This window comes from Crassostrea angulata, chromosome 6 (assembly GCF_025612915.1).
Source record: "Crassostrea angulata isolate pt1a10 chromosome 6, ASM2561291v2, whole genome shotgun sequence".
Lineage (NCBI taxonomy): Eukaryota > Metazoa > Mollusca > Bivalvia > Ostreida > Ostreidae > Magallana > Magallana angulata.
In genome coordinates this window covers 52866301-52976491 of record NC_069116.1, presented here as the reverse complement: position 1 = coordinate 52976491, position 110191 = coordinate 52866301, and the positions used below count along the sequence as shown (strand labels likewise).

Sequence of the window (110191 nt, the reverse complement as noted above, 5' to 3'; positions counted from 1 at the left end):
CCTAATTTCGGAGAGAGTCGTCATTTCAACGGTTAGGTGTAAAATGCTGACTTTGGACTCTACATCATGAAGTGTCAAGGGGTGCAGTGTGACCAGTTAGTTATACACAGATATAATTTTCATGATTTTATTTTGTTTTATATTTATTTAATTCAATTTACTGTTTGCTTATTATGCGTTCGATACTCTTTACTAGTGCAAAAGACACTAGTGCGAAAGTCGATACACTAAACTGGCAAAGGTCAGTTTCACAGTGCGACCGAAATGACCAGGAAGTTTAAAACTCTCGATTATTGGAAGTAACGATTTGATAACAATTGCTTATTTTATATATATATATATATATATATATATATATATATATATATATATATATATATATATATATATATATATATATATATATATATATATATATATACACACACACACACACACACACACACACACACACACACACACACACACACGCTTATGATCTTTGCTTGAGGGTGAGAGAGACTTCTACTTTGTAAACGCTAAATTAAAATTAATCACTGTTCAACATCAAACTGGACTTAGTCATATCTAGACCAGATGAGAGGCAGAACTGAACCAAAGGCTCACAGCAGGGGATGGAGTATTTCATTTGCGTTGTATTTGAGGTATATCTATTGTTTAGTTGACTCGGTCTCCACGCATGCACAGAGCTCCTCTCTCGTCTGAATAGGTAGTTTTTTGTGTACAAGATTTTTTAAATTATAGTCAAAACATGCATTTGTATCCATCATCTTTGTCTGTGTTCACAACAGATATATCAGTAATGTCACACTTGTTTCAAAATTTCTAAAGGTGCAAATCTTCCGATATATCTTATTTGTTTATATATCACTGAGAATCAAAACCGATTAAAAAATTTCTCGGGGCCCAGTTGCAAGTCTCCATTACCACTTTTTCCGATTTATCTTATTTGATCAGGCCCCAAGATCATGAAACAGTCTTAGACTTAAGTCAAATTTTATACACTTTCTTATTGTCTTGTGATTGACAACATCGAAAAAATGAAATGCTATTGGAAAGTGTCTCTATATTATGGTGATAGTTAAAAAGTTTAAGGGTAATTCAATGACATATAATAATTTTATAAAAGATTGCAATTTAGACTTGAGTCTAAAAATGCTTCATGATCCTGAGGCCGGGTATATATCATTGCGAATCAACAGAGCAATGATATCTTCTGGGGGCTCAAGGAAACGTTGAACAGTGTAAAAGGTTTTGCATTTAACAGGACTGGATGGCTATGTCTATTTTAAACCATATGAGTTCTGTATAAAGGTATAGGAAATTATGAAAGTAATAAATCTGTAATATTTAGAATTTTTATTCACTTAATAATAGTTTATGGCCAAAAATATAATATTTAAAATTTTTAAGTAGATAAGTAGATGTTATGGGTTGTTGACCACCCAGCCTCCTCAACTTTAATAGCGCATCGTGTTTATTATCAAGATCGCATGCAGTTTCTTTCCACCGATAGATTTTAATTACCGTTTTGCAATCAACATTATTGTTTTTCATCAGAGAATTCCGAGCATTGAATTCATTTTTGTAATGCATCAATAACCGTTTTTGTTCTTGTGTCCGACGAGCTTGATAATGATTTTCATGAGCAGCAAGCAGTAACTGGCTGGTGTTGATGGTTCGATCGTAAAGAAACACTAAAAATCCTTGGTACAATGAATTCTTTAAAAAAGTGCGTTTTATTTTTTTTCTATATGAAAATACGAAATAAGTAACTTACACGTATAAAATGCTCACTATTGATCTCTTCATATTTGTATCGAGAAAAAACAGTGCAATTTCGTGTTATGATCAACAAGCACACATCTATTTATTTCTACTATAGTATAACAATTTCAATCCGATCCGGTCCTTGTATATAACATTCTTCTTATTGCAATTTTAGGAGTTATCTCACATAATAGCGCAGTGCACGGTTCAAGGGGTTAGTGTATCTCTGCCCAGAAGCAAACAAATAATGTTTTAGATTAAAAAAATGTTTTAGAGAAATCAAAATCAATGAAATGGGCGTTTTGTTGGTGTTGAACTTCCATCTTGGTATATCATTAACGTTAAGCCATGGGTTTTAGGTGTTTTTCGATTGCATCAAGTTTGACAAAGGTTCAATTGACTGATACCGCACGGACACAGTAAGCTGAACCTCCAACGATTCCCCAGCGTCAGCTTTACGGGCGCAAACCCAACGCATACATGCTTTGCCGTACGTAATCCGAATTTCCTTATCAAACACACAAAAGAAGATAAAGTTCACTAAAGCATGGGAACTGTCTCCGACACATTGCAGATATAGAAGGAGGAGGTTATGGCTGTCTGACAGGTGACCCGGATAGGATATTGCCACAAAGAATCGAACGGTTCCCCACACTCTCAGGAGATAGAGCGGAAGCCAGATGTAGCACAGTCGCGCATCTTCCGGTCGGAATGAAGAGAGATTTGCAACCATCTCGTGCCAGCGGTAAGGTCTATCGTTCTTTTTCTGTTAAAAAAAATCTTATATACATGTAATTAAAATATCAATTAAAAGAAAAAACATTTTTGGATCTCTTTCTGATAAGTTATAATCACTTTAGGGTTTCTTTTTACTTTATCTAAAAAGCAAAGTTTTAAGAAATTGAAATATACAAATTATTCAATAGGATGCAAGTTGTTTAAATTACGAAGATGTCAATTTTTATTGGTGAAATAAATTGTGTAAAGATGATTATATCTACCAAGTAATTATCTTACAGCCTCCTTAAATTCAAATTATATGACGATTAAGTACCTCGGTGTATGTTTTCATCTTCAATTGGACAAATAGTACAAACGACAGGGTATATGTAAGGATTTCCCACAGTTTCCCTGAGATAAGCATGGCTACAATTTGCATGGTCTGGGGAGGGGAGCTTGTCCTGATCCAGCACCAAGGTCCTGTCGTTTTATCGTCACTTCTTCCGAGGTTGTTCAACATTAGTACCGTTATATAAGCTGTGTACAGAGTTATTATACAGTAATATTGTTTTTTGACTTCATACGTGTATATATTAAATCAAGTAAGTAAACAAATATCCTGTAGTGGTAATAAAGAACAATTTGCCGGATTACTGTATACAGGGAAATATTCGCCCCCGTTTTATTTTCGTCCCTTACGCCCTCGTTGTCAAAGGGCTAATTTAAGACAGGGCGAATTCTATATTGCAAATAAGATCTATGTTAACACAACTGCATCTTGGCGAATTCAAGACGGCGCGAAACCGTTTGCAATTGTTAAAGGGCGAAAATAACCCTGTATACAGTATTATGCCAGTGCCAAGACGGAATAGTGTGCAGGTTCGAAAATATTCATATTCCATTGCTTAAAAAGTTCATAATCACAATTGCCATTAATGCATATCACCTTTCAGGTGAGTAATGATATCCGCCATTTTTAAAAACGATTCTATGTAGAAATTTAAAATAATAAAAAGCATTATTCCTGTGGGAAATGTTGAATTCCCTATCAAAATTAAAGTATTCCCAAGGAAAGTTGTATATAATTAATTCACAATGTATACGAAATTGCAAAATTGTCACCATGGCACTGGCATGCCTATCCTACTTAACATAAGCGGCGTTAAAGATCCTCTCAAGACTTAACTATCCATAACTCCATCATATAATTATCTTTCAAAGAACACATTTGAATTGAAATTATATAGTGTACTTTGGTTCCCTGCAAACGATCAGTACTGCAGTCACCGTAAAGGGATGTATAACAGCAATCTTACCTGGAATTAACCATCCTATTATATGGTACACAACTTTTAATGATTTCTTCTTGTCCCAGTCCATGGGTGTTACGACCAACAGATATAAATGGACGGCAATCATTGAAGTCCAGGAAAAGGAGGCCAAGTTGGAGAAGGTTGTAAGAAAGCTTTGTGCTTTACAAACGACATCAGAATACTTTCCTCCAGACGATTCGATCATGGAATTGGTAGCTCCAACTATATATCCTGAGGATGTGAGAATGTCGGATATTGTAAGGAAACACAGGATATTCCTCAATCCGTAGTGAAGAGCCTTGATCTTATAATGAGTGACTAGCAGACATATCCCCCCGAGAACAGACGCTGAGGAGCTGACTAGAGTCAGTGCTGATAGAGCGCATGTGTCACCCATGATGTTTAATCGCCCCTCTTCTGTCATATACAAGTAGGGTATACACGCTCTCTTTTCACAGTATAGTGGACCGTTGGTCCGTTATCGGAACTGCTAACTGTGCCAAAAACCTGCTCTGTCAAAAAAATTGTCACTTTTCTTAGTTTTTTAAAGATGTTATCCGTTAATTCTTTTGTTTATTATTTATGTTAACGATTTTACTTAAATTCATGTTTATTCCTTAAAATTATTTGCATTATTTGTTTTATTATTTTCAATTTTTATAATAAACTGATAACTAAAATGTGTTTTTTTTTAATTTGGGGGCAGACTGTATATGTTTATAGCTTCATTGTCTGTCAACTTCACCAACGCCCTTTTGACCCTTATAATGTCTGCATGCATTGCAACATTGTTTTAGGTTAATTTTAAAATAAAGTAAAAAGGAAGTAAATGTCCGTCATATCTCTGACTCCATATTTATCATACATTGTACATGAAAAGATCAAGATATGAGTAGATAAACTGATACGCTTTGTTTTGAAATTCATGATAACTTTGTTACTATAATATAGTATGTTACTATATAATTGTTTGGAAGGTTTTATCCAGATAATAGAAAACAATTTATTAGTCGATGATTATCCAATGATATTGTATTCCCGCCATTTGGAAAAGTGCCAGTATCTTTAGATACATGGTTGTAATTTCTTTGAAGGTCGAGTCGTTAAAAATGTCAAAAACACTTGACAAAATGAAATTTACTTTAATATATACATTTTTTTCATCGTGAATGAACGTAGTTTCGGCACAAAGGTATTTATGATTATCGAAATAGTAAGCTAAATGTGGTGGAAGCAGAAACCTGTGACAGAGTATTGTTACTTTTACTATAGTATAGTCACTTTTTACTTTACGATTAAGGTCAGACAACACGTTTCTCAATTTAATATAACATTTTCCAGGAATTTGTTAATGGTTTAGTACTTCTCTTACAAGCTTTCTTGCAAAAAATTAAGATACCTTACCAGGCATTTCAGCAAAATACTAGAGATTACAATTTCCTGTATATTCTTTTTGAAAATACACTTGAATTGCTGATATAAAAATAAATAATACACCACAACGAAATTCACTATATTGGGCCGGTGTTATATAGTGCCTTTCCCCCTAGCCATCTTTCCCCCCGGAAAAATGGCTATATAGCAGTTCTTCCCCCACGGAAAAATGGCTATATAGCAGTTTTTCCCCCACGGAAAGCTGATTATATAGTGGGCTTTCCCCCTTTTTATAGCCAGATCACCCCCACGGAAAACCTACTATATAGTGGATTTTCCCCCATTTTTACTTTCCGGCCATGTTTATTGCGGACCATTCGTGACAATAATTTGCAATAACTGATATGATATTAATTTCTCACAAAAAAGGATAATTATGGCATTTATTAATACATTGAATAAAATTCATGGTTTTTCAACCCCAAATATGAATTAAGGCATGCACCTTCATAACATTCATGTGTCATCATCGTTTATTTCACCTGTTCTCACACCTTTTTGGAACACCTTTTACACGGATTTCGGAATACCTCGAATCTTTTTCTTCTAATCGATGCTTATCTACAGTTTTGACTTCGACGTTATGAACACGTGAGAACACATTTGAGTGAAAATACGCCGGTTTGGAACTTTAATTTTCCAATGTATTACCATCAATGTATAAGCTTCTCCCAGGGAACTAACTGACCAATCTTGACTTAATTTTCTAGAGGAAGGGAATAAAAAGTGGAAATGTATTACTCCCTTCGTCCAAAAGGCTATCAATTTTAAATTAATACTGTTAGAATTGACGATCTTAAAAACAATTATATATTTCTTATTCTAAATATCAAACGGGAGACAGGATGCAATGATATGATGAGAAACTGAAATGTTTTAGTTTTACTTTGATTGATGGGGTTTAAAATCATGGGTAAGGGGTATTTTAATATATGTATTAAAAACATGTGTAAAGTTAGTGTTTACCATTTCGTTTTGATTTCAAACATCGGGCTCGAAAACAACAAAGGCTCCTACCCTGCATGGGGGCTTAAATTTTCGGTGTCATCTACTAGTGGTATACCACTATCACTGTGAAAATATGGTTAATTGGTCATCTCTAGAATTTGAGATTCGGGTCCCCACTTATAGAACATTATTCAATCATTATAATGGGGTTTTAAACATGGGCCCTGAAACATCAAGGGCCCCTACCCTGAGGGCTGAAATTTCCAGAGTCACTATAAAAATATGGTGATGGTGAGACATTGGACCCTAACGAATATGCACTATAATTATTATATTGGATTTTAAAAATCGGGCTCTGAAACATTGGAAACAAAATTTCTCTAAAACAGAGGTTTAGCCTGGATGAAATTTTCACAAACAGACAAAGAGTCTGATAGATTTATCAAAAAATTCTTAAAACATTCTCGCTTAATACAATTTCAGAACACAGAATTATGCATATTAGTGTATAACTTGTAAAACTTTTTTCAATAAATTAGCTAAATTAAGTTCTATGTGTAATTCTATTACACACATGTTCAACTTTCAGCATTGTCTATAAAAATAATAAATCGGCAAAACGAAACTTAACCTGTACAGATGAATGCAGATACACATGTATGCAACCTGGGAGTGTAGAAACATTGATTTAATCCTTACTGGATTTCCATAAATATTTTTTATAAAATCTGAACCAAAAACGTGAGGGAGAAACCCTACTATGGGGGAAAGGCTACTATATAGTAGGTTTTCCGGGGGGGGGAGCTACTATGGGGGAAAAACTGCTATACAACACCGGGCTTCGAACTCACAACCTCTAGAGCCTACGCTACTGGCAAAGAGCAACCACGGCTCTTACCACTCGGCCATTTAGGCATATATCAATATACAAGTAAATTTTAATCATTTTAATAATCATTATAAAAATAAGAATTATTTGGAACTCTTTAAAACGAGGAGACACAAAAAAAATGCTCGAGGAACGTGTCATCTGACCTTAATCCGTTTGTTAATAGAAATTTGGTTTGAAACGCCCGCTCTTCCGCTTTGGGTTTCAATACACAACCAAAAGTATAATTTTTTGCATTTAAATTATATCTAAAATATTTTATATTTTTGCATTACAAAACCACGCGAAAAGTATCCGTATGATAACGTTGAAAATCTGTGCGATATGTTTCGAGTGACTTTCGAGTGTTAATTTTAAGATGTCCCATTTCCCATTTCTAATCTCATTAAGAATCAAACTAGTTTACGTTTATTTTAATTTCTCAGGGTAAACAAAGTTGATGTGTCAATGAAAATATCTTAGATTTTATCCCTTGTATTGATTTTAAATGAAAATTGCACTTCTTTGACATGTATGTGTAATCTCGTTAAAATTCGTAAGAAAGTGACAGAAAAAGTATTCTGGGATAGACAATAGTTACATCTCTTGAAATAAGATATAAATCTATTTGTAACGATAAGACCAACATGAATTAATGACTTGTTTTCAATATCAGATAAATAATGTGTCTAAAAAGATAAGTCGCTTGTCAAATGAAAATTTATGATAGTTATATTTTAAGTTCATCAAAAGAAAAATCTTGATTATATTCTCGTGTCTTTCTACAATTCCTATCAAGTGTTTTACACCTTGGGTTGTTACTGGAATTACTCTGACTAGATTTTTTGGTCATTTATCGCTGAATATGTGGATATAAAAAGAATGGCTTTAGAAATAAAGAAGTCTAAAATCCAGACCAGACAAATACGGTAACCCGATGTCTCCGCTCTTTTTTCGGAGAGTCTCGGGTTTCGCCGTGCGTTCTTAATGCATAAAAGTATATTGGTAAGTTTGCATATACTTCATTGAGAAATAATTGATAGTCGACATTTGATCGTAAATGAGTAAACAGTCCAGAAAATACAATGCTTGACAATAAAAGATCCGCCGTTTGATTATTTTTGAATTGACACGGTCCTGTACTGACTCGCCAATGAGGTGTTGGGTTACAGAACACAGAGGTGTGCGGAATAAATTGAGCAGTTTATTTAAATCAAACACAGTCTTGAATTTTGATTGTGTGTTTTAAATGTCTAGACCTTATCCGACATGTTATTCAAGGATGTGTACGCATATCATATCAGCAGTTCATCACAGGACTAGATCATGTATCTTATGATCAGAAATATTTTCTGTACATTTGATGATTTTTGATGTAGAGGAGTCGCTTTGGATAAAATTGTTTCCTACATACAGGGATATTAACGTATTTTTGTTCGAATTTATCCTGTTTCATGCTTATTCATAGGTGTAAAATGTTTTGAAAATTATTTCAATTACACCTCTTGTAATAATCTACAACTTACAAATTTGAAGATCGGTGAATAAGGCGTGTAAAATGCCTATATGAGGATAGATAAAATACAATAAGATTAAAATATCTACAAATCTGATTTTTTTTCTTAATTATATCAAACAATGTATATTTATCATAACATCGATTTATAACCCTTAAGTATGTTTAATAATTGGAATAGGTTGATTTAAACTGGCGTATGCGTGTCAAAGCCTCCAAATAGTGTCATTTTTAGAACTCCAATGTCTTTTTTTATATAGTGGGTCTGAGCTCCATATTTTTGTCATAGTCTAGGTAAGGTTTAAGTGAAGTCAAACCAATTTCAATCCACTAAAAAGTGAACAGATGACCCACTATACTTTAAAATTGTCATTTTGTACATAGGCGTCGGAACCGGGGGGGCTAGGGGGGGCTTAGCCCCCCCACTTTTTTTGCAAAGTTATACCTAACCATTAGAAACATAGCATGATAGAGGGTTCAGCCCCCCACTTTTTCTCGCAGGAAAGTGTATTGTTCGTAAATTTACCTTGAAAGATTGAGAGGTTAGATTCAGAAGCATACTAGCCCCCCCCCCCCCCCCCCCCCCCCCCACGGATTAGGAATTTCATGATTTTGAGAAAACAAATTTTGGTAAGTAATTTTTTTTTTTGGAAGTATAGGTATACTCCCCCCCCCCCCCCCCCCCCCCCACGGATTAGGATTTCCCTGATTTTGGGAATTACTTTTTTCTCAATATTTCTGAGGATTAGTCTAGCCCCCCCACTTTCAATTTGCTTCCGACGCCTATGTTGTATCTTAACAATTGAACGTTTCAGTAAAAAAAATACAAGTCTGTAAATCCCTGGTCTAAGCCGCATATAGCATTTGTTGTGACTGAAATGGCTAAGTGGTTAGAGCCCCAGACAATGGGTAGCAATATAGAGCTGGGGTTTTAGGTGGTGGGTTCGATACAACCAAAATTTTAGAATTTATTTTATTTCTTATCGTTTGTTTAAATATTCAAAACTGGATATAGTTAGAAATTTCCTTTTGTAAACTTGCAATTTGTATTATAACATTATTGAAAATATTTGTTTGGAAAAAATTATTAAATTTGAAAATTTCTTTTTATGAATAAACCAAATGGGCATTTGCACTATTTTATTCCCCCCGTCTTCTTATTAAAATCATGTTACGACATCGCCACCACTTTCCCTCTTGCGAAATTCTTATTAAAGTTCGGTGAAATGCATTTGGGTTTCTAATTGCATGAAAGGAGAGACATTGTAATTTACCTGTATTATATACTAATTATTTAAACGAAAAACACTTCTATCTTTTGTTTTCTATTAGAGGGCGAGTCGAGTTTGTATGATAAAATCTTAAATCACATTTAACATTCGTCTGAAATTTTTACACGTCGAGATCTGCAACGAAACATAGACTCCACTCGCCTGTTTGGGGTATTTGACCACGGGGGACAATGCTAATGTTTTAACACCCCTCTCTCAATCCAAGTCAATATTTATTCTTTTAAATACCCAAGTACTTTGTTAAGGCTTCCGAAATGTTAACTAAGGCGATTAAATTTCTATTGATTATAAGATAGTTTTATTTATATAACTGAAAGGTCGGAGAAAAAATTTAAGTCCCGAAATTTTCACCCCGACCGTTAGAACCTATCGGTATAGCGACCTCATTATATTTCAAAATCGTGTCTAGTATTGTGAAAATGGAGACCCCCTACCATAAAATAGATTTTTTCATGAATTTTTGTCTCCAAATAACAAACAAGGGCGAGTATGAAATGTCAATGATATAGCATTAAATGCTCAATGTGTCACTGATAAAGCCTGTAGACACAACACACTCGAAAGTCGGGGTACTTATCACCAGTTTCTTTTTATTACATGTCATAATAAATTTTCAAAATAAAACTTGAGTAAATAAGGCAACATCAATACAAAAGTTTCCCTATTCGGGCAAACTTTCGATCAAGGCACGGGGAGGTCCTACATCCACCTATTGGTGGTCGGACCCACTTCCAAACGCTTGCCGGAAATCCCCGGCAGAATTCCGGTGAAATGGGATTTTTTCCCGGAAGCCTTGTCCTTCCCACTGAGACTTGAAACACTGTGAACACTGTTTGGGGTGGGCTGGTCAGAGTGGCCAACTCCGTTGGAGGAATTCTCGCACACGGAGGGAGGGGCAGAGTGGGCCGCCTTGTTAGCCCCACCCCCCGTCCTCCTCTGGCCCTTATTGCCAGTAAGAGTATTAAACAGGGACTGTTTTGTTGTCTCTATTGCTAATTTGTAAGAATTAAGAGCTTTTTCCAGCTCGGGACTAGCGATGTGAAAATTGTCAGGTATAGAAGGAACACTCATTGTTGCTGCGTCGTTCCCGGTGGAATTTGTATACCGTAATTGGTTTTGTTTCGATTTTTTAGACTCCGCGGCAATTATTCTTTGTGCGGGGGTGACTCTCTCCACCGGTTTCAGCTCGCCCCTTTGAGCCACCGATCTGACCGTCATAACTTCATCAGTATTCTGTCCATCTCTCTTTTTACTCTTTGACGAGATTTCTTTCGTTTGAAGGAAAAATTTTGCAATGTCTGCAGCCTCGTGCGATTTTCTCAGTCGTGAGTCGCGTCTGAGCTCTTCGTTCAAAGCACTTATTCTGGTTGATATTTTATCAATATTCAAGTCACTAGAAGCTTTGTTTAACGGATTTGAGTCTTGAGTTTCGATTTTGTGCTCACTCACGCACTCTCGGTTAGATTTAGGTGTCGTCACGCGCACCTTGGGCTCGCGGCTGCTCTCTATCGGTTGGTCCCCTTGATCATTGGCCGGTTTTTTATTCGATGTGTCCGACACACTTTCTCCCACTATTGATTGCTGGCGACGGTTGTGATTGTGAAACCTAATTTCCAAGTCTCGCCTCAAGTTCCGTTTTAACTCTTTATTAAACCGTTTGTTTTGCCAATGCATGGAAACAATTTCCGGGTGTTTCTTATGAATGGTGTACCACTCCCGCCTGTCACGATAGTCCAGAATCTTCACCGTCCGATAGTAAGCGTTGTTTGTGACGTAACGATATGTCCCTTGTTCAACGTTGGCCTTCCAGCTTGGTACAGGGAAAGTATCAAAATCCTCGCCGACACACTTGACTGAGGAGATATTGTTGTCCGGTTCCTCTGACTTATTAACTTCGCGGTTCTGACGCTTGATTACGTTTGTGACCGTCGGCGCCGAGACATACCGTGGAAACGGTGCCGTGTTTTTCCAGGCCTTGACAGCCTCGTTCCAGTCATTATGCACTGTCGTTTTCTGTTTCGTGTCATCCAGAGGGTTGCTTTTTTCACTCTGTTCGATCAGAGTACTCGTGTACTTTCTATCGTTGTCGTAATGATTATCGTAAGAATCCGAATCCGCGTAAAAGTCTTTGAAAATATTCACAAAAGTCATCTTCTTCACACTCTCTACAAAACGAACACACCATGATCATCACGTACAAATATCGACATCATATTGGTTTTGTTTGAAGCACAGTTTTTAAAGCTGCTATTAGGTTTAATGAGTACTTGCGTAAGAAAGTTTAATTAGTCTTGAAGCAGATCGATCGATTAGGTATACCCGGTAAACCATCCGAAGTAAGCGCTTACAATCTGACAACTAATCTAACGACCCTAGATTTAAATTTCAGTCGTTATACTGACACAAATCTTTGTAGGTGTAAAAAGAAATACATACAGGCATGAATGTGCACGATTCATATTATAACTTTAACTGCTTCTTTGATGTGTTAGCACATAATTCGTAATTACTAAACAGACTAAACGCCTACAAAGTATGTACACAAATGTGTACTCAAATATAAAATTCATTTGGACTTACCTTAGAACAATTTTAGCATCACATCCCTGTCAAGCCCACTGCACTTTTAACTTTAATTTAAATTCCAACTTTTAAATTAAAATATCATGCCAACATTCACTTTAAATGACAAACGCTGAAATCGATACTTGATCTGCCTAACATAGTGCGAATTTCACATCACCCAGAGTCGTACAGTAATAAAATTCAAAACAGCTGCGAGAACAGCATATCCTTAACGTTACATGCTGAAGAGGCACAAAAATACTCGATTTCAATTCAGATTAATTTTCTCGACTGTGCAACATGGATCTGTCTCCATTACTATCTAGATATTTATTAAATTTAAATGTCTTTAAAGCAGTGTTAACAGTATAGCTGTTGACCTCACCGTAGCAACTAAAAATACACGACTCTCAACTTCTAAACTGGTTCTCCGGTTAGCTATGCTTATAACATTAACTTTATTGTGTTTACGATTCTTGGTGATCTGTTTCAAGTTATGTTTAACTTATAATGTTTCTGATCAATTATAATACAGTTTAGGTAATAATAACTTAAACAGGGAATAAAGTATAATAATCGTATAATTAAACGTTAATGATATAAGGGATAGTAGAAAAACAGGAAATATTTTTCACACATGCGCAGATGAATTTACCGCCGATCTTTCTCAAGCACTGGATCTAGAGAAAAACAAGGAAAGAAATCATGATTCGACACAAACTGAGAAAGGGCATCGTTCGATCTTCGGTGTTTTTAGCCAGTCAACATTGGCAATATTCTGGAAATGGGTTTCGTCGTTTGAACCAGGTATATTTAATTTTGATTTGTGCGTATGGCGAATCTTTTGTGACTTTCATTATTTTTCACCTTCAAATGAAAACGTCGAAATCAGATAAATATATTCGTTTATCATTTATATGTAACGGTTTATATATTTAATTAGAGAATTTGGATAAATCGAAATCTATCTTTCAATTTTAGAATAATTTTAAGGATATTTATTGAATATGTGAATGCATCTGTTTGCAAGAATTAGCTTATCTTTGCAGTAGTAATTAGACTACATTCCATCTGTTTTTACCAGAATGCATGATTTTGTTTTCATATTTACTCTTGGTATTTGCATGGGCATTGTTTAAAGATGAGATGGACGCCTCCATTTTGTGTCATACCTTCTTTCTATAGATAAACAATTAAATTAACCCAAACTCTACATGTTAAACTTTAATTTCACCAAACATTAAACATATAGTCTTTATGTAGATTTACTATATTTAAATCGAAGAGATTCTCTCTCAATGAAATTAAGTGCACAGAAATTTGAAATGTAAATTTATGAAAAATGTAATTCTTGTAATATGTGTGTAATTGAGGGTGGCATTCAATTTCTTTTTCAATGTATTATAGTTTAATTTTAGTTAATTAAATTTACTACTCTGCATTATATTAATTTCAGCTCCCTGAACATATTGTGGAAGATATTGGAGATGGCTCTGGTGTTCCAGAGGTTATTGTGGAACTGGACCAGTACAGTGCACAAATGAATGGGGAAGATGATGTGTGCATGGAAAATCTAAAGGTAGTATCTTTGTAGAACCATTTTAACAAGACAATAGATTTTCAATAGGATGCAGCTATTTGTATCTTGTGTCAAACAAGTAAAAGATGACAAGAATTCAAGGAAATATGCACTGATTATATAGTCTTAGCTTAAAAGCTAGACAAATCTTGTTGATTTCAAAGACCCATGGCTCAGTGGCTAGCAATGAAATAGCCATGCCCTTGTCACATTGATGTTTGACGCAACTACCCAAAGTCCAAGCTCTTGTTAAAATGGTTCTAAATCAAAATTTACATTATTTTTAGTATTTTAATTGTTCATCAAATATTTCATGATTTAGCATAATTGAATAGCAAAGAAGCAGTATTCACAGTTTGTTTTTCTATCAAAATGATTAAACCCCCATGATTTAGAATGTTTAAAAATTATTTAAACTCAGCAGATTTGTTCTAAGTTTTCCTTACAATGTATATCTTATTCCATACTGACAAATGTTTTAAGAGGGGGTTTTTTTTTGTAAGCATTCTCTTTTATCTGATTAATATATTCCGTTCCAATATGACCAAGCATTGACATGAATCCAAATTACAGTATAAAAAAAACAAACATGAATTAACTAAGGCTTGGGTATTAGAGATATGAAAAGTTTTCCATCCTGTTATATTTTGAAATAAGGCCCACATTCAATAAAAAAGAAAACTTTGCTGAAAATTGTCATATCTTCAAAGGAGATGTAAAAAAATAACAGGACTTTGTCTTATCTAAGTGGTATTTTTATATTATATTTTTAAACCAAGTTTTAAGGACAAAATGAAAATAATTGTTCAGTGATTGTTGATGTATCATTGTTTATTAAAGCTTTTGTATAATTTCTAATTTTCTGTCATTGTGTGTTGACAGACATTGTTGGGCAATCTGATGAATTTTGAACCGAGAAGAAGCCAGGATGATGCCACTGCAGATGAAGAGCAAAACAAATATGCAGCACAGTTTCTGCAGCATGGTGGAGTAGAGGTAATATTATCAATTGTTATGTCAGACTTTCAAAAGCATATAAAGTAATAGTTGAATCTTTCATTTCATGTTTAGATATGTATAACCCATATTTGGCTTTACTAGTATGCATTTGTTATACAGAGAGCATTTACAACTATTAAAATCTGTATTTGTTCAAGCCTTACCAAAAGATCATTAACGTCTGAATAAATTCCAATGATTTTACCATGCATGAATTGTTTCTTACTTACAGGTCTTGATAAGGATCCTTATGTTCAACACACTGTTTCCTCAATCCAGCAAAAAGGCAAAAGGTGGGAACTGACAATTTATTTTGTATCTTTTTCTGTGTATTTTATTTTCATAATTTTAATGATGCAAGATTATTCTGATTTTGTAATTTGATATGAAAGTTGTTGTTTATTGCCTACTGTAATTTTTGCCATTGTTTCTGTGTAGTAGGATATTGCGAATCAGAAGTTGTCCTGAGAATCAAAAGTTTGGTTCTGGAAATCCTGACAAAGTTCCATGTCACTGTAAGTTTGAAACTAATATATTGCTTACTCTGGTCACTCATGGTCTCTGACTTATAGCATTTCTCAATATCATTGAACTTTGGTATTTTTTAGTATGTACATGTTTTCTTATAATTTCCTTTTACAAAGTTCAAGCTATAGGAAAACTGTAAATTAAAAGTTATTGAAACATGCATAGCATGAGCCTTGTTTAAAAAACACAGATTTCTAAGTTTTGTATCTTTCTCGGGGACAAACCTTGAGCAAAATTTTAGTGAGACTTCACTTCTCCCTAACAGGAAATAGGAAGAAGTTTGAGAAATCAGGGAGGCTTCCATTACTTAATGAGGGCACAATGTTAATGATGATATATTATTGTACACATATTTAACCTTTGATAATTTAAATTAGATTAGATGCAAGTCAAGAAAAAAAAAGAAAAAACAGCTTTTAAAATTTTAAAAACTTGTCCAATTTTTTTTAATTTATATGATGTATTCATACATTTTATTGATGAAATGTTTTGTAATTGATTTAGCTAAATGACATATAAAATCAATTTCTGTATTTATGTGTATTTTTGGAGGTATTAGTCCAACCCTTTGACCCAATTACAACCGTAATGTAGAGGATTTTATTCTTTTAAGACAAACAGGTTTTATGATTATTTTAGCTTTATTTTGGCAGAGATATTAACTAATTACAAGTTAACAACTAATTGTAATATCAACATTAAAGAGATAAATATCCCTTGCACAATATGTGGTTGCATCACCCGTTTTTATAACCCTTAAAGAGAAGACAGTTTCGAGTACTTGATCACAACAGGGGTTAACTGACGGTGTGAAAACTCTTTAGAATTAGTTAATTATCATTTTATTGCCTTTGGGGTTGATTTACATGATTGTGAACTCATAATAAATGGCGACTTCAACTTCTTTTTTTGAGAAAATTCTGTCAAAAAGCGCCCAAGTCGCCCCCTAGGTTACTTGTCATTTAGTTTTTGACATTCACATTTTTTTAAGCATTTGAAATACCCAAATTAAGCAGTTTAGACATTGAAAATGGGAAAAATGAAATAGAAATATTTTAGCTCAAAATTGTGATTATACCCTTTTAAGGCACAGTGATTTAAAAAAGTGTATGTAATATCTATTGTATTGAAAATTGTTTGTTTCCTTTGCAGTCTATAGGGGAACAGGTGACGTCCCTTCTGATGGTGGATGATGAGGTCCTGAATTATGTGTTCACCCTGCTTGCACACCAGAAAACTTTCATCAATGCCTGTCAGCTAATAGAAGACATGCTACAGTCCAGGAAAGAAGTCCTTGACCTTCACAGAATCAGTGAGTACACTTCTGTAATGAGATCAGTCCTTCTGACTCAAGGACATAAACAGTTTCACTGATGTTAACTCATTCAAATGGAGTGAAAAATTATCAAGTGGTATTGATAATGAATCTTGCCCCATATTCTTTTTTTGATGCTTTGAGTTATGATAAACTAAAAGCATCAGAGTTAATATGGATGTTGTTTGTAGAGAATATTCGACCTTTGATACAGTCCCTGTCGGATCAGCAGCTGGCCAACTTCTGCCGCATTCTGGCTGTTGCCATCTCTGATTTGGATATCTATGAAAACAAATCTTCCTGTAAGTTTTGTATGTAGTATTTCTTTCTCTTAGTTAAAATAGTATAGTTGAAGATCAAATTCAAATACTGTATTTTCCCGACGACTCGTTGATGCGGACGACTCGTCGAATTGCCCATTTTTAGCCAAAATTTTAACAAAATCCTATGATACGTCGATCTCAGACCATACGTCGATCTTATCACTTCAAAATGGCCTATAAAACTGCAGTAACATTATCAGTGTATGATGCCACGATGTCGCCGATATTTCTACCAATTATTAATAATGATTAACATTTAAACAATTACGCTTTATACTTATGCATCAAATTTTCAAATACCGGCAACTTCTACAAAGTCGCTTGCATTTTAAACAATTCCTGATATCGCGTGTTATGCAAAACTAAACTTATTTTGTCAGAAATATTTTATTCCCAAGCATTAAAATAAGTATCCACTCTGACTATCGCCAGTGTATTCGCCATTACGTAACCAGCCACCTGTTGACTCGGCGTGTGGTCAATGTTTGTTTAACCATTTCCGGTGTCATAGGCATGCACCTGTCTCGTGTCGGACTTCAAAGGGGGATCTCAAGTGCAGAAAGCTTAGCAATTACTATGATTTGATGAAACTTGTTTACTTTGTTTCCAGTAATACAATTACACGCTATTGTTTTACATAGACACTGTTAGAAATATATCGATCATTTGTACGACTTGATAATGACGATATACGACATACATACGTTTCCTAAAAAAATTATCTAACAATAATCAAAGAATTGGACAATAATTAATCAATGAACTATAATCACTCTTATAACGGTACTCTTTATATACACAGGGAGTGAAATTGCCGTAAAGATCTTAGCCCTAGGGCAAGATTATTAACACAACCGGTGTCAGCCTATTGTATAAACAGTAGTATTGATAATTGCCGATTACGTATTTTAAGATTTAATTTGACCATTAAATATTTCTGATTTATACTTTCCACTAACAACTCTTTACAAATAAAATAATTAAATTAAAAAAAAAACATCCCCCGGACCTACTGCAATATTTTCTTCCATTCAAACTTGGTTTCAATTTTACTGCGCAATGTTATCTTCCTACTAGTGATACATAGAAGCATGTGACGATGTGTTTATAAAAACGGAACGGTAAAACTTTTAATTGATTAAAGACAATGTAACATTTTTTTAATAACTGTTGTTATTATTATGTATTTAAGTGTTGACAGATGAGTGAAAATGATAATTATTAAACATGAACAGTGAATTCAACAACGTAATTTTCAATCACACAGCCAACTCAAGATGATTAAAACCAAGATTTTTAATGCTATTTTTAAAAATTTTCTGACTACGAGCCTACGACAAGTCGAACAAGACGATAAGTCGGGTGCTCTGCTTCAGAGGAAAAAAATACCGACTAATCGTCGGAAAAATACGGTAATAGAATTGTCATTTACTGCCTTGTTTAGTCATTATTGTTAATCAGAACTAAGTGATTGTTACTGTAAAGTCTAGAGTAAAATACACTCTCATGTATAATGCCAACCACTACTCTCTAAAAGTTGAATGATTTTTCAGTTAAAGATGTTTATGTGATTGTGTTGATAATGTATTCCAAACTCTTATAAGTTACAAGTGTGGGTGACGTACATGTATTGTCATTATCAAGTCCAGCATACAGCTGGTCAAATCTAAACAATGTCTATGCATGTGAGACGTAAGAAATTTTTGTGCATAAGGAGTAAAAATATTTTTATTTGAATTATCATTGAGAATCTTCCTGCAAATTATATTTATTATAAAAATGTGACGCCCAACATGAGAAAACTGCAACTATTTGACACACATAAACTTTTTGGACGAATTCAGATGTTAGAGATATGTAGTTAATAAAGTATTTTTGATGAAAGAAGTATTTGTAAACTTCAAAAACCTGCATGTTATGCTCAATATCGGGGAATGTACTCCTACAGTCCACACACAAAGATACTGATGGAGGGATAAATAAATGTTTCCTATGTGTGATATTCACCCCTAACTTTTGATACAATATGATCAATTAAAAGGGATTCAATATGAGCTGGAAAAAGTGTGTACTGTGCATGACACTTAATTAATAAATGTTTGATTGATTTCTTATACCATGTATTGTTGATATCCCTGTTGTAGTATTTGCACAGAACAAACAAAAGAGAACAAAGGGATTTGTAAATGTCCGAGACATCAACCAAGGTCTGTATTTGTGTGTTTTAACACAAGGGCAGTTTGAATTTGATGTTGATATGTTTTATTAGACTAACTTAACGTGATGATTTGTTTCACTTTATATACAGAGTTACTTCTGGGGATCCCTGAGCTGCTTCCAAGGCTGGTTAATTTGGCAGTGTCAAGGGACTGTAAGTACTTGTATTGATACAAAACATCTACTATGTATTGCTTATCGTTTTTTAATTGTTTTAAAAGAATTCATTTAAAGTGTTCCATATCCATTCAGAAAGATAAAAGACCTGAAGCAAAGTGTTAACAAGACCTGATTATGAGAGTCGTTTTAACAACAGCTTGGACTTTGGGCAGTATGCCACAAACTTCGATTTGATGAAGACAGCCTCTACTCATGGTTAACTGTCCATTCATTGGCTAATAGATATGAATACATTGAACCCTATGACACTTGTCCAACTTTATCCATATTTCAATTGAAACACTGTCAGTTTCACACAACAAAGCAGATCTTGGAGAGAAAATTTTTTTCTTATTTTGACAGTATATGAATATTTATGAGGTTATCTTAGGAAATTAGGAGAAAAGAGGTCAACATTTGACAGAGTGTTTTAATTAATAAACTGGATAGTAACATTTCACCGAAAGTTTAAGCTTTGTTAAAATGGCTCTGCCCATAAAAACATAAGTGCAATATTGTGTGTTTTTTCTGCATTGCTTAATGGTGTTGGGTTGTTGTTGCACAGACACCCCACGCTACCGAGGGATGGTCAGTGAACTGGACTGTTGGATGGAGTGGATCGAGAACCAGATGGCCGAGGAAATGTATGACAGCCCTTCATTGGACGACTTCGAAGATTTTATTGGAGGTGAACAATTTATTTGTATTATCAATTTATTAATTAGTATGCACCATTTCTTTTGAATACAAGGATGTTTTAAATGACTTTTGAATGATATATAATGATTTGAACTTTGCTATTTTTTGGTTTATGTGTCAATGCATAAACCATTATTAATGAGTATGTAATTTTCCTGTCATAAATAAATAACATGTTTATATTTGAAATAAATCTTTACACAAATAGGTTTCTATAATACGGTGTAGATAAAAGTTGTTAATGAGTGTGATGTGGTCTGGTTGTAGGAATCTCTGAGCCCACGACAGCGGGCGGGCCAATGAACCAACAGCAGGGGCTGAAGATCACGGAGGAACTGGTACAGAGGGTGGAGGTCGTCTACGTGCTGGGCCTGTTTCTGCTGGGGAAACACCGGAAAAAGGTTCTCTCATCAGCACCAGGGAAACACTTCCACTGTAATATAGAAAGCTTTGTTTCATTATAGCAAAATATTTATACAATGTATTAATTGTACTTCAGGTTCAAAGAAAGTTAGCAGAGTTAAAGCTTGCTCCAGGTCTGAGTGAATTGTTTGACCAGTTCATCTGGAAATGTCAAGTGTAAGTTAGTAAGATACAAAAAAATTATACAAAGACCGAAAGACTGAGGTATTCTCATCATATCATGTGCAGTTGTCCAATTAATAGCTGTTAATTGATCTGTTTCCAGAAGCAGATACAGTAGCCGCCATCGTTTACGAGGTCACAATGCTGCCTGTGAATGTAGTCCTGTAAGTGTTTCGTAATATTCATTTATGTTAAAATCAATCTTGTATTGAATTTTCATTCTCCTTTACAATTTACAAATTGCCACTGCATGGTATTCTAATTTTGCAGGAGGTAGCTCTGAAGATACAATTTCTTCGACTTGTCCATAGTTTTTGTGATCACTCTGAGTAAGTATTAAAACTTTTTTCGAATTTATTGTGTTGAAAAAACATTGTGTCCTCTTAAAACTGAGAAAAGTTTTCTATTCTATTTTGATTCTGATTCTTTTCAGCTACAAGCACCTGCTTCTGTCAAAGAATGAGTTAAATGAAGTGGTCAGAATTAACAGTGAGTTCTATTTTTTGTACTCCCAATGCCATCAATTATTACATGTAAAATTTTCATGTACATATTGAATTTTGAATGCTCAATAAAGGAAAATTTAAGACAGAACTCTATTTTATATGCTCTCTGTTTTAGCCAAAGCAGGATCCTTGGCACTTTCAAATCTCTCCTCGGTGAACAAGTAAGTTTTGGTAAAAATTGTAGATAGCCTCAATATTACTACTAAATTTTGGGGTATCTATTGCCTTTATTTGACTTTATTTTTTAACTTTATTTGAAAAATGAGTCATGAATTCAGTTATTATAAAAAGAGGTAAAAGTTAAAAAAATATATATTAAGAGCATGTACCAGTTAAGGTATGGGAGTGCAAATAATTCTCCAGTTAAACCATAATTGAATGTGAAATAAAATGCTTCTGCTGTGCTTGACAGACAACTGATGTGCAAGGGCAGCAAGGGTTTGTTGACAAAGATTGTGGAGGTGATGAAGAAGGAACCGACCACATCAACGTTTCGATTCTGGCTGGCCAGGGCCGTGGAGAGCTATCTCAGGGGCAACACATCTTACTGTGATCAGGTGTTCCTAATGAGACGGGGCCTTCTACAGGTAAGTTGTCTGTTACCTTGTAGGGAAATACTTTTTAACATGTATACTGTATTTACCTATGAATAATTTTAAGTAAACTTGTTACTTCCTTTGCAGCATGTAGCATCCAATATCGTGGAACATGAAATCAGACACAAGGAAATTCTACAGAGTAGTTTTGACTTGCTTGGAGAGTTGATCAAATTCAATGTAGAAGCATTCAAAACTTTTGAGGAAATTCTTCACACACAACCAAATGTAAGTTCTAAACATATTCATTTCTTTAAATACTGTACCTGTATATAATATTTTTAAAAATACTAGGCAGAATTGTAATACATTAATGAACAAATGTATATCACTAAATTTTATGTACTATTAAAGAGCTTAGCATCATCCTTTTGTTTATCATTTATAGGGAGATAGAATTTGATTTTAAATACTAATTACTCATTGACAGTTTGACAAGTTCATCAACACGGTCAACAGGAATCTTGTGGACTCCAACATGTTTATCCGTAGTCTGGTTCTCTCCCTTGAACACCTGATGAATGAGGAAGTGGTGTTTATGGGTAAGACTACAGTCACTTACTCTGGGGATTAAAATGCCATTAACAAAATACATGTCTTATTAATAAAGATAGTAACCCTTTCCTTGTAATGAATTGACTCTAATAATAATTGGTTTTATTTGATATAGATTATGCCAAGAAGGAGAACAAGTTGTTGATGTACATTGGTGACTTCAACCGACAGCTGGACTATCTGTACAAGCTCATCAAAATCATCAATGTTCAAAATCTCACTCAGGCATGTACTTATTTAGTCTTTCCTATATAAATAATATGCAGATAAAAATTTACATATGTGATAACTGGAGATGTCTCATGCTGCTTACCGGTATGTGGAGAGATACAGCTTGAATGTAGAGAAAATCACAAATTGCATATTTTTATACAAAGTTCCTATTGTTTCCTTCAGGAGAATGTAAGTTGTCTCAACACGACGCTGGTGTTCCTGATGTTTGCGAATCGGAAGAACGCCCTGCCTCGCTACCTCCAGGCCCTGCGTGACGAGAAGGAGGACATGATGGAAGTCAGCGGCTCCGCCAACCTCCTCCGGAACTTCAGGTCAGGAGAGCGTTTACATTTGGAGCTGCCGCTTTATGTTGATTATTTATTTTTTTATGGTTCATGGAGATGAAATATGGTGGATTTGCTTTTATGTAATGAATAAAGACTGTTTTATGATTCATTTGGGATGTTAATCTATGGGTAAGGGATACCCAAAAAGCAACAGAAATTGGCCCCTTAAAGTATTAATGATTCCACAGTAAATCCCATATTATTGTATCAATGAACAACATTAAGTAAAACTTCAGTACAGTAGAACTTGTTTAGTACAAACATGGATATAGGGAATTCTCGGATATAGTGAAGTTTTTTTTTAGTTACTGGTAAAATTCTTTACAAATCTTTACAAAATTTTACGGTGATAATGAATTTGGATGTAACGAATTTACGGATATAGGGAACTGATTTTGAGTCCCGTAGAGGTGAATAATAATGAAATTTAACACTTTTAAACGAACTTCTTTACAGTTTAAAAAAGTTTGCACTACCACATAACATAATAGTTTGAATGAATTTATTTTCATATAAATTTTTCGACTCACAATCCGATTATTAAAGTATCAAAGTAATGTAATTTTATTCTTAGGCTTCATTTGCAAAAATTATAGTCTGGTGAAAGAAAACATGTATATCGTGAATTCGTAATATTTATTATTACAAATTCATTATACAGATATAACAAATTATGGATACAACGAAGTAAATCCATTGGTCCCTATAACTTCGCAATAATCGAGTTTTACTGTACTTTTAATTTAGACTGACGTGTGTCTTTATTTCAGGGAGTTGTTAGTCTTCTGGCAAGACCATTACCTTCACAAAGACAAAGACTGCAGTGCTCTAGAAAAGGTAATACCGTGATCTTATACTCACTGTTTGCAGTATGATTTAAAGCAGGTAGTGGTGATATGACTGGTGTTTGATAGTAGATCCTAATTTGAATAACATAACACTGCACAAATTTTTTCCTTGTGTTTACCATGCTATTGCTGCAAACTTGACCCTGACTTTTTGTGATTTCAGAGTTCCAGAATCAGCTTTGACTACTGGAAGTCCACTGTTTCTACTCTAGTCACAGCCGACAAAAACGATAAATGCGGTATTCTTCACTATGTTCAGGAACCTATGAAGTGTGACCGACCTAATTAAGTAATTAGTGTGAGATACTAGCCAATCATTCAAGGTTGTTACTGGATTGACTGCATGGGCATTGAAGCCATTACTGGTTATGGCTGTTCTTCTTATATAAAGGCTCTTATGCGGGTACTAGGAGCAAAGAGTTGCATTCTTTCACTTGTGCAATTACATACATGTATGTTTGATTTAAACAAGTGCAATGACTTTGTAAAACAGACATCCTAATGGAAGCAAGTGCAATATTCAGACCACACGATGGTGCAAAACGAGTGTAGCTGGTCCTCCTCGGTCAAAACTAAGGAACCAGTTTATAAGTGAAGTGGACAACAGTCATTATTTTATGCCATTACTAGCCACTTGCTGGTGAAACACTAAGTTGTGGCAATCTGTGTTATAACAATGGAATAATTCTTCTTTTTTTGTCACGGATTGAATATGGCATGAGCTGAGACAAGGCAAAAACAAAAACAGGCTTTGTGTCATAGTATTGTGTTCATTTTCTCTTCATATTTTGACTTGTGTCCATACTGGGCAACTTCTCCCATGACAAAACAGAGGAATTTCCAGTTACATTTCTTTTGGTTTTTGATATGGAGGAAAAGGCATTCAGTGCTGGAGTTTTAAATTGTTTTTAACATTGATCATCTGTATTTTGTTTGACATTGAGAATGTGAGGTTCTCAAAAAAATTGTTGTCACCTGTGTATTATATAATTTATTCACACCTGTATTTATATTGTTCTGCACGTTATGTATTTTTGTGAATCGGAGTGAGAATTGCATCAAATTTAAAATATTTATTGTGTGAGTGAAATTGTGTAAGCAAGTAGAATTGATTGAGTATTGAAGGAGTACATATGTATACAGACAGAGTTCATCAGAGCAACATTATAAGACTGTGTTTGTAATTTGTGTTATTTCTTTTTATGAATTTCTATTTTAACATCTTACCAAAATCAATGGGAAAGGTCTTTTATTTTGAACATTACATAATTCATTGCATATCTTTGATAATGGGATTTCTTAATAGAAAGTAGAGTTTGTTGACAAGCAAATGCAATGATTGAAGCCAAAAAATCAAATATTTTATGTTGCTGGAACAATGTGATGATTTATACGGCTTTTATTAATTTTGTCCGTCCATAATTTGTTTGATTTTGAATCTTACTTTCATTTTCCATTTACGCATTATTTGTGTGAAGTTTTCCCCACATATTGTCATCAGTTTTTGTGCCAAAAGCAAGAAATCTCCAGTGAATGTGTATCTATAGACATGTCAGCCCAAGGCTTTGTGTGAGGAGTGAGGCATTCTGAGAGTGAATGAAGTTTGTAATTGACTCTGTAGATAGATTGGGCTTTGAATGAGGAAAGGAAGCAACATGCATCGCATGCAGGGTTTTCATATTTTATGTTTTACTTTTCAGCCTTGATGGTAATTGATTTTGGCCCCTTTCTATAAGATTGAATTTTTATGATTAATATAATTTACGTTGTTTGAGTCGTTTGCAATAACTTTAATGAATTTATATCTAGATTGAAGCTCATTGATTATTTCACCCTATCATCAGTGATCATATCACGCATATTACCTACCATTCCGTCATGTGTGGGAGGGGCCTGTTATAAGGTGTGATCTCAGGTAACTGAAGGAGCCAGTAAGTAACTGTATCTTTGATAGATTATTAGCTTCAGTCAGGAGTTTTCTGTAGTTGTTTTTGTTATGTCACTTTGAAATCACTTACGAACAAAAACAAATGATGTTTTGCATTGTGCTTGTTTATTAAAGATTTAAATTTTCAATTGATGAAATTTAGAAATCAGTTGTAACATAGGAAAATTACTTCCGTTTGTGACTAGTTTTCCAGTTTGAGAAAAAAGATTGTATCTGATAGCCATCAAATAATTTGAATTAATGAAGGTTTATGATTTGTCCCTACTTTGTCTAATCTTATCAGACACTTAATTTTAAAGCTTCGTTTTTTTAAATTGTGTTTCTACAAATATTCAGTTGAAATAAAAATGATATTTTAGTCAAGTACAGTATCTATATAAATTTTGCATTCATTGACTTAAGATTCAATAGATTGAAATTCCTTGGTACGTCATTTGTGTTTTGAGACCCCTTATATCATTTATGACTGGTCTTTGTTTTATTCATCTGGAGAAAATTAATTGCAAACATTCATGTGTTACTTTATGAACATGTTGTAAACACTCTTGAAAAGTATTCTTTATTTTTTGCAAATCCAAATATTTATCGCATCTGTACCCATTGATTGAAACGAAATGTATTTGAAGGATAAAAATAAGATGTGAATGAAAGTGTTGATGCTTTTTAATGCTGGTGCGCCTAATATAATTCAACCCCATTTGTATTCAGCAGCATAATCTTCGAAAATGTTTTCATGTCTTGTGTGATGTGAAAAAAGGATGTCATGTTGAACTGAGAAGCGTGACTTTGACGCCCTGTATAAGTAGAGTCGCGGCGACCGAATCCTTCTCGGTGCCGGTTTATGTCAATGTGATCTGATACAAGAAGGCAACACAAGCATGTCAAGCAGTGACTGCTTTCTTCTTTCATTTGTATTGTTTTTAATGGTAAGAATGTACTTTTTGTAAATAAAATATTTATTGTTAACAATTATTCATGGCTTGTTATCATTTGTGCTTTGCATTCGAGTAATGTTAATTTAGTTATTTAAAAGAGCATCACCAACGGTGTTGATAGAATTTCCAATCAGTCTATCAGGAGAGTATGGAATAATATTTACCGCAAGCACCAGGTGTACGGATATTCTCATGATCCCTCCTTACAAAAACTTTTAAAATGTTTTATGCTACAGTATATCATAAATTATGATTTTTCGTTTTCATTTATAAGATGCATATCTTCACATGGTTGAGTTTTTTCTAGGTATGAATGCCCCTTTTTCTATATAAGAATCAAAGTACTGAAGTACTGACGGGAGTTGATTTAACGATTGTTATTTATTTTAAAATCAACGATATGTTATTTTGCGTGGCAAGTAAATTCCTATAAGTATTTGAATTACGCACATTTTTATAATCTGAATCCTACAAGATTTTCGTGAAAACCCAATATCAATCATGATGTGTAATATTCAAAGAATTATTCCATCAAACTACGTATTAGTAATCGAAATAGTTAAGGGATATTGTATGTATCCTGGCAAAATTGAACTCTACTCTCGTTCAACCAGACTCTCAGATGTATTCGTTAATCTCCGACAAGCAAGAGAGACTCTCAATCGCAACTTCTCGGGCCTTTCCGGTAGGCTCGGAAAAACACCTCGAATGTATTACCTAGGCGTCCATGACAACCCCCCTTTTTATAAAACTTAATATAAATACAACACATTTTACGATCTGTTGAGATGTAAGCTAGACTTCATTAATAAAGTAAATGATATATCCTAAAATATAACACAGAAGCGACTTATAAGGCTGTCTAGCCGATACCTATTTCAATGGAAATTAAGCGACTCCATTTTGTATAAAATTCTTACACCCGGTAATGTTAATACTTCCGAGCCTGCCGGAAAGGCCCGAGAAGTTGCGATTGAAGAGACTCTATATATGCTTGTCGGAGATTTACGGAGACAGCCGAGCGTCTGGTTGAACGAGACTATATTGAACTCTGGCGTAGGAATACATAAAATGTACGACTTCAAAAAATATCTAAATTGTTCGTGCCATTTAATATCTGACTATTTACAAGGTATCTCTAAATGAGTTTTCTTGAAGAACAATGCTTAAGAACTCATTACATCGAAGTTATTGATTAGAACTAAATGTTGCCAGCGGTGTTGATTTGTGCTTAGGTTCAAACACTGTTTCACTTTCGGTTTGTCTGAGTAACTGCATAGGAGAGTTGATTAAAATCAACTCCCAAAAACTGAGGTGGTAAACAAACCACATCCGCTGTTCTACATACAACTACCTCAAAATATTTGTAGAAAAAAACTGACGACACTTGAAGTTAGTTTGAATAGTATCAATGTAGTTCACAGACTTCTTTCAACGTAAGAGAGATAACTCTAATTGGATGACTTCGTGTAAATAGGATGTTGAATTTAATAACTCTAAAATGGATTCCTCTTGGGAAATCATTTTCACTGAAAGAAGAATTTTATGTGATTAAATATAGAAATTATTGGGGATGATAGAATATCAATTCCATTTTTGTAACGAGTTTTAAATTTGACATTTATGGGGTCTTAAATTCAATTCAAAAAGTAATTGGAAAAAAGGGTTGGATATCATACGCTATGCAGTGGTGCTTGAAGCAAATTGGAAGCGGGGGTGGGAGGGGGTAGACTTATCAGAAATCTTGACAAACCAAAAAAAGGATAGTGGTTATAGCTATGTTTAGATTTGCCCCCCCCCCAAAAAAAATGAGGGGGTCGCTATTAAGCCCCACCCCACCCCCGATTCCGACGCCTATGCCATAGGTTTAAAGTTAATATAGTAGAAGTAAAGGGGACGAACATTCATTGTGTATTTTAAATACATTTGTACATGTACTTATTCTGTTGCAATTTTATTTCTTTCTGTGTATAAATTAGCTGTATTTTCCCGAGTAAGAAACATTGATAACAAATTTTGCAAACTGTGCAGTTTTCTGTGTCTGATTGGGAGACGGTTAATGCCCACAGGGGTCTTGTATATTCCATCACATAAAGAATTGTTATTGTGTCTTGTACATTTGATCACACAAACAAGTGTTTTTGCACCTTCGCAGTCGTGTACACTCATTTGTTTTCTATTCATGACGTCATTTAATGGCTGTCGGCTACATGCATCACAAGAGGTCGTCTGTCCTCGTCCGTCCGCTGTCATTTCCCCTCCATTGGTCCGTGCGCTGGACTAATCAAAGAAGTGTCCTTCCATTAAAACCAACCTTTGGGAGCACCACGGCGCACTCGGCAGAAACATGACCAACCGGCTTCTCTTTCTCTCCTCGCTGGTCGTTCTGGTAGCCTGGCCCGCCCGGGCACAGACGGGCACCTGTCCCGTGGTATCCAGCATCTCTGTGCAGCCCGGCTTTGATTATGACAGCTTTGCCAATGAGTCCCGCTGGAATGTGGTGTTGTATAATAAAATTATCCCCATCGAGGGTCTGGACATGCAGGTGGTGAAGTCTGACGTGTCCCTCATGTTCTCGAGGGACGCGGACAACAACAAGACTGTTACTCTGGGTAAGTTCCTGGGGAGGGGGAGGGAGTCATTTGCTAGTAGCTTTAAGGGGTCATTTTTCTTTAAGTGTCTGTAACAAAGGTATAGTCAACTGCTCTGCAGTCCGAGCCTAATTTCTATGATATTATCACGATGATATTCTATTCTATTATTCTTTGGTAATATTTTCACGCTTTCCTTCAACCTTCAACCAAAATAGCTATCATCCCTTAAGTTTGGTTTTTACATTGCAGCCGGTCGAGTCCGTTTAGCGAGTTCGTTTGCGTTCTGTCTCAAACTCCAGGGGAGCGTGGAGGATTCCGCCGAGATCCCGGCCAAGCTCCGACAGTCGTTCTACAATCCCCTCACTAACCAGTTCCTGGACTTCAACTTTTGGATCCTTCACACAGACTACACGAACTTGGCTGTGGTGTACGCCTGTGAGAAAATAATGGCGGCGGACGGAACCTGTGACCCCGGGAGCAGTTATATGTGGACTCTGTCCAGGGGTACGTCTCACACAGCGGCAGAGAGGGAGAGGATCCAGGAAATATTCCAGTCGGTGTGTCTGGATATGACCAGTCTAAGACAGATCGAACACAGCGACGTGTGTCCGATGACGTAATGACTAAATCCAAGAACTGGAGACGAGGAATAGTATTCGGAACGGGACATCCGTTCCTCCTCCGTGTGTGTGTGTATACATGTATGTATATGTATGTGAACATTGCGTTGTCTCATTAATATACATTGTATTTATTTTTTGAAAACGGAGAAAAAAAATGGGCAACCCTTTCTTCTGAAAAATGCATTGCTGCAATTGTTATAACTGTGGATAGGACGTATGGATGTATATAAGCATATAATTTATGTATTATGCATGGGGCCACTGTGACGTCTTGAATCAAATCATACAAAGAATGAATTTATTAACCAATTGCCCGATTTTTAAAGAATTTGTTTGACAAATTACTGATTATTTGCCAAATAAAGAATTTACACAAATGCGAAATTAATTTAAAAATCTCAGTTTTTATATGATAATAACAGACGAACAAAAGCTGCACATGATCATAAAACCGCAATACAAAAACATCTTCCTCTTCCGTTTAAAATTGTCTTTGAATTAATGAATGTTTCAAGTTCCCAATAAAGATTTTAACAAGACGCTGTACTCTTACGAGTCATCAATTAAATTCTTGCAGTTGAACCAAAATATGTCCTCTTGATCTCTTCAGCATTCTCCGCGGTTTTTTTGTCTTCCTTTAACATGTTCGTTTGATACCGATGAAAGCTGAAGAATTTGTTCCCACTTAACATGCAAAACGTACTGCACTTCGGTCACTTTTGACGGGCTGTCACCAGAGCGGAGACAAGAAGCTATTTCTTACTCCCAGGACTGACCAGGATATACGCTATGTAATCCGGGAAACCGCGCATAGACCTACGTGAAAGCCAAAGATCAGCGCTTTTTTGTGCCCTATAACATTCTAGGGCATATTGCTTGCAAACTTGTTTAATTTGGCTGGTGCCAAAATGTCTTTTGAGTTTGTACATAGAACCGAAGTCTTTGAATTAAACAGCATATATTTATAAATTGGATAAAGAGTACACTGTTTCGTTTGACACATTTCTTTTCATCAGATAATATTTAAAACTGCAAGTTTTTGACAGGTCCGAGTTTTGAATAACAAAAATATCAGAATTTATCATAAAATTGCAGAATTATGCGTAATTGCAAATATTTTAGAATAAAGTTTCCGTAGATGTTAGTATGTCGACGTGCAATGTGTAATTGTCATATATAGTCAGAGAAAATCTTACCGACGTTTGTTAAACTAGAGGGTTTTTTTTTTTCATTTTGATGATGCATGTTCAAAGACTTATTGACAAATAAATAAACACGTTTGCTTGCAATATGTTCAATTATTAATTACAAGGTTACAATTGGGTCATTTATATCTTATAAATGTTGTCTCTGTAGAAGTGATGGTCAGAAAAATTGAAAAGCTAACAAAAAATACCACACACACACACACACACACACACACATATACACAAATAGGACGGGGCACCACGTCTGTATAAAAAAAAAAACCCTCAGTAAAACAGTAACAGACATCAGACCCAAAGTGTGGGATACGTGTACCATATTTTATGTTTCAGTAAACAACACGAAAATAGCCATCACAGCATGATAAATTAATGGTCACCACATATATTCCTTTAGAGATAACGCCATGGCACCACTCAAAATATACCACACTGATAACCGTGGTGTAATGGGGACCACGAAAAATTGCAAGACATCACATAGATACCATTGGTAGAAACTACACATACTTCAAAATAGCTAGAATGCTATAACGACTCGCCTTAATGATAAAAAATGCAATTAAACGTTCTAATTCACACCTCCATTGTTAAATTTAAAAATGTTTTATTTATTTACAGTGTTCCATTTATCATCGCATATACAAGATTAAGATAAGACTGTACATGATTTGTACATTTAACATCCTTGTCCTTATCAATTAATAATAAGCAAACACCTGTCTCGCCTGCGTTGATTAATGCAGCGTTCTGACAGAACAAACTGTCTTGGTATAAGCGTCATTCTACTACCTGCGCCTGTCCAAATGTTCTTAAGGTTAAACACGAATTTTAAAACTAAAAAAAAATCCGAGCAATTAGTTGCTATATAAGGAGAACCATTCTGTTAATCTTTATATAATCTACAGAACAACAAAGATGAAGTCCGGAGATTTCTTGGCTGTTGTGCTTTACCAATTAGGGATTTTAAGTTTCGTTTCCTTGTGTCAAATCAAAGTGGCCGACATTAAGGTGAAGGGGGATTTCGTCTTTGAGAATTTCACAACTTCAGCGTGGAAAACCGTCAAGTATAACAGTTTCACCCCCATAGAAGGAATCACCATTTACTCGACCTCGGATCAAAAGAGTCAGTTTGGACTGAAAGGAGACCAGCCATTTGTTTACAATGGTCAGTATGTCTGCCAAATTAACATTAATCTTCGCATAAACGTCTATTATTAAATTAATAATTTAAGAATATCTAATTTTGATGTCAATTGACTCATTGAAAATTAAATTTTTTTTCATGAAAAAACATAACCAACGACAAAAATTTAATTGACTAAGGTTTGAATTAATACTGTTTATTACTTAATCGATTAATTCATTTGTTTTTCTTGATTTTTATCAGTGTTTGTATTTATTTAAGCATTTAGCCATAAACTTGTGATAAACTTCATTTTTGTCGTGTCAATACAGTAAAGAATTTATGGTGGACATAATTTTCGCGGAACGATAAACCATTATAGCCTATCCCCTATGCTTTTGGCTTTAGTTTTGGAAAATATTATGGATAAATAAATATTCGTATTTTTTAAATCATGATCATTTTTGGTGAAACGTAATGCTTTCATGAACAGGGGAAAATTATAGCTGCAATTCAATCAATGAATAAAATAAATGTTGTAAAACGGATAAACAATATTTATAAAATAGTAAAGTAGTCACCGCGTCATTTGAAGCTGAAACTCATATTGCAAGTCAGTTGTCAGGTCGTTTTGTCGATTTGAACTTCATTTGCAGATTCAGATATGCAATAAATTTTTTGTCATATATCAAAATTTTACGATAAAGAAAGAGACCTGAGGACAACAACCATTTTATACATGCCATATTTCCAACAGAAAGACTTTCCGGGGGGGGGGGGGGGGATGTGGCTAATATGCACGTACATGTAACATCTGAACGTTGAACATGTACATTTTCCCATTTCTTTTAACCAACAAATATTGAAAGAATGTTGTTCGTTTCAGTTGCTCGCATTGGCATCACCCCTACAAGAAGCGTGTGTTACTCAGATACTGGGACAGTCGAGTTCCTGGATAACAATCAGGCCAAAATGTTCCTGAAATACCACAATAAGAAGACCGGACAGACACACCAACAAAACCAGTGGGTTCTGTACACAGACTACGACAATATGGCGGTAGTGTACGCCTGCCAGAAGGAGCAGACGGACGGCACGTGCCATGCGGACCACCGCTACATCTGGATACTGGCTAAAAAGAGTACCCTCACCCCAGAGGAGGAGGCCCGGGCCAATAGAATAGCGGCGTCCGTGTGTATCTCGGGCCTCAAGACTGTCGACCACAATCAGCCGTGTCCCTAATAGTGTCGCAAGGCCAACCATGTGTCAATAACATTCGTTTTTGTTCTTATTATTTGTGCTCATCTATCATTATATTATAATATATATATTACATTGAAAGAAGAACAGATCATTGCCTTTTTTGTTTTTTGTTTATGTCATCGAACTTATTACATGTATCACTTGAATCAAAGGTAACATCCTAACTAACAGAGGCAGGTCAATATCACTTATCCTTGGCTCACACTTAAATCAAAATTATACGTTCCAATACCAATGTGAAGATTTAACTTCACATTGGTATTGGAACGTATAAGATATATTATAAGTAACGTATAAGATTTAACTTCACATCGGTATCGGAACGTATAATTTTGATTTAAGTTTGAACCAAGGATAAGTTCAAAATATAATTCATGTTTAAACTAAAGTCTTGTATAGATATACATATACATAGCGCAGGCGCCAACTGCTCCTCGGAAAACGTTGATTAAAGCTGCTTGGTCCGATTTTTTTGTAATTAAAGTATCAAATTTTTTTTCATACCAATCATTTATCCTAGAAAGTTATGGACTTTCTCCTATTTACACCAGCAGAATCAGTTTCCTTTCAAAGTTAGAAATATTCAAAGTAAAAAAAATAATTTCTCTTTGGGCAAACGAAAAAACAAACCAAAATGCATCACGGGAATGTTTAGAAAAGGAAACCGCTTGGTTTCGTCCCCCGAATGATTGGGCTTATTCAACCCGCATGCTATGCATCCATTGTAAAGACAGCAGACTTTGGAAATATATGCGAACAAAAGGTACACATGTTTATTTGTAATTTGTCTGATCATTTCGACCTTAATTTAAAGCGATGTCAAATTCGTAATACAACCATACCTGTCTTGGCGTCAGGGGTTATATTAAACATGAGGCGAAATAACGCGGTACCTTTTAACGTCGTTTGTTTTGTTAGCAAATTTTGTACGTATTTTTCTTCATTGAAATTTGGCATAATTGACGGGTATAACTACTGCAATGTCTATTATTATACATATACTAAGCATAGCCATCGTTTAAAAGCGTGCATAAAATTTGATATAAAATCGGACCAAGCAGCTTTAAAAAAAATGTGTAAAGCATGAGCACCGGAAGTTATTGTAAACATATTGTATGTGCAAGTATAAGAAAGGAATGATCCTTTTTTATACATACATACAATATATTTACAATTACTTCCAGTGTCTATGTTTTAAAGATAAACAAAAGTACATACTCGGGGATAACAATGTTTATTTTTGATTATCTTCAAAAGGACATTGGGGTCCCATTGGTGACTCGATGTAGGCACCAGAGATGCACAGTCTCTCCATAAAGCCTCGAATTTGAGAGTCTGTGAGAGAAAACTGTGCACTGTCTTTGCGAAGAATCCAAAGATGGTCCTTATTCGGTGCGCACGCGCCGTTTGGCAGCTCGTGCTCGCATGTGTACCTGACAGCGTAATTGGCATAGTCCGTCTCTACAATGTGAGACCTGGTCAGGGCCCCCTGTCGTCGTCCCGTGGTCTGAATGAGGTCCATTACAGGCCGTGATCCTTGTTCCATATGGGTAGAAAAATCGACGTCCTCACACCGAGTGAAGTTGTGGCCATCTCTCAAAGTCACCGTCACCTGTCCAGCTAAAGAAAAAACATCATAAATGTATATAGCGTATTTCTTTTATCAAAATCAACAGTTTGAAAATACACTATTTCGTTACTTAATATGTAAAATTATAACTTTGCATATTCCACATTTGAACTTAATCGCGTTACATTTGTCATGTCTCGGATTGTTTCTTCCAGAACGGACAAAATACAAATGCTTTGAATAAAACTGGCCACGTGTTGCTTTTTTTATTTTGTCAATAATAATATATACTCGAAGAACTAAGAGATCCGAGGGGACAAGACATGTACTGAAAAACAGCTGTTGTAATTAACATCGAATACGAGTTTCCATGATAGATGGCGTTTTTCGGAGTTCACACAGTTGACTGGTGTAACGACGAAAAGTGACCCCCGCGGAATTTGTAAATTTTGTATTTACTCCCTACCAGTAAATTCAAACTTTACAACATGACATGTTGACCCAGGGGTAAATTTTCTACAGAAAAAATGACCAAGAGTCAGTATTTTATGACAAGTAAGGTCCTTTTTCTACAGTAGAAATTAAACCATTCCTGACCTGTAAATCTACGACCCCCACACGCTGAAAACTGACCCCCATAGAATTTTAACCTTGCTCATAACTACATAAAAAATTAAGAAATTAGAGGCGATACGTGTAACATTCATGTTTGGCGAGGGGCAGGGGGAGCAACGAATGCTAATGAAAGATTAGGCAGAACTAGGGATGCACCTCCCGTTTACATAAATAACATCAGTTTTCAAGCTGTCAAGTGTATCAGTATCATAAGACTCGCCATCCACGCAAGTTTGGTAAAGTTAGGACCAGTAATTACTAAGATATAATCATCAGAGGGCACCTGCTCCAACAACTTTAACCTGCTCCAAAAATCTTAACCTCATTCAGCATCCCAAACCTATGGCTTAGATTCAGCATTCAAGCCTATCGGGTGCATCAGTACCATAAGACACACCATTCATGCACGTTTGGTGAAGTTATGACCAGTAGTAACCTAGAAATGGCTATCAAAGGGCACCTGCATTAAACACTTTAACCTGCTCCAAAAACCTTAACCTCCTCCAGCATCTGAAATTCATGGCCCAGATTTAGCATCTAAGTCTTTTGAGCCCATACGTAGGTCCAGATGCATCATCCATGCAAAGATAGGACAAGTAGTAATTTAGATACAGGACCTGCAACAGAAACTTTAACCAGGTCCGGACGCCGACGCCGGGGGAATAGCATAAGCTCCCCCCGACTTCGTCTCACTGAGCTAACAAGGCACGATCATACATTGACTGCATTGTCGAACGCTGTTTACCTGACGGATGCATTTTTTTCTCAAATAAACTTTATTATAAATCAGATCCGTAACGAACAGTTGAGTACAGTGCAATACTGTAGAGGACCCCCGTTCCCGACTTTCAGTATGCAGAATGCAACACGTTGACGATGGCTTTACTTATCAACACACATACATGTGTCTTTTACTAATTAACAATTCTTATTTGTCAATGAGTCCTTTACTAATTTAATTAATCAAAATTATTAAGAGACACATGTATATCAAATTATCAATAGATACACTCAGTTAGAGGTCACTTTTTCAAGAATGATAATAAAACAACAGCTGTTGTTTCTACTTTTGGAAACTGCTGTAAACGAGTATGAATGCTTAGGTGGCAGGGGACAGTTTTTTTGATACAATTCATTGTAGCCAAGGGATGCATGTCTTCGGAACTCTGTAACTAGAATTTCCTCAGTTCCCATTCAGCACAAATACCTTTAATTCACTCTTTATAAGGCCAGTCACCAATTTCTGAAGAAAATTACTAGTCAAAACCTGTAAAATTCTCTACATACTGGTTTTTATGAGATTTTGACCCTTTCATATTTTGCTAATTTTTCATGATTTTTCAGCTTTTTAGACCTCCCCCAGCTAATTCCCTGCAGAGGGTTGACCTTCCGTACCGCGTGCATGTTGCACTATCACATGTCAGAAACTTACCAGTGTATAGTTTACAATGTCCCATCCACCTACTTTTCGTGTTATTTTACCTCCCGTCTGTAACTTGCAATTTCACTGTGTAAAGTCAGCACAACAGTCATAGCCGCAGGTTTCGCATTTTACTTCTGATTCTCATGTACCTAACATAAGGGGCCTACATATTGCATATCAATTTCAACAAGAGACACCCCTCTAACTAATGATAATCATTAAAAATCATTTCATGAATTTTAGCAACACTCATAAGCCTTCAAGTACAGCAACTCTCAATTTTACAAAAATATTGACGGGTACTTTATTCGAAACTGTCCCTTGCTACCTTAGGACATTTTGCATGGAAAATCCAAGGAAAGTATAAATTACATATCGCCGTATAAATTCCTAGGTTCAAATATCGTTCATAAATAGGGTGAATTCAGACTGTTTAAATTGATAAAATTTAGCCTTTTTCTGACATATAAGTGTATTATTTATACATACATGTATATGTCATTGAGAGCAGAGCTGATAAGATGTCCCTGTAGTTTGACAATGTAAAAATACGCTGTATTATCAACCATCCCCCCCCCCCAACCTTTTAAAAAAAAATTCTAGATTTGCCCCTATCTTAATAATCCATTATAAACATTCAGTTGTTTTCTATGGTACGTCTTTTTTCCGTTGCTAAGATGTAATGTTAGTGGAACATCTAATATTCAGTGTAATCCAATTCTCGAAATCTGACATACCTTTTCTTTTTTAATTTGAAAAATTAGACAGACTATGATAATGATGATAGGCAATAACGGGTGATCAGAAAGGCTTACTAAAGCTGAGTATGCCAACAAGCTGATACGGAAGAAAATTATATTTCCTATAATCTAAGTATCAAGCAGGCAATGTAATTTCCCAACCAATACCCCTATACTCGCCCTAAAGAAAATAATATAGAGTCAATATTCTACGGGATCATTTACCTACAACCCACTTCGGATAGGAATTCTACGATGTAATTCAAGTATTCTACTACCGAGTGGGTCATTTATCTATGTAGAAAAATGACCCCCAGTCAATACATGTACATGTATATACGGGAGTCTCTTTTCGTCGTTTCATCGGTACTTTGATCTTCAGCTTAGATACCCTAAAGACCTATATAAAATGCTCACAGATTTTAATGTTACAAAGGTAATTTTCTGGTACAATAATTTTCCTTAAAATTAAGTTTGTAAATTTTAAGTTTGATTCAACCAAAATAAACGGGGAATTCATTGAAATTTATACGTATATGGCGCTTTTTAAAATGAGTCTTCTCGTTATCAAACATACTTCTTATAATAAGAAATTCATGAAATTTTGACACAGTCAAACAGATAATATTACCAAATGATTCTATTAGTTCAATCAAATTTGACCTTTTTGTTTTCGCATAAAGGTCAGGTCAAGGTCACTACCTTTTTCCTCAACGTAGAGGATGATAAAAACAAGTGTAGCTCTTTGTAGTTCTGTACAAATTTGTTTAAAATCTAAAGATTCTATTCTTCAATGAGATGATAGAATATCAGAATGTCTATCAGCTTATACTACTAAATTGGAATAAATATGTACTAAAATTGATATTGCTTAGACCGCTTTTCCTCCAATTTTCTTAAATTTTGAGGAAATTTTGATTGTTTTTTTATGCTTCCAATAATAAAAAATTTCTTATTTTTATGTACGTATTATGAAGACTTTATATAAAGATATAAATTGACAGAAAAGCTAATATATTGACCATTTAATAAGACAGATCGAAGACTGATTTTAGTGATTTTTTCACACAGATCAATTATAGAATGGGCGCTTTATAAAGCTTATAAAAATGTAATTTGATAGGCAAATCATATTTTAAAAACATATTTTGAAACCAAAATATCATATCATTAGTTAACATTAGTAAAAAATCCAACATTTAATGTTATTGATTTTAAAATGCTAAAACAGACTCATTAATCTGCAGCAATTCTGAATTGCGAAACATGTGATATTTTCCTACGCCAATATTACGCCAAAAATATAGTCCTTGTTAGATTCTAAACATTGATTACTTTTTCTATGCCAAGTTATATGATAGTAAAAAAGAAAGAAAAATATACTATTTTAATTTCCTTTCATCTTGATTTAATGAACAATTAATCAAATTTACGTTTGACAAGTCAAAAACCCAGAAAAGACTCCCTTCCTTAACCGGAAATAGTTGTACTCAATCGGTACTTTCCCAGGATGGCTGTTTACTTACGGTTATTTATGTTATTTAAAGGTATTGCTCATATTCATGAAGTAAAAACACTTTTGCTTTCTAAGCATTATAGTCGTTTTTCCCCCAAAAATACGAAACCAAATAGAATACTTAATATATACGTATTAAAGAGTTTTCTAAAGCATGTAATTACAGTAAACCCCTGTCTCTATCCCAAATGAACTGTACTTCTTTCGCGGAGTTAACGCACGTTTTACCATTATTTGTTTGTAAAATTCTAAAAATATTCCTTTTAAATTGTTTTAAATTCCTTTAAAACCGTTTCAAGTTATATTACACACAGAAAAGGTTTATGTTTATCTTTGTCCTGAAGCATAAAAAACATGAATTTTTCCCTTTATTTCCGGAAGATTTACTAATCACGTTTTCTAATTATCCTGGGAGTAACAATTTGTATTCCAAATAGTACATATAGCTATTCTTGTACATCAATACATGTGCTACACAGAGGTTTAAAATCATGTTTATCCATATTTAAATATGATCTTCTATGCTTAAAACATGTTTTTTCTATGTCATTTATCTCTTTTTATGATCCATGAAAAGGCCCCATTGTTTAATAAAAAGAGAGTTTTTACATTTAAAATTTCAAGTATAATTAAGGAACATGTCTGAACCTTAATGATTAAACATTCAAATACAATCAAGAAAAAAACTTTATATAACCGTAAAACTTTAAAACGATTCAACAAAAATGCCCTTACTGCTTCTGATTGTCCCCCTTCCATCTTCTCCCAGTGCATACAGAGATTTGACGTATCGCGTGGTGATTTTCGCAATCCTTGGGGGTAGGCGAGTAACGGGTCGCATCATTCGGTTGTACCCCGCCAGGTGCCACAACCCGCTAAACTGTTCTGGGACAAAGTTGGTCTGCACTTCAAAATCATTGATAACGCATGTCCCCTGCGCCAGGACTGGTAGCAAGAAACCAAGAGCGGACAGGTAGAGGAAGAGTAGGGACTGTGTCATTTTGAATGCTGAGTGAGAAAATGAGAAAGTGAGAGGGAGTCTGAGTGTAAAAAAGTTAAGGCCGAGATTCAGCTTTAGATCAAGGCGGGGTTTATCGCAGTCAGATCGAGTCAAGAGAGTTCAATTTTTTATCCCCGCGCTGTTGATAGAAGACGATAAATATTTATCGTAAATCAGATCGTGTTTATGATATGTTTGGAAAATAAAGTAATCATGTTGTATGCGCATGGAACCAAGGTCAGGAACAAGGAGACTTATATCAATATACAGTGACCAAATGCAACGTGTTTCTTTATACCAGTGCTTATTTATCGATCAAAATTGTTGCATGGTGCGAAAAGGTGAAATATTTAAAAAAGAAACTTAATATGAAAATTTGCTCAACTTTTTCTAAACTCTCTGTGTGTCAAAATATTACACACGCGTATTGAATGTTTCGATTTCATGAAATTATTCAATGTTCATTTTTCTAACACTACTGGTTATATAAATTAAAGTCCTGCCCCGCCGTCACCAACTTTCCTTACGTCAAAAACTCGGCTTCAAATCTGAGGTTTGACCTCAAATTTATGCACTTTTCATTAAAGGATCTAAGTTGAGGAATGAGTTAGACGGTGGAACTGGTTGCATACATTTTCTGCCCCCTACATGCAATATAAATTTTGACGTTAACATGCATGATATGTCGACATACAAGTTACAAATCATCTGAGGGAATCAGATTTTTATATGGGTAAAATCCCTAAGAATCATTTTAACAAGACCTTGCACTTTCGGTAAAACGTAACTAACTGCTCAGTAGCTATTACTAGTAATTTCTTGCATCAAAACAATTTAATTAAAAATAATGCAATTAAGTCTCAAGTAAATTATGCATTGATTGCATAGTCATAGCTAAAAATCAAAGTACTGAAGAACTGGTGGGAGTTGATTTTGTTGATGTTTATTTATTTTAAAATCACTGATATGTTATTTTGCATGACAAGTACATGTAGTTTCTAATTTGAATTACGCACATTTTTATAAATTAATTTTTGTACTTTTTTGACAAGAGTGTCGAGAAACCCCCATATGAATCATGTTAAATAATATATAAGGATAAAATTAATTTAATCAACCTATGAATAAGTAATAGAAATATTTCTTGAAAATTGCATGGATCCAAGCAATATTGAATTCTAGTCTCGTTCAATCAAACGCTCGGCTGACACCGTAAATCTCCGACAAGGATTTACGGAGACAGCCGAGCGTCGAGTTGAACGAGACCATTTTGAACTCTGGCGTAGGAATACATACGACTACAAAAAATATTCAAATTGTTCGTACCATTTAAAATCTGACTATTTTCAAGGTATTTATAAATAAGTTTCCTTGGAAAACAATGCTTTAGCATACATTACATCGAATTTATCAATTATTTTCAAGAACTAAGTCTTGTCAGCAGCGTTGATTTGTGCTGAGGTCCAAACACTGTTTCACTTTCGGTTTGTCTGAGTAACTGCATAGGAGAGTTGATTAAAATCAACTTCCAAAAAAAACCCCAGAAAATCTTGTTGACTTGAAAGACGCATGGCCGAGTGGCCGACAATGAAATAGACAGGCCTACGTCACAAACAACTACCCAAAGCCCAAGCTCTTGTTAACATGGTTCTACTAACGCCCGTATATGTCAGATACGGGCTCCGTATCTGTCAGATCCGGGCTTTAGTAACTGATTTCACATATAAAGATACCATTCTACATCAAAGATGCAAAATGCAACAAAATTATGACATCATGTATGCAACTTATGTGTGTTGACATGCAAGATAATTAATTAGCAGACCTGCAACATAGTTATGGCCACATGATAGTTAATCAAGTAGAAATTAAGTAGACGTGCGAGTTATTCATGTCGACTTGCGACTAATTTATGTGAACATGCAAGTTAATTTTGTTTACATGCAAGATATTTATGTCAATATGCGAGATAATTATGTCAACATACAACTTGAATATATTTATGTCAATAACTTACTTGCATGTTCACATGAATAAGTCACATGTCAACATGATTAACTCGCATGTTGACATAAATAAGTTGCATATGGGCATAGGATTTGACAATTATGATTATAGAAAACATAAAAAGCGAAGTACAGTGCGATACTATGCGGTAGGACTTGCTTCCACAGTCACAGTTCTTTTTGTCCTACCGCATGAATGTATGAGGGGCAGGTCGGCCTCTAGGACATTTTATTCTGATAATGTTTACAACGTACATTTTTTATTTCATATTTTACAATTCAGATCTTTTCAAAAAGCATTTTAAGTATGCAATAATCAATTTGACATTTTGAGGTAGCTTATAAACAAGGAAAAAGCTTGCAAGCGATGACCTTAAAAATAAAATAAGGCATTCATTTGTGATATTTTCTTCTATTGTTTTACATTTCATTTTGTATTTAAAATTTTTACATGCAATGAAGGATACTACTATGTTTCCAAGCAATATTTACTTCAAGTATAGCAGAGACTTTTTTCAGATATTTTCTACAAGTATACAATCGAAAACATATGTTATGTATTTTCAATACGTACAATTTATCAATATTTTTATTCCACTTGCTAAGGTATAGATTATTTGGCAACAGATTGTGCAATAATTTAAAATTTAAATTCAGCAATACTTTTTCATTAAAATTTTTACAATTTTTTTTATCATATTGTCTTCGCCAACACAGAGAGATTAAGTCGCTAAATTCGTTTTCCCTTTTACTCTCCATGATAGGTTTTTTGGGATTTGTCATCAAGTGGGATTTTGTAGAAGAAGCCAGATTTCGTTTTACTGATATCGTTTATTTCTCCTTGTAATTTAAATTGAAAATCGTTTCGATAGTTATATCTCTCCTCATGCATGTATCATTTTCTATTTTAGAATGAAAAACGTTTTTCATTGTTAAATATTCACAAAGATAATTTCCTTTTGACTATAATATAATAGCTATTTCACTGATTGATTTAAAACCATTATCATTCACAAGGTCTTTCACATAATGGAAGTCGCTTTCGTACCAGTTCTGAAAATATAAAGTTTTTCCCTTGTATTTAAAGTATACGTTAAACCAAATTTTCTGTCGTTCGTAATATTTTGTCAATAGTGTCAACGTTATTTGGAAATGCAGTTAATACCTCTTTGTATAATTGTTGTTGAAGTCCTTTCAGACTATTAAAATCAGAAATGTTTGTTAGATTTGATTCTAAAATGTAGTCAATTTTCATCTTATGATATGCTAACCACGTATTTAAAAATTTACTTAAATTGCTCATTTTTTATAAAAGTTTTTTATATCCAAGCTGCTTTAGTAGCTTTAATTTTTATTTCTGGGTCAATTATTCCTATAACCCCCTCTTTAATTTCTCGAATTAATGTGGGCCTCTTGATGCGTTCACGTTTGCCCCATAAAAATGAAAAAAAAATAGCTTATTTAATTTTTTTTATGTAATCATTGCCCGTATTTTCTTAAACCTTTGCAATGAAAATGATTTTTGATGGAATACGAGTGTTGTCCAAAAAGTTCGTGGATTTTTTGTCATTTTAAATGGGTTTATTTATACATATTGTATATCAAAATCTTAGTCATTAAATGTCAAATCAAACTAAAGTGGTTTTGAATGTTTTTCATAGTAATAATGTAAAATTTCAATGCATTAAAGGGTCGCGGAAAGTACGCACGGCCCACTGTAGAAATTGTCCAATCTTTGTAATTGAGTTTTTAATTAGATATGAATTTTTACAGTCTTTATAAAACATTTCAAAACTTCATAATCTTTTATTGTGATGAAGTCTGTATGGTGTACGCCATTTTCATACGTCGTTTGAAAATATTTTCAAACCAGCAGAGGACTTTTAAAAGATATAACGGCAAGAATATATCTTTAAAAAAGCGAAGTCATCTGACCGCACGGAACAGCGCGCCATCATAAAATCGTGTCGATTGAGGTATAAATAAAACACCGATAGAAACAAAACAAACGATTGAGGGAACAGGAAAAACATCAAAATAGTTCGAGTTTACTTATCCACAGGTGGCACAAGTGATATTTTAATGGAATATATGCGAATGTACTCTCTGACCAAACGGTGAATGCGGCATATTACTCTCTAGTAGACCCAGGACTACGACGTTATAGTAACGTCGTTATAACTCAACGTCAGACTGGGCCGTGCGGCCTGTAAAGGCAATGTATATACATTGATAACTCCATTACAAAATGTACATTGCTCTAATTTTTATACATATACATTATTATACTCTATATTACAAAATTATAATACTTTCCTGATAATGGCGCTGTTATTTTGAATAAAATTTCACGTGTCCACGAACTTTTTGGACAATCTTCGTAAGCAAGAATACAGTTTGACATTTTCCAAAGATAGTTTTCGACATCTCAATGAATCCATAATCTTTTCAAATTTCATTAATTTACATAATCCAATTTTTTTCCTTACATATATTTCTGTTCAGTCCAACATATATGCCTAAGCATTTTAATGTATCTTTTTATTTATTTTTATCTGGCATACGTGTGTTTGGTGATCTAATCTCTCCTTATGAGGTCCTAAAATGATGCATTCGGTTTTCGTCATATTTGAATTTGAGTCCGATGTTTAGCGCATTTTCCAATGACAGTTGATCTTCCAATGGAAATATACTATCATCTGCATGTTGTATACATTTGATTTCTTTTTCTAAAGAATCAATTTTGAAACTTTTTATATCTCTACAATTATTTTTTTTTATAGATTCAATACTTCCATTACGAATAGAAATAATAAGGCTGACACTGGACAACCTTGTTTTATTCCACATTTCATCTACATTGACAGCCAGCCATTTTTATTTTCACATAAAAAGATGGGTTTTTGTAAAGTACTTGTATCCATTTTATAAAGATTGGTCCGAAATTGAATTTTTGTATTGTTATGAATAGGAAATCCCATTCAACCGAATCGAAGGCTTTATGAAAATCAGCAAAAAGTAATATGGCATCTTTGTTCTTATTTTCACAGTTTTCTAGAATATTTAAAATAAGTCTAGAATTTTTACCTATAAATCTACCTTTAACAAACCCTGTTTGGTTTTCAGTTATAATATCATCCATTACTTTTTGTAGTCTTTTAGCAAAAAAAAAAAAAAAAAAATTAAAAACAAAAACAAAAACAGCTATGATTTTGTAATCTATACTACATTGTAGTTAAGCTGATAGGTCTGTAGTTTTCTTGTTCTTCTAGAGATCCTTTTTTATATATCAGTGATAAAATTGAGCAGTTTTGTGTTGTGAAAAGTTCACCTTCTTTGAAAGAATATATAAGAGATTTGTAAAAATATGTATTTAAGTGTTTCCAAAACATTTTGTAAAATTCTACTGTTATTTAAAAAATCATTCATTGTTTTAATATAATTTGCATCATGTAAAACAGATACATTTAATTTCCAAAATCTTTTCCCTCTAGTGTTACACGATATTCTAAACTTAAAAACTATTAACAGGTGATTACTATCACACCACGTTAGACCTTTTTTGCTGGGCTTTAATTCCGATCACATATCATATAAATCAAAGCTTTGTATCATTTCCCTAACTATTTTCCCACCTTTTTTTTTTTATCATTTTCATTTTGTACATTAATTACAATTTTTAAAGAAGTTAATTCGCAGATTTCTGAGTTTGGGGCGTATACATATACTACAGTAATAATATTGGTCATGCTCCATGATCATTACTTAAATTCGACTACCGGCAGATCTATGTAAATTTAGAGTTTTAAAGGCAAATTATTTATGAAAAAATATTGTCACTCCTTCCACTATGTGAAGTTTCAAAAAAATTATGAAAAACAGAATCATGCCATCTTAAATCATAAAATTTTAATACTCTGTTTTTTTATCAATAAAATGTGTTTCTTGTAAGAACATAATATCACTTTTTGACTGTTTAACCAATCATATAGAATAATCATTTCATATCATAGCTATTTAAAACCCTCTACAGTTCAGAGATGAAAACTTAGTACATGCCATATTCTACATCTTTAGCCTATTAATTATCTTGCATGCTGACATCAATATCTTACATGATAATATCTATAACTTGCATGTTCAAGTCGCATGTCCACCTACATGTTTCTAAGTTGCATCTTGCATCAATGATTTGTCAGATACCTTGATACAGAGTAAGTGATTTTACCCATATAAAAATCAGGTTCTCTATAAAGATTAGCAACTTGCGTGTAAACATAATTATCTTGCATGTTGGCATAATTTTCTTGCATGTTGACATCATTTATCTTGCATGTAGGGAGCAGAAATATATGCCACCGTAGTCAAACGATGGAGGGCGAACCCTTTTTTATCCGGATTTTCACACTATCGGTTTTATCATTTACTACATTAGTGTCACTTCCAATGTGAAAGTTGATTTTGGACGGACCGTGTGAGAAGCACTGCATGCTTATAGCCAACTAACGGTATGTACACCTGTAATGATTGTCATTAAAATATACAATTGTTGCGTTTACACTGGCGAATACTAACAGTGCGTCACGTTACGCTTGTCGCAGCCCACCCTACTGTAAAAATTAGCTGCAATAGTGTAGCCCTCTCTAATGTTTACCCCCCCCCCCCGGCCAAAAAAATGAAAATAAAAATCGGGAGAGAGAGATACATTATTGCAGCTATATAAAAATGTATTCATATCACAGCTATTTATACAAATTATTCTTATAGTATTTATCTAGTTACAACTATATCAGTCTGTCCAACTGTCTTACTTCACTGATGGCAAGATATAGTCTGTCCCAAATGTCCCGAGATATTTTGGACAGGCTATAAACAGTAAAAGTCTACTCGTTCAAAAAAAAAAAGTTTCCGAACTGTCATGATCAAGCCGTAACATGTCAGTGGGCTTTTAAAGTTTTAACTTTTTAAAATGTGATTTTATGACATCAATAACCAATAGGTTAATTGCTAACATTTTTTTTCAGTATTGTTAATTATGCATTAAGATATAGAAAAAACTGTGATGTTCTCACATTTTCGAGGCAGTCGTGGATTATTTTTACTAAGAATTTGTCTACTGTATGAGCCTTATAGTAAAACTAAAATTACTTAATAATTTTTGAGACAACCCCCTAAGAATTGGGGGCTACATATTTGTCTCAATAAGAGTCCACCTTGACCCTTCCAGAGTACCAGTCCAACACCTGTGGGGTGAAGTTCTAGAAACAATCTTACTCGCTAGAGAGTACCCAGGTCCAAAGACTGTGAACGTTAAATGTAACAGAGACAAATATTGTGTCTGCAGGGGCTTAAACCCAGATCCTCTTGCATTCAAATCCAGCACTCTATCATTCAACTTTATATCGGTATTTTGATGAATTGTTTGTAATCTACACTAGTCAAATGGAAATGGACAGAAGACTTTCATAAAGAGATGATGTTATGGTGATATAGCATTTATGTAGTTTAATATGATGTCGCCTTAATCAGTGACATCATGTTAATAAACAGATTTTGTAGAATGTCAGAGATCATTGGCATTAACATATCGGTCAATAATTAATTTAAACTGATAATTTGCAGTACATATACATAATTATGCAAAAAGTGTGAAAAATGATTGATTTTAATCAAAATGTCTGGTCCAGAATAATTACTATAACACCGACAGACCAAAATCAATGCCCGATAAATGTTGTTTTACCCCAATTGATCTGTCCAAACAAAATTTTCATTCCTTGAAAGGACAATTTCCTTCTATTGATGCTGTCAATGAATTGCTGGCCAATATTGGTAGTTTATCACCTGTCTTGTTTCTAGCATCAGAGGTGTGTTGTTGTGTATTGGCACAAGAGAGATTGATTAATCTCTGGGCTTTCTCTGCTGCCATTGATTGTCTGTGGGAGGCTTATGCTCTGTGCTTTCAGACACTGAGACCGTTTTTGTATTTGCTGCCTACTTATTGTCGGAGATTGGCTGCATCATTGAAACACATGACGTTAAAGAAGAAGTGAACGTCATGTTTTTGTGCAGACCATGTATGAAAAAAATAAATGACTCCGTTAAACTCCTTTTATTAGTGATCATAGCTACTCCACATTATTGAACTGCTTGTGGAGCTTTATTAGTTCAAAAAATCAATAGTCAAATTAGCAAGCTACTCAAATCATTAATCATTTAATTCTTTTGAATATAAAGTGCAAAAAGATGTTTTCATTTTTATCTCCCAGAGGTTGTCGTAATGACATATTGGTGCATTATGATAATTTTTCTGCACACAATGTTGCAGTTTTGGGATTAAAAGTCATTGTTTAAGGAAACAAGCATTCATTATTTGGGTTCATTTTTATTCCTTAAATGATCATTGATTGCCCTGTAATTTATCATTTGGCAAATTGCATGAGCATTATGTACTTTTAAGCAAGATAATGGAGTACGTTTGATAGCTGGTGCTGTTTATTTCGCACAATGACATGAAAACAACATGCATAAGGTGAAAAGAGCTTTGTGAATTTAGAGTTCAAGAATTATGTAATTTGTACTTCAAGATAAACCCTTTTTGTAGAATTTCTAAAATAAACGTTATGAATGCAAAGCCTGGAATAACATTTGTTTTAAATCTTATTGAATATACATAGTAAATTGTGTAAAAAATGAAAAAAATAAATTAAAATATTAGTCCTTTAAAATGTATTTGTTTGAATAATTATTTGGTAAGATTGAATGCAATAATTATGCTTTCCAAATATACACGTTTGTGGGAACTTTTTGTGGGTTTAATTTTTTTCTTGATAATCAGGTACATTTGTTTAAATATTTGTAGAGAATGTTACCTAGGAAATCCATGTCAAAGCATATAAAAAGAGCTGTTGTAATCTACAGACTGATCCCAACCTTAAACAGGTTCATCAGTCATCTTCAATGCACTTAAAATATCAAGTTACCATTCCAATTGTGCTTCTAATCAAACATAAAACCTACAAATAAACAAATAAGATTGGAGTGTTGATGATGCTTAGAGATGTATTATGGATAAAACTTGAAATTATGAAAGTCTTAAAAGGAATCCATCAAGAGATACCATGTGTATAAAACATCAGGATCTTAATGGTGTGAATTATTAATGGACGGAAAGCATCTGAATGTCCTCTGTAGAGATTCTTTGTACAGAGGTGCAATGTTCCGTAGACATGCAATGTAAATTGGAATGGAAAACGCTTGACCTTTCTAAAATTTATTGATTTACATTCATGATTGCTTTGGTTTAGTCAGTTTTACTTGATAGACTGTATTGGTTTTTGTGGTGGTTTTTTGTAGAAGTATACGAGTGACAGAGTAGGTTTTTGATATAGTAAACCTTGCTCAGCTTGCCGTCCTCTCCATTGAAACAGAATGCTCTGTTCTGTCATAATACCTAGATGTGTACGCCATCGTAATTCTAGCTTTGTCTAAAGACACCAGCGTTTATGTTACCTCATAATTAGTACATGTTCATGCATACCAGGTAACTTGAGCATGAAGTAATTCATTGATTTTATGAAATGAAACGAATAACAAAACTGTTAACTGTGTAATGAGTTTTTAATAATCAAGCTTGGAATATAATTCCAAATCTGAACTTTTATGTAGAACAGAAATGATTTTTCAAATAATTCCTTTTAGCCCTAAATATTAATTCCACATACCCAGTACATGTACATGTAGCTGTGGCTCTGTGGCATCCAGTTCTCTTTCATAGTTGGATAATTTGGTATGGATTTGTTTCCTTCTGTTTTTGTTTAAAATAACTGGTTTTGGATAATAATTTCAGTGTTTAATTATAATAAAATTTAGAGATTAAAGGATTATGATGATATATTTATTTTGGTGTGACCGAGAAAAAGTCAAAATGCAACTGCATGATTTTTTTGGTTTATAAGTCATTTTAAAAGCTCATTAAGTATTTGACATGTTATAACTTGAATTTTGAACAGTTTGAAGGAGTATCAAGACATTCATGAGTTTGAATGGATTGGTCCATTAGGATACCGAGTTCCATCAGCCCAAGACTTGTGCTATATGTACAGGCTGTTGTATTGATTAATGGGAAGGGAGCAGAGAATACACTCTCGTCATCTCCAAAATCATCAATACTGCTTTAACTCCCAGACCGTGTAAAGTATATCATATACTGATTGATAAAAAAGCTCGTTAGCTGATTGGGAATTTTAATTTCTCCTTTTACTGTAAGTATTGGACTCTATGTAGCCCTGTTACCTGTCTGTCTGTTTGTGGTTTTGATTTGTTTGATATATTTTACATTGCCGGTACTTGCCTTAAGTTTGAAGGTCAAGTGATTGCAGTATTAGGCATGCTGGGAGATGTTTGAATTAATCATGGGATGTGAGCCTTCTTATGGTGATGTGCCTTAATAAGAGGATGAAATTGGTTCTAACTGTTATGCTTTATATTGTCATATGCGGAATTGATCAGTAATCAGTGTTTAATCTGATTAATTCAATACAGATGAGCAAAAACAAGCAGAGTTTGCTGGTAAAATAACTGTTGATACTGCCATGTATATACTAGATCGACTACTTGTTTATTTTCTTAATTAAGATAAGTTTTATTGTTTCATTATTTATATGTTCTGTATGTTTTGTATGTTCTTTTTCATAAGGCTGTCCAAAGTTAATTCTATGATTAAGGTGGTATGGGTCACTTTCATCTTGTGACATACTATTTATCGAAATAAACAATCAAATCAAGTGTTATTATGTAAATAGTTTCTTTCATCGAATTGTCACGAACAGTGTAGTGCAGTGGGTTAGAGGGTTCACTATGAATATGTAAGTCATGAGTTCAAATCCCACTGGTTTTTGAAAAAATTTTGCCTTTCCAAAATTTTTATAACATATTTTTTGGTTAAAAAATTGTAAATTTTGAAATTGTTTTTTAATTATAATGGATAAACATTGCATTCAAAATTTTTGTTTTATATTTGCATAAAAATTGGTTTAAAAAAAAATGAAGAAAATGAAGACAAAGTCTGTCATTTCTTATTGCAGTGTTTTAACATTATTGTTTAATTTCAGCCGGTATTAAAGATATATTTTGACACACTCAAGTTTGCTTATATGCTGTAGTTGTCTATAAGTATCTATGCATTAACATCATTTACATCTTCCAACCTACATTATTATTTGCCGATACTGCTGTATGTTGATGTATATATGTTGTTATAGTTATGTTTTAGTTGTCATATATTGCATTGTATGGTAGAATGGTTAGATACTGTTGTGTGGTGAATTTATTTGTTGCTTTAGATACTGGTGGATGGAGGAATAGTAGTAGTTGCTATAGATACCAATAAGAGATGGAATTGTTATAGTTGTTATTCATAATGGTGTATGGTGAACATTTTTGCTTTATACTGGTCTAGTGTATAGTGGAATGGTTAGTTTAAATAGATACTGGTGGAATGGTTAGAATCTATAGATACTGGTGTGTGTTGTAATGGTTGGTTTCTATAGATAATGGTGTGGATTGGAATGGTTAGATTCTATAGATACTGGTGTTTGTTGGAATGGTTAGTTTCTATAGATACTGGTGTGTGTTGTAATGGTTAGTTTCTATAGATACTGGTGTGTGTTGGAAAGGTTAGTTTCTATCGATACTGGTGTGGATTGGAATGGTAAGATTCTATAGATACTGGTGTGGGTTGGAATGGTTAGATTCTATAGATACTGGTGTGTGTTGGAAAGGTTAGTTTCTATAGATACTGGTGTTTGTTGGAATGGTTAGTTTCTATAGATACTGGTGTTTGTTGGAATGGTTAGTTTCTATAGATACTGGTGTGTGTTGTAATGGTTAGTTTCTATAGATACTGGTGTGGGTTGGAATGGTTAGTTTCTATAGATACTGGCATGTGTTTAAATGGTTAAATTTTATAGATACTTGTGTGTGTTGGAATGGTTAGTTTCTATAGATTCTGGTGTGTGTTTGAATAGTTAGTTTCTATAGATACTGGTGTGTGTTGGATTGGTTAGATTCTATAGATGCTGGTGTGTGTTGGAATGGTTAGTTTCTATAGATACTGGTGTGTGTTTGAATGGATAGTTTATATAGATACTGGTGTGTTGGAATGGTTAGATTCTATAAATACTGGTGTTTGTTGGAATGGTTAGTTTCTATAGATACTGGTGTGTGTTGGAATGGTTAGTTTCTATAGATACCGGTGTGTGTTTGAATGGCTACATGTAGTTTCTATAGATACTGGTGTGTGTTTGAATGGCTAGTTTCTATAGATACTGGTGTGTTGGAATGGTTAGTTTCTATAAATACTGGTGTTTGTTGGAATGGTTAGTTTCTATAGATAATGGTGTGTGTTGGAATGGTTAGTTTCTATAGATACCGGTGTGTGTTTGAATGGTTAGTTTCTATAGATACTGGTGTGGGTTGGATTGGTTAGATTCTATAGATGCTGGTGTGTGTTTGAATGGTTAGTTTCTATAGATACTGGTGTGGGTTGGATTGGTTAGATTCTATAGATACTGGTGTGTGTTGGAATGGTTAGTTTCTATAGATACTGGTGTGTGTTGAAAAGGTTAGTTTCTATAGATACTGGTGTGGGTTGGAATGGTTAGGTGCTATAGATACTGGTGTGTGTTGGAATGGTTAGTTTCTATAGATACTGATGTGTGTTTGAATGGTTAGTATCTATAGATACTGATGTGTGTTGGATTCTTAAGTTTCTATAGATACCGGTGTGTGTTAGAATGGTTAGTTTCTATAGATACTGGTGTGGGTTGGATTGGTTAGATTCTATAGATACTGGTGTGTGTTGGAATGGTTAGTTTCTATAGATACTGGTGTGTGTTGAAAAGGTTAGTTTCTATAGATACTGGTGTGGGTTGGAATGGTTAGTTTCTATAGATACTGGTGTTTGTTGGAATGGTTAGTTTCTATAGATACTGCTGTGTGTTTGAATGGTAAGTTTCCATAGATACTGGTATTTGTTGGAATGGTTAGGTGCTATAGATACTGGTGTGTGTTGGAATGGTTAGTTTCTATAGATACTGATGTGTGTTTGAATGGTTAGTATCTATAGATACTGATGTGTGTTGGATTCTTAGGTTTCTATAGATCCTTGTGTGTGTTTGAATGGTTAGTTTCTATAGATACTGATGTGTGTTGGAATGGTTAGTTTCTATAGATACTGGTGTTTGTTGGAATGGTTAGTTTCTATAGATACTGGTGTTTGTTGGAATGGTTAGTTTCTATAGATACTGGTGTTTGTTGAAATTGTTAGTTTCTATAGATACTGGTGTGTGTTGGAATGGTTAGTTTCTATAGATACTGGTGTTTGTTGGAATGGTTAGTTTCTATAGATACTGGTGTGTGTTTGAATGGTTAGTTTCTATAGATACTGCTGTGTGTTTGAATGGTAAGTTTCCATAGATACTGGTATTTGTTGGAATGGTTAGGTGCTATAGATACTGGTGTGTGTTGGAATGGTTAGTTTCTATAGATACTGATGTGTGTTTGAATGGTTAGTATCTATAGATACTGATGTGTGTTGGATTCTTAAGTTTCTATAGATACTGGTGTGTGTTGGAATGGTTAGTTTCTATAGATACTGGTGTTTGTTGGAATGGTTAGTTTCTATAGATACTGGTGTTTGTTGAAATGGTTAGTTTCTATAGATACTGGTGTGTGTTGGAAAGGTTAGTTTCTATAGATACTGATGTGTGTTTGAATGGTTAGTATCTATAGATACTGATGTGTGTTGGATTCTTAAGTTTCTATAGATACTGGTGTGGATTGGAATGGTTAGTTTCTATAGATATTGGTGTGTGTTGGAAAGGTTAGTTTCTATAGATACTGGTGTGTGTTGTAATGGTTAGTTTCTATAGATACTAGCTGCAGGACTGTAGCTCCCGGTCTGAAAAAATTCGGATGGACGACCTGGGAGCTACAGTGCCTCCCATAGTAAAAAACTGCAATTTACTGCGCACAAAAAAATGCGCTAGGTTTGGACTGATTAATCTCATTTACGATCACATTCTGTACAAATATTTAATCCCAAAAAATTCCTCGGACAATTTACTAAAGATATTGTCACTTCACTTGCCTCTGATCTTCTTTTAAACACCATCCCCAGCCCTGTCAATTAAAGTGGTGCAAGTTTGTTTACATTTAAAAATGGCGACTCTCGATCTCGATGTAAATTAACATACGTCATTTTCCGAGGTTGGTTATCATGTTTAAGAGAAAGTCTGAGGCAAGTAAAGTGGCGATATCAGTAGTAAATTTGCTGAAGAATTTAATGGTTCTAATTAATTTTGCAGAATTCGTGTGAAAATAAGGTTAATAAGTCCAAAACTAGCGCAATTTTTTGTGCGCCGTAAATTGCAGTTTTTTACTATGGGAGGCACTGTAGCTCCCAGGTCGTCCATCCGAATTTTTTCAGACCGGGAGCTACAGTCCTGCAGCTATATAGATACTGGTGTGTGTTGGAAAGGTTAGTTTCTATAGATACTGGTGTTTTTTGGAATGGTTAGTTTCTATAGATTCTGGTGTTTGTTGAAATGGATAGTTTCTTTAGATACTGGTGTGGATTGGAATGGTTAGTTGCTATAGATACTGGTGTGTGTTGGAATGGTTAGTATCTATAGATACTGATGTGTGTTGGAATCTTTAGTTGCTATAGATATGGTGTGTCTTGGAATGGTTAGTTTCTATAGATACTGGTGTGTGTTGGAATGGTTAGTTGCTATAGATACTGATATGTGTTGGAATCTTAAGTTTCTATAGATACTGGTGTGTTGGAATGGTTAGTTTCTATAGATACTGGTGTGTTTGAATGGTTAGTTGCTATAGATACTGGTGTGGGTTGCCTGGTTATCATACTTGCATAAAGTACCAGTCGAAAGTTGCTATTGATACCCTATTGCATGGTAGAATTGTAAATTGCTATGAATACTTTTTTGTGTATGGTTGGATAGAATGAAAAGCTGAAACATTATACATTTACAATAGATTTATTTGTATTGTAGAATGGTGCGTGATTTATTATAGAAATTGAAGTAGGATGGAATTGTTAGTTGCTATTGAAGGGGAAAATGCTACAAATATTGAACTAGTTGTATAATGGAATGGTTATATAATAGAACTATAGATTGAATAAATGTTTAGTTTGTGCTTCACTTCTGGATATAGTAAATGTTATATTGAATAGCTAATGAGTTTTGTGTATTATAAGTAGGGTATGTGATACAAAGGTGTAGAACTGACAAAAGATTACCTTGTGAGTTGACAATGTGCTACATAACAAGTACCATGACATTTATGATTGGTATTATGTAACAGTATATAAAAATGCATGTAGAACATTGTAGTGAGAGGACAGGCCAGTACTTTCATTGTTGATAGGAACCAATCCCTGATTTTGTAGAGATTGATTTGCTGGTTGTTTGCATTCAGAGATTTGTTCATGATCAATTAGCACTTGGTCTATTTATAGAAAGAAATCGATTTCAAGTCAATGGTATGTGGGTTTTTTTATATACATGTACAGTAGGAGTATGATTATCTGCAAAACCAGTAAGTGCATCACACCTCTACATTTCTTTTCAATACATATAGCTGGCATCATTTTAACAGATGCTTACCTATATACGAATGATATACTTATTATTGGATTTTTTTGCCAGGTATGATTTCCTACATAATTGTATGTAGAATTGTGCTGACAATTTCAGTGGGTAATTTTTCTTGTCAGATCTAAGGATGAAATCGCTGTTTGAGTTTGAATCTTCTTATCCTTTTTATGTAATTTTGTGCTTAAAAGAAACATGGACTGCTTATATTATCAATGTGTGCATAGGAAGAGATGCAGGGGGATTACCAATAAAATCAGTTGATTTCAAATTTTAGAATGTTTCATGATATTTATAAAAATTTTATATTTTGATTTATTTCAAAGACCAAAGTGTCAGGAAAGTGTATGATATGTTGAGTGTGTCAGATATTGAAGATTTTACATCACCAAACAGAGTGATCAATCCAAACTAGAACCCTTTTTGCTAACAGGCCTAGGTGTATATATATTATCTTTAAAAATTATTTTGCACCAACCAATCAGTGAACCAGTTCAAAATTAGAATATCCTTCTTTATTTCTTTTTCAGTTTACCATGGAAAAGCATCTATACATTCTTGTTAAAGTCGGTTGGCCACTTGCTTTTGATTTCTTAGCATTTTGATAAGCAGTTACACAAAATCATGGAACCATTTGTTCAGAAACAACATTGCAATGACTTTGACCTTAATCACAGGGGTCATTGACAGATGATTGACCATCAGTCAGGATAGAAGCAGATGTCTTTTTGATAAACTTGACTGATTATGAATTTCAAGTGGCATTTGACAGATGAATCCTGTGGTTGTTTATGTTTTAAGCTGATTTGGTCTGAAGAAAAAGATTAAGTTACCTTGAAACAACTATAAACAATAGATAAAGTATTCAATGATATTGACCAAAACTGAACCTTACAACAATTTCGGTTAAATTAGATATATACGACTGCAATACTGAAAGATTTAGATTAAATAGGTACTTACAAATGATGTAATACTTTTACTTATGTTAATTGTGTATTGATCCATAACTTATTGTATCATGATTCCAACAATAATTGGTCTTGTTATGCAGATTTCTAAAACCCTGTGAGTAAAAATACCACCTATTAGTGAACCTTACTAAAAACCAATTTATTGAACATTTTTTGAAAGATAGAATTGTCAAGTTTTGCAGAGGATGATGATAATTTAAAGTTTACCATGATTTTTTTTAAATTAGTTTAAAATTAAAATTAAAAGGTTTATGAAGCAGTTGATAATGAAGTCTCTAAATTAAAGACAACATTCTTCTTGTCATTTAAAATAGCTAGTTGGAGATTCAGAAGACTTGTTTTTCACAAAGCTGAACTGCTCACCTGAAGATTCTTATTGACACTCATTAAGAATCTTGAGCCGAGCAGTTCAGTATTGAGCAAGTTGTTCCAGGCTAGCTCTGTTGACACCAGAAATATAAGCATTCAACGAAAGATGTACTTTTATCAGAAGAATTTAAATCTATTTTGAGTAATCTACGGTTGGAGTATCTTACATGCATGCTTAATGAGGATTGTCTACAAATTAATTAATCCTTGACGTAAATCAATATGACCATGTTTTGGAATGATCTCATATTTTAATTAACCCCACTTGCATACCTCTACTTAAAATAGAACAATGTTTGCAAATGGCTTTTGCAATATGATCTGCATGCTCTGAGGGTTTAGGAGTTTGTTGGCTTCAACTTTTATGAGAAATCAAGATTTCACTCTATTTCTATTTGTTACAGATGATGCATTGAAGCCAGCCGGAGAGCCATTAGTGGGCGTGGTTGATCCAAACAGTATCACTTAACCATGCTGGGACTCTGAGGCAAGTCCACTTACTGTAAACAGCCTTCTGTGCTCAAGTAATTAGAAAAAGACAATGGAATTTATTATGACACTACGTGTGTACATGTACATTCACTCTGTTTAAATTTGACACCCAGTTGAGCTTACCAGTTACATGAGGATTATTATGTATTATGTAAATTATGCATATAATGTTCGCCTTAGAGTTCACATTATTCCTATATTATAAAACCATTGTCAATCTGTTGTCAGTCGGTTTCTTTGGGTGTCAATTTCAACTGTTACCCTCCCAAACAAGCACTATCTATATAGTGTCATCCTGACATTCTCATAATCACAGATTTTACAGAGCAATATCCAATAGAACAAGCTTTTCCAGACTCATCCTAGGACACCTAGAAATGAAAGACTTATTGAAAGTTTTTAAATCAGCTTGTATTTTTATATAATAAATCATGCAAGAATTTTTTTTTCAAAAGCCATTAATGTCGTTGCATGGAAATTCTACTTAATTTATCAAAACAGTTTACTAAGTGATAAAACATTTCAAATAAAGTCAAAAATATCAATTCTGGAAGGCCAGTGAGAAATCAATGTACGATCGGTAATCAGCAAAACACATCATTGACAGAGATGATACATTAACTTTAAACAAAGCTTGCTAGAATGATAATAATTTCATCTGGTAATGTTTTCTAGAGATGGAACCAGTATATTTCAAATGAAGAACAAATATTATTAGAATGCTGATAGTATTATTTTGCAGGACCGATCTATTTTTTGAAGGAACAAATTTACATAATAAAAATTGACATAATAAAAAACTTTATTCATTTACCGTATACCGTTACTAATTTATCAGCAAAATATTGTGCTTAAATTATTTTGTGTCAACTAGCCAAAACAGGGGCAATTAAGGTAGTTCACTACATGAAGAAGATACAAAGCCGCAAGATGGTGATTTAAATGTTCTGTTAAATTGTATCAATCGATTTGGTCGTATACAATCAAAGCTCAGTGGTTAAAATATTGGACTTGTGAACCACAGACCACAAGTTCAAATCTGCTTGGAGCTTTTGTTCATATTTACTGAATTAAATATTTGAAAATCAAACTTTTTCTGACCAGAATTTCATATTTTTCTGCCTATTTGACTCATATAGGATCTCTCATGATTTGCGATGGTATATGATTTTTATCCAACGAGTTGTGTGTTTTCTATCCCCGAGCCTTTGCAAATCATGAGAGATTCTTTTTATCACATGTTTTACCAAGTATTTTGTTAATCCCAACTTTTTCTGTAAAAATTGTGATTGTGAGCCGCACAACACATTATTTACAACACGTCAACAACGTTACGCATGGAAAAAAAGTTCCTTGAAGTTTAACAAACAGACATTCATTTTCAAACATTTTTTTATGAATTCATGACAAATAACTGAAACAACATTAAATGTTTCAAATTTATATCTCAACACCCCTCAACTGAATTAATTATTTACTTTTTCATTCTACGTCAATCAGCCGTCTAAACCTACGTAATGATTAACTATGACGTCACGTGGCGTAAGAACACACAGTGGAATATCAAAAATTTATCCCATGAGTGATATCCACCGTATATTGGGATAAACATGTGATAAATACTTTTTACGCGTCATGCTATCTTTCATAATCAAGGGTTTAGTAATTTTCTGCTGATTTGAGAAATTATGTTGACGTTTTTCAGTGAGGCACCTTAATTTTCTTCCTGAAGAATTTTCTAGTTTATTATCATGATTGTTGTGCTTTTATTTATGTTAGTCTCTTACCTTCGAGCCTTCCCCTATTTGGTAGGCCAAGGAAACAATCTGCTGTAATTTTACACTAGGCTTACCAAATTTGTTCAAAATGTATGCAAATCAAAGGGGCACTTTTTTCTGAATTAAAACATTAAGTTTATTTTATATATCCTAATTTTAGATATTTATATGTTATCCAAGAGATGCTTTTTGCAGTCCATATAAAAATTAACCATGATGATCTGTCAGATTTCAATAACTCTGTGGAAACCAATATTTTAAAATGAATCTTTAAAATGTATGCATGGCCCCTTGTGTGCAAGCTTCATGACTTTCGGGGTGAATAGAAAGTGGGACAACATAATTTTTCAGTGCCAAAATAAGGATGAAGAATTCTTTTTAATTCATAACTTTGATTATATAGTAACTGTTTCAAATACCTGGTATAAGACCTTAATAACTTTATTTGTACATGTGTCAGTAAAAAAAAGAGGATGCCCATGTCTATGTAAAACAGTTAAATTCTATCTCCTACACATAATGTTTGTCTCTCCTCTAGCATGATGTGTTGGATCTTATGTAAAGTAATCAATACATGTCAGAAAGGGGGGAATTTTCTGTGGATTGTTATGTACATTGCAGACCATTATATCCTCCTTCTGTGAAGAGCAAACGTTTCCAATTCTTTCTGTGCTATTTGTGGTATTGCTCATTAATCAATAATATCTTTAAGGGGATATACGTAATGGTTCATTGTGCATCTTATGTAATAAAAGCTTTTAAAAAAGACCAAGAAAATTGATCCAACCACTGGCAACCAGCAAAAGTAGTTAACATGTGAAAGAGGCCCTGTTAATTGACTGTCAATACAATGTAGCCATAGGGTCCAAGCCTCTTGATGACATTCCTACACACTTCACAGCACATGTACCTGCACTCTGTTTAATTATTGACAACTTTCTTCTTCCGATTGATACATTGTTGGATTCAGAATCTTTGCTTTGGTCGAGTGACTGTCAGATTTCGGTGAACAAGCTGGTGGTAGTCTACTGTCCTTCTGATAATGTCAGAATGCAGACAATTCAACATGCTCTGTGGGTCCCAGTCAAAGTTTGTTCAAGTACAGCAGTTTTTTTTATTGATTTATCATTGACAATTGATGACTTGTTGGATCTTCAAAGTGTAACATTTATTTTGCATAATGTTGTGGTCAATTTGTTTTGAGGTTCAGTACTGAAGTTCTTTGTCAAGGAAGATTATTTTGTTTGAATTTTTCTCAGAATATTTCAAATTCGATCAGCACTTGCATTTTAGAAATGTGAGCTAAAGCTAGGATGAGTTCCCTAATTTGCTCGTTCTTGTTGTTTACATTGGATGGTAGCTTCTTACTGGATTATGGATAATGTTGTGGTTTCATCAATAATGCCTTGAACATATATCTGTGGATTTTATTGTTGAGTCGATTCACAAATTCAAGTATTCATCAAAGTAAGAAGTGTTACAGATAAATCTATTCTTGAAATTACCTTTGATAAAAAATGAGATTTACTAAATCCTCGATAATTTATGCCCACAATCATCAATGAAACCATAGTGCTGAATCTAGAATCTCGGTAAACTCAATATAGCTGATCAGGACATGTTGCAGAATTTACCAAGCAATTTGTTCCATCTCATAACTGTGCGGATATTTTTTCAGGAATATGTGAATTATAAACTTTAATAGAATTTCAGGCTGTTTTACATAACAATCTGATTTTGTGTAATTTGGCCTTATGAGAGAAGATAGATCTGTTGTGTGTGCCAGTACATGATTAAAATTTTAATTGTTGATAAAAAAAACACCAAAAACCCAGAATGTTGTAAGTTTAAACATTCTCCAATAATTTAAAATAATAATTTGGAAAAGAATACTTATAAATGATCTTTTGTAGGTTGGAATCTTGTAACATAAGATCAGACGGAACTATAAGAGATTCTCTAAGGAGAGATGGATTTTGTTCGCCGCCGACTTTCCCAGGGAGGAAGTAGTGATGAGGAGGGGCGATCACTGTCCTCAAGCTTCTCTGAAGGGACCTCACGGTTCTTCACCTCAATGGTCGCCAAAAAGAATGGCCTCATCAATAATCTCTCCAACAAACTGGAGAACGTGATGAAGCCTGCGTCAAGCCCCGAGGATTCTGATTCCGAGTCGGTGAGTCCCGCCCAGACACCTAGTTCCAACCACAGCTCGTACAGCAATGGAAGCCGCAATTACAGGGGAGACGACTTTTCAACTCAGCCATATCGGTCCAAGAAAAAGACGGAGAGAATTGGCATTCCACGGCGGCACAGTTCCTCTGGCTACTCAGACAGCAGTGGAAATGATGAATTAACCACAGGAAATATCAGTTTTGATGAGCCATTGTACTCGCCTACATCCAAATCCACATTCTCTTATGATTCAAAACAGGAGAGTTTGCCAAAAACAAACTGTATAAGGACTGGAAAGGTTAATAATACTGACCAGGTGCAAAGCAGTTCTAATGTGAAGGATAGTTGTGAAAGTGATAATAAGACAGAAGTAGATCTACCCAAGACAGTTCCCAATGAGGTCATACCAATGAGGAAGACGTCAGATGATGAAGGGGAAAGTAAATCAAAAGTTGCCTCCCCTGTGGAGAAAAGTGAAAAAGAGTCCAACATTGATATAAATGGATTTAAGAGAGCCCCCAAGATGAAACGGCGTTCAAGCACAGTAGACGAGATGCTGTTTGATGATTATGTTCCTCCGCCAGAGGAAGCGGAAGAAGAACAGGATAAGTTTGATGAAAGTGATGATGTGAATTTGAACTCAAAGAGGAAAACACTGATTCCTATGGGAGACCTTATTTCTTTTGACGATGACCAAGAAAATGAATCAGAAAATCGACGCAAAGTTCCTCTCAACAGTGAAAAGTTCTCTCCCTTTACCAGTGTTTCAAGCATTGACAGTTCAGAGTACAGTGTAGGCAATAACCACAATGGGACAGATTCAACCTCGGAGTCGGAGTATGGGGGTTTCCCGATCAAACGCTCCTATTCGATGGGGTCTGAGAACTCATGGAGTTCATCCCTCAGCATCGAGAGCCAACCCGACGAACAGACTCTACAATGTATGGAGTTCATGAAGACTTTTGTAGATCAGATATTTGATTCAAGGTCAGTATCATATTGAAGGTTCAGGAATAATCATTTTGTCTGTTATATCAAATCTGCATCATGATAAACTACCGGTAATTGTTAATAAGTTCACAGAAATGAATGTTTTTGCTCTTTGTTATAGGTTATCATTTTGGGTTAACACATATGTATATAAATATCAAAATTTTGATTATCTTTGCTTAGGGGATTTTGAAAAGACAAATGACTCAAATTTTTTGATTATCCAGTACATAATTTTTCAAGGTCATTCTGTCAAAAATTGACATTTTACCAAGATGTTCGAAAGAATTAGAATTGCTATTCAAATATTATCTGAATGGTGTGAGCCTGATATTGATCAATCCTAAAGAACAGGGATGGTGCAACGTCAGTACAGCAGTGTCATATACCCAAAGTCCTTCCCCAGTCCTGCTACAATCTATCATTTTATCAAAAATGTGTTTAATTCCATTGACCTAGAATGCTGATGGTTTTCAAGGATATATGGATACAGGACTCCAAAGATTGATCTCCATATAAGACCAACTCATCAATCGTGGGGGTTTTGAGCTGGCGATTAAGTTTATTTGGTCCTCTGTGAGCAAGCAATACATGAATCAATAGATGCAGAGTCCTGTGGGTCTAATAAGATGTATAACTTGAAAAACACTCTCTCTCTTTGTGAAAAGATAATTTGTCAGTATAGTATTTCAGGCCAGTAAAATAAATGAGTCGTGATTGCAAGTTATTGGTTTGTTAGAACTATATTTTTGATACCTACTTTCCTTTCGTCAGCAGGGATTTTCAAAATTTGATCCTTAAAAGGGGATGGGATAAGAAATATTTTTATTAAAAACATGGAACACTTTATCGATACACACTCTGCATCAAGAAAATGTATGTTTAACTTAAATGTGCTAGAAAATAAGCAATGTACTCATTCAATTCTACAAGGCCTAAAGGTCATGGAGCAGTGATCGTTTGCATCAGGGGATATTTTTCTCCTTTTCTCCTTAATTTTTCTCTATTATTATTTTTTTTCGCCTTTTTTCGGCACCTTAGTAGGAAAAAATTTAAAGAGCATGGACATTTGGAAAATGCTCTCTTGAAACAAACTTCAAAAACAATTGCAAGTCTATGGGTCTATAAAATTTGACAGAGTAATGGAATGGTGGAGCCATGTGAATTTAACAGCCAATAAAAAAGAAGCTTAATCTCCATACTGAATTGGTCATGATAGATTTTTTTCGGGTTTAAGCACAGAGGCTCTAGATTTCAAATTTTGGCCACTATGCATTTTCAGACAACAGCTACAAAAAAGCTGCATTTGTCCCAGGTTTGATTGTTCCAGTATTTTTACAAGGGGGTTTGCATTGAGGTTTCAGAAGTGGATACATGTATTAACATATCAGGCACATGCTGAAAGAGTGATCTTTGTTAACACTGTGGAGCAGGGCTCTCAGCTGCAAATCAGATCTCTTGGACCATTTAGCATTGAATTAAAAAATGTGCATATCATTATTGTACCCACTTTATCTGATTAGAATAGAGAAAGAGACTAAATACCATAGTCTGGTTCCTTACAATGTAGATCAATGAACATCTGAGGATAGGCCCAGCTCTAGGTTCTTAGAATAAATTCCATTTTTTAGCAAATGCAGTAGACTGATAAACTGCAGTTCTTCAAAATTGTAGGTGCTAATTTATTGGATTGACATTTCTTCACAGCCTCATAAGAACACAGTTTTTTGGGGTGTATTATTATTGAAAAAAAAGCATTCTAAAAATTATTCTTCTGTCATTCTAAAAATGTAAACTTGGGACAAGTGAGGAATACCCACAAGATAAAAGAAAATGAAATCTATGAATCTACAGTAAATTTGAGTTATGAACAAAACATTATACAATGAAATTGAAATGTGACAATATGTAAGTTTATGGTAGCATTGTTTACTAGTATTTGAATGTGACACTAGAGATGCTCTTGTAGAACATACATTATTTGACTGTTACCCTTGGATTGATTGACGTAGAAGAGTAATCATGCATTGTTTTTGGTTTATTTTACAGCAGGGAGATCTCACAAACAGACAAGGCCAAGTTTGGAGAACTTTGTCAGGTATCTGCATTTTCTGTCACTTACTAAGTGGCATTACCACTCCTGTTTAAACTTTTTAGACAAATAAATTTAACTTTTATTGGTTTGGAGACGTTGATAAACCTTGTAGGCTGATGACAATGGCTGGGAAGGTTGAATTATTTTGTTGGTAGTACAACAGTGAAGCCTTCAGTTTTATTGCCTTGTTTAAGGAAATCTGTGTTATCATAAAGGGATACAAAATGAATGGATGATGTAATAGACGTTAAATGGTTTCATGCATTGTCTAGTAACCTCGTCTCAACCTTCTAAGGAGAATGGATGATAGCCCTCTCATGAAATTTAAATAATACCACTTTTATTGTTGTCTTGTCCTAATGGTCTGCACAATATATGTCCAAGAAGCTGATTTATCTTGTTACAGAAGTCTTATGTCATTATGCAAATCAGGTGCCAACCTTAAGGAGTGACTGAGGTGTAAATAAGCACCTGGTCTCATTAGAACCGCAGATCTAGGCTGTCCCAAGCATGTCATAACGTAAAGAAAGACTAAATGCCTAGGTCGCGGTTTGAGGGGAAATTAGTCATTGTGATGACTTTTTGTTTTATTTCAGGAGGTGGCCGGGAGGCAGTGGTTTGCACGTTACGTTAACGGACAGGTTCGTATACATGAAGTTTGCGTCTAGATACAGCTTTTTTCATTCAGAAGCATTGGTACATTCTCATTTGCATCCTTAATGTTCACAAAAAAGGAAAATGAATGTTTTGAAAAGTTATTTCTGAAAGAATGAGTGATGTTCCCTACATATATCCTTGTCATATTACGCCCCTTTCTGTTGCCAACTTATATTTTCCAAGATAGTTTATTATTTTCAAGATGTATGAAATATTACTGTTTGCATTCATCTGTACACCTTATTTTTATCGTTAATTTTGTATCTGAAAAGCATAGCATAAAATGCATATTGTGGGTAGAAAGATTAATTAAGCTGTTAAATGAATAAAAACCTGAGTGGTAACGTAATATATTTGGGATCTTTTCACAGAGAGTAAATAACAAGAGGGTGACAGAACAGATCTTTTTCCGCCTGATGCAGTATTTCGCGGTGGTACTGTTTGAATGTGGGGAGGCAGAAGATTTCACACCAGCCAAATCACTCATGAACATGTGCTTCACTTTCTATTATGAAGGTAGTCGATGCTTATATTAAAAGTACACATATCTATCACTTTAACAGAATATTTTCTCCTTGTTATAAATCTTGATTTAGAATAAACCTGACATGTCAGTGTGCTTTGAGATTTATGGTTTTTCAATGTGAACCATTTGATTAAGGTTCTCCATTCCTCAGCCTCAAAGTATTTTTTTTTTCATCATAAACATGTTATTTATCCTTCAAACTTTATTAAGGAAATAAGATAAGAGGAAATTTTTTATGGTATCCATGCATTTTACAAAGTTATTGCAATTTTGGCCATAGTAAATATAACTGAATAAATAAAGTATACAAGTTGAGATCAAATTAGAGAAAAAAAGGTTGTACCGTTGGATTGGTGGCTTGAAACCCTTTATCTTTAGGTAGTAGGTCTTCATGGAGCCACTAAGCCAAGTACTTTAGATTCCTATCTAAACATGAGGAATTAATATCTGCATAAAATTGCAAGAAGCGCATCTCGTGAATTTTAAAATCTCGCTTTCATTTTTAAGACATATGTTAACGACATGAAATTATGATAAAAATTTGATATTCACGATTTTAATTTTGCGATTTGATGGAAAACGGCTGAATCGCGGAATTAAGTACTCGCGTAAAATAAGGAATCTACAGTTTTGGAGATGTCAAGGGTAAACTCCTGAAAGTTTAAGTAATTAGGACTTATAAATTACCTCGACATATCCATTGTACCAGTATTTGAGATATCAGTGTTCGAGATATTGAAGTTTAACTGTATGTATGTACCTTCACACAAAATTATGATTTTACTGCTTCGTTGACAGGTTGCCATGGAAAGAACTTTCTGTACAGTTTCCTGAGAGACCAGCCTATCTGGCAGTCCTTACGGTTCTGGAACGCCGCTTTCTTTGATGCAGTGCAGCTGGAGAGATCCAAGAGACCTGTTTGTACAAGGTGCACATTATGTCCTCAACTTACCGGTACTCAGACATCTGCTTATACATGTCCTCATCTCTCTCAAAGATATCTGCCTATATGTGAGAGTGTCCTTTACTCTGTCAAAGACATTTGTCTATAAATGTCCTCATCTTGCTCAAGTCATTTACCTATTACATCTCAACTCACTTAAGTCAGTTATACATATTTATAATAGGACATCTAGTCATTTTACTTTGGCCTGTAAAATAAATGTTCTCAACTTTTTCATGTACATGTACATAACATATTGAGATCAGACAATCTGAGTCTCTACTTAATCCAACACGTATGTGTTAACAAGCTAATTCTCTTTACCTGCAGTAGGTTCTCTGTCCTATATTCCACTAAATGCACTTCTAATGCAAAGTACATATTTCATAAATCTATCTCTTTCATCACTTTTAATTGAGTGTGGTAAGATGCATTTCATGTATGACGCAAGAAATATTTTTCACTTTGAAAATGAAAGGTAGACACATTAATTTTATTGATTTGATTCATTGGATGTCATAAAAACAAATCAAAGGAATACGAAACTGTGTAAAAGAATTCTAATTATGAAGGTAACATCATTATAACAGGCATTTTTTGTGCTGTATAAGAAAAAGTTCAGTGCCTGACAAAAAACATCATTCACCTGTATCTTACCCAGCCTACTGCTGATATTGGAGTCTTGGGTTAAAATGGAGTGAGAGAGAGATTTTGCCATGTATTATTCTCTATTTATTTCATTTGTTTATTCTTAAAAAAGAAACATTCTTCAAAGCAATTTCCTTGCCTAACTAAATACATTTTCAACTTTGATCTCATCCTAAGTAAAGCAATAACTTGCTTGTAGATTCCCATGCTCTTCCAAGAGTTGTCATTTTTGAACCCTGGCCTTAAATATGGGTTCCGTTTGGTGCAGAATATTTTAAGTATCTTAAACAACACAGAGATTATGAAGAGATGTTTATTTGTGTCTCATTTGTGTTTCTCTGCTCTCCAAAAATAAACACGATTCCTGGAAAGATAAACAAATCTAATTTATTACACAAATGGTTTTGTTTTGCTCCTTATTTAAATTTTTGAAATGAATTCAAGTTTATAAAAAAAGAAAATGAATTATAATGATCTGACATGCCCCTGCAATTATAAATATTTGAATCTAAAGAAGAATACCGGAATTTTTTATAAGAATATAAATTTGATATTCAAAATTTTGTTTGAAGTTCTGACTTACAAGAAAACCTGTGTATGATGTTAAAATGGTGGGTTTGTAATAGTACATTATATAAATAGTGCCTGTTTGGGAGGGTAACAGTTGAAATTGACACCCCGAGAAAACCATTGTCAACCGACACGAAGCGGAGGTTGACAATGGTTTTCTCAGTGTATCAATTTCAACTGTTATCCTCCCAAACAGGCAATATTTATTTTGTTATACTGAATGTCTTTTTTCAAATTTTTAAGAAAATTTTACTGCTTTTATATAGGAATAACGTGAATTCTACAGCGAACCGTACGCGCATAATTTTCGCGCATGTAACATTTTTTAATGTTACCTGTTGCCAAGTGCGTTGCTAACGCTGAGGGTAATAGTAAATATTATTAACTGCGTCTTAACCAATCAGATTTCAGTATTTAACATGAAAGTATAACAAAAAGAATTATCTATCTACAATATGCTATGATATCAAAACAAATATTTCTGTTTTTGATGTTAATTTTTTCAATATCTTATGATAGTAGTGCAGCAATTTTCTTAGTATACAAACATTTGAAGTTTAATATTTCTGACTTCCTAAGGATGGAAAATTCTTGACATCCAAGAGATGTTAATTTGGTTAACATTCTTGATGTTTAATTGACATTTTATTGGTGTTATTTTCTTGGCATTGTAATGATACAGTTTTCTTGATATTTTAAAAATTGTACATAGGGATGTAATTGACTTGACATATGGTATAGGTATCATTGTTTTGGCATAAAGTATGGAATGATGTTATAATTTAGACATAATAGAGATGTAATTGTCTTGTCATTATGTGCATATTAATGTCTTAACTTCATTTGGATGTAATTTTACTTAATTGGATGTAATTCTAATGACATTCCATTGATGTAATTTCCTTGATATCATATGAATGTAATCTATTCGGTAGTGTAGTCGTAATTTTCTTAAAATCTAAGGGATATGAAATTGGCATCATATGGAAGTTGATATCTTGTATGTATGTAATCGTATCGACATCATCACATGTATTATGGGTGTTATTGTCTGGAATCACATAGGGATGAAATTTATTGAGAAAAGTGTGATTCTTATGTGTGTTTATTTCTTGACATGCATGGTTGTCTACATCATATGGGTGTTGATTTCTTGACTTGCATGGAAGTAATTTTCTTGAAATATGAGAAAATGATAGATTACTCGTAATGAATAAGATTTTCACCTGCAGTTTTTTTAATCTCTACACCTGCGTTTAGAGGCTGTTGCTCCGTGCAAGGATCATATCTAGTGTTATAATTATCCCTCAGTACAGTGCCATAATTATCTCTGTACAGGGCCAGTTACATAATACAGCCCCTGCATTTGACTGTGTTTCTATCCCTGTAGTCCAGCCTGCCTGCTTTTATTTGGTATAACTGACTGTGGCTGATGCCCTCTCTGTGATTGATGACCCTGTCTGGCAGAGAGCAGCTCTAACTGTGGGTTAATTTCACGTTTTTATTTATTACAGTGATGACGGGGATGATCTTCAGAAAGATGACAGACAGTTTCAGGAAAACATCACGTTTGGACAACTAGGGTACTGCGCAATTTAGTCATTCTCTGGTGTCTATGCATTGCCAACACTTATTTAATAAATGAAGGTTCTAATTAAATGGTGCATGTTCAAGCAGTAATATGATTAACTTGTTAATCCATAGACCATTTTTTTTTCTAAGCAGGTTTTAGACAAATTAACTACCCTAACAACCAAGTACATCTATTTGATGAAACTTTTTGGATACATTAAAATGTTTTAGATCTGCTAACGTCTGTAGATCTTCATGATTTCTCCTAGCCATATGTTCCCAGATCAGCATTACACAATATAAACATCCTAGAAGCTCAAGGCTGTATCTTCATTATCTCAATACTTTTCTGTATACTTCTAGGACGTTCACCTGCAATATGAGAGCCTTTGGCTTGTCCAGGGATCTTTGTTTAGAATTCCTACGGAAACAATCAACAATTGCCAATCTGAAAAAAGGTACCAGTTCTCAGAAAACTAATGATGTGTTGATGATACTCTTGGTTATATTTATAAGGTTTTAGGAGGTGGCATTCCAGAATAAGAGACATTTATGATAAACTGCTAAACAATTAGCAGGTATATTTTCTTAATATTTTCTGTATGATTGCAGGCTAGTGCTGTTTTAAGTAAGAACAAGCACAAAATATATGCTAATTTTATTCAGATTCTCTCATAACACCTTCTACTGTAAGACAATAGTTTATAGTTGGAATCTTATGAAATAGTTCACTCTGTAATTGTGCTTTTAACTATGAGTAAATATATTCCATGATATACATATGAGATATAAGCAGTCTTCCCCAGACACCTGTTAGAAATACAAGACATTTCATTAGTTTAAAAGTCTGATTACAAGAAAAACTTGACATATGACTATAAATGAAGTCATTCTGACCAAAATTATGTAAAAATTTTGTTTTTAGGCTCTAGGAGCAGGTACATCTCATGAATATAGGGATACATTCTGCTCCAATTTCGTTTTTGTTGATTGTAATTTTGGCAGAATCCTCATTTATTTACTGGTGACTTGCTATTATATATTGTCTTATTTTTTGTAGAGCAAGTACAGATGTTAAAAGACAACGTCGATAAAACTCGGGAATCTTAGTCCATGATTTCACATTCCAGGAAGGACAACTCATACATTCTGCCACAGGAGAAGTAAATGGAGAACTTAAGTGCATACCTGTAGCTTTATTTTGGTTCATAGTTAACCATTTAGTGTTGCATTTATTTTTTGCCACTGTGTATAATTTTTCATCAAATTGGTTATGTTGTTCAAAAATGCTTTTATATAGAACATGTGTATATAATTGGTCCAGATTGATTCTGAACATTTGCTGTATGTATAAATTTGATACATGGTGTTTTTTTGGGTTTTTTTTTGTTACAGGGTAGTCTTTACAAAACTATTGTTGTGTCTAAATTGTTCCAACATATTCAATCATTAGAAAATCATTGGGTATACAAAGTTATGTTTCATCTCCCCTTACCTGTTATAATTTCCTTTGAGTACCGGTTTATCATATCACAATCATTATCTTTATTTAAACATTTGCAAGTAAATTTGTTCCACATTTAGCTGAATTTGTAAATATTTTTCAAAATGGTTTTTAGAACTGTCTTTCCAAGCTTTTGTTGAAGATTGTTTAATTTGTTGAAAACGTTTGTGATATACACGAATTGGAAATGTGAAAGTGGTTTGTATATAATTATCTGAACAAAACTATCTCATTATGTTTTATTCTATAATCAGAATTATCCCAGTTAACCTTAACAAAGCAGTACTTGGTACTAGGGTTAAAGTTCTATAGTTGTTCAGGTCCTTTTTTTGGCAGTTGAAATTGTTCATGTTTTGCCTTTGTACATCAATGATACTTCGATGTATCGTAAACATTTCCTTAGTCTGTTGAGAAATGCTTTTGCAGTAAAACATGGTTATATCGAAGTGCAAGGGACGGGTAATTTTGCTTTGTTATAAGCTTAATTTGTTATATCCGTCAAGTTCACACATATAATATAGTCACAGGGAATGAAAATCACTTCGCTGTAAGCATCAATTCATTATAAGCGTGTTTGCTATAACCATGTTTTAATGTATATATTAATCTTTTAGCACTGTGAGAATTACAGTCAAACTTTGTTATCTCGAACTAGATGGGACTGTTTAAAAACTTCAAGATATATGATCCATTTATATATAACAAGATTAATATAGTTTATAAACAATTTATTGAAACATTCCATAGTGGACACTGGGGACTACTAACTGTTTACAGCTAAGATTAACAGATGTAAGTAAATGACAAATACTGTCTGAAAGGAAAAAACACACCCTGTAATCGGGTGACATAACTTCAAACAAAATACATGGATACTTAGATGACAAAATTAACCCTCTAAAGAGAGTTTAAAATACATACAAATTATCCCCTTAGAAAACATGGGGGGAATTGGTGGAAATTCAAAAATTTAAACAACAAGACAATGTATTTGAGATATTTGAGGGTAAAATACTCTAAAAATAAGCGGTTTGGACTTACAAATCACTTTGACATATCCACTGTATTCGAGATATCAGTATATATAAAACTATAACAACAGCGGTGTTCTATTCATAAAATGAGTTTAAAAGGGCTTGATGGTCATGGCCATTTGTAGACTGTATTTATCTCCTTTAGATGAATTTTGAAGAGCTCTGTATAAAGATGCTAAAAAATAATCAAATTTTAAATCTAAAAAAAATGTATTTCTTTTTTAATAATGAATAGCTTATGGCCAAACATAATTTATTGAAATTTTAAAGCAGATCTGATGGATCAATTGTTGACCATCACGACTCCTTAAGGTATTCAATGTATAATGAAGGGATATTGAACAATTGTGAATCCTTTGAAACAAGTTAAATATGTATTGCTAGATAACAATAAAAGTGAAATTAACCAAACTCACAAGACTGACAACATGTAAGAAGCCGGTCATTTTGAACGTTAAAATGTTTTATAGAGTTATCTCCCCTTGAGGAAAAAAAAAAGAAAATTTTAATTTCTTCAAAATATCTGCAATAAACGACTCATTTTATTTTAAATCTAAATAAAGAGAAAGTTCACGCATGTATTAACCAAGAGAGTTTTACAAATTTAAGTTACTTTTTACAATATCTTAATAAAACATACTTTGCCCATAGACTTCAATGCAAATTTTAACATGTAATTGATTGGACTTAATTTAATCAAAATTTTGAAAATTCCTTTGATGGGGTATTTTTATTAAATAACACCTTCAAAATGATATCATGATTAAGAATATCGGACCATTCATTTATTAGGTACAAAATGTGGTTGTTATACATTGAATACCTTAATACATTGTTGATCTCTCAGGTATCAATTGTTATGCAAATTTCTGAATTGATTCAGTTGAAAGTATTTCTATTTGTTTGTGAATCCAGCTAAAATGAATGTTTCTAAAATTATTAATGAAGACCTTTTAAGACTGTTTCATTTATGTGATATTCTTATGGCATGTCTGAGAATTAAATTAAGATGTTTATGAGCATCTAGTTATGATTTCAGGTTTTTGTATATAGGTGTTCTTAAAATTGTTCATGAAACAATTGGGGGAAAAGCTTGATTAAACTTTACCTGTTCAAAATGTAAGAGAAATGTTTATCTTTTTTAATGTTTACAACAGATTATTTCAAAGTGCAATATCGTTATACATGTATCTATCATCTGTTAACTTTCATAAACCTAAGAGACATTTTTTTTTCTCTACCAGTGAGGTTGTAACGAATGAGTGCTAGAATTTTTCATATAATTTATTAAAGTCTACAGCAATGTGCTATTTATAGAATGTAGATATTTATTTACAATTGTTAATTTTTACAAAGTTTATGGTTGGGTTTTTTTTGTGAATTTTTGTATCATTAAGAAATCCATATATTGGATTGATATCTCCTTTGTGATAGAATCTTGGATTTTTTTTTCCTTTTGTTGAAGTTATATATCTCAGTCCCTTCATTTTCTTTATTTTGTTGATTTATATTTCAATTTATTAGTGCTCTTATTATTTATTTTTACTTCAATTGATATATACAATATACAATGTTTTGTTGATTTGTTTAAGAACCTGTATTTTCTCTCTTTGGCAATATCAAACAATGAATAGCTATGTTACATGTATTTACCAATAAGTATACATGCAGGTTTAAATGTCAGGTGTCAGAAATTTTTTCTCTCAATATTTACAAAAAGTTGATGTTCCTATAAAAAACACATATGAATATAACTGTAGTATCTATAAAATGATATTTTGTAACTTATGGTACTTCTGTCTCAAAGAGGTGTGAAATATTCTGAGAGCTATATTTGTTAAGACTTTCAATAGATGAGTGTATAATGTTTTTGAATACTCTAAGAAAGAGTCATCCCTGAAAGGGAGGCTTCTCTGTTCAGATTGACCTGAAGATTGATGCAAACAGGAATAAGAGATGTGTCAAGAATCATATGATCCAATACATTCCAGTTGACTTTGTGCTTGGCTATCAGCATCAGAACTTTGATATAACATGTACATTCCATTGGATAATCTTGTTAGCTGTGGTTTTAGTTTTCTTTATTTTTTTCTTTCTTACTTTCCTCTGAAGCTAAAAATCATCCAAGATTGTGTAACATACTAAGTTCTTTAGGTATGTATTGTGTATAACTTTGAGGACTTTTTTCAAAACATTAATTTTGTACTCATATAGTAAGATAATTTAGAGTTATCTGAACTTTTTATTTTGGTTATGATAAGTGTTTATGTAAGTTTAGATAATAATGCAATGATAGTGTATATAAATAATGCAGTGTTATATTCTCTAGTTAGCCATAGCTGTATGGTAGTAAACCAAATGCAGTAAAACAAAGCTATCCTTAGAATGGATATAAAAGATTCCCGCTTAAACAATTTTCATGAAGTAGGAATACACGTAATTCTATAGGAAAGAGTGTCTGTAACAGGTAAAACTGACTGCCCTTGGTGCTTATTGTGAGCCCTGTTTATTGTGTGTAGTACATGCTTTGTTCACACAGGGAGTCCAGTGGTACATGTAGCCATTGTCTGTTGTGTAGACTAGAACTGTAGTGCATCAATATTCAGTGTTACCGTCACACAATGCAATAAACTCATCAACAGGCCATACTCTTCTTGTCTTATTGAAGCAGAAGCAGTCCTAGCCAAAGTGCATGCAGGATCAAGTGACAGAGTTATTGCTCTGATTGCATTGATCAATAGAACATCAATACTATACTCTTCTTATTGAAGCAGTAGCAGTCCCAGCTAAAGTACATCTACGATCAAGTGTCAGAGTTATTGCTGTGACTGCATTGATCAATAGCTGATACATTTACATCAATTAAGATAGAAGTCATCAAAGTTTTACAGTTACCAGAAGGGGGAAAAACGATATAACCAATGTTTGCTAATGTTTCCTTATGAACTGCTAAGATTCAAAATTCTCAAATGACTGTTCAAAAAGGACACTGGAAAATTGATGAAAATAAAAAATACCGGTAGATAATATAGAAAATCTTGAACAGTTGCACTGTTTACATGGCATTAAAGAACTATATATGATATTAGTCAAATTTGGCCCCCATAATTCGCTATTTTTAAAATGATTCAGATGCATTGAAAACTTTTGTGATATACACGAATTGGAAATGTGAAAGTGGTTTGTATATAATTATCTTAACAAAACTATCTCATTATGTTTTATTCTATAATCAGAATTATCCCAGTTAACCTTAACAAAGCAGTACTTGGTACTAGGGTTAAAGTTCTATAGTTGTTCAGATCCTTTTTTTGGCAGTTGAAATTGTTCATGTTTTGCCTTTGTACATCAATGATACTTCGATGTATCGTAAACATTTCCTTAGTCTGTTGAGAAATGCTTTTGCAGTAAAACATGGTTATATCGAAGTGCCAGGGACGGGTGATTTTGCTTTGTTATAAGCTTAATTTGTTATATAACATTTTTGAATAAGTTTTCTCGTTATGTCACAAATAAGATAATTTTATTACTGTGCCCTGAAAATTGCTGAATCACACCGGAAACAGTTATATTGCCCTCCCGGAAACAGTTATATATCACAGGAAATAGTTATATTGCCCTCCCGAAACTGTAATATCACCATCGCGTGCAAGAATTCTGCATATTAATTACGTCGGGTTCGAAATTCAACGAACCAGTTGCTAAGCAAACGTAAACAGATCAGCGAATTTTAAACATGTCAGGCCAACGTCTGCAGTTTGTTCATCTAAATTCAGAAGAACTAGCATTAAGAATCAATGATCAGCGTATTACTTGACGTTTTACATTGTACATTGACTAAATATGAGCATGTGCCATTAAATACTCTTGTGAATTAAATAAATATTTTGATTACCCGAGTTTGATTTGTTTAAAAATGTTATATAACATATATTACATGTCTTCTCGGGCAACAATACCAGAATATTTGTCCCTCGTTGACAGGAAAGCCCTGGAGTGTTATGTCGCCCTCTGCCTTCGGCATCGGGCGACATAACACTCCAGGGCTTTCCTGTCACCTCGGGGCAAATATTCTGGTATGTCGCCCTCGAAGCCATGTAATATATGTATAATATCCGTCAAGTTCACACATATAATATAGTCACAGGGAATGAAAATCACTTCGCTGTAAGCATCAATTCATTATAAGCGTGTTTGCTATAACCATGTTTTAATGTATATATTAATCTTTTAGCACTGTGAGAATTACAGTCAAACTTCGTTATCTCGAACTAGATGGGACTGTTTACAAACTTCAAGATATATGATCCATTTATATATAACAAGATTAATATAGTTTATAAACAATTTATTGAAACATTCCATATTTGACACTGGGGACTACTAACTGTTGACAGCTAAGATTAAAAAATGTAAGTAAATGACAAATACTGTCTGAAAGGAAAAAACACACCCTGTAATCGGGTGACATAACTTCAAACAAAATACATGGATACTTAGATGACAAAATTAACCTTCTAAAGAGAGTTTAAAATACATACAAATTATCCCCTTAGAAAACATGGGGGGAATTGGTGAAAATTCAAAAATTTAAACAACAAGACAATGTATTTGAGATATTTGAGGGTAAAATACTCTAAAAATAAGCGGTTTGGACTTACAAATCACTTTGACATATCCACTGTATTCGAGATATCAGTATATATAAAACTATAACAACAGCGGTGTTCTATTCATAAAATGAGTTTAAAAGGGCTTGATGGTCATGGCCATTTGTAGACTGTATTTATCTCCTTTAGATGAATTTTGAAGAGCTCTGTATAAAGATGCTAAAAAATAATCAAATTTTAAATCTAAAAAAAATGTATTTCTTTTTTAGTAATAAATAGCTTATGGCCAAACATAATTTATTGAAATTTTAAAGCAGATCTGATGGATCAATTGTTGACCATCACGCCTCCTTAAGGTCAAGATCTAGTAAATGATTCCAGACTGTCTTTTAGGTGCTAGAACCATTATGACGTCATAATTGATTTGGTGAATTTTTTCCCTTATTTTACGGCTTTTAAAGAATTATGTGTAAAATAAAACAATATTTTGACATTCTATATTTAATCAAGGGAAAAGTAATCCCGGTACCTATATTCTATTTGACATCATTTTAAAGAGGATGTCAAGACCTTGTATAATGCCGTTTTTGCTGAGACTGTAGGCATTCTAGATATATTTCATTAGTCAAAAATGGACAAAACTCCGAGATTTGTTACTTTTATCCTTCATATTTCATAGAAAACGATTGTTTAAATCATGATTTTTCATTGTGTTTACCAAAAATTTAAGCCCCGGTACACCCTATGAAACAAAGATATTGTTATGAAGCATCATTAAAAGAATTTATATCCTGAATTTCAAAAACATGTAGGCACCTTCCATTTACTAGATCTTGACCTTAAGGTATTCAATGTATAATGAAGGGATATTGAACAATTGTGAATCCTTTTAAACTAGTTAAATATGTATTGCTAGATAACAATAAAAGTGAAATTAACCAAACTCACAAGACTGACAACATGTAAAAAGCCGGTCATTTTGAACCTTAAAATGTTTTATAGAGTTATCTCCCCTTGACGAAAAAAAAAGAAATTTTTAATTTCTTCAAAATATCTGCAATAAATGACTCATTTTATTTCAAATCTAAATAAAGAGAAAGTTCATGCATGTATTAACCAAGAGAGTTTTACAAATTTAAGTTACTTTTTACAATATCTTAATAAAACATACAATGCCCATAGACTTCAATGCAAATTTTAACATGTAATTGATTGGACTTAAATCAAAATTTTGAAAATTCCTTTGATGGGGTATTTTTATTAAATAACACCTTCAAAATGATATCATGATTAATGATATCGGACCATTCATTTATTAGGTACAAAATGTGGTTGTTATACATTGAATACCTTAATACATTGTTGATCTCTCAGGTATCAATTGTTATGCAAATTTCTGAATTGATTCAGTTGAAGTATTTCTATTTGTTTGTGAATCCAGCTAAAATGAATGTTTCTAAAATTATTAATGAAGACCTTTTAAGACTGTTCCATTTATGTGATATTCTTATGGCATGTCTGAGAATTAAATTAAGAAGATGTTTATGAGCATCTAGTTATGATTTCAGGTTTTTGTATACAGGTGTTCTTAAAATTGTTCATGAAACAATTGGGGAAAAGCTTGGTTAAACTTTACCTGTTCAAAATGTAAGAGAAATGTTTATCTTTTTTAATGTTAACAACAGATTATTTCAAAGTGCAATATCGTTGTACATGTATCTATCATCTGTTAACTTTCATAAACCTAAGAGACATTTTTTTTCTCTCTACCAGTGAGGTTGTAACGAATGAGTGCTAGAATTTTTCATATAATTTATTAAAGTCTACAGCAATGTGCTATTTATAGAATGTAGATATTTATTTACAATTGTTAATTTATACAAAGTTTATGGTTGGGGTTTTTGTGTGAATTTTTGTATCATTAAGAAATCCATATATTGGATTGATATCTCCTTTGTGATAGAATCTTGGATTTTTTTTTTTCCTTTTGTTGAAGTTATATATCTCAGTCCCTTCGTTTTCTTTATTTTGTTGATTTATATTTCAATTTATTAGTGCTCTTATTATTTATTTTTACTTCAATTGATATATACAATATACAATGTTTTGTTGATTTGTTTAAGAACCTGTATTTTCTCTCTTTGGCAATATCAAACAATGAATAGCTATGTTACATGTATTTACCAATAAGTACATGCAGGTTTAAATGTCAGGTGTCAGAATTTTTTTCTCTCAATATTTACAAAAAGTTGATGTTCCTATAAAAAACACATATGAATATAACTGTAGTATCTATAAAATGATATTTTGTAACTTATGGTACTTCTGTCTCAAAGAGGTGTGAACTATTCTGAGAGCTATATTTGTTAAGACTTTCAATAGATGAGTGTATAATGTTTTTGAATACTCTAAGAAAGAGTCATCCCTGAAAGGGAGGCTTCTCTGTTCAGATTGACCTGAAGATTGATGCAAACAGGAATAAGAGATGTGTCAAGAATCATATGATCCAATACATTCCAGTTGACTTTGTGCTTGGCTATCAGCATCAGAACTTTGATATAACATGTACATTCCATTGGATAATCTTGTTAGCTATGGTTTTAGTTTTCTTTATTTTTTTCTTTCTTACTTTCCTCTGAAGCTAAAAATCATCCAAGATTGTGTAACATACTAAGTTCTTTAGGTATGTATTGTGTATAACTTTGAGGACTTTTTTCAAAACATTAATTTTGTACTCATATAGTAAGATAATTTAGAGTTATCTGAACTTTTTATTTTGGTTATGATAAGTGTTTATGTAAGTTTAGATAATAATGCAATGATAGTGTATATAAATAATGCAGTGTTATATTCTCTAGTTAGCCATAGCTGTATGGTAGTAAACCAAATGCAGTAAAACAAAGCTATCCTTAAAATGGATATAAAAGATTCCCGCTTAAACAATTTTCATGAAGTAGGAATACACGTAATTCTATAGGAAAGAGTGTCTGTAACAGGTAAAACTGACTGCCCTTGGTGCTTATTGTGAGCCCTGTTTATTGTGTGTAGTACATGCTTTGTTCACACAGGGAGTCCAGTGGTACATGTAGCCATTGTCTGTTGTGTAGACTAGAACTGTAGTGCATCAATTTTCAGTGTTACCGTCACACAATGCAATAAACTCATCAACAGGCCATACTCTTCTTGTCTTATTGAAGCAGAAGCAGTCCTAGCCAAAGTGCATGCAGGATCAAGTGACAGAGTTATTGCTCTGATTGCATTGATCAGTAGAACATCAATACTATACTCTTCTTATTGAAGCAGTAGCAGTCCCAGCTAAAGTGCATCTATGATCAAGTGTCAGAGTTATTGCTGTGACTGCATTGATCAATAGCTGATACATTTACATCAATTAAGATAGAAGTCATCAAAGTTTTACAGTTACCGATTTATTTCTTAGAAGGGGGAAAAAACGATATAACCAATGTTTGCAAATGTTCCCTTATGAACTGCTAAGATTCAAAATTCTCAAATGACTGTTCAAAAAGGACACTGGAAAATTGATGAAAATAAAAAATACCGGTAGATAATATAGAAAATCTTGAACAGTTGCACTGTTTACATGGCATTAAAATTTGATTACATTAAAGTCATCTAGACAAACTTCTGGGCATAGAATGCGGAGAACTCTGTTTTGAGCTGTTGATACATCAGCCTGGGTAACTCAGTTTCATTAAGCGCATATTATGGTCTTTGATACTCTACTTGACATATCTTTATATGTCGAGAGATGGAAGGAACACTTCTGTTCAGTTCTCCTGTTCAGTAGAGAAGATCCTGTAAACAAGGCAGAAATTAAAATGGAGCAACCAACAGAATTAGATACAGAATGTTCAGAAATAACGGAGGAAGAGATCAGACAATATATTAGAAAATTAAAGAAAAACAAACCAACAGGATCAGATAACATCAAGGTAGAAGTTATAAAGAAAGTGAAGACATAAGTGCTAATCTTTTACACACTCTCTTTAACAAGATTTGGGGAAAGAAAGTGTCTGAACAGCAGAAAAATTCACCTTCTAAATGATCTTGAATTTATTTTCTCAAAAGAAATCACAAAATTGATATCAAATCAAGGGATAATTTTTTTTTCCTCGAAAGAAATCACAAAACTGATATCAAATCAAGGGTTAATGCTTATTTTCAATTAATAAACAACAACAAATTCTATGCTTGTAACTGTGTCACAATTTTTTAATTGCATATAAAGATGTACAGCATTACAAATACTACTGCATTATATTAATTATGAAATGACATCTAGAGATCTAAAGAATTGAAAAAATAAACACCCATTTCCATTCTTGTTTTGAATTTTTTTTTCCAAGGCAAATAACAACATCTAAACATCTAATTTTATTTTTTCTTTGTCTGAAATAGCTCTTTATCCAATAAAACAGCATACACATATAATACTACTAGTATATGATTGTGTAAATATCAAACAATGATCTTAAAATCACAATCAACACTGGTTTCTCCATTGGTCCCAACAACATAATTCAATTCTAACATGATAAACATGATTGTAAGTAAAGATTTGAAAAAAGCTTTGAATGCTCTAATATATTGCAAAAATGATCATATTTATATCAAATGGAATGTGTTTTCAAAAATTACAATAAATATATATTGGTCAAAGTATCTTGGTGCAGTAAACACTTCAATCTCTGCAACCAAAAGTATCACAGTGATAAAATGACAATGTAAATAAATACCATACACAATTAATCATGTGAAATGCTGCATAAAACATCCAGATCATTTCTTCCTGTACATATTATGCCTCAAGGATTTTAGACTGCATAGTACATGTAATACATATAAGAAAATAGACTATCGTTTAAGAATATCACACAACTGTTAAAGTTAAAAAACAAGGGAAGTAACCCTGTCTTGAGCTTCGATGGACATGGTGATGATGCATGATAAGTTACACTTTTTCGTCTGTATCGAGTCCCTTGTCCTTGTATAGCTGGCTCATAGCATCAATCACTGGGGACATCGTATCTAAATAGGCCTCCATATCTTTTATAACCTTAAAAAAGAAATAAAGAGAAATTTAACTTGCTGAATAAACTATTACAAAAGAAACACAAAGTGAGGGGATTTGAAGTTTATTTTTGTGTCTACCTGTTCTTCTTGTCCCTCCTTTCCAAGTGCCATTTTCAGTAAGTAATCCTTCCTGTATGGAGCAAACCCTGAAACTCCCTTTGATGGAAATAGAATAGGGGGCATTAACAGAACAGAACAGAATGACAATATAAACTCTTCAATTCCATTTACTTACCGCTGAAAATGATCAATTTTTAAATTATTTGTACTTGAGAAGGATATATCGAAGGTGCAATTATCTGATACTTGTGCTTAAAAGCAAGAAAATAAGATGAAATGAAATTCTTTGTGATGCCAACAGTTCTTACAGAGAATACTTTCTTGACAATGAACCCATGGTATTTCTTCAGTGTTGCCTCATAAGCAGCATTTATGATATGCTTCATGCTCTCCTCTTTACTTCCTTCTCTGTACTCCTTAATCAAAATCTGCATGAATGTCCGTAAAAAGTTGAGCCCTCTGAAATCAGAAGAAATGTATTAAATACATTGTTACATGAAGAAATCTGAATTTCATAATAAGTAATTTTTCTTCACTGTTGTAGACTACTAAGTAGAATGTAAACTAACAAAAAACTGAACTGGTATATGTAAACCATAAAAGCTTAAAGGGTTACAAACTATGTGCATGTACTTGATCATAAATTCAACCAATCAGACATACATATCCTTACCTTGTCAACCAAAGTCCTCCTACTTTAGCTAAATCTGTACTTTTGTTTTCGAGTTCATCATCCAACATTGCATTAATAGTTATGAAAAGCTCCTTATTCATTTCATATTTCTTCTGCAATTTCTGTACAAGCGCAAAAAATTGTTGACATTAGTTAAAACATATATTAGATGAAAAAAATTATTAAAAAGGTTAGTTATGTCGGCAAAATTTTCATAAAGAGTTACAGCCTTTTATATTGATAAAAAATACCTCAATATTTCCATTTATGTCACTTTTAACTGGGGAAAAAGCTTTTCCAAAGGCAGCTGTAAAAAAATGAAAGATGAGGATATTTATTTTCTTATTCAACTCAGAACGTGAAGCAAACAAATTAAATCTGTATGTAAAGGTAATGATTCATGAACCAGTAAATGGAAATTTTTATGAATTACAACTACAGGTACATATCCTAACACTGCAACTCATGAGTAGATTAATCAAGTAGTTACGCAGTTACAATAGGTTGTAACCGAGTCTGACATTTTTGATTGTGTTCCGAGTCCCTGAACAGTTGCAGGTTTTTTTCATATTTCTTTTAATTGCATGAAAAGGTAATGTATATAGAAAATTTAATAATTCTGAATAAAGTTATTTAAATACTTGTCAATGTAATCTTTTCCATGTGTTTTTAATTTTTTTCAACATTACTTATTGTGTGAAGCCCCTGTTATAAACTTGAATTACATGTATAAGCATTTTCTACTGAACAAGGGATTTGAAAACAAAGCTAGCACACATCAATGTAGAAAGTAATTCAAAGTTGTTTTTTTTTTTTTTTTTTTTTTTAAATGAAATAACCGTTTATGCCGTTTTCAAAGATATATGTACATACACAGGTTGATAAAAGTGAAATTCTCAAAGAATTAATAAAAGAAGTATAAATTGGTGATGAAGCAATAAGTAGATGAAAATATGTACAGATAAGTTTGTTCCACCCTTTGATCTAGACTAGGTATTTATCTAGATACTATAGGAACATGCAATGATTATAATTACTACTTTGACAGTTTTGAAGAACCAGAATCAGATTTATTCACGTAGCTCCAAAGAATGATGTTTTATACAGGTTGGACATTAGAAATCGAATTGATATATATATATATATATATATATATATATATATATATATATATATATATATATATATATATATATATATATATATATATATATATATATATATATATCATATATGTATATGGTCATCTTCCTAACTGTATTTATGAAAATCAAATGGAGCTTGCCGTGTTCGATAGAATTGCATGTAAAATGTTTGGGTATTTTGCCTACATACATAACATTTCTGCATTGTAAATAGAGTCGTCTACGTAATGTGTCTATATTTAGATATGACTCTTCAAGTGTTACAGATGTTTAAACGTCCTTTCCACATTAGGAAATAATCCCACTTTTTTGCAACACCCTCGTTTATAAAAAAGTTTATCATGATGTACCACTGAAACCAAATTATTTTGACGGTCAACATTTAGTGTCAAGAAGGTATCAAAATATTTTTTTCTTGAAAAAAATGAGTACCACGGTATCCTTAAAACAACAAAAAAGCATCCCAGGTTTATAAGCTCATGAAACCCCCTTTCTCTTTTTATTGTAATCAATTTATCAATATTCTATTTAAAAAGAAATACATTTCGCAATTCTTTTAATTTCAGCAATTACTTGGAAAAAAGGATGAACATACAAAATACATATATTGGGCAACAGAGTGCCATGACAGGATACAGCAGGAATAAGATTGCTGATCAAGCTATATGGCGTGATCGAGTAAATGGAATGGCTGTTCGTTCGCCCTAAAACGCGTTCGCCCTTGACGCCGTTCGCCCTAGTTTTCGTTCGCCCTACGTCCGTTCGCCCTTGACGCCGTTCGCACTGGGTCCGTTCGCCTTAATTTTATATAGGATTAATTTATTTATATATTTCTGTGTATTCTGGTGAATTTAAACATTTTGAAAGATAGATATATAATTAATGAAAACAATACCACCCTTTCCACTTCTACATAATAATCATCATTTCACTGACGGTGACATTATATTGTTACGAAAACTTGTTAATTGAATTATTTTATTTTTTTAATGTTACTATATTTTATGTTGTTTTCCCTTGGACTGAAACGTCACATTTTCATTGGTTTAAACATAGCACGTGATTGCCTCATATATTTCTATATTTGTTCTGTGAGAATTAATATTAGGCAATATGGCCGTCATTGGTCGACGCTTCGCTTACACATTTCGACATTTCATAGTATTTAATACATAAACCGCATGCCGTAAGTTCTTAAAGTATTTGGAGTAGTTGCCCTTTGAAATTCTTTAAAATTAGAGTAGTTGCCCTTAGAATATTGACGTCACATTGTTTTGTCTGGAGCAGAACAAAATGGCAGCGTCGAAATGATCAAATCTCTGCAGAGAAAAGGGAGAAAACATTTAAATTGAATAGCAACAAAACATTTTAAGTAAAAATGGGTGAAGCAAAGATTTTTAAAAAGTATTTGAAATGTGAGATTGAAAATTTTGAAGAGTTTAAATGAGTTAAATTGGACGAGATGTTAGGCATCTTGTACATGGCTGTGCCATGATCATCGCTATTTGTGAATAAATATGTCGCTTAATAGTCCTCGGGAAAACAAAACACTTATTAGGTTAGTTACTGACTCACTACGGAAATATATTGGGTTGATCAATCTCATAGACGGCTCGGCTTCGCCTCGCCATCTATGAGATTGATCAACCCAATATATTTCCGTAGTGAGTCAGTAACTAACCTAATAAGTAATATTCCTCTGTTTGTATTTTCTGTTTATTTTGTAATTATTTTCAAATTTACCTCATAATATAACCATATCATATTTATGAAGTAAGATGTCGTCCGGCAACTCTGGTTCAGCGTTTAGTGATCTAAAAATTATACAAGAGCTTCTCAAATGAATAAGCTATTGACATTACGTTATGTACACATAATAGATGAACATTTACTGTTATGGGGGGGGGGGGATGATTCTTTGACAAATACTCAAAACGCTGAAATTTTCCAAGACGGTACGGAGAGTTGCTTTTAAACTTTCACTACAATCAATAAATAGGCTAGATAAATGGATAAAATAAATAAGTGAATACTCACATACTAACTTATTTAATTTTTTTAATACAACTTTTCCTACAATTAAAGTTCTCTATGTTAATTTTTTTTGTTATACCTATCCTATCGATTTATCAAGGAATTTTAGTCAAATATAAATATAGTATATTATTAATATGTAACTGTATTTAATTAGAGCATAACATAAGACAGTGGATTTTATTGTGGATTTAACACTTTATAAGTTTATACTGGTACTAGTATCTATTAACAAAACTTAATAATTCCTCTCAGTATTTATTGATTTTTCACTTATTTTTTTATTTTTATTTTTTTTGGGGGGGGGGGGGGGGTAAGTAATAAATCCTACACAAATAATTTTGATTTACTTTTATATTTCTTACATACCAGTATTGCATAGGCGGTGCTGCCAACCTTCACAAGCATCACAGCATGTTGTTTAGGTCTTACTTCTCTGCAACATGAGATGCACGGGGGGTTGACCTCTGCCATGGTTGACAGTAGTTTGATACAGTTTCATGTTCCATCTCCGTATATATCTCATTTAGAAATCAAAGGATTGTGTTATGTAAATTCTTCAAAGATAGAATAGGTGATAATCATCTGCTGAGCTTCTGAATGACCCAATTAAAGTCTCAAATTCTTTAATTGTTTAAAAAAAACACCAAGCGAATCATTATAAAAACAAGAAGACGGTTATCGACAATTTACGGCAATAAATCTAACAATTATACCAATTACGTCTTTTTTTTTATGAAAGAAAAACATAGAATATACGAATAATTAATAAAAGTTAACAAGTTTTAAGTTAAAAGTTAATAAAATAACTTATAATATACTTTATTTATAAACAAGGAGCGAACGAGGTTTAAGGCGAACGAGAATTTGGGCGAACGGTAATAAGAGCGAACGGACGTAGAGCGAACGGACTAAGGCGAACATGTAGATAGGGCGAACGCACCCGATACCGAGTAAATGAAATACCTGTAAACGTGTGCAGCGAACCGTACGAAGCTAAAATGAAATACTTACAGACCATTTCCACCACACCACGGGCTGCCTCGAGCAGTGCTAAAGTGTCTATTTTCCCGTCGTCACCCGGTACTTCAAAATGCTTCACGTTGTCTTTACTGAAAAATGTCATGATTCTCTCTTCTAACGTGCCTTAGTTATCGGTTTGTATACATACGGAAAGAATCTCACGGTAACTAAAATAAAAGACAATTACGTTCGACTATTTCAATTCCGTATTGAATCGTTCTATAAACAGAAATGACGATTTATTTAAAAAAAATATATAAAAACGTTACCAGGGAGAAATCTCCATCTTGTCCGATTGATTATAGAGACGTTCACAATCAATGAAAAAAAATAGAAAAGCTGGGTCTTGGTACATTAAAAAACTGTATGATATATAGGAGATCGGACACGCACAAGATATGAACAATTGTGATATGAAACGGCTTTGTTATAATTAGATTATTGCAACAAAGGGGGGGGGGGGGGGGGGTGATGAACACCAGTGTTCAGCAGCAAATTTGATGAATGTACCTTACTCATCCTCGTACGACCACCGGAGTGGACTCATCAGGGCCCCTGAAGTCGGGTTCAGAGTACGTATTTCCAGTGGTACCAATACCTGTTTGCCAATGGTTACAACTTGTGCCATTGGGCCCATATGTACTTTGAACGAGTTTGCGTAACTAATAATAGGATATTTACCAGTGTTTAAAATGGTATTTCAGTGTAGTACCATTGTTAACACTTGCTGATTATTTAGCGGAAAATGTCAAATCAAGATGCAATATTTTGGCCTCGTTAATTGATCATTTTGCACCAAGAGCATACATTGAGAAATATAATTTGTGTACAGTAAAGTATTTTTTCCTTACATTTTTTCTTCTCCTGCAAAACGTGCGTTTAAATCTTTGAAAAACATTTCTAGAGTGAGTCAATACTATGCGATTACTAAAATACCCTCATATATACATGTACACCAAATGATGTTATACCGTTTGTCCAGGGACACATTTGAAAGTCAATGCTATGATTAATGCCAACAACAATCAAAAGGGCCCTACCCCTAGTGTTTTAAAGTTTGTGGAAACTACGTTTAAGAGCTGTTGATGTATGTTTTAAAACAAAGTTTTAATAGAGTATATTCTTCTTCTTAAAAAAATTAAGGCCGAATAGATAGCCTACATCACAAGCAAAATATTGGAGAAAACTTTCGAATGTTTTTGGTGCTTATGATAGCAGTCCGCATATTCCAACCAATGGCCCTAAACTCCTGCAACTTGCCTACATATACAGGAAGAAAGTTTAATCAATTGTATTTTGGTATGTTACAATGGCTTTTTTTGCTTTTAAGAAATTGTTCAGCTACAACAAAATTTAAGGTGGAAAACGCTGTGAAATTAATCTGTTGTCTTTAATGCATACACAATATCCGCCATTTTGTGACGTCATAAAACAAGTTACATAATTGCTAGAGCAGTCGCAACTTCTCGGGGCCTTTCCGGCAGGCTCGGATCGAAAAACACCTCGAATGTATTAACATCACCGGATGTTAGAATTTTATACAAAATGGAGTCGCTTCCCATTAAAATAAGTATCGGCTAGACAGTCTTGTATGTCGCTTCTGTGTTATATTTTAGGGTATATCATTTACTTTAATGAAGTCTAGCTTACATCTCAACAGATTGTAAAATATGTTCTATTTATTTCAAGTTTTACAAAAAGGGGGGGTTGTCATGGACGCCTAGGTAATACATTCGAGGTGTTTTTCCGAGCCTGCCGGAAAGGCCCGAGAAGTTGCGATTGCTAACAGAGCTCTAGATCGTCTACAGAAATGTCAACCTATGGCATACCAATGGTAAAAAAATTTACCAGTGGTAATTTTTGTCTGCCAGCGGCACTGAGTACTCTGAACGCACCCGACCATTTTGAGGAATGTACCTCACTCATGCAAGGATCCAAATTTTTTTTCCGAGGGGTGTGGGTGGATCCGAGAGATAATTTCAAAATTTTCCGGGAGGAGGCCGAGGGAGGTCCCGAGGCCCATTTATCGATAAATTTAATAGGTTTCAATTTTCAAATGATAATGTGCGGGTCATTTTAAAAAACCTACCGAATGCATCCTTGAATGAATATCAAAGAGTTGTGCAATTGGAAAAATACCTATATAAATGCTCAAAATTACGATAAAAATATATTTATTGTTTTTGTTTTGATAATATACTCCTCATTATCCTATTTACTTTTGTCATGTATTTTGCACACTGCTATATGCACACGAAGTCTAATACAAGATTGTGATGTTTTTTTAAAAAATATCTACATATGTTTGTTCACTTTACTTATGTATATATGTTAAACCTATATATCGTGGTTCTTGGTAATAAACAATAAAATCCTGACTCTTTTGAACGCACTTAAGTTTTGTAATCAAAGGTAGTATTTGTGTGGTTTTTCTTTGTGGCTGTACATACGCCCGCCCCAATTATTCACCCTAATACCCCGTTATTTGCAACATACCTGAACATGTATATCATGTAACAATTTATTTCTGACTCATTATTTGTGCATGTCGATGAATTTACATTACCATCGAACATGTTAAATAGAAAAAATGGGAGAAAAGTCTAGAAATTTTAGTTCTGTAAAGCTGCTCGTATCAATTATTTTTATAGCTCTTTGTTTAAGGATGACGTTTACTCAGAATGAAAAAAAATTCCACTGATGATAATGAAAAACCAACTATTGTGTGTTATAGACCTTACATGGTGGTGTTATTCTTCACTTTCAAAAAAGTAGGTCAATGACCTTCTTTTTGAGTTAATGACAATTGAATAGTTTTTGAAAATTTAAGAAAAATCCATAAAAATTTTATACTATGATTGAGATTTTCTTAATTGTGAAAATAATACAAATTGCTTAACTCTTTAACAAATGAATATAGAAATACAGTTTATGAACGGTAGTGGCATTAAATACTAAAAATACCAAAAAATATTTCAGTGGAAAACAAAATCTAAAAAATTTAGTCCGAATTTCCTCTTTTTTTTTGTTAAAAGTCAAACTTTTTCAAAGGCTAATTCCATAATCTAGTAAAAATATCGATATGTTATATCAATAATAATTCATTTAATAAATACTTTTTGTATATAAAACAAATTTTACTTATGGAATTGAACTTTTTAACAATCCGGTTTGAGAACTCAAACCCTGAGTAAAAAATGTCCTTAATTTAAAAAAAAGTATATTGAACTAATCTTTTGTGTTAAAACATTTGATTCTTTGCTCACAACTTTATTTAATTTGTTTGCTGGTCAATATTCAAACATATAAGTACATGTAGCTATATTAATAAAAGAAATTCAGAATTGAAAATAAAGTACATACTTTACATGTACATGAGTTTAATAACAATGTTGATCATAAAAGATCGAAATTCATTGACTCTAACAATGGGTGTTCCACACATGCAGTCAGACAGAAATCTACACGCACCGTTTTTCGATTGGTCATACAGCGACTGAAACTGACAGGACTGAAATCAGCACGCCTCGTTTATTGATTGCATGGTCGAAACCTACAGCGACCTTAGAAAAATCACGGACTGCACGAAATAAAACCATTTTAACAAGAGCTTGGACTTTGGGTAGTTGTGTCAAACAGCAATGTGACGTATGTAGGCCTGTCTATTTCATTGCTAACCACTCAGCCATGGCTCTTTGAAATCAATGAGATTTGCCTGGCGTTTGAGCTAAGATTAAGCGTACGCAATCGATGCATACATAATTTGCTTGAAACAGCGTCATTTTCAATTTGTTTAGACGCAAGGAATATATACATGTAGCTACGCCCTACTGAAAGTCCAAGGTCTTGTTAAAATGTAGCTGCAGGTCTGTAGCTCCTGGTATGAAAAAATTCGGATGGACGAGGTTCTAATCATGATGATCCCATAGGAGACGATTTGGCTGTTTCTTGTAGCTAACGTACTGATGTATATTAACAGTATAATCTAGTGAATTTTACTTACTTTTTACAATCAATTTGTTAAAGGAAGGTGTATACTAAATATAAACAACAGAATACTTTCTTTGATGATTCATGCAGCTTATGAAGGTTGCTATCATTGCAGAAAAAAAATTACATATTGGTTTCACATGATATCATTAATAAAATGATCAATTCAATAACTTAAGGCAATAACTTTATGGGACACTTCCATGTTCTGACGTATTGTTTATCGAAATAAACAATAAAATATAAATTGCTTCTTTCACCATGTCGTCACCTAACAGCGTAGCGCAGTGGGTTAGACATCTTCGCTAGCCAAGCGTTTTCGGTCCGCTCTGTTCCCCACAAACAAGGCCGGTTTGTGGAGAGAGTTCGGATTGAAGAGACTCTAAAGATGTCAGATCCCTTTCAAATTTGCACCTGAGAATTCCCAATCAACTGTTACCAAATCCCTAAAACCCTGTCCCCAAGCTCCCAATATTTCATTAGCTATTGAGGATTTATCTCCCTTACTCAGACTGAAGAAAATAGCACAGATGAAACACATTTGGAGCCTCACACCATGCATGACCTGAAGCCAATTTTCATCCTTAAAACAACAAGATACAAAATCATCTTGGTACCAAATCAGAGCATATACATTTTTCTTTATGATTTTGATTGGCCAATTACCGGTGTGATACCTAGAAACCCTTGACTTGGGAAGATGTGGGTTAGAGGGTTTACTACGAATCTGTACGTCAACAGTTCGAATACCGCTGCGACTTTTACAATTTTTACCTCTCCAAATATTTTTGAAAACTATCTTTTGGTTAAATATTGTAATATTTGAAAATTCTAAAGCGGTGAAAGTATTTCATTGATAATGTACTTTAATCCACATTAATATCGACATGTGTCCTATACCACCTAAATTAAGCAGCATGCGCGGATGTATAAAATATTTATAATAATGAATAAGTTTGCCGGGGGAGGGTTTTGTGGCATATATTCGGTGATTTACTTTGTTTTAATTTTACTTCCTTCCCTTCCCAAAGACCCGCGCACAAGCAGCGTAGAAACAACTGTCAAGATATTGATACCCACGCATGATCCGCCACAGTTTGTTCATACGAACTCTTCTATATCGGAAACATAAAAGATGTATTCGCGCTTGACAAGGGATGCAAGACTTTTCGTGACCCGGACCTTTCGTGACTTGGTTCACAAGACGTTTCGTGACCCAGACCTTTCGGGTCCTGGATCTTTCGTGACCTACATTACGACGTTTAGGGACTTGATAAATATTTCTTTATTAAACCGTTGGGAAATACAAAACCTCGTAATTTTTTTATTATCATAACTCATATATAAAAAAAAAACATCGAAGAAACACAAAACCAAATCCATTATGCAATTGTGACAAAAAAAATTCACGTAACGTTATTCCGTGAATAAAAGCAGTTAAAAACAACTAACTACAAAGAGGATATATCTGATTAATATAATAATTAAATATAAACACGAAGAAATAAGGTAGATTTGTAAACATATTAATTTATTTCCTATATAGAACAGTACATCAAAGGTACTGTACTTAAGCATGTGTTATCCTATGTGTACCTTGTTTTAATTGCTAAAACAACAAGATGACAGCGGGGTATTCCTAGTATACATGGAAGGGGCTACCAGGTGCTATTAGACGGTGTATTACCCGTACACATAGAATGGGTGAGGTACTAATTATGAGGAGGTTAATGAAGAGACCTTGTCAACACATGGGCCTCCCAATGTCACTTTTTCTTGCGACTTCAAGAAGACAACAGCGAAGACAACATGAATGGTAAGTAAAATAAATGTTTTACATTCTAAACACATATATTTAAAATAACAAATTAGAAAAGAAAGTAAATTTGTAAATACTATGCATATATTAATTGTTTGTAGATTTATAAAGTTCACTTTCAAGAATCCCCTATAAAATAATATCTACATGTATAATTATGAAACTAATTAAGATATTACCATTATACTCTGACTATTTATGGAATATTTATGAAATATTTTGATTTTATGACCAAGGCACCACATCAATTGATTATTTTTAAATATTATTAAATAGCTGACAATTATTAAAATAGAGAATATTAAATAAAAAAGAGTTTATATACTTTAAATATATACAATTGTAAATATAAAGTTTATACTTGATTCCCATATCTACATGTATGATTAATATGAAACTTATTAAGACATCACCAATAGATTCTTACTATTTATTGAGTATTTATGAAATATTTTAATTATATGATCAAGGCACTATGCAATATTTCTAGTTTAAGATCACTAAAAATAGGAAAATATATAAATTTACACTATATAACCCAACTTTCAATGCTACTGAATTTACACGTCTTGTAAAACATATTGTATTAATTAACTTTCTACAATCAATTATACTTTTGGAAAAATACATGAAATTTCAAAACTAGTCAACAATCAATGAAAATATGTTGAAAACAACTGATTCTCAATCTTCTATCTAGGAAGTTAACCTTAAATTTGTCTTGATATTTGTGCTCCAACACAAAAATACTTGTCAAAGTATAAATTCTAAGAATGTATTTTATCTCTGATAAGTGCAATACTTTTTAGAGGATTGCTTTGAACTCTCGCCCTCTCTCTCTCAGGTGGTAAATACCGGTATTTCCAGTCCCGGTAAATACTACTGTTTTCCACTAAACGAGGAGATACAAATTTATAATCTTTATTTCTTTAGTTTGTTCAATGTAAAACTTATGATTAGGATAAAGATATTAACAATAAGCATCAAAAACCAATTCATCATACTTTCCCATTTCACTGTCACTTTATGAATCTTAAATTCACCAGATATCACCTATTCCAAAAGACTTCTATAATAGCTGCTAATGTACAAATTTTAGTCCAGTTCTTTTAACTTTAAGTTTTGTGTTTTACAGATTTATAATTCAAAGCACATAATAAACTGTTATAATTAGTGTAGTGTTACAAGTAAAAATTTAATAATCACACATATTGTTTTAATAAATAATTGACACTTGACAGTGTTGTGCTCCTGTTTTGGGCAGATATATATACTTAATTAATAAGTGGGGCTGATTGGCTTCTTCTTAGGGGTGTTGCACACTGAGGTAGTGACACAGTCACACTTTATTTTTTCACAATTTTCTTGCCCCATTTTCACATTCACCAAATAACCAGAAACTGGCACCTTTGATATCATGTTTATGATACCATTTGTTTTTTGTCTGTAAAAAGTATACAAGAGCTCGGAATTCTCTAATGAATAAGCTATTGACATTAAGTTACGTACACATTATAAATGCACATTTATTATTATGGGGGGGGATGATTCGTTGACAAATATACAAAACACTGAAATTTTCAAGACAGTACAAATTTTTTTGAGTGAATGTGGTCGTTTTTCAAAAAATGGTTGAATTTATAAGGTGATATTATATATGCAGTAGATTGTTTATTCATGTATATTTATGTGTATTCAATATATTCAATGTATGGCAATATTTATAAAATTTCATTACTAGGAGAGGACTATCTAAGTTTTAGAACTTGTGTCTTATCCTTTTGATTTATTCAATAAAATATGTTCAATTCAAATTCATGTTTATGATAACTGTGTAGATGCACCTATACCTGATTTAAGCCTTAAAAACCAGAGTTGGGGTCAATTACTTTGAAAAGTAATTAATTACTTTCAAATATATTGACAATTTTATCAATTACTTGCAATTACAATTACATTGATTTTTTAAAATGTAATTAATTACTCTCAATTACTTTGATAAATGTAATTAATTACATTTCAAATACTTAAGTTTTATTTTTTTAAATCTTGTGAACATATACATATATTAACAGCATTAAGATATACAGAACTTCATGTACAGTTATGTTTTTAAAGGTTGTTCAGTTCAGATCAGATTTCCTGAAAATTTCTATAAAAATTTTCTTTAATATTAAATTCATTAAGTACCATTGAGTTCATTTTTGGTTCTGAATAATAATTTTTCTATAGTGAATTAATTTTAATTCACATATTAAAGCTATGTTTATTCAGAAAGTACAACTTTCGGCAGTACAGCATATCAGTTACTGTAAATAAATAATAATTGCTATAAATCACAAGAAAGAGATATTTTGACTCCCTTGAATTAGATCTTTACCTATTGCCCTGGGCAGTGTGCTATGCTGTATAAACATAAGAAACATTATGGGACATTTAATTATTGTATAAACAAAAGTCCATGCCAAATTGAAAAATAAATAAAAATACACAATATTTTTGGAATGTATTTAAATACATTCAATTACTTGTAATTGAAGACAGACTCAATTACAAATTACTTTCAATTACTTTGAAAAATGTAATTAATTACACTCAATTACAAATACTTTTCTCAATTACCCCATCCCTGTTAAAAACAAATTACAATGGTGTATGAATGAACCATGTTTTGAGTATTCATAAGAAGATAACCAATGCATTACTGACCAGTTAAAACTTGTTAAAATCAAGAACATTATAAACTTGGTATAATATATTGTTTACCAAAAGGGGATAAACCTCGCCAGCTTCTAAAAAATTGGAGGCCAATTACGTTAATAAATGTTTTTTATAAGCTTATATCTGGCTGTTTGAGTCGTAGATTAAAACCTATACTTGATTTAATTATCCCTGACACACAGTCGGGATTCATGAAAGATAGATATATTGGTGAAAATACAAGATTTGTTTATGACCTAATGGCATACACGGAATCAGAACATATACCTGGGTATTAGTTTTAATCGACTTTGAGAAAGCTTTTGATTCAATTTCTTGGTCCTTTATATACAAGGTTTTAAATTACTTTGGTTTTGGGAAAAACTATATAGACTGGATTAAGATTTTAAATACAAAATTTAAAGCATCTGTTTTACAATGCGGACATTTATCTGAACAAATCAATATACAAAGAGGTTGCAGACAGGGTGATCGATCCTATTCCTACTCTGTGCAGAAATTCTATCTATTCTTATTAAACAAAACAATAATATTAAAGGCATTTTTGTTAATGACAAAGAACATAAAATTTCACAATATGCAGATGATACTTTGCTAACTCTTGATGGCTCACCAATTTCTTTATTTGCTGCTCTTGATAACCTAGATTTTTTCTCAAAATTCCCGCTTTTTTGCCAACCCTGCTCTCTCTCCCTCCCTCCCCCCCCCCTCCCCTCTCTCTCTGATAATTATAAATGTTAATTATAAGTTCAAGTATTGCTGTAAATAATAATTTTTCTGAATATTTTCCATGCAGAATAGGAGTGCGTCAAGGGGAAGCTCTTCAAAACCAACTTAATAATTTTCATAATTCATACAATTATACAAAAGTGTGGTAGATTTATCTAAGTTTTTAAATTATTTGCATAACTTTCTCATCCATTTTTATAAAATAATTATAATCATAAGTATTCATCGTTTTTATTCTACATTTCATTTTATATTTATATATTGTAAAACTAATGAAAGATAAAAAGTTATTCAAAAAAGAAGTTTTCTCGCTAATTTCATTGTAAAAACCCAAGAAATTTGGAGATAAAATTTTCCTTAGTGTAAGAAATATTTATTTATTGAAATGAATCTTCATACACGTACATCTTAAACATTTTGATGATTTTTGTGTTTGCATTTCAGATATCTGCCTACATTGCAACAGCCGTGTCCGCCCATTGCAGGAGGGACTACAGTGTGACAGGTGTAACCTCTGGCAACACCGTACATGCAACACGGGGATCACAAGAGCAGAATACAGACGTCTTAAAGCTCAAGGGGAATTCCAGTGGGAATGTACCAAATGTTCCAGGAATGACCAGGTTTGTTTAATATTAGGGGAATTTAAATAAAAACATCTTTCTTAATCACCTTTATGTAGTCTGATCATTATACATAATTCATATCAATAATTGGTACATGTACAATAATTCTGCTTTCTTTAAAAAACATGTACCAAATACCAGTACATGCATCACCACAATAAATATTTCAATCTTCCGAAAGAAAATAAATTCCTAAAATGAATCAAGAATTTATCCATAATGCAATTCAATTCTTTTGCAGATACTTCGCCAGATTGATCATCTTCTTCCACAGCAAATCTGTCTGCAGGGTTTTGTGGTCGACTTTGAAGCGGCAATGTGGAGAGCCATCCAGGATCGTTTCCCTGGATTCATCATTCAAGGTTGTGCGTTTCACTGGACCCAAGCTGTCTTCCGGAAAGTGCAAGAATTAGGGTTAATGTTCACGAGTCTATTGTCTTAATTAATGTTTCCATAGTAAAAAAAATTCTATTAGCTTGATAATAAATTGGTAATAATGATAACAAATTGAACATAATGTATGTATAATGTTATTTTTATAATCACTGGAAAGTAATACTGTTTTTCATTTTTTTTCAGAGAGCTTACAATGAGAGAGGGGACATATTCTCCTTCCTGAGGCAGGTGATGGCACTACCCTTTCTTCCGCCTGAACACATTGTGCCAGTGTTCCAACACTTGGAGCAGAGGGCAAGGTCCAACTTGCTGATCACCTTTATGGATTACATCTGGAGACAGTGGATAACCAATCCTGTATTTCCTGTGAAGAACTGGAGTGTATTCATGCTTTCTGTGAGGACTAATAATGACCTTGAAGGCTGGCACAACCGCCTCAACCGACATGTGAACCAGCAAGGGCCTGTGCCGTTCTATCTTCTCCTGACCGAGCTCTACAAAGAAGCGGAGAACATTCCCCTGCAGGCAAGGCTGCTCTCTGAGGGAAAGATGGAACGTCTCCACCGAAAGAAGTCTCGATAACTGAATGGAAGACTTTTCCAGAAGTGGGAGGTGTACAACAATGGAGGAGTCTCGACTACACAACTCCTGCGTTTTTGTGCATCCTTGTATGGGCCAGTTCCAGTGTAAATGTAGCAGTTAATGTGATTATGCAGTAGTGATGTGCAATGCTGTTGCACATAACTTTGTAGTGGTTGTTATGTAACTGTTATTTGTTCATGCTCATGTGATTGATTTTGATGTGCATAATGTTTTGATGTGTAATGCTGATTTTGATTATGCATTATGTTTTGATATGTAGTGCTTATAGCTGTTTGTAGATGCAGTACTTAAGTATTGTTATTTCACAGATTTAATTACCTCTAAATAATGTCATGTCTTACTGTTTCTATGCCTGTTATAGCTTTATTAAATATTAAATGAGTACAACTTATCATTGAATTTGTTTCCTTCATAATGTTAAATAATGGCCAAGTCAATGATAAAGAAGGTAGGATGCCTGTCACAGTGGTTTTTTTAGTACATTGTACTATATTGACTTCGATGAGAAGAAGAAATATATAAATTATTGTCAAAAAAGACACCCAAGCAACAAGATACTAATTATATATAAGATATGATCCTAAATGCATAATATGTCCACCCAGCCTTATACATGGGTTTATATGATTAACAATGACAATGAAGACAACTTCCTAATAAATATGATAAGGGTACAAGTCTTGAAATGTTAGAATTATACACACTAGGTACAATGGTATCCATTATATAACGTTAATGAAAAGACACCGGAATACCATATTATCATCGACATGATAGAACTAATTTCATATTATGTTATAACTACAATGCTACAGTTTATTTAGATTTATTAATCAAATAATTTAACAACATATAAAAATGACGAATTAAACTTACTTTTTATCATCCATGAAAAAGTTTTACTTACTCACGACATCACGTACGATCAATCCGCATTTCCTCTGATTTAGTAGGAATTGATTAACTGTATTACATAATTAATTACGCAAACAATAATTACGTTACTGTATAACATACTTAATGTTAAATCTTTATATTTTCTCAAGTCCCGAAACATCTTATTCTAGGTCTCGAAACATGTTAGTCACGAAACATCTTGGTCACGAAAAATCTTATAAGGTCTCGGAACGTCCGGGTCACGAACCGTCTTGGTCACGAAACGTCTAGAATTCTTGACAAGTGGTGTCCGGGGCTTCAGTGTAGGCGGAGAGAAAGTGTCACCAATGATTGTTGAGCTAAAATGTAGGACATAAACGGTGTGTTATTTATCTCCACGGAGAGTGTTATTAAGCGTTGATGTTGAGAAGGTTATCAATACTAATTGCATGAATTCACGATCACCAAAAATAACACAGAGAGGTGAGATAGTAGCGTGTAACAGTTAGTATAGATTGGTGCAACGGTCAATTACATGCGTGTTTGTAACACTGTGTAATATGATCCTGGTTAAGGATACATTGTGAAGGACAGTTCAGTTTAAAAGTAGGTCATGACAACATGTCGTAACTTCCTATTATTAATTAATTTATGACGGGAGTTTAGAAATTAACGTCAAAATGAGGATAAATGAGAAAAGTTTGGCCAAATTCGCCAGCAGCGGGGCACCTGCAGACAAGGAAGGGTATCTGTTGAAGAAAGGGGAGCTCAACAAAGGCTACCAGAAAAGATACTTTGTGTTAAAAGGGAATCTACTCTTTTATTATGAGAAAAGATATGACAAAGAACCCGTCGGTGTTATAGTGTTGGAGGGCTGCACAATTGAGCTTTCTGAAAACATTGATGGATTTGCATTTCAAGTTGTTTTTCCAAAGACAGGGTGTCGAACATATCACATGGCAGCAGATTCTCAGGAAGAAATGGAGGCCTGGATGAAAGTGATGTCTTGTGCCAGTTATGACTACATGAAATTGATGGTGGCGGAATTAAGGCAACAGTTGGATGAATTAAAAGAAAACAGTCAACAGCAGTTGTTAGAGAATGCCATGAGAGATAGCCACTTGGTCTTGTCCAGTTATTCGTCCATGGAGGACTCGGATGAGCGAACCTCAATGAAATCAAATCAACGACATGTCAGGTTTAACCCTTTCAATGACCCTAGTTCTCAAAACAAAAGTGAAAGTAGGCATTTATTTGACACTTTAGATGATGAACATACACATGTGGCTAAGGGGCCACCTAAATCATTTTTGCAGCTTCATGAAGAATATGGGCAACAGGTGAAAACACTTGGTGAACTTTGGAGAGGAAGCTTTACAGAGAGACCAGCATCTGCTTTTGAGCTGTCACATTCTTTATGCTAGCTAACTTTTGAATTATTGTTTTCCTCTTGTGGTGGTTTTTATCTGTATTTACAGCATAATCAACTCTTGTTCTTAGATGGGATTTTTTAAAAAGACAATCAAATAACAGGCTATTTAATGATAGTAATCATATGTGGTGCTTTAATATAATGTTATCTGTATGATTTGTTTATATGAAATGGATTGGATTGGATATGATTGAACTGTACATGTATGCTTGCTCCTAGGTAACAGATTTCATTTGACGTGTGTTTGAAAATACCATATTGTTTATATAGTTAATTATTTTTAAACAAATCTGTTGAAGAATGTGTAATGAAAAGGAAGAAAAACTAGAATGAAAACTAATTCCTGTATGATCAAGAAGTAATTACATGTAAAGGTATCATTGCTCAATTTTAATTTTCTGTAGCATTATAGAAGCCAATGGCTGTGTTCACTGTTCTTTTCATTAATTAAAATGAAAGTTTGAAAACCAGTGGCATGCTTTTTATTTACTGAGTGATGTCAATTGCTTTGTTGACCAGTTTACAATTTAATTAAACAATGTGTATTGCACAATTAGTGGGGTAATTAATGGGCCATGACAGGCCACCATGGTAACTAAATGTCATCCAAATTCATGAAACAAAAACCAGTGCATGAAGGTATAATGAATAAATGAAATAATACCAAGATACAATAGTAAGATAATTTTTGTTTGAAATACAAATTATATTTTGAATACATAAATGCATTACTAGAAATGGTCCAATATAATGAAGCCTTTGAGTTTCTTCCTCTTGTTGTGTCACTTTGTTGATGCTTGAACAGATTAGAAGATTTGCTTAGATAGGTGTAAATAAATCCATTGCCTCAAAATGCACTTTAAACAAGACACGGGAAATAGTAGCAGAAATACTAAAAGTGGTTACAATTACAATCAAGTGTTTAATATGATGAATGTGTTCTTTGGGGAAGTAAATTAAACTGTTTGTTAGAAACTTGTGTTATATTCAGTATCATTGAGCGTAAGACAGTTCTTCAACCGATGTAGTATCACCACTTTCTGCACGAGCAAGCTGAAACACTCACATAGACCATGCAGAAAGAAGCATCAAAAAATTGTATCATTACTACATTTAATTTAGTTTAATCTTATGAAAATACTTCTTATCGCAACAAACATTTTATAAAATTTTCTGTATAAAAAATAGAATTTTGAAAGATCCCCCACCCCACCTTTTAGGAAAGCATATAAAAGTTGCTGTGAATTAAACAAACTAAAGTAGAAGTGTTAGGAATTATGCCTCTTCGGATTAGTATTTTGAACATTGATGCATTAGGGTTTATTTCTTCTAATTTTGGCTGTAAAGATTTGTGGGATAAGACCTCCACCCACCCCACTTTAAAACGATGCTACGCGTTCCTGGGAATTTTTTTTTCTAAAGGAACTTGTTTTTAAGTACAGCGATCCTGTTAATCATTACCTTTTGATTAGAACAGAGTTTCTTGCATGTGTTGTTTGTATACTAGTATTAAGGAAACAATATTTTTATTATGGGGGAACTTTGATAACAGAATTTGAACAAAGCAAACCATTTTGGGACCTTTCGTGTTGGTTGGAATAAACAGATTGGTCTCTGCAATTATTTTTTTTCTTAAACAAGTATTTTTTATAAATAGGTATTGTCCGATCCTGAGGGCAGTTTGAATTTAAAAGTACATTGAAAAAAGGCAGCATTACATTCTTAAACTACCTTGTAATCTAAAACTAGGGTGGGATAAGTTGTCAGAAAGAAGGAAAGTCCATGAATTAATCTTGTTTTATAAAATTGTAAATGGTATGGTGCCAAATTTCTTATAAAATCTTTTAGAACCCTGTATTTCACCTGATATCACTTATTTCTTGAGAAATAATTATGGTCTTACTTTGGTCATTCCTCAAGCAAGAACTATATCTTATTTAAGATGTACTATACCTTCTACAATTAAGCTGTGGAATGAACTACCTTTCGACATCAGAAGTCTCCCATCATTGTCTTCTTTTTCAAACTCCTTTAAGAAACAATATTTCAAAACGCAAAATAAACTTTTTATTTTTTTTGAATCGCAACGAATATATTTTACATTTGCAATAGAGAAACAATGCTAGTAGTGTAAATGATGACCTTTTTGATGATTTTATTCGTGAATATTCAATCTGTGAAAATTATGGCTATCGTACTGATAATGCATATATTTTTCTTTGATTGTCCTAAATGTAATGACGAAAGAAAATATCACTGCTATAATTGCAAAAACCAGTAACGCGCACCATCATGTGTGTGCCTTTAGGGGGAGGACGTACACAACCCTAAAATGGCTTAGCGAAGAGGCACCATAAAGCAAGCCGAGGATTACTTTAAGTTACACACAGACATTTTTCTGTTCAAACTGATGATATATATGTAACAGAGTAAAACGGGAGGCGCATCCAACTGTTATATATGTTTTATATACGATTTTATAAGTCATATCAAATTTGGCACAGCATTCCCACCCTCCATTTCCGGAATATCACATAAAAGAGTGTCGATGTAGACAGTACCCGTTTTACATCATTTTAACATTGTTTAAAAAGAAGTGCTCTCCCCAATAGAGTATGAGATGGTGTTGCTTAGTAGAAGAGTACTAGTAAATAAATGTGAAATTTTCACATCACAGCTTTATATAAAACCAACAGGTTTACTTGACACTGTTCATTCTTAAAACAAAGAAATTAATGTTTTAAGTTGGATATATTTACATTATCAAAACATGTCTGTGATAACACTACGTATCGATTTTGTACTATATAACCCATAATACAAATGACGCCAAATTGAGGCGCTGGCGGGGTTTGCTTATTTATATTTAAAGATTTAATCATACGATGGCCTAAAATTATATAAATATAAGTAATAAGGAATCATTCTTTGGATATTATGATGTGATAATTTCGGTCGGGGCGTGATCAAATCTATCATAAAGCCCTTCGGGCTTTATTGGATTTGATCACGCCCCGACCAAAATTATCACCTCATAATACACAAAGAATGATTCCTTATTCCTTAAATAATTAGCCCTATACTGTCCATTCTGTGAGAGAGAAAAAAGTAGTGTCGACCCTACGGGCCTCGATCAGTTCTTTCTCTTACAGAAAAGTATTTGGCTTATACACTTTGCAAAAGGTATCTTAGAGCTTTAAAGTTGCTACCAATCAATAAAATATACATGTAAATGTAAAAAAAAAAAAACGGTCAAATAAACTGCTGATGCTTTTTTAAATGCAAATCAGTTTGAAAAAGCTATTTTAAAGAAATATTTCCAAAAGAAAAATTAAAACAAGTAGTATTAATTAACTTGAACCTTAGAATTATTGGAGAATTATGGGTCAGATCATGCTTCAAATCAACAGATGGAGTCAGTATATTCACGTGTACAAAGCGCCAACGATCATTATGCTTATGATAAAGGTAACACGAACAATTTATAGACAAGCGTACAAAATATCTTTTAATATACACGTATCATATTCACAGCACGTTGGCTACAGTTGACTTCCCAAGGATTTCATTGACGGCAATTATGAATTCATCTTGCTGGAATTATCGTTACTTACGTAGAGTTATTAAAGGACTTGAAAACAAACTATGGTGTAGAATTTCGATATCATTAGTGTCAAAATTATGCAACAATATTTATCCTATGAAATTATATATCATGAAGTGTACCACGATTAGAGTGGAATCCATAATAAATATTGTAAATCGAACAATTATTTAAAACCCCCAAAATAAAGATATGTGATTTGGTACTGATCAATTACGAAAGACGATGTTAAGTACTATGCAGTCTAAAAATCTTGTTCCCAACATATGAATATTACTATAAATGTACTTAAAGCTGTCAGAGGTGCATGCGAGATCTTTAAGCACATTCATATTAACATTCATATGACCGGCCTCCGGTACGGGTATATCACCGGGCGAATTTATTTCACGATTTTCAACCAGTAAAAATACTGTAGAGATAGATGAAAATCAAAGGAGTAGATATTGTCGTTGCACTGTAGAATCGGTTAAATCTTGTCGTCGCTACATTCGCTATATTGAGAGACTATTGCACTTCATTTTCCGTAATTTTTATTAAAACAGAGTTTAAAGTGAATGCTAAACCATAGGTGTCCGAGACTCCAAAGTTGCCTTCACGTTTGGGTATTTTGAATATCAGTCCCTTCTGAGTCTGGGTTTCGACCTTTTAATGCACTAGGATTTGAGATGAGTGGATTGATGACGGCGGGACCTGAAGTTATAACCCAAAACCTGAGCTATGGTTTTCAAGGTAGCAAGAGGTCAACAGGCATTGACGATCACCTGAGTATCACAGCCCACCCAAGGACCTGTACCCATGACCCAGGGGTCATGATTCTTAATTTTGGAAGAGGGCTTCATTGACATCATAACCATCCAATCAGTTAGAGATGAAGATTTTTAATGATTTGATACATTTTCAGGGCCTAAACCCTTTACCCAGGGGTAAATATGTTCGCAAATTATGTATAGAGTTTCATGGACATCATAATATTGTTTTTTTTCTCTCAAATACATACAGAAGTAGAGTAATAGATTTTGTATGATTTAACACATGTTCTCTACATGGCCATATTTGTCCCGCCCTATTGCCCAAACATCTGATCAAGGGGTCATGAATTTCACAATTTTGGTAGAGGGTTTTACAATGTATTATCATTATATTTTAAATTTTACATTTTAACATATACATAGAGATTTTTCAGATTTAATACATGTTCTCTAAGGCCATATTTGACCCACGGGTAATGAATTTTACAATTGTGGTAGAAAGCTACATGGACATCATAACCATAATTTTTTTTTCATACATGTAGGAGAGTTGAGAAAACGAAAATTTGCAATTATTCATATTTGGCCCTGCCTATGAGGCTCCGGAGCTGTAAGTTCGTAAGTCTCACATTTAGATTCCTCTTATCCTATGGATATTTCAAACCAAAACCAAAAATACTAACAATTGGCCTTGTAGTTTTCAGTAAGAAAAAATTGTGAAGGACAAGGCATGGTGCACGACGGACGATGACGGACAAATTGCATTAGGTCACCTGATTGACTCTGATGACCAAAAAATCATGATTTTATACATACGAGGGTTGTTAGAGAAGTTCGCCGACAAAGTGGTTTACGGCAAAATCACTGTGTACTTTGTAGGATGACGTATGGTTTTCTAAATGACTACCAATTGAAAATAAGTATGCAAAAAATCATGATTCTGAAGTTGTTTTCAAAAGACACACCGATTTTTATTTTGCATAAATTGGATCTACGGAGCACCAAATTATATATTTCCACGACGTCAGGTGACGTCAAACTACTGAAAGGCAATTTAAACCTGTCACTCTTTTTCAAAGTAAACACCTTTTAGTTCACATTTCGTGCCATTAACCCATTTATAAAACGCATGTTCACACCATTATATGTCAAATTCTTGTCTAAATGTATTTTGTGTCATATCGTTGGTCATTTAGGTCCGAAAATCTCTGTCAACGCAGTTCGACCTCAGATAAGGAAATAAAGTAAACTCCATAGGTGCAAGATCCAGGCTGCAAGAGCACATGATATCAGTATTTCCATTTTCAAACATTCAATTCCAATTGTGGTTTCAATTGTAAACCTTTGTCTTATAAAAATAGCAGCATCTAAGAACTTTTTGGTCTCCATCGGAGACTTTTTTTTGCGTGTTCACAAAATTTTAATGATGGCCCAGTGCTCCAAAGTGTCCATTTACGTTAAAGTTTTTGACTCATTTTTCTAGCGTTGGTCGTCCATATTTGGTGATAAAACGGTCAGAAATTCCTCAATTTAATTGAAACTTTCTCAAAATGACCTTCATAACTTATTGTGATCTAATATGAAATATCATTGATTTTTATGCACTTAAACTGTATATTTTCTTAGTAAGGAAAAATGCGTACAAAATATAAAACAATTAAAAACTAACATGCTCCGTGAAGCATATCTTATCAAAATAATTAATCTATATTTTTTAAGGGGCATTGAAAATACTAGTAAACAAATCTTTACATATTTCTTAGAAAATACGTCAAGATTAAATATTAAAAGTTTCGCTGTTATGCGAATAGTCCGCTCACAATCGAACTTGTCCGCGAATTTTTCTAACAACCCTCGTATGTATCTAGTTAGCTCAGATTAAATGCATAATACATATGACGTTGCCATCTGCTGAATCTTCAATGTTCTATTTAGTTGTTTGAAAATAAGAAATGGTTAGTTTGTTGACCATCCAGCCTCCCTAATGAACGAGGATCGACTTTTCGAACACCGACGTTGTTATCAATCTAAACCGTATGCATGCAGCCAATGCAACAAATTTTTCACAAATCTAAGAAGTTATAAACGACAATTCAATCACAAATATTCACGATTATGTAATAATTATTATGACAATTCTTGGTGTTACTGGGGTAAAATTGTCATAATGCACGATTATGTAATAATTATTTTTGTTAGGTTCGTGCAACCATAATTTTGATTTTCTTTTCCTTGCTGGAAAAGAAATTTAAAAGTATCATATATAGTAGCCGATGCATCGTTTTCAGCTTATAGATGGTTCGAATGTGTCAGTATTTCAAATAATAACCGTAACTTTATAAAAATCTTTTGTTATTTAATTATTTATTTTAAAATATTTATATTTTAAAATATTCTTTTTTTTTTGTATTTCTTAATTAATCAGAATAAATGAAAGTACTTTCTCAAAGTATAGAACAAACAAATAAATAAAGATATGCAACTTTTTTGTAACAGCCTTTTAATTCATCACCGACTTAGGCAATTTCTCTCTATCTGGTTATTCATAGGGTCATTTTGCAAACTCGTTTTATAACTTATATGATAATGCCCTACTTATTCCGGATTATTTAAACTCTTACATGGTTTTGTGGGATACTTCGTCTAATTTGTGACTTGATTCAAGCGTATCGTGCATGTTTTATTTGACTAGCAACTGTTCAATTTACGAATAGGATTTTTTTTACCAATAGCAGACGTTTAGGAACTACACCGTGGGAATAGCAAAGGTTCATTCAAGCAAAAATGAACAATATATGTAAACAATGTCCATACGTAAAAAGCTACTTAATGAAGATAAATGATAAAACACTTAATTTCAATATGGCTTCTTTTCTTCATTAATTTTATATGCATTTTTTGTACGTCGAGTTACCTCTCCCGAGTTATCGTTTCTTAAACACATTTTAACAGGTTTTGAACTAATTCATAGTTACATTAACTATTTTTCTTTCATTATCAATATTATGCAAGAAAAATATTTTCATGTATTAAAACTTCATTAATCAAACACACATTGGAGAAGACAAGAAGAGAATTTTTAAAAAAGGAAAATCGTATAAAAAACTTAATTTAATACCGCTTTTTATTTGCAATAGATATAAAGGATAGAAATATCAGAATGAATTGGAGTGTATGAATCTTACTCTCAACATCTGAACGTCTATCTGGGTGCATTCGCAACTATGTCGAAATGTGTTTAATTGATATTCTTGCGAAACACACCCAGATTACGTTCAGGAGTCCGGGAGCCGGTTCGGAGGATTAAAATCGGCAGGCCTTGTGCCCAGACGGTACTCAAGTGCTTGTGGTGGAGGAGAAATCGTTTTCCGAAGTTTCTTTCGCCATTTGTAACTTATGATATCGTCTGATCACAAGGTTTTCAGGTGAGAGATTATTGCACTTCATTTTGTTAAATCAATTTTGATATTTTTACACTTTTCCAAAGTTGTACGAATCCAAATGAATACTTAGATTCCTATATTAACTAATATTCGCGCAAACTTGCGAAAAGCAGTTGCTATCTGTGTGATGAATTTTAATGTCCTATTAAATGAAATTAATACAAGATACAAACATTAAATATATGTATAATAATAATAACAACTGTAAAGATTCCCAGCAGTGATTTAAATACCTGTATTCAAATTTTCTTGATAAAATTGCTGAAAATATACAATTTATTACATTTTATATGACTTACCGATTACTGATTTGGTAACCGGTTACAATGGTTCTGACCGATTAAACACTTAACCGGTTAACCGATAAGAAATTGTCGTCCCTAATAACAAAAATTTAATGTAAGTAAACGAGAATTGAATTTTTAAACACCAACATGGTTATCAAGCAAGTCGCATTCGACCATGTAAATATAAATGTTACCTTATCAGCATAATATACCTGCGCCAATCTGACCAGTTATCGTTCCTAACAACAAATGTTTTTAAAGTATTCAATCAATTTATAGACACATTTAAGTGTTTCCAGTATAAATATTATGCAATAAAATTATTTTCACATATGAATACTTCAAAGACCAAAGACACATTGAAGAAGATGAGAACATTTTCTTTGTAAAGAAAATCGTTGTGAAAAAACCTCAATATTATACCGCTAATAATTTGCAATAAATATAAAGGATAGATAAAGAGCTAATAATTGGAGTGTATACATCTTACTCTATACATCTGAAGATGGATCTGGATTTTCTCGCAACGATGTCACACTGCGCAAGTGACATCTTTTCGAGCAAACCCAGATCCATCTTCAGATGTCCGGCAACCGGTACGGTACAATCAAACCGGCAGGACTTGTGCCAAGATGACGATTCTCAACTGCCGGAACTAAAACAGAGGTGGAGGAGACATCGTTTCACGAAGTCTCCTGTGCCACTGGTGAAGTTCGTGTAGTTGCGCATTGTCATCTGAGTACAATGCCTCTTAAATGAGAGACTATTGCACTTCATTTTGCGGAATCAATTTCGATATTCTACCGGTATTCATTCCCAAAAAAAATGAGATATTCGAATCAAAATGGATATTTTTTTTTAAAATGGACATTTATTCTCAAACAATAACAAAAATGTTTGCTACATAATTATTCACATAAATGTATTGGATTTTTATTAGTAGACATGGACATTTTCATACAGAGTATTTGACGAAATATAAGTCTTGTAAGTAAAAAAAATATTTGAAAAAACAAAAGAAATCATTAACAAAAAGATAATGAAAATGGTTTGTTCAAACATACATGTATATTTAACTTTTATCACAATAATATATTGCCTATGCTAACATTAGGGCCAAAATTCACTAACTACAAGTCTCTTATGCCCCCATGTTAGCAAAACAGCGACCACACCTGGTATGTGGACCTGTTGGCACTTATTTATATAACAAAACAGATATAGAGAAGATATATATAAAATAAAAATAAGTTATGTATCAATTTACCTATAATATGAATTATAAATTGCTTCTAGTACGTTTTAAAATGATTGAATAACTCTTTTGTGACAATGATTTGTAAACCTCAGAGAAAAAAGTTAGTTTTATATGATTACATATTTCTTGCGGTTTTTCCTCTTTTCTTCAATTCTACACCACATTTTGTACTTATATATTTTACAGGCAATCAAAGAAATCAAACTGTTGAAAAATAATGTTTTCTCCTTCTTTTCAAAATAAACCCCTATTACAACTGTTTTCCACGATACATCAAAATTCAAACAAATTGATACTTTAATTCATGATTATTGGGAAGAATTATTTTCCGCGTAAACTTCAGAAAAGGATCCCTAACGGCATTTAAAATCTTACTTGATGTAAACTATATGTATTTACAACAAAATTTCGATCCTCGCGTTTTACACCATTGGAATTTGAAACAGCAGAAACATGGGATTAAGTACTCGTGTAAAATAAATATGTATTATAGTATTTTTAATATTTCTGAATGTGGAAGATGTGGAAAATGTGCCTGCATATTTCTTTTCTAG

General features: G+C 33.4%; 9 protein-coding genes, 1 long non-coding RNA gene and 1 pseudogene across 15 annotated transcripts; 7 read left to right on the top strand and 4 right to left on the bottom strand.

Moving 5' to 3' along the window:
• Nucleotides 1-1391: 1391 nt before the first annotated feature.
• LOC128189609 (G-protein coupled receptor 157-like) lies at nt 1392-4358 on the bottom strand. Its single transcript, XM_052861271.1, has 3 exons — nt 3807-4358; nt 2825-3027; nt 1392-2536 (listed from the first exon to the last, which is right to left on the bottom strand). The coding sequence occupies exons 1-3, from the start codon at nt 4225-4227 to the stop codon at nt 2126-2128; spliced, it is 1035 nt and encodes a 344-aa protein (XP_052717231.1). The 5' UTR covers nt 4228-4358; the 3' UTR covers nt 1392-2125.
• A 6067-nt stretch (nt 4359-10425) lies between these two features.
• Nucleotides 10426-12849, bottom strand: LOC128187939 (uncharacterized). The gene is made up of 2 exons (XM_052858648.1): nt 12442-12849; nt 10426-12026 (listed from the first exon to the last, which is right to left on the bottom strand). The coding sequence occupies exon 2, from the start codon at nt 12010-12012 to the stop codon at nt 10561-10563; it is 1452 nt and encodes a 483-aa protein (XP_052714608.1). The 5' UTR covers nt 12013-12026; nt 12442-12849; the 3' UTR covers nt 10426-10560.
• A 206-nt stretch (nt 12850-13055) lies between these two features.
• On the top strand, nt 13056-26815 carry LOC128187938 (short transient receptor potential channel 4-associated protein-like). Of its 3 annotated transcripts, none has more exons than XM_052858646.1 (23): nt 13056-13233; nt 13883-14005; nt 14888-15001; nt 15237-15297; nt 15446-15519; nt 16685-16844; nt 17039-17158; nt 19315-19377; nt 19479-19541; nt 20112-20234; nt 20513-20646; nt 20745-20824; nt 20934-20994; nt 21101-21159; nt 21264-21319; nt 21452-21497; nt 21749-21923; nt 22020-22160; nt 22363-22474; nt 22603-22712; nt 22884-23032; nt 23818-23884; nt 24059-26815. In XM_052858646.1, exons 1-23 carry the CDS (start codon nt 13132-13134, stop codon nt 24182-24184), a joined length of 2319 nt encoding a protein of 772 aa, XP_052714606.1. In that variant the 5' UTR covers nt 13056-13131; the 3' UTR covers nt 24185-26815. The 3 variants fall into 3 exon arrangements, with proteins under 3 accessions (XP_052714606.1, XP_052714607.1, XP_052714605.1); XM_052858647.1 differs by having other exon boundaries at nt 15443-15519; nt 17039-17149; XM_052858645.1 differs by having other exon boundaries at nt 15443-15519.
• A 2230-nt stretch (nt 26816-29045) lies between these two features.
• Nucleotides 29046-30535, top strand: LOC128189322 (retinol-binding protein 4-B-like). Its single transcript, XM_052860882.1, has 2 exons — nt 29046-29390; nt 29622-30535. The coding sequence occupies exons 1-2, from the start codon at nt 29126-29128 to the stop codon at nt 29990-29992; spliced, it is 636 nt and encodes a 211-aa protein (XP_052716842.1). The 5' UTR covers nt 29046-29125; the 3' UTR covers nt 29993-30535.
• A 1422-nt stretch (nt 30536-31957) lies between these two features.
• Nucleotides 31958-33673, top strand: LOC128190913 (retinol-binding protein 4-B-like). Its single transcript, XM_052863158.1, has 2 exons — nt 31958-32368; nt 33213-33673. The coding sequence occupies exons 1-2, from the start codon at nt 32119-32121 to the stop codon at nt 33566-33568; spliced, it is 606 nt and encodes a 201-aa protein (XP_052719118.1). The 5' UTR covers nt 31958-32118; the 3' UTR covers nt 33569-33673.
• Nucleotides 33674-34806: 1133 nt separating this feature from the next.
• On the bottom strand, nt 34807-40483 carry LOC128190912 (retinol-binding protein 4-like). The gene is made up of 2 exons (XM_052863157.1): nt 40189-40483; nt 34807-35209 (listed from the first exon to the last, which is right to left on the bottom strand). The coding sequence occupies exons 1-2, from the start codon at nt 40451-40453 to the stop codon at nt 34824-34826; spliced, it is 651 nt and encodes a 216-aa protein (XP_052719117.1). The 5' UTR covers nt 40454-40483; the 3' UTR covers nt 34807-34823.
• Nucleotides 40484-46902: 6419 nt separating this feature from the next.
• LOC128188575 (uncharacterized) lies at nt 46903-75106 on the top strand. Of its 4 annotated transcripts, none has more exons than XM_052859716.1 (10): nt 46903-46967; nt 57886-57968; nt 61665-62910; nt 64963-65011; nt 65605-65649; nt 66037-66181; nt 66990-67119; nt 69867-69935; nt 70288-70382; nt 70985-75106. In XM_052859716.1, exons 3-10 carry the CDS (start codon nt 61721-61723, stop codon nt 71032-71034), a joined length of 1773 nt encoding a protein of 590 aa, XP_052715676.1. In that variant the 5' UTR covers nt 46903-46967; nt 57886-57968; nt 61665-61720; the 3' UTR covers nt 71035-75106. The 4 variants fall into 4 exon arrangements, with proteins under 4 accessions (XP_052715676.1, XP_052715678.1, XP_052715679.1 ...); XM_052859718.1 differs by lacking the exon at nt 46903-46967 and adding an exon at nt 50493-50723; XM_052859719.1 differs by lacking the exon at nt 46903-46967 and adding an exon at nt 56027-56082.
• A 1473-nt stretch (nt 75107-76579) lies between these two features.
• On the top strand, nt 76580-81425 carry LOC128189128 (uncharacterized). Its single transcript, XR_008244208.1, has 2 exons — nt 76580-77428; nt 77917-81425. It is a non-coding gene; the product is annotated as an uncharacterized LOC128189128 (long non-coding RNA).
• On the bottom strand, nt 81277-87260 carry LOC128189127 (glycolipid transfer protein-like). Its single transcript, XM_052860602.1, has 6 exons — nt 87093-87260; nt 83151-83206; nt 82900-83021; nt 82535-82685; nt 82245-82322; nt 81277-82149 (listed from the first exon to the last, which is right to left on the bottom strand). The coding sequence occupies exons 1-6, from the start codon at nt 87202-87204 to the stop codon at nt 82045-82047; spliced, it is 624 nt and encodes a 207-aa protein (XP_052716562.1). The 5' UTR covers nt 87205-87260; the 3' UTR covers nt 81277-82044.
• A 9946-nt stretch (nt 87261-97206) lies between these two features.
• LOC128190613 (uncharacterized) lies at nt 97207-99147 on the top strand (annotated as a pseudogene).
• A 15-nt stretch (nt 99148-99162) lies between these two features.
• On the top strand, nt 99163-100763 carry LOC128190611 (sesquipedalian-1-like). The gene has a single exon (XM_052862730.1). The coding sequence runs from the start codon at nt 99542-99544 to the stop codon at nt 100283-100285; it is 744 nt and encodes a 247-aa protein (XP_052718690.1). The 5' UTR covers nt 99163-99541; the 3' UTR covers nt 100286-100763.
• Nucleotides 100764-110191: the final 9428 nt, after the last annotated feature.

Bases quoted from the DNA above. Each gene is read 5' to 3' on its own strand.
- LOC128189609 (XM_052861271.1), bottom strand. From the start codon at position 4,227: ATGACAGAAGAGGGGCGATTAAACATCATGGGTGACACATGCGCTCTA. The intron at 3,028-3,806 runs GTAAGATTGCTG...CTCTGTACACAG, and splicing joins AATAGGATGGTTAATTCCAG to CTTATATAACGGTACTAATG. The intron at 2,537-2,824 runs GTACTTAATCGT...TTTTTTTAACAG, and splicing joins AGATGAAAACATACACCGAG to AAAAAGAACGATAGACCTTA.
- LOC128187939 (XM_052858648.1), bottom strand. From the start codon at position 12,012: ATGACTTTTGTGAATATTTTCAAAGACTTTTACGCGGATTCGGATTCT.
- LOC128187938 (XM_052858645.1), top strand. From the start codon at position 13,132: ATGATTCGACACAAACTGAGAAAGGGCATCGTTCGATCTTCGGTGTTT. The intron at 13,234-13,882 runs GTATATTTAATT...TATTAATTTCAG, and splicing joins GGTTTCGTCGTTTGAACCAG to CTCCCTGAACATATTGTGGA. The intron at 20,995-21,100 runs GTAAGTGTTTCG...CTAATTTTGCAG, and splicing joins CTGCCTGTGAATGTAGTCCT to GAGGTAGCTCTGAAGATACA.
- LOC128189322 (XM_052860882.1), top strand. From the start codon at position 29,126: ATGACCAACCGGCTTCTCTTTCTCTCCTCGCTGGTCGTTCTGGTAGCC. The intron at 29,391-29,621 runs GTAAGTTCCTGG...TTTACATTGCAG, and splicing joins CAACAAGACTGTTACTCTGG to CCGGTCGAGTCCGTTTAGCG.
- LOC128190913 (XM_052863158.1), top strand. From the start codon at position 32,119: ATGAAGTCCGGAGATTTCTTGGCTGTTGTGCTTTACCAATTAGGGATT. The intron at 32,369-33,212 runs GTCAGTATGTCT...TGTTCGTTTCAG, and splicing joins CCAGCCATTTGTTTACAATG to TTGCTCGCATTGGCATCACC.
- LOC128190912 (XM_052863157.1), bottom strand. From the start codon at position 40,453: ATGACACAGTCCCTACTCTTCCTCTACCTGTCCGCTCTTGGTTTCTTG. The intron at 35,210-40,188 runs GTAAGGGCATTT...TTTTTTCTTTAG, and splicing joins AAGGGGGACAATCAGAAGCA to CTGGACAGGTGACGGTGACT.
- LOC128188575 (XM_052859716.1), top strand. From the start codon at position 61,721: ATGGATTTTGTTCGCCGCCGACTTTCCCAGGGAGGAAGTAGTGATGAG. The intron at 62,911-64,962 runs GTCAGTATCATA...TTTATTTTACAG, and splicing joins GATCAGATATTTGATTCAAG to CAGGGAGATCTCACAAACAG. The intron at 70,383-70,984 runs GTACCAGTTCTC...TATTTTTTGTAG, and splicing joins AATTGCCAATCTGAAAAAAG to AGCAAGTACAGATGTTAAAA.
- LOC128189127 (XM_052860602.1), bottom strand. From the start codon at position 87,204: ATGACATTTTTCAGTAAAGACAACGTGAAGCATTTTGAAGTACCGGGT. The intron at 83,207-87,092 runs GTAAGTATTTCA...ATTTTTTTACAG, and splicing joins TGGTGTGGTGGAAATGGTCT to CTGCCTTTGGAAAAGCTTTT. The intron at 83,022-83,150 runs GTATTTTTTATC...GCGCTTGTACAG, and splicing joins ACATAAATGGAAATATTGAG to AAATTGCAGAAGAAATATGA.
- LOC128190611 (XM_052862730.1), top strand. From the start codon at position 99,542: ATGAGGATAAATGAGAAAAGTTTGGCCAAATTCGCCAGCAGCGGGGCA.